General features: G+C 39.9%; 5 protein-coding genes, 1 long non-coding RNA gene and 1 other non-coding gene across 7 annotated transcripts in view; 5 read left to right on the top strand and 2 right to left on the bottom strand.

Annotated features, from left to right (window-relative positions):
* C7 (complement C7) overlaps positions 1-519 on the bottom strand; it is a 23,506-nt gene extending 22,987 nt beyond the window's left edge. Inside the window, exons 1-2 of the mRNA XM_035566150.1 lie at positions 514-519; positions 141-196 (exon numbers count right to left, since the gene is read on the bottom strand). Of these exons, the coding sequence (XP_035422043.1) occupies positions 141-196; positions 514-519 (62 nt within the window). The remainder of the gene's footprint in view (positions 1-140; positions 197-513) is intronic.
* A 20,657-nt stretch (positions 520-21,176) lies between these two features.
* RPL37 (ribosomal protein L37) lies at positions 21,177-24,001 on the top strand. Its single transcript, XM_035566148.2, has 4 exons — positions 21,177-21,315; positions 22,016-22,151; positions 22,468-22,552; positions 23,816-24,001. Exons 1-4 carry the CDS (start codon positions 21,313-21,315, stop codon positions 23,883-23,885), a joined length of 294 nt encoding a protein of 97 aa, XP_035422041.1. The 5' UTR covers positions 21,177-21,312; the 3' UTR covers positions 23,886-24,001.
* LOC118257803 (small nucleolar RNA SNORD72) lies at positions 23,637-23,717 on the top strand. Its single transcript, XR_004781707.1, has one exon. It is a non-coding gene; the product is annotated as a small nucleolar RNA SNORD72 (small nucleolar RNA).
* Positions 24,002-31,244: 7,243 nt separating the features above from the next.
* PRKAA1 (protein kinase AMP-activated catalytic subunit alpha 1) lies at positions 31,245-54,243 on the top strand. Its single transcript, XM_035566124.2, has 9 exons — positions 31,245-31,455; positions 39,187-39,328; positions 42,431-42,524; positions 43,374-43,518; positions 44,455-44,542; positions 45,337-45,561; positions 47,749-48,235; positions 48,654-48,780; positions 51,044-54,243. Exons 1-9 carry the CDS (start codon positions 31,326-31,328, stop codon positions 51,286-51,288), a joined length of 1,683 nt encoding a protein of 560 aa, XP_035422017.1. The 5' UTR covers positions 31,245-31,325; the 3' UTR covers positions 51,289-54,243.
* A 359-nt stretch (positions 54,244-54,602) lies between these two features.
* TTC33 (tetratricopeptide repeat domain 33) lies at positions 54,603-106,620 on the top strand. The gene is made up of 4 exons (XM_035566125.2): positions 54,603-54,921; positions 80,457-80,538; positions 93,920-94,051; positions 103,781-106,620. The coding sequence occupies exons 1-4, from the start codon at positions 54,698-54,700 to the stop codon at positions 104,129-104,131; spliced, it is 789 nt and encodes a 262-aa protein (XP_035422018.1). The 5' UTR covers positions 54,603-54,697; the 3' UTR covers positions 104,132-106,620.
* Positions 106,621-110,201: 3,581 nt separating this feature from the next.
* On the bottom strand, positions 110,202-121,515 carry PTGER4 (prostaglandin E receptor 4). Its single transcript, XM_035566137.2, has 2 exons — positions 120,198-121,515; positions 110,202-112,329 (listed from the first exon to the last, which is right to left on the bottom strand). Exons 1-2 carry the CDS (start codon positions 121,026-121,028, stop codon positions 111,736-111,738), a joined length of 1,425 nt encoding a protein of 474 aa, XP_035422030.1. The 5' UTR covers positions 121,029-121,515; the 3' UTR covers positions 110,202-111,735.
* A 145-nt stretch (positions 121,516-121,660) lies between these two features.
* LOC118257781 (uncharacterized) lies at positions 121,661-127,279 on the top strand. Its single transcript, XR_004781699.2, has 4 exons — positions 121,661-122,166; positions 123,285-123,381; positions 125,201-125,288; positions 126,626-127,279. It is a non-coding gene; the product is annotated as an uncharacterized LOC118257781 (long non-coding RNA).
* The last annotated feature ends 16,900 nt before the right edge of the window (positions 127,280-144,179 follow it).

Here is a 144,179-nt window from a genome sequence, read left to right as displayed (position 1 = left end):
AATGCTGACACCAAACAGTGTCTTCTCTCCCAGGAAATACATCTGAAAATCCCTTTAAGCCCTGTCCCATGACATGCACCAGAACCGTCTGTTAAATTATCCATGCCTAATGTTCAGTAATTTTCTAAAGAAATATTCACCTGGAAAAAATAGGAAAGAAGCCTGTAACTTCCAGCAACACAAAAATCCCCAGCACCTGAAAAAAAGAGGAGCAAAAGCAAACTAAATTTACTGTTTTTTTGTTTGTTTGTTGTTTTTTTCTGCTCTTTATAGCTCATGCAGCTATTCAAACTTTCTGTAATCTTTACACTACTCAGGTTAAAGGAAAAAAAGGAGATTGATGCACTGACTTTCCTCATCTGTGTTGTGCAAGGTATTGTTTTTCAGTTTTCTTCTTTCTTGCAATTCTGCCCAATTACATTTTCAGCCAAGTATTTCTCCATATAAATTAATATTTCATTGCATTTGCCATATTCACTTCATCAGTACAAATTAAGTAAGCAATTGTCTTACCTTCATGTTAGATGAAATACTCAGACATCCAGCAATTACCAGGGAAAATGCACTTCCACTCAATTCAGCAGCTGAAGGAGTCAGTCAGTCTGCCTGCTACTGTATATCTCTTCTCACTCTGCCTTGCAGAAAAGCAGAATAGCTTTTCTTTTCTCCAAAAGGCTGAACACTGCTGAGGAATTTTTATCTTGACCCAGCTAGTCCTCTCCAGGGACACAGCCAACTTTTGGAGCTGCTCAGTGTTTTTAAAACATATAAATCAAGGCTTGGCTAGGCTGAATGGGCCTGGCACAAAGTTGTGAGGAGCAGTTACTGGAAGAACATCTTTTCCTTGTCTTCTCTGTCACTCCTTCTTTCCTCTGAACAAGACTTTTCAGAGATCCCAGGCCAATCCTAGTGTCACATACTCTGGACCACAGCTGTGTCCTTATCTTTGATAGGCAGAGCTGCTCTATATTTAAGCTGATGTTTCCAAGGGTTAATTGTGACCACAAATCTTCTGTCTCAATTTGTGCAGTTGGGTTGATTTTTTTGCATCAATTTTCACACTGAAAATCAACTTACGGATCTGAATGCAAGTTTTAGCCTATTTTTAGTATGGTTCTGCTGTGAAAAGGATCCTGAGACCACACACAGACACTGGTTTCAATTCTACATCAACAGCTGGCTTTTTTGGGAGATGCTCTTACAAAGGTAACAGCAATTCACTTTCTCTTTCCCCACCCTGCCATTCCTTCTTATTTTTTTCTTTTGACTGTTTTTCACTTTCCAGAGCTGATCCATTCCAGTAAGAGCAAGAAAACACTACAGCTGGGGAAATTTCCATGAATGTATCCTGTCAAAGCCTGGATGAAACCCTCATGGAAAAGCAGCTCCAAGTTCTGAAATCTCTTCAGATACTACATCTTAGGCACTGTATCTATTTTGAACAGTTTAGAACAGTCCTCAGAAAAACAAGTGCTTCATGTCACAGCATCACTATATGGTGAATTTTAAACCCTGTACTCTTTTGGCACGGTCTGCTTAAGAAAGTGCCTAGATGTTGGGTCATGCTACTCCATCCAGGTCACGTATGCCTGTGGCTATTCCTCAGAAGTTAGCAACCACAGAGCCCATTTAGCTAAGACAAAGATTGTCCTTGTGTCCTGGTTTCAGCTAGGATAGAGTTAATTTTCCTCCTAGTAGCTGCTAGAGTGCTATGCTTTGGATTAGGATGAGAAGAGCATTGATAACATGCTGATGTTTTAATTGTTGCAGAGCAGCGCTTACACTAAGCCAAGGACTTTTCAGCTTCTCGCTCTGTCCTGCTAGCGAGCAGGCTGGGGGTGTAGCAGGAGCTGGGAGGGGACCTAGGACAGCAGACGCCAACTGGCCAAAGGGGTATTCCATACCATCTGACATCATGCTAAACAATATATAGGGGTGGCTAGTCGGGGTGGGGGGCCGGCTGCTCGGGGATAGGCTGGGCATTGGTTAGCAGGTGGTGAGCAATTGCATTGTGCATCACTTGTTTCGTACACACTAGTAGTAGTAGTACTATTATCATTATTATTATTATTATTTTCCTGTCCTAATAAACTGTCTCTATCTTAACCCACAGGCTTCATTTTCCTGTTTCTCTCCCCCATCCCAGCAAGGGAGGGGGAAGGGTGAGTGAACGACTGTGTGGTGTTTAGCTGCTGGCCGGGTTAAACCACAACAGTCCTTTTTGGCGCCCAACGTGGGGCACGAAGGGTTGAGATAATGACAGATCTGACCAGAGTGTGTTAAACTAAAATTGGTATAAGTATTAGACCTGCTTAATAGCTGCTAGTCACAATGTTGATTGCTTTAATCTCAGGTCTGCTGTGCCTGTTTTCGAAATTGAGTTATATAGCACGTTACTGTCATGCTGTTTATCCTTTCTGGGCCCTGGTTTAAGAACATTATGGTACTGTGCGGTGTAACACTGGCTTATGATATGATGAAATTGCTGGTCATGAGACTAACCTGGTATCTGTACTCCGCACTGTCGTCGACTCTATACTTTGGAAACCGTATCTCAGAAACTATTGACAATTACGCCTATTGCCATTTTTCTTCAGGGAGCCAATCTGTGGAGGGGACAGGAGGACATATTTTCTCCCACCTGTTCACTCTCCCTTTCTCCTTCGCTCCCCTCTTATCCTCTGAGCTAGTTACAATAGTTCTTCAAGATTTTGAATATCCTCGGGATACTCAGACCGGCATGTTGTTATAGTTATGTCTCCTGAATGCACTTCAGATTTTGTTTAAGGTTAAACAACTACTTAGGAATGCCATCCAGAGGTCTGTCCTGATGCAGGATGCCTATGAGTGGCAGGGAGTGTGGGAGGATATGGGCAGGTTTCTAGAGCAGTAGGCACCTCCACTGTACTTTTCACATTTAGTAACTATGAACCTCTTTCATAATGTGATTCATATGCTTTCATCTCTTCTAGAAATTTCAGTTTCTGTAAATGCATCATTAGCTATAACAACCTTCAAGATAAAGATATGCTGTAATTAGCTCACAGACAACACATGCAAATAAACAAATAGAGGCCAAATACAACTAGCAAAGAATGTGTGTGTGGTAGGGGTCTGATCTTAATTAATGGGTAGTAAAGCTATTGATAATGAATATCTTTTTCAAATGAGTTAATACTGATGGAATGTCTTCTTGCAAGAATCATTTAGGCCCGACAAAAATGTTGCTTTGCAGATGCTGTATTCTACTATACAATGTAGTCCTGTTATCATACATTTTAAGGTACGTCAACCCAAAGATGTTACCTTCCTACATTTGGAAACAGGATCCTACTTTTTTACTGACTGTGGCTTCAGCAGTAATAAAATCAAAGAGACTGAGCTGGTAAGGTGCAAAGCAGTAGGAGGCAGAGACAAACTTGTGTCCCTCCTAGGACTGCAAGCCCACGACTCCTGTGGCTGGTTTGCAGTGGATTGCTATTCAGTCTCCTCTACTGTGGGACTATGAATGGCTGATTCTTCTTCCATTTCATAGGGTACTTACAGCAACCTTTTTCTACTTAGCACTTAGGCTCTGAACCTTTTAGATAGCTTTCTACTTTTGCATCGTATTGCAGTATACTGCAATAACAGTATATATATATATATATATATCACAATGCAGTAACTCTGTGCAGTTGTGGGATAATCTTGCACTATCACTTTGTGATGAGGGACTATTCAGCACCTAGCACCGTCCCAGGCTATGACTGGTAGGTACTTCTACAATAAGAGAAAATATTACTCACAGGTCTGACTGGGGGATGTCACCAATTACTCCCCCAGCGTGCACACTAGTGAGGGACAGTGTAACTTTCAGAGTAGATAAGGCTGATTTTTCTGCACTGTTGGTAAAAACAGCAATGTTTTACTCCTTTATTAACATTTTTTTCAGTAAAAGTATGTTTATCATAGCAACTTTCAGTTCTTGCTAAACATTTCTACTGTCTATTCAGAAATGAACTGGCTTCAGGCTTAAAAAGGAAGTTTGGGAGGATTAAAGGAGGAGTAGTTTGAGAGGCACAAAGGGTTAGCCATAAGGCAAAGCATTTCTTGTCTTGCACCACATTCTAGCACAAGAATGATTAATGCAATGCTTCACTTGCTGGGCTAATGATATCCTGCCTGGTCTGGAGACAGCATGAAATGCTATTGTCTGTATTTTACTTCACACTAAGGTCAGCCAGGATATAATTATATTAGCAATATTTCCCTGTAGGTTTCCAGCCTTTTATAGGATTGATGCTAAGGTTACTCAATAGTTTACCAAGCTTTAAATAGTCTTGCGTCTTCATTGTCCAAGTTCATTATGCATTACAGCCCTAAAGACAGTCTGTGCTCTGTGATTGCTGCAAATGCCAAGGATCCAGTGACAACCAAGTGGAGAAAGAACATCTAGTCATTATGGTTTTAAATGGTGAAATTGACTCAAAGAGTTTTTGGATTTGTTTCTGTTTGCTAATGCCATGTAACTTTTTTTTTTTTTAAGTGTTTTAATTGCCTAGTTTGCTTTTAAAGTATTTGGCATATTTCAAGGATTAATGACAATGCCTTGGGATGTGTCTCTATAAAATATGTCAAATAGCACTAATGCTGTGCTAACTGTAATACAAATGATCCTCTCTCAAGGGACCTTGCAGAAGGATATTGCCTTAGATACCGGAATGCATATGCTGCAGAGACTATGCCACACAAACAAGGGCTGTGAGACTCTGGTTTGAAAAAACTGGGTCAGAATAGAAGAGCTCATGTTATTATAATTCAAAATTCAGAGGGCTTTAGCAGCAGTTAAGTAATAAATCAAACTTATCTAGAGCACAGACATTTCAGCCTGCGGGTACACAGAGGTCTTTACTGGGCAAACGAATCATTACTATTCTCTAGAGTTATGTTCTGATGTTAAAATACAAGACATGGTGAACAAATTTAACAGCTTGAAACTGCCCCAAATGGTGAGTTACTATTTCACATTTCCACCTCTTTTCCTGCTGTCATTTTCAGTCATCACCATGTGTTTCTTCTGCACATCTGGTGCTAGGTTTGGCACACTTTGGTCCTGTCTGTGGAGGACCAAAGTTTAATTTATTACAAATAAATCCAGCAAATAATGTGGATGGTTTTCTGCTATTTTAATGGGTTAGATCATCTGCCACGAAGGTCTTGTGAGCAACAGAGCCAGAAAGAGGATGGCAATGTACAGCCAGGGAGGAGAGAGAGGAGAAAAGAAGTGGAAAGTGTGAAAGAGAAGGGAGGACAGAAGGAGAACCTTCTGCTTGCAGATCCAGCCAGACACTGCATCTGCTCAAGTGCTTGCAAACCACGACCTCACACAAATTATTCTGGTTGCTGCTAATCCTAGGCTAGTGTTTATAGACCACCCTGCAGTTCATTGCTTCATGGTACTCTGCTGGACATGAGGGTGGAATCCACCTTATCAAGCAACCAGATGCATAGATAAGCCTGATTAAGTTGTTGACTGAGGCTGAATATGTATTTCTCTCTCCTACAGTTACGGATACTTGCCTCCCTAAGACATCCCTCTTTCATGCTGAAAAAATGCTAAGGTTTCAGGCACCAGTCTTTGGAGATAACTGCGACTGAAGTGTTGGTAGTAAATATGAGTGAAATTTTCAATGACTTCCATCACTGAAGGTTGGAAGCAGCATTATCACAGAATGGTTTGGGTTGGAAGGGACCTTAAATATCACCCAGATCCACCCCCCTGCCATCGGCAGGGACACCTCCCACTAGACCAGGTTGCCCAAAGCCCCATCCGGCCTGGCCTTGAACACCTCCAGGGATGGGGCATCCACAGCTTCTTTGGGGAGCCTGTGTCAGGGCCTCACCACCCTCAGAGTGAAGAATTTCCTCCTAATACTTACTCTACATCTACCCTCTTTTAGTTTAAATCCACTCCTCCTTGCCCTATCACTACAATTCTGACAGTCTCTCCCCAGCTTTCCTGAAGGCCCCCTTTAGGTACCGGAAGGCTTCTATAAGGTCTCCTCAGAGCCTTCTCCAGGCTGAACAACCCCAACTCCCTCAGCCTGTCTTCATAGGAGAGGTGCTCCAGCCCTCTGATTATCCTTGTGGCTCTCATCTAGACTTGTTCTAATACTTCTCTTTCCTTCTTTTAGTGGGGGACCCAGAGCTGGGTGCAGGACTCCAGGTGGGGTCTCATGAGAGCAGAGAAGAGCAGAGGTACAGAATCACCTTCCTCACCCTGCTGGCCACGTTGCTTTTGATGCAGCCCAGGACACAGCTGGCTTTCTGGGCTGCAAGTGCACAAAACCAGGTCATGTTGAGCTTCTCATCAATCAGCATCACCAATTCCTTCTCAGAGCTGCTCTCAATCCACTCCCCACCTAGCCTGTATTTGTGCTTAGGATTGCCCCAGCCCAGGTGCAGGATCTTGCACTTGGCCTTGCTGAACTCCATAAGGTTCGCCCAGGCCCACCTCTCAGGCCTGCCCAGGTCCGTCTGGATGGCATCCCTTCCCTCCAGCATATCGACTGCACCACACAGCTTAGTGTTGTCAGGAAACTTGCAGAGGGTGCACTTGATCGTACTGCCATTGTTACAACAAAGACTTTAAACAGCACTGGTCCCAATACTGACTCCTGAGGAACACCACTCAACACTGGTCTCCACCGGGACATTGAGCCATTGACTGCAACTCTTTAAATGCAACCATCCGGCCAATTCCTTACCCAACAAGTGGTCCATCTATCAAACCTATGTGTCTCCAATTTAGACAATTGAGGCCCACCATGAGTCCCTCTCAACCTGAAAACCATGCCCACTGAGCTCACAGGGATCATGGCTTCTGCACAAACTCTTCTGAGAACTCACCTGTCAACTGTGTTCAGAACCAGAAGTACTATGACTGCAACAGATCCATATGCTCTCGCAAACCTGCCCAGAAACGGAGGCTCACACATATATAAAATAGGTGTATTTCATGAATCACAGAGGTCTCGTGATTTTAGCGCTTTAAATAAGCTAATACAGAAAAAGTTACATGAAACAGGCTAAAGTGGAAGTACTATTGCATTTGTGATAGTAGTGACAAAGAAGAGCAAAAAAAGGTGTGTCTCAGAGATTAAATCACCCAGAGGACTGCAGAGTCAGTTCCAAGCAATTTATCCTCAATAGCAGACAAATTCAATTTTTCACAAATATCCACTGATTTAAGTTTTTTTCTTGTATTCTTCTACGTTAAGTGTGAATTTAATTCATAGTTTAATAAATTTGTAGTTTTTGCATCATTTTATATGACTGCCTGAGACAGCAGTATTTAGCGCTGATGATCCAGAAAGTCTCTTTTGGTCTGATGTCTTAATTTTCAAAATACTGTCTGATTGTTCTTTGTAGGGCAAGTAGAATATCAAACATCAGCTATTAGCAACCTTACCCAGGCTTTTATATTTCTGTTTCTTTCTAATTCAGTGGCACATGTGTATTAAATAGTTTAGAATTATTACTGTAACTAGTTGGAAAGGTAAAATGCTTCAAGCAGCAAACTTGGAACAGAAATCTTTCATCAAAATCCATCAGTTTCCCTCTGAAAATTTCTGAGCATCTTGAAATTAAAACCTAAAGAAATATTTTTCAGTAAGCAGAACAAAGATTCCTCTCCTATAAAAGAGAGTTAGGAAAGAAAATTAAGGCAGGACTTCAAAGAAACAGATCTTATTAGGATGTCTTTTTGAACTACAGTGTTTTTTGGATCATCTGAAATTCATTATAATTTTGTCAGCTTACTCCACAAATCAATAGCTAACCCTAATTGCTACTGTGAAACTTCCTAGAATGAGCTTTTATAGACACCTTCTAGCTGGAAGAAAAGTTTGACAGTCAATGCAAGCTTTTGCAAACTTTCAGTGAGGCAATGGGGATGTAGAGCATTATGCTATCAGCACCAAACCGACATGTGGTTGACTTCTGCCTTCCCTGATTCTGGGGTGGGAGCATATACAACAACCATCAGACTGCAATAAATGAAAACACATAGCAGTGATAACAAAGTACTAATATAGTTGCAGAGATTCACCTGGGCTCCACTGACATTCAGCTGTGCTCAATAACATTTGTTATCTCTTCCGCAACCAATGTATAAATCCTTAAAATGAATACAATATCCTTTTGCAAATTATTCTTTCTTCTCTCTGTACTCACAGCTGTGTTCAAAGGAGCAGCACTGAAGCACAGGGTCAATGCACTGCTGTGATTTTTATTTTTCCTTTTTTTGGTAGGTGGATATGTATTTTCTTCTGTGCTAGTGTTAACGATGTACTTTGTTTAATCCAGATATAAAATTCTCAGACAATTTCTACTTATCAAGCCATGCAATTATTGTTATGTACCATTTTTGATAGGTATATAATAAGTTGATTTAGACCTGTCTCTGCATCAAATGTAACTTGGAATTTTTTCATCTGGTAGTGGAGACCATATAACTAAATATTTTTGGAAGAATCTGCATTCCTGGAGATAGTATTTGCTCTTAATTAGCCTGTAGTTAACCTGTAAACCCATTCTTTTTTGGTTATTTGGTTAAAAAGCCATTATGAGCGTGATTAAACTTATGACATTTCTGATGTGAACAGAGACAATTAATAGCTAGGAAAAAGTATTCAGCAAACAGCAATGTCCAGACTTTTTAGAGCTATCAAGTGGCTTGGAGGAAAAAAAAAAAAAAAAAAAGAGAGAGAGAGATTGATGATTCCAAGGAGAGAATGTAAAATGCAAGGCTTGTGATAACAACAGCATACAAAAACCCCAACGGACAATGAAACCTCATTTTTCTTTCTTTCTTCCTAGGCAGGCTCATAGCAAAAGAGGCACACACCTCTGCCTGCTTATTGGTGACTGTATACCATACCTTCAGAGGTAGTAATGAAGCTTGCTCAGGAATATACTGCCCCAAACAAAGTGCATCAGCCTTTTCAAGAAGGCTGTTCAGGAAATGGACCTTGGGAAAGGTTTGTGCTTGGATTTGACTTCAGTCAGTAACTTGTAATTTAGTTGAAATACTCAGCAGAAAAAGTCAATTACCAACATCGTTGTTTCAAGGGTTACCACATCTTATTCTGCTGTTAGAATACAGTGAAAAGTATTCAGCAAACAGCAATGTCCGGACTTTTTAGAGCTAGTTTTGTGACACTTTGTGTCACAGTTTTGTGACCTTTTATACAGTGCAAATTCCTTCAGGCATTTCCTCTCTTCTCTAGCAGCCACTTCTTAGGTGACATCTCCACCATATGTTCAAGCAGAACTGAAAAACATTTCTAACTTACAGCAATTAGTTATCAACTACTAACTAACATGATAAACCAGACGTAAAATTGTAAGTACGGGCACATTCTCCACCATCTGCCTAAGTGCTGGCAAAGCTGAGTTTGTTCTGCTTCATTCAAAGTTAAGTCTTTCAGAGGTAGAAAGGTGCTAAGGTACAGTTCCAATCTAAACAGTGGCAACTACTTAGCTGGACACTTAAGAAAATCTGATCTGGTCCAGGCACCAGACGACCAGAACAGCATTTCCTTTTCCATCAGCCTGCCAGTGTAAAACGCAGACCTCAGGCCATGACTACATCCCATCCCCTCCAAAATCTGCTCTGAAGAGACCAGCTGTGCTGCATATGCTAGTCTACTCTAATTCTTGTGTCCACAGGATTGTAAGTGCCATGTTGTGGTCAGGTAGGAAAATGTTCTTTTTATATCCCCTTTGCACACATTAAGAAGGCTAGGCAATGTTTTGCCCTCTATTTTTATCCAAGTGAAATGGTATACCATTGAAATTGTACATGGATATTAGGGGAATTTCCTGATGGAACCGGTATGTGTCAGTTCCAGTAAACAGAAAGCTGAAAATGCCTGATACAGGAAAAACCTATTCCAGAATAAACAGAAGATAGCATTCGTAACTGCAGGCTTAAGCTGACCTTTGTTAGCAAAACGTTTGACTTAGGGAAGGTTCTAAGCTGGTGAACATAATAAAATGCAACAGCGATTTTGATGAAGAAAGGCTAACTTACTTCACCTGTGGAAATAGGCTTTATCTTCAACAAATTTAAACTTGCAATCGTCCATTTCATTTCACTGAAAAGACTTTTTTCTTACACCATGTGTCTTGCATCCCGATATTAAAGGCATAACATACAATTCCATGCAGAGCAAAGTGAGCTTAGCAAGTGTACAGGTTTTTCTACTTTTAGGTGAGGTAATGTTTCTCTTTCTAGTCAAGAGACAGAGTGATTAGGGTAAACAGTCATTTGTGGTAGCTCTAGAGCCAGGTAAACGAAGTTCTTTAAAATTCCTGAGGTGAAATTAGAGATAAATAAATTATATATTTGGCTTGTTTTTACTGATTTTCAGATTAAATATGAATGCCCCACTCTTCTCCAATGTTTTCTCCTCTGACTTCCACCTGACTGGAAACATGCATTTTTATTTTTTATCAGTGAATATTAGATTTAAACCAAAATTTGATCTGTATGAATACAAATGTTTGTGAGAAGCAAATTTGTATTTCTGAAAAGAAACAGAACATTTTATATTTATTTCATGTGCATTTTAATCACAGCTTACTGGTGCTTTCAACATCATCATGTGTCAAACCTGGATAGGTGTTGTAAGACTGAATTACCTGCCCACCTTTGGAGAGAGAAGGTGCTGTAAGGTTTTCTCTTCCCCACCAGTTTAATTTATATTTTGTTTCTAAAGAGTCAATATGTCCACATATCGTCCATACTGGGAAATTTGAAACTGTAAAAGAATCGTTATTATAAGTTATATTTAGGTGTTCAACTCTGGGCTTCCAAGTTAGCAAATTTCAGCCATAATGTTTGAGCTTAGATCTACTCTGTATCCAGCTATGAACCAGACAAGCTTTTCATGTATATAGATATATATATATAAGAAAAAAAAAGAAAACTTTGCTAGTACTGCTAAGTGTGTACCATTCATGTGTATGTGTCTGCATAGAGATATACACGACTGAATGACATTTGCTTTTCTTTTGTTCAATACTGAATTTTTCAATGTAATGTGCTTTAGAATACCCCTGCAAATGGAAGCCAGAGACCTGCATTACCTTGGTAAAGGACAGATGTTTAAAATGCATGACTGTCTGTGCAAGGCAAGTTTGTAAGGCAGAGCCCATAGAGTTCATTTTATACTTATGGTGTTTATTTTTACAATTATATCTATAGCATTTATTTTATATTTATTTATAGAAGGCATGCATCAAACACAGCATTGCTAGCCAGTAAAGGGAAGGGATTGTCCTACTCTGCTCTGTACTGGTGCGGCCTCACCTCCAGTACTGCGTGAAGTTTTGAATTCCACAGTATAAAAAGGACATAAAACTATGAGAGTGTGTCCAAAGGAGGTCTACAAAGATGGTGAAGGGTTGAGAAGGGAAGATGTATGGCGAAAAGCTGAGGTCTCTTGGTTTGTTCAGCCCAGAGCAGAGCAGGCTGATGGGAGGCCTTATGGTGGCCTGCAGCTCCCTCACGAGGGGAGCGGAGGGGCAGGCGCTGAGCTCTGCTCTCTGGGGACAGCGACAGGACCCGAGGGAACGGCATGGAGCTGGGACAGGGGAGGGTCAGGCTGGGTGTTAGGGAAAGGTTCTGCACCCAGAGGGTGGTCGGGCACTGGGACAGGCTCCCCAGGGCAGTGGTCATGGCATCGAGCTGCCGGAGGTCAAGAAACGTTTGGACAATGCTCTCAGATATAGGGTTTAGTTTTTGGGTGGAATGGGACTCGATGATCCTTGTGGGTCCCTTCCAGCTCAGGATATTCTGTGGTTCTATGATTCCACTTGGCCAACCAGCATAATGAGAAAAGCAGGTGATATCTGAATTTGTGAAGATCTGACCTTTTTTTCAAATCATACAACATCATACATCACATGCTTTTCTCTGAAAACATGACACCTAGCGAAACTGGAGATATAGTTATGTCTTTACATTTAGAAACCTCTTATAAAGTCACAGCATTATAGAAATATGTCTGGGAGGAACCTCAGAAGATCATCTAGCTTATCTGCATCCCCACTAAAAGATCAGCTAAGCAATTCCAGACAAACATTTTCCCAGTCTCTTCTCAAAAACTTCAGACACATCTGAAGGAAAATTAAGTCCAGTGCTTTGCAGTCTGTAGTGGTTCAAAAGTTTTCTTAATGAGTAAAACACACTCTTCTGCAGTTTAAGGGAGACATTAGAAGCTGGGCCTTTCAGCCTGAAATGTGATGCAAATTACATCTCTCAGTTGCAGTGACTCAGAAGCACTTTATAGCAGATCTCCAGTGCAAGTTTTGTTTGATACATGTGCATGTGTGCATAAATAATACATGAAGGGTTTAAGACACTATCCAAAAAAAGATCGTTTGTCTTGCTAGGATTACCCTGATAACAATAATATTTAGTTACATTGTTATAGAACTGAAAAGAGAAAAACAAAACAAAAAACAGCTACTAACTTGTAAAGGAGCTTGCAGCTTTCTGGTATGCACCCCTTCTGATGCTCAGACCAAATTGCCACACAACCATCACTACAAGCTTGAGGACAGCCAGTTAAATCCCCTCTGACACTTACTATTTTGATGCAACAAGGCACCACAAGACTGTGATGTGTCTACATGTAAGCAGAAAGAAAAAATATGTGTATATATAAAGAAACTTCAAAATTATGTAAGATGCTATTGCATCATATACCAAGCATGTTGCAGGCTCATAGTTACCTACACTGTACAGAGGAATGCTGACCATGCTCCCCTATAAAGATGGAACAAAGAAAGATTTTTGTGGGATTTCTGGTGGGGAGATAACCAGGATCCCTCCTAGCTGCCCCAACATAAAGGTTGTCCTTTACTCTGGATCTCTAGCAGGTGAAGAAATGCAGCTGATCAGGCGAGTGAGAACTTACACACTTCATATAAGCTTTGTTACACAAAGGCTTTTGATACTTTTTTATCACTTCCACTACATTTTAACAAGTAATTTCATAAGTTAGTGACAGCTGTTTAATTGTCTTATTCTCATTTTAGAGAAACATAGCCTTTTCTATTAATCATTAGTTTCTTAACAGGTTACAAGAAGGCAAGAAAGGCTAAGGCCCATTTGGAATTAAATCTGGCAAGGGATGTCAGGGACAACAAGAAGGGCTTCTTCAATACATCAGTAACAAGAGGAAGACTAAGGAAAATGTGTGCTTGCTGCTGAAGGGGTAGGTGCCCTTGTGAACAAGGATACAGGGAAAGCAGAGTTACCGAATGCCTTCTTCGCTTCAGTCTTTACTGCTAAGGCCAGTGTGACCCCAGAGGCAAGAGAAGAAGTCTGGAGAAAGGAAAACTTTCAGCAAGGCTTCTGACACTCTCTCCAACAATGTCCTCATAGCTAAGATCAGGAAGTGTGGGATAGATGAGTGGACAGTGAGGTGGACTGAGAACTGGCTGGATTGCAGAGCTCAGAGGGTTGTGATCATCAGTGTTGAGTCTAGTTGGAGGCCTGTAGCTAGCGGTGTCCCCGAGGGGTCCGTACTGGGTCCAGTCCTGTTCCACTTATTCATCAATGACCTGGATGAAGGACGTGCACCTCAGCAAGTTTGTTGACGATACAAAGCTCAGAGGAGTGGCTGATACCCCAGAGGACTGTGCTGCCATTCAGAGGGACCTGGACAGTCCAGAGAGTTGGGCAAAAAGGAAACCTCATGAAATACAACAAAAGCAAGTGCAGGTTCCTTCCCCCAGGAAGCGATAACCTCATGCGCCAGTGCAGTTTGGGGGCTGACCTGCTGGAAAACAGCTCTGTGGAGGACCTGGGAGTCCTGGTGGACAAGTTAACCATGAGCCAGGAATGCCCCCTTGTGGCCAAGAGGGTGCAGTGGTTTTACTCGGGTGGGCAGCCAAGCTCCACCACAGCTGCTCTCTCACTCCCCCTCCTCAAAGGGGATGAGGGAGAAAGTACAACACAAAGGGTTCAAGGTTTGAGATAAGGATGTTTTAATTAAAGGGAAAAGGAAGAGGGAAAAAAAAAAGAAAAAAAAAGAAAAAAAAAAGAAAAAAGAAAAAAAGCAAAGACTGTGCACAAACACAGAGAGAGGAAAGCAGTTACTCTCTACTTTCCATCAGAGTGATGTTCAGCCACGTTCTGGGAAGCAGGACCTCAATACGCATAGCGGTTGTTTGGGAGGACAGACGTTTCCACAACAAGAGCCCCTTCCCCTTCCCCAGCTTTTATTGCTGAGTGTGCCACCACACACTTTGGTCGGTTTAGGTCAACTGCCCTGGTGATGTCCCCTCCCCACCTCTTGCCCTCTGACTCTCTGGGGGTTGGAGGGAGTCCTGATGCGGTGCCAGTATTGTGCAGTAATAGACACAACACTGGTGTGATACCAGTGCTGTTCTAGCTACACGTGCAGAGCACAGCACTGTATGGGCTGCTGCAGGGAAAGTTAACTCTAACCCAGCCAGACCCAGCACAGAAAGCCAATGGTATCCTGGGCTGCATTCAGAAGTGTTGCCAGCAGGTCAAGGGAGGTGATCCTGCCCCTCTACTCAGCCCTGGTGAGGCCACACCCGGAGTATTGTGACCAGTTCTGGGCTCCCCAGCACAAGAGGGACATAGAACTACTGGAGCAAGTCCAGACGGGGCTACGAAGATGATGAGAGGACTGGAGCACCTGTCGTATGAGGACAGGCTGAGAGAGCTGGGCCTGTTTAGCCTGGAGAAGAGGAGACTGAGGGGAGACCTCACTAATGTGTATAAATATCTGAGGGGAGGGTGTTGAGAGGATGGAGCCGGTCTCTTTTCAGTTGTGCCCAATGACAGGATGAGGCAACAGGCACAAAATGAAGCACAGGATGTTCCGGCTGAATACGAGAGGGCACTTCTCTACTGTGAGGGTGACAGAGCACTGGAACAGGTTGCCCAGAGAGCTTGTGGAGTCTCCTTCTCTGGAGATACTCAAAACCCACCTGGATGCCATCCTGCACAGTGTGCTCTAGGTGATCCTTCTTGGCAGGGGGGTTGGACGAGATGATCTTCAGAGGTCACTTCCCACCCTGCCCATTCTGTGATTTTGTGGTTCTGTGATGATTCTATGATGACACCACCACTTCAGGTAACCAAGAGATGCTGTTTGTTTCTACCATCCTCCTTGGACAGCCAATAGCTGGTAATGTTCCTGATATTCTTTAAACAACTGTTGATTTCTCATGCATGTTCCCACGTTCTTGGGCCAATTTCTTCATGCCCAGGCTCTTTTTCACCTTCCCATGTGATAAGCTGCTCCTCAGTTTCTTGTTGTGTCCTCCTTGATGGTCGCTTCAGGGCGTCCCCTGTGCTCAGGTGTCCAGCTGCACATCAAGGACATCCCTGGCTCCCAGGCACAGTTCCCAGGCCGAAGGCCGAGCTCCCGGCCTGGACCCCAGCCTGGCAGACATTGCTCCTGTCAGCATGGAGCAGCCATTTCACGTCAGCACTTTCTCACAACAGTCACGGTAATTCCCTAAGTGCTGCTACCAGGGGCACCCCAAGAGCCTTGTGATGTCACCACAGAGTCACTGTCACCCTATGGCCTCACAAAAGGCAGCTGGCCATAAGTGCCCTGATCGTCTAGCCTGTGTCCAGTCCAGCTGGTGGCACTCGAGAGGTCGAGATCCTACTGCTGGAGCGTGAGAGTTGGAGGTGTTGCTAGTGGAAGGCACGACGTCGCGGTCATTCCGGTGGCACGCGAGACGTCAAGGTCCTTCCTGTGACACGAGAGACGCGAGGTCCTTCTGGGTGGCAGGTGAGGCACCCCGGTCCTTCTGGTGGAATGTGAGACGTCAACGTTCTTCTGGTGGCACGTAAGATGTTGAGATCCCTCTGGTTGCAGGCAGGGCATCAAGGTCTTCCTGGTGGTGCGTAAGGCATCAAGGTACTGCTGGAGGGCTGCAGCTCTCTGAGATTCTGCCAGCGACACGCGAGGGAGGTGCTGAGGACTGGAGGTGCTTGATACCTGCTTGTCATCAGAGCAGCGTCCCGCAGAGGACAAGCATCTCCCCACCAGGACAGAGGCAGGCACCATGAGCCAGCCATGCCAGGAGCTGCGAGTGGAGGCGCCCAGAGAAGAGTCGTGCACCATCTGCCTGGGCCCGCTGGCTGACGCAGCTCGGCTGGACCCCTGAGGGCACTCCTTCTGCACGGAGTGCATCCAGCTGTGGGCTGCCCACAGAGCCACCTGCCCGCTCTGCTGGTGGCCCATCCTAGCCATCATGAGGCTGGTGCCGCAGTCCATGAGGGACACCTCGGCTCGCCAGCCTCGGGGAAGGGCCCAACGCAATGCGGGGCCGGGGCGGCGGCAGCAGCAGTGGCGGCGGAGCCCCTCCAGCTACCGGTCCCACAGCGTCTCGCCCAGGCGCAGGGAGCACAGCCCCTCCACGTCACGACAGCTCGTCCGAAGCTTCTCGTGGCACTGGGAGCAGGACAGTCGCAGACGGCCCCGGTCCCCGCTAAACACCAATGCTGGGGACACATCATGGCTGCGCAGGGCCCAGCAGGAGGAGCCGGGGGCAGGCGACCACAGAGGCCACCAGGCCAAGCCCCGCATTTAAGGAAAAAATAAAAAAATCCTAAAAAGCAACCCAGATGGAAGTCATTTGGGGGATGGGAAAGTATCATGGGATTAGGTAGCTGGGTGAGGCAGCAGCCCTAAAGGTGACCATGCCCTACTGGAAAAAGGCTGACAGAAAAAGTCTCCTGAGCCTGGGGCAGAAGAAAATGCCTGCCGGCCTGAGAACTGCCAGCCTGGAAACTGTACCTCAGGGTGCAGTCCTTCAGGAACGGACTGCTCCAGCATGGGCTGCTCTCCACAGAGCAGCACAGGAAGCTTCTCAGACAAAAGGAGCTCCATCTGGGGTAAAAATCAGGCCCATTTTATACTATTTATACCTCTTACCCATAAGAAGGCATAGGACAAGGGGGAGTGGTCTTAAACCAGAAGAGGATAGACTAGGCACTACGAGGAAATTCTTCACCATAGAAGGGTGGTGAGGCACTGGAACAGGTTACCCTGAGAAGCTGTGGATGCCCCATTGCTGGAGGTGTTCAAGGCCAGGCTGGATGCGGCTTTGGGTAACCTGATCTAGTAGGTGGCATCCCTGCCTATGGCAGGGGGGTTGGAGTTAGATGGTCTTTAAGGTCCCTTCCAACCCAAGCCATTCTTGGAGGCCTGGAGCTAGCTGGCGATGTCCCCCAGGGGTCAGTACTGGGTCCAGGATTGTTCAATTTATTCCTCAACCATCTGGATGATGGAGTGGAGTGCACCCTCAGCAAGTTTGCTGACAACACAAAGCTCGGAGGAGTGGCTGATACCCCAGAGGGCTGTGCTGCCATTCAGAGGGACCCCAACAGGCTGGAGAGTAGGACCGAGAGGAACCTCATGAAGTTCAACAAGGGCAAGTTCAGGATCCTGCACCTCAGGAGGAATAACCCCAAGCACCAGTACAGCTGGGGGCTGACCTGCTGGAGAGCAGCTCTGCAGGGAGAGACTTGGGAGTCCTGGTGGACAGCAGGCTGACCATGAGCCAGCAATGTGCCCTTGTGGCCAAGAAGGCCAACGGTATCCGGGGCTGTGTTCAGAACAGTGTTGCCAGAAGGTCAAGGGAGGTGATCTTGCCCCTCTACTCAGCCCTGGTGAGGCCCCACCTGGAGTATTGTGTCCAGTTTTGGGCTCTCCAGTACAAGAGGGACATGGAACTACTGGAGAGAGTCCAGCAGAGGGCTACAAAGATGATTAAGGGACAGGAGCATCTCTTATGAGGAAAGGCTGAAAGAGTTGGGCCCGTTTAGCCTGTAGAAGAGGAGGCTGAGAGGGGATCTTATCAATGTATATAAAGATCTTGAGGGTGTCAAGACAATGGGCCCAGGCTTTTTTCAGTGGTGCCCAGTGATAGGACAAAAAGCAACAGGCAGAAAGTGAAACACTGGAAGTTCCATCTGAATATGAGGAAAATGTTCTTTGCTGTGAGGGTGACAAAGCACTGGCACAGGTTGCATAAAGCGGTTATGGCATCTCGTTCTCTGGAGATATTCAAAACCCCTCTGGATTCAATTCTTTGCAATGTGCTCCAGGTGTCCCTCCTTGAGCAGGGAGGCTTGGACTAGATGATCTCCAGAGGTCTCTTACAACCTCAATAGTTCTGTGATTCTCTGAACAGCCTTTCTCATAAACATTGCTGTTTGCTCATATTTTCTGTTATTATCATAGAGATCTAAGAACAGTATAAATGACATTGCTTTCAATTTATTAACCTAACTTCCTGTTCAGAGAGTTTCGACTGAGTCGTTCAGAAGTTTTAGTTGAACTATGCTGTCACCTTGTGGTGACCAGTGTTTATCATTCAAATTAAAACATTTAAGTTTTATTTTCAAACTGAAGAATCTGAACACCGTACAAACAAGGTATATTTTCAAACTAGATACTCTTCTTGTGACTACTTTTTAACAGATATCCAGGGCAGCTTTTTCACCATTATTTCCAATGAGGTGTCTACCTTTGAAGATCAAGATGACATACAGAAACAAAGGCATCGAAACTGTCATGAAAATCTTGTCCTTCAATTATTCAATTTTCCTGCAGCCCAACAGAAACACTGTTACCTAGGTCAAAGTGTCCAGTTCCCAACAGGATCAAACATTTGTTTGATCTCAGAGATCACATTTAGAAATAAATACTTCAGCTGGCCTGCATTTCTGAAGATAATTGGTATCAAGCACCTACTAGCTTCTAGCATATGTTAAGCTTGAATCTTCACTGTTCCTATCCCTTGTAGTCATCCCCATTTGTGCAAACAACACGCCACATGTGCACAATTAAGAGATGGCACATGATGACATCTGACAGAAGTTGTTTGGGTATCAGTCTTGCATTTGCCACACAGAATTCCTTTCAGCAGTGTTCAGGTTTTGAAGAACCAGAACAACTACTCTGCTTTGGAGCAAATCCCACCATAGTCACTTCAGGGACTGTATAGCTGTACTGTACCCTGGTGATGTTGCTAACTAGCAGTATAACACCAAACCCATGAGAAGCAAATGCCACTGAGGCTATCAGGTTCTTATATCTACCTCGCTCTTTACTGCCTAGGCAGCCCTGTTTTGGCCTCCCCTGTCCCCCAGTTGGACTTACATGTAAGGCTACACTGTGTTAATGCAGCCAGGAACTAGAAGTAGGCGATTCTCCTCCTCTTCCCCAGTAAAGTACCAGGGCAGAGCAAGGAGGTCAGGCAGGTCTATGGATGGGATCAGGTTGAGGCAGAGAGGCTTGTACACCTGAGGGATGGAAGGAAAAATGGGTGGGTATGTCCAGTGTTACTTTTGGCTTCAGTTTTTCATTCCCAACTATATCAGACAGGCTGCAAAATACTGTGTTAGGGGATACAGAGAAAGGCACCCGCCTCCACAGTATTCAATAAACCTTTATCTAGATGCGTAGTAGGATCACATTATCTGCTGGCATTGCAACAACAGTTTCCCCCATCACTGGCTGGACGCCAGGTGCTGTGTGGGAGCTGCAGTATGTGTAGTGACAGACTGGTGTTTCCTGCATCAGAAAGACAGTCCTGAAATCCAGACCTTCTGTATCATTTGGGTTACTTCCTATTGCATTGAAAAAGAGTGAATTGGTCACTGAATTTAGGCTGGTGCCATTCAGCAGCTGTTAGTATGCGAGCCTGTGGTTTTAAGCAGGCTGGAGTTCACAACTGGCAGTGAATGCCATCTTCATGCATGATCTGTGTGGGGGCTAAGAGCTGCTGGGATGATACGGGGTCAGCCACGGCTCTGCCCATTCCCTACTCTATAAGTTTTCAGTCGTCCTGAATACTGAAGAAGACTGCATGATGATACCAAGAGTCCTTCTTTCCTAACAGGTATGAAAATATTTAAATGAACAAGATTATTTTTACCCCACAAAGGACAAGAATAATTCCTTTGGCAATGTATCCTTGCAGGCAGCCAAACCAACACACTTCTGTTGGAGGCTGTTGCTATGGTATCTATCCAACGTCTTCACAGCATCTTACAGATTTCTGAGACCTAATGTGAAAAAAAGAGAAGAAAGGAGGCACCATATGAAAGATGCATACCCAGGTTTCTGGGAAAATATGACCCAGTCCAGCCTGTAGGATGAATTCATACTTAAACAGTTGTTTGGTTTGTTTTTTTTTTTTTTTTTTTTTTTCAGTGAGAGTTGAGAGAGACTTGTCTCTCACCTTTCACTACAGATGGACCATGGATGGACTAGATGCGATATATTTCCATCTGGGGATGGAAATCGCCAAAGTGAAAGAAGTGAGGTGCCTGGGACACACCTTTATGTGTCTGGAAACAACGCAGATAATGTCAAAATGGCTTTTTTTGCCCCATCTCTCAATCCTAGCAGAAGTCAAAAGCCTTCCAGCACATAAACCAGCGCTGAAGGAATTCAGTGGGAGGCCACGCTCAGGAAACAAATGACAAATTAACATCAGGACAACTGCACAAGGCTGATTTGTACCAAAGTGAATATGCAACAGATGAGGCCTAATTGCTTTTGAGATTGTGCCATGGGCTGATCTCTTTTTCTGTTCAGAATGCTCTACATTACAGGGTTTCAATTGTCCACGTTCTTCACAGGAGGGCTCCTCACAGTTTGCAGGCTTATAATTCTACAATCAACGTTAAATAAAGTGGCTTTATCATCATTTCCTGATTTTCGTTTAGGATTGTACGCATTGAACTGGTGATAAAATAAACACAAATTTATGCAGTTTTCTCTGTATGCGTAATTTTGTCCAGTATTAACTCTGATGTAATTTCCTATAATCTCTAGGTCTATTGGAGATGTATGGTAGGAGAATGTATGTGGTGCATCTGAAAAAAAAGTGATTTCTCACTGATGATGTCTGTTTTAATGCTTTAGACGGTATCACAGGAGCTGTGTGCCACGGACAAGCGGACTCTCCACTGTTTACAACAGCTCACTTCGTATTTATCACAGCCAAAAACGCCCCGCTCTTGGATGTTAATTGAGCGAGCAGCCCTCCCCAGGCACCGCAGCCCAGCAGTGAGGTTTGGGGGGCGCTGCGGCGGGGACGGCACAGGCGAAGGCGGCACGTAGGCCCTGAGGGGCCGGGCCGGGGCGGGCCGGGCTTGCCTGTGCGGCCGCTCCCCCGGAAGCCGTTTCGGGGCTATAGCGGAAGGGAGGCGGGGCTCGGCCTCTTTGGTGCTGGCGGCGGGGGAAGATGGTGAGCGCCGGGGCGCGGGCGCGGGGCATCGGCCGCCATCCGCCGCCACGCCGCGCCCGGCGGCACCGCGGGCCTCGGCGAGGGCTCGGGGAAGCCCCAGCGCCATGCTGCGAGCCCGACCGGCGGCGGGGCGGCCGATGGAGGGCCGCGGCCTCGGGGCCTGGCCTCGGGGCCTGGCGTGGCGGCGGGGGGCTGGGGTGGTGCTGCCGGCGGGGCTCTTCATGGGGCCTCTCGGCTGGGCTGTGCGGGGAGCCTAAAGAGACGGGGTTTGGTTGACCTGGCCGCCCGCGGGGAGCGTGTGGCAGGCATGCGGGAGAAAAGCGCCTTTTCATAGGAAAAGCAAGTTTAATATTCGTTGGTGAGGAGATTGGGGGAGACGAGAAGGGCCTTGGGGATAAACGCTGGGTGGTTTCATGTGGGTCAGTGCACAGCAGGGAGTGGGGCCGGAGTGGTAGAGGGAAGTATAAGGAACCCATTTCTGAAAGTGGAGGAGGCCTACAGGTAAAACTGGGGTGGTGGTTTAGAGTTCAGCGTGGCTCTGATAAACTTACTGTGCCAGAGTTCCACCCAGCAACTAATTCCCCAGAGGAGTTAGGGAACTTCTGCCAGTATTTTAGACAAAGTTATTCTTTGATGTATGTATCTATCTTTCAAGTGGTAGTGATATTTACAGTGTGCAATGTCTTGAAATCCTTTTCAGACGAAGGGTACGTCATCATTTGGTAAGCGAAGAAATAAGACACACACCTTGTGTCGTCGATGTGGGTCCAAGGCATACCACCTGCAGAAGTCTACCTGTGGGAAATGTGGATATCCCGCAAAGCGTAAGAGAAAGTGTAAGTATGGAGCTTTTAACTGACTTGAGCTTAAATACTTGCATTAATCTTTTTCAATAGTTAGACTTTTTTTTTTTCAAACCAGGGAAGAATAGTCTGTCATCCTGGAGCATTTGAAGCTTTTCTGAAATTGGAAATTAATACTGATTTAACTAATTTAGCTGATACTTAAGATACCTTGCAGTATTACTACATAAAAATTGACTTGGTTTAAAAGTTTTTTTTCTTTTGTTGGTGAATATTTGTGCCATTCAAATGTACTGTGCAGCAAATTATTTTGTGGACATCGGGAGTAACAGTAACTTGCATGTTCTAGATAACTGGAGCGCAAAGGCTAAGAGACGCAACACCACTGGTACTGGTCGCATGAGGCACCTGAAAAAGGTCTATCGTCGATTCAGGTATGATGTTTCATTGCAAACTAGTGTAACTTGAAATCTTAACGTGGATTTGACTTTATTCTGAAATCCATCTTGATTCGGAGTTAACATGTTTGGTTAGCACATTTAATGTGGTAGGGTCTTTTTAAAATATATCATGAAATAAACAATGCCTTATATAATAGGTAGCATATTCCTTTGAGGTTATAAAGCTTACCATTACCAATGGTAATGGTAACCCATGGTAACCAATACATGGGCTGTGTAAGAAGCTCTGATGTTTCTTTTAAATGCAGGTAGTGCAGAACAGAGAGGGTATTGTAATAAAATGGCCAAATTTGAAAAGATACTGCCTGTATTTGTGAGTCAGTTAAGTGCTGGTTGCAGTCAAGTGTGGGTTTTTATAAGAGAATTCTTGAAATGTGTTCTAATCCCTTCACTTAAATCCACAAAAAAAGTTGAGAATTGAAATAGTTCTGTAGTCCCTCTGTTACCTAGGACTCAGGTAGCAGTAAGTAGTTATAATACCAGATTATGTTGGAGGTTTCAAGAGCTTACTATAAAGCTGGGAGTTGTACTTACGAAGTAATGTAGGGGAAGGTACTGTGCTGTTAAATTAAGAATTCTTCTTATATTAAATCCATGTTCTAAAACAGAACTGTGTAACTTCTGGTCTAGTAAGTCCTGGAACTAGGTGTAGTAGAGGGATCGTTTTCATAGGTGTTTTTTTTAATTAGCACAGTCTATCCCAGCAGTAGCTAGAAAATAGCTCTTTTATAACTGTAACCTCTGTTCCACCAAGTGTGGCTGAAATAGAAGTGTCACGTCCAACAGCAAGCTTGGGGCTGACTTTTGTCATGCCTGTGCTAATTTTTGGTTGGAAGCACGGAGAACTTCCGTAAGAAATGGACTTGCTTTTTAAGTTCTAACAAACTGAAATGTATTGTTGAGTTGCTTAGTAGAACATAAAATATGGGATGCCTTCAGCTGATGTGCTGGATCTGATTCAGTCTCACTGTTTACACTCAGTTACTGAAATCTTCCTATTTGAAGAAGTCAAATTCACTTTAACAGAAGAAAGAAAACCATGCCACTAATTCCAAACAGCTTGTCAATGATGCTTCTTACTAAAAATGTCTGAACATATGAACTTCATAGTGATTTCAGTGCATTACTGAGATAAGCTGACAAAAAGATGGTAAACTTGATCTGTAATATTGTTAGAATAAATGACCTGGAGTGAAAATGCACCTTTCAAAAAGTGATAACTATTTCTAATTTCAGGAATGGATTCCGTGAGGGAACCACACCGAAGCCCAAGAGAGCAGCTGTTGCAGCCTCCAGTTCATCATAAAGATTCATCTATTTGCTAAAATAAATGGTCTTATCCAGAAAATCTGTTACCTTTTATGCATGCTTTGCTTTATTGAAACATGGGATTCCTGAAAATACATATGCTTACGCACAAAATTTTTTAAGAGGTTTTATGTGTTACTTGAGAAATCACTTGCAAGAGAAATGGAATGCTGGCACTGTGGACTTGCCTTTGGGTTTCACTGTGTCCATAAAGAACCCTGAACACCTGAGCATCTCTGATGAGTCTCTTAGCATGGAGAATTTATTTCAAAAACAGTAACTTGTATAACAGCTCTTCAGTGCTGTTCTAAGATGCAATAGGTTAAGAGGGATGCTCAATCATAGACATTGTGCACTGTTCTGTGGCTCTGAAAGGCCGCAGAGAATACTGCTTATTCAGTGGGTTGTTGCTCCAGGGAGGGGGAGAAACTCCCAGATCTGGAGGGACTTGCTGCCAGATGAGAAGGGATGGGAGATAGGGAGTTAAAGCAGAAGTTACCCAAATGGTCTCAGAAGATCAGTGTGGAAAGTTGGGGCACAGACAAATTATGCTGGGTGTAAACAAGCAATAGTAAGGTACGGAAGTGAGTGGGTTATGTTTCAATTACGGACTGATACCTAATAAATTTGCACCCTGTGTGGTGTTGCTGGGTCACTCAGCTAGCCTCAAGCTCACAGCCTTTAAAAAGTTCCTCATAATACAGAGGATGGTAGTCACTGGGAGGGTTTAGAGGATTTTCAGATGTCTTGAAGACAAAATACGGAGTGGGGGGGGGGGGGGAACCTGATGTTTCCTTGAAGCATTGGCCTGTTTTTAATTTCTTTGGTTTCACCATAGATTTTACAGAATCACAGAATGGTTTGGGTTGGAAGGGACCTTAAAGGTTACCCAGTTCCAACCCCCTGCCATGGGCAGGGACACCTCCCACCAGACCAGGTTGTCCAGAGCCCCATCCAGCCTGGTCTTGAGCACTTCCAGGGGTGGGGCATCCACAGCTTCTCTGGGCAGTCTGTCCCAGAAATTTCCAGAGATTGCACACAGCTTTGTCAGTATTTAAGGATTAGCGGTTAACAAACGTGTCAACTAGTGCAAATCTTTAAAGAAATTTTCAGCTAGGTTTGAGATCGGGATGTATATACCTGGAGTGTCTTTAAAAGACGTACAGTTTGTGAACTTAAATAATTTAATGTATCTACTTAGGCTGTTTCTAAGCAAGAGAAAATTCGCTCTGTTTTTGCCTTAGCCTGTAACAAGCACACTGCACTCTGTTTTCAACTGGTCATCTGAGGGATTCACAGTGTAAGTGTTGAGGTCTTAAAATAGATACATTTTGCACATATACATCTATGTATTCACAAGTTTCAGGAATACCTCTGAAATGCGCTTGTTGATGAGGTACTGGAGAATGCTTAAATAGACAAAGTAATCATACATGCTTTTTTACTAGAGCATCTCCTCAAAGCATCTTAAAACGGGAGGTCAGCAAGGCAACAGGCTAGTTGAACAATACTACAGCAGGCATTCTGAGTGGAAATTAAAGCCTTTGTGTTGCAAAGTGTTAAGTGTTCATTCTGTAACGTGAGATTTGTTTCAGGAACCTGTTACACTGACACAACACGATACAACACTGCAAAGGCAAGTGCTCAGCAATTTGATGCTGCTACATGTTAGTTGCTTAGCATTAATTATATTGCACTGTATTGTGCTCCTGAAAAAAAAAAAAAAAACAAAAAAAAACAAGCATTTGTAATAATATACAATGTAAGGTAACAGTGACTGAAACTTGAAATGACTTGCGGTAACTTTTAAACCTACAAACTTTTTCCAGAGAGACTTTTACCTGCAATAAGAACAAATTCGATGTTGAAGCAGGTTGACAGCATTTTCAACTGTTCTTAAAATGCTTTTGGGTTATATTAAACCAAAGAGCTTGGGTAATCACTAATACATAAGTCATAGCTGGACTACAAGTCAGCTTTGCTGGATGTAGATTCTGAAGCACTTTGTTTGCAGTGTTTTCTTAAATGCTGAAAACTTAAACTTTGTTTTCGTTTTTTAGCATATAGATAATCTTTTGTTGAGATCTCGTTAAAATAATCTTAACTCGAGGGTTATCCATTAGAATTGAACCCCTGTGTAGTACTCGCTGTAGTTTACATCAGCCCCTTTCTGTACAGAACTATTACCATACAGTCCATAATTACTGATTTTTGCACCCTTCAGACTGATACACAAGACACAGTTAATCTAAGAGACCATTACACCGTATTACCTAAATTGTATCTGAAATTACTAAATGTCATATTTGGTGTTGCAAGTCTCACTTTTCAGACAACACTGTATCAGATGATTTAAATTAAGGTTTCTCAAAGACACAGAGGTGTTTGAGCAACTGTGGTGGCAGAAGATTAATCAGTTTTTGGCATGTCTAGCTCCAGAAGTGTAATAGCATGCTAGAGTTTAAAAAGCAAAAGGGAGCCTTGTGAGCCTGACTTGAGGGTCAGAATGTTTTTTCAGTCCCCAACTTGTAAACAGGAATTCTTAGTGCCATGGAGCAGTATTTCACCTGTGTTGTTTCATACTGTAAGTTGAAGGGATGGTGAGATCTGACACAGCTACTGAATGTATAGTGAACCGTACATACTAGACAACTAACCAGGGACCCTCTTCAAACCCAGAGTTCTAGTTTTATAGTAGGGTGATTTTGTTTTTCTTACATATGGTCTTTTGAGGGTAAGAAGGAACAAATGCATAGACCAATACTAATGTTTATTAGTTGCAGTTGATAAAATTAATGCGATCCCTTAAAGGCAATTTAGACATTTACTACTGTTGTAATTCCTGCAAGTACACACAAACAGTAGTACCTATTTCAGATTGCACATGTGCACCGGCAAACCCAATCTCACCTGTATCAACATGAGGTTGTTGCCTCCACAACAGGAACAGCTGAAGATGTTTCTATGATCCGGTGTACTGACATACAGTCAGTTTGCTTTAGGTAGGAGTTGTGACCAACTCCTCTGCTGCTGTATTGATAGGTAGTATGGACACCAGTCCAGCTACTTTTTTTTCACAATGACACAAAACAAAATTCACTAGATTTTAGTAGCATCCTGGAAAAGGGAGGGATAAAAGTAGAGGAAACTTGTGGAGAAGTGTTAATCACTTTTTCCTTATGAGTTTACATGAAAATGGTTTGCACTTTGATTCATGACCATGATGTAAAGATCTCTCCTAAATTACTTTTCCACACACTGCCTAAATACTACACTAGATTCTTAAGCTTCTCTCACCCTAACTGAGAACCTTTGAGGTCTTGACCTTACAATACAAATGTGAGAGGGTTTTTAGCTCAAAACACCAAATAGCTTAAGTGATGTTATTTCTCTTACTCAGAATATGTATAAACTCCACTGCCATATCATGGGGCAGTTGGCATAGTCTGTGTCCATAAAAACATAAAGGTAAGCTCCAATTTCTGGGTTTTTGTTGTTGTTGTTTCATGAACTAAATAGGTTAATGAACAGTTAATGAATAAGTCAACTAACATGTTGCAGCAGTCCTCAATTCAGGTTGTGCACAAGTTGGCCAAACTCTGCAATTTCTTCCTGGAAACAGTCATATTTCTTGACTGATAAGGAGATCAATGTTCTAGTGCTTTCCATGGAGCATTACTTTCCCAGTGTTTTTATCCCTAGGGAGCCAGCAAACTGTGGACTATGCCTCCTAACAAGGTATTTTATATGTAGGACAGAGATCCTACATTTATGTACAGAGAAAGATGCTGGAAGACAGACTGAATTTTCTAATTGCAACAAATCTGGGTCTAATAACGCATTTCATCCTGCTTTTTTCTCATGGTAAGCTTACCTAGTGATTCTCTGCCGTTGTATATGCAAAATAACTTTCCATTAGAATTCAAGATATAATTAGTCACTGGAATTCTGTCATCCAATAAGGAACAATTACAGGAATTATTTTCAACTATTTTATCAAATACATGCACTCTTACTATGTACTCCCCATATGCCCTGGAAATACTGGTAGACACTTTCAGGCTTTTTGCTTCAGTAGTTGCAGGTGGTCGCAGCTATCCCTTGGTTCAAGCATGTCCTACTGAGCAGCATTAAACTCTTGCAGCCATTTTTTCCTTGTTTTTGTATTTCTGTGGCTTCCATCAACAGTTCTTGCTTCTCTTGTGTGGTTTCTTCAAGGACAACACTGCAGGTTTCTCAAATGTGAATCTATTAATCAGCTTTCTGTGAAAAACATTTTCAACAAACAATGTCTAACCCTGATGCTTATTATTCTGCTGTGGGATATGGGAGGTTGTAGTGGGTTTACGTGGCAAGGTTTTGGTAGCAGGAGGCCATAAGGACAGCTTCTGTGAGAAGAATCTAGAAGCTGCCCCATGTTAGGTAAGTTCCCCGCTGCTGACCAGAGCTGAGCCAACAAGCGATGTTGTTTGCTCCTCTGTGACAACATATTTAAAGAAAGGGAAAAACAAAACAAAACAAAACAAAACAAACAAACAAACAAAAACAAAGAACAACAAACAAACAAACAAACAAAAACACAATGCTGCTACACAGCAGCTGGGAGAGAGAGAGGAGTGAGAAACTGCCTTGTAGGCACCTAAGTCAGTGAAGAAGGAGGGAGAGAGGTGCTCCATTTACCGGAGCAGAAGTCCCCTGTGGCCTGTGGTGAGGACCATGGTAAAGCAGGCTGTCTCCCTGCAGCCCATGGAGTACCATGGTGGTGTAGGGTTCCACGCTGCAGCCCGTGGAGGAGACCACAGTGGAACAGGTGGACCTGCTCTGATGGAGGCTGCGGCCTGTAGAGGACCCCTGCTGGAGCAGATTCTGGGGCAGACCTGCAGCCCGTGGAGAGGAGCCCACACAAGAGCAGGGGGACTGGGGAGAGCTGCTGCCCGTGGGGGATCCAGGCTGGAGCAGTTTGCTCCTGATGGATGGACCCTGTGGTACGGACCCATATCTGGAGCAGTTCTTGAAGAGCTGCTGCCTGTGGGCAGCCCACGCAGGATCAGTTCAGAAGGATGGCATCCCGTGGGAGGGACCCCACAGCACAGGGGACGAGAGTGACCGAGAAGGAGTGGCGGAGACGAAGTGCCATAGACTGACCACAACCCCCATTTCCCTGTTCCCCTGCACCACTCAGGAGGAGGAGGTAGAAGAAGGTGGTTGGGGGGGGAAGGTGTTTTTGGTTTCTTTCCTTTATTTCTCACTTCTCTAGCATGTTAGTAATAGGCAATAAATCTTACAATCTCCATACTCTGAGTCTGTTTTGCCTGTCACGATAATTGTTGAGCGATCTCCCTGTCCTTATCTCAAACCTTGAGTCCTTTGCATCATATTTTCTCCCCCTTTCCTTTTGAGGGGGGGGAGTGAGAGAGCATCCATGGTGGAACTTGGCTGCCCACCCGAGTAAAACCACCACAGAGGTAATGGTAGTGGATAAAATATGTCACAGAGTAGAAAGTTAAGTTTACGTAAATCAACATAAAATACTTTTTAATGTTAGCACTTTTAAAGCTAAGGCCTCATTTTATTACAGAATTGAAATTCAAGTAAATTAAAAGCTTTAATTACTGCTTGCTAATAGCTCTGAATTTGTTCTGCTCTTCCTTAAGAACAGAGGATGCCCAGATGGGAACAAAGCCTAATGCTCGCTCATTTCCCTCCAGTGCTGTACATATGCTGAGGATCTGTTAGGGATGGATGGGAACTGCTGCAGAAGACAGGAAGTTCTGCTACAGAGACCAAAACTGCACAAAGAGAAATTGCCAAATTTCTGTACTCTATTCTTTCCCAGTTACATGAACTAAAAAAATTGTACAACCATATGGTTCTCAGTCCTCCTAGTGCTGAACATGAGCTGTGATACAAATTAGAATTTCTGTGGAAATACTTCTCTTTAGATGATGTTCAGAAAGGGCAAAACTAACATTCCTGAATCAGAAGTCAGAAAGTGAACAATCTGGCATCTTTACACATTAACACAGGCTTACAAAAGAACATTAATATCTGCTTTTCCTGCATTACATACTGTCTTTTTATATTAATTTATTATGTTTAAATAAAAGCTTTTTACTGGTCAATTAGTGCTGGCTGAAAGCATCTCATATTTTCTGCTCAGATGATCTTCATGAAAATGCTTGAAATTAAAATTCTAAAATACTCAAATCACAATCATTACTTTTATTTTCCTTGTTTTTACTATTTTACCATGTAAAATGTTATTTTATTTCATGTCACGGAAAATTTAACAGGACAAATATTAAGAGTAGTACCTACTTTGCTTACCAACTTATATTTTGGCACTGGCTGAACAAATTACTATTTTTTTTTCAAATAATAATAATAATAAAGTTTTTAAAACTAATTTGTATGATTTTTTTTTTTTCCTTTCACAGTAATAAACAGATGGGTTTTAATTTTTTACCCCCTTACGGCAGAGGGATGATTTTAAATATATATTTAAAGTTAACAATATAAAAATATTAGTAACATAGATATATGATATATATAATTAATAAATATCAGTCATGTAAATAATATAAATAATATAAAAATATCTTCCAAGGACCAGAGTTTGTTTTCCAACCTTCTGTTAAATTCATGACTGCTGCAACATAAGTAATACTGAATACTCTCTGAACCAAGTTTAAGGTCATTAGCAGATTTTTTAACTTCCTGTTGTCTGCACTCTGAAAAATGTTTATGTGGTCCGTATTATAATACATTAATCTACTTGCAGACACATTTATGGGCTGTGCATAGGGTAGGCAAGGGAAAGCATTTCATTTGGCATCATTCACTCAGTTTGGAGAGCAGGGGAATGGAGAAAGGATGGGAGTTGGCAGCAACCTTCCTTTCGAGTCGATGATCTCCCCAGACAAAAGTATCTACCGAATTGTCACTGTTTTCCCCCCAGTTTCAACCGTTTCTTTGAAGGCAGGGTGGGACAGTGCTTTGGGACAACCCGGCTGCAGGCGGCAACAAGGAAGCGCGGTCTGTGGCGCGTCTCCCTGAGGAGAGGGGACAGGTTTAAACCAAGGCTTTGTTAAAACAAAACAAAACAAAACAAAACAAGAAAAACGACTCGGCGGGCCTGTTTCTGTGAGGGGCTGTGTTTTCCGTGTTTCTGTGAGGGGCTGTGTTTCCGCCTAATCAAGATGTCGCCTCACTGTGGCGCCGGGAGGGACGACCCCCTCTCAGCCCCGAACAAACCGCCCCCCGCCCCCGCAGGGCCGCTGGGCTGGCCCGCCCCCCCCTGCCGAGCCGCAATGGTTCGTTCCGCGCAGGGCGGCGAGGCGGTAAATGCGGCGTTCATTTCCGGGGTTCGGTGCGGGCGGGCGCAGTGTGGTTGCTCCTCCCCCGCCGGCCCTCTGTCCCGGCGCGGGCGGGCGGCACTATGCGCAGACTCGGCCCTTGGCTCAAGATGGCGGCGGCGGATAAACAGAAGCACGAGCACGGGCGGGTGAAGATCGGGCACTACATCCTGGGCGATACGCTCGGCGTCGGCACTTTCGGCAAAGTCAAGGGTGAGCCGCTGCCCTGGCTGCTCCGGCCGGGGAAGGGCGAGGTGGCGGTGGGCGAGGTGCGGGGCCGCGCTGTCAGGCGGGGGGAGGGGGAAGAGTGGTGGCTGTCGCGACAGAGTCGCGACTGCGGGGTTGCCGACCGGGGGTGTGTCGGGGGTGTCGTGCTCCGTGTGTGTGTAAGCAGCGCCGGGAGCCGGGCGGTGTCCGGCCGGGAGAGGCGTTAAAAACGTTGGGCTGGGGACGGGAATGAGGGTGTCGCGGCCGCCCCAAGTCTTTGTGACGGATTTGATTGGTTCTTACCCAACTTCTGCTCTTTTCCGACTTAAAAAAAAGTTTTCTGGGTAGGGGTGCAAGTACCCCGCAGCGGACTTGAAATGGAATAGAGATTAAGGTTTCCCTTTATTCCTCTTCCTCATCTGGCAACTCTGATAAAGGTTTCGTCACTTGACAATTTCAGAAAAAGCACTAAAAAAAGTCAGATTGCTCAATTTTTATTCAGGTAGGGTTTCCATCGCGCTTCTGTGATGTCTGGGTCAGACATCTGGCTTCTTGGAAGTGGGGTTTTAGTTTTAACAGTAGTGGCAACCCCAAAAATGGGCTGGAAAACCAGCGCTTTACACAGCGACCATTAAAGGTCTCCTGCTGCCAAGGTATCTGTCAGACGAATTCGCCCTTTCTCTTGCCTTTTCACCATCACAGATAACTGACTGGTGTGATGTTTTGCCAATTTAACTCTTCTTCTAGCTCTTGGAGCCCAAATTAACCACTGACCTCATTCACTTGACTGTGCCTCAGATGGGCATCCGTGGAGAAGACAGCTGGTTCTAGCCAATACGCAGGCAAAGCGAAATACACAGAAGGGAAAGACTGGGTAAAAGAGAATGCTGAAAATAAATGAGTTTTGTGAAGCATGTTCTCATTTAAATTTTACAAGGATTCAGCATAAAATATTACCCCTGTTTTAGCGTTCTCTATTTTTAAAATACCACTGATGTTTCCTGCTGAAACCAAAAGCAAAGTTAATTCCCAGGTGTTTCAAATGATTAGCTTTCATAAAGGAATGAGTAGTCAGACTTCTAGTAATTTCTGCTGAGATGAGGTTACTATTTGTGGTTGTAAATATACAATACTGGTCCTAGTCTTTAGAACTAGGTTAAGAATGCTGATCTGGATAGTCTGCAACACTGATGTAAATAGGCCTTGATGAAGGCAGTGATAAGACACCTGACAGGGGACTGTGAAGATCAGTTTTCTATCTAACGTAGTTGTTCAGGAATATGCCTTTGCACAGTATTAACTTGTGTCCATTTAATTTAGTAAAAACATTAATTTAGCTCTTTTTTTTAAGAGTACATTCTACTGAGCTGTGGGTTGGGTTGTTTTTGGTCTCTGTCAAAATATTTGTGTACCTAGCATGCTTGTTCAGCTTTTTTCTGCAGCCTTCATAACTGGTACCTGTATTTCGTAAGAATGTCATATTTACTCTGAATGGCCTCACCATTGTTTTTCTTTTCCAGCTGAAGCCCTGCTGAACTGACTTTAGGTTGTTGCTCCTGCATTTAAACAGTTAAAACAAATCATTGCAGCTTTGAGACTTTGTCTCTGAGTGTCTTTGAAAACTTGCTGCTTGTGCATAGTGAAATTTGAAGGCAATTAGTGTTAGTGATAGGGTGTGAGGAAATTGGTTCTAGTTGCACCGGGGGAGGCTTAGATTGGATATCAGAATCTCTTTGCAGAGAGGATGGTCAAGCTTTGGAATGGATTGTGGAGTCCCCATCACTGGAGGTGCTTAACGGACGTGCACTAAGGGACATGGTTTAGTGATGGGACTTCAGTAAGTCAGGTTGATGATTTGGAGTTGTTAGCCTGGAAGAGACTTATCAAGACCAGGTGGTTCCATAATTCTCTTACCAAATAATAAAGAAATACAGAGAAGTACTAGGTATGTAAAGGGAGCTTCTTTTTGGAGTGCTTTTCTTTTTGAATGACTGATAGCTGGTACACAGCTGGAATGATTAACAAATATAATTTGATTATTTCTAATTTGTGAGCCAGTCCCTTTATAGGTAAAACTTATGTTAAGAGGTAATACAGAGTAGCTTTCAGAAAAATAACACTGGCTTCTTGGTTTTCTCTGGGCTTTGCATAACGTTATCATCTGAAGTCATGTTTTCAGTTCTGTCTTCGTGCTGAATGCAAAAATAGTCAGTGGTCTGTTGCCAGTTAGTGTCTGCTGTTTTGCTGGTAATACATCAGAGTTTGAAAAAGTTTCAGTCATTGTGGCAATTAGTCAACTTATCATTCAAAACACAAAAAAAATTGTTGCCTTTGTCCTCGCTGTATGCAATGTGTCAGTGTACGCTGGACACCCAATTATCACTTTTGTCACATTGTAATGGGACTTTACCCTGTCCTTTGGAGCATAGGGTGTGGACCTATCAGAAAGGAGAAGACTGACAAACAACAGTTGATGTGAATGAAGGTGTTGTTCTAGGACAATGAGGTTTTATTTGTGAGAGTAACACTCCTAAAGCTCAAGATAACCTATTTAGATATAGAATAAAATATCTGTCACTTCAAAATATATCCCATCAAGATTTCCAAAATGGTAGTCCTATATATCAGGAAAGGATGTGTATGTATGTGAACATTTGTGTGAATCCTTGCTAATAGATGATGATGTTCATAGTGTTACATACACATAAATTAGAGCGATTGATAACTTTTCCATAAATATCAGTTCTGATCTTAATCTTTCTGCACCCATAATTATTTGCAAAGATTTTTCTTTTGATTATATGCTGTGTCACCAACTGCAACCAACACCTGTTGCAATGAATTTGACCCTAGTCAAGTGGCTTCTCCATCACCCTGACCTAGCAAGCCTCCTACAGCGGGCTCAGAGAACAGGGCAAAAGTCTCTTATCAGAGTCCATCATGAAAGTGAAGAAATACATCAGGTATTCTAGAGAGTCAAGAAGGATAGAGAGCATCAGTGGTGCAAGTTCTTCTTGGATGGTCTCCTGCAGCAGCAGGAATACTGAACCTGATTCTGCACCCTATTGTGATTTTACTAACTCTTGATGTTTTATGTTTACTGTTAGCCATTGCCTTACGTATCAGGGTCTGGACAATGGCTAAACAAGTAGCACTGCTGGAAGAACCCCCTCATGTATACAGATTTGTTTAAATTTTCAGTTTATACAATAGGGCGTGTGGAAAACAAAGGAATAAGTGTTGTGCTGTAGCTCATACTAATGATTCTTAAAATTGCCCACATACAGGCATTAAACATTTGCCAATACATTTATCCCACGGAGGCAAGAGTCACGCTGCCACTCTGAGGGTAAAGTGAATTGACTGTACTGATGGGGTGGAGCATGGGAGGTACACTCTACTCCTTCACCTGAGCTAAGACTTGCTCAGAATTAGGAGCCCCAGTAGGCCTTGATGTGATTGTTCCTTGAACTGCTGCACAGTTCTAGGGATGGAGCGCCAGCACATAGATGCCTGATGCCTTGAAATCTGTCTCTGGAAAATGATGAATCACATCGGAGTCCAGGAACAACATGAAGTGATTGACTTGTAGTTAAATTCCCTATCTAATAAATATGGTGCTGCATCATCTCTTCTTATCTGTGATTCAAAGAAAAGCTGTTGGGCATCGTTCCTCTGTTATCTACAGAGTGTGGTGAAGCCTAATACTGGCTCACTCTGCTGTCACATATGTGATACAGGCATGGGATGATCAGGCCTCCCCCCAACCATATCTGGGGCCCCTGTGGGGTAACTAATTGGTAAAGGCACAATTAAATGCCGAGGGTAAAGGGACTGCACAACGTGAGCCATAAACAAAATGAAAAAATACCAGAATCCTGGAAAATTCTAAAACTAAAAGTCACTTATTTCACAGTCCTGTAAATACTGATACCAAGGAAGAACTCTTTGAGTTCTTGAGGGATGGCAGTGGGCTGCACCCTTGTTTCCCCCTGAGCTGGGATGCTTTTTCATGGCACCCCTGAGAGGACTGCGTCTCGGGGCTGACACCTTGAGGGTCAGGCTTGTGTGTGGACAACTGCAGGTGAGAGAGAAGGGCGAGAAATTCACCTCAAAGGGGGATTTTGGAAGCATGTGTCTGAGTTTAGAACCGCCCCCCCAGTACCATGGAATAAGTCTTGCGTGAGCCTTGCCATTCTTGAAGCTTTAACTAAGTTGCTGTTTCTATTGTAGCAAATTATTTTATATAATAAATCCTTAATTACTGCTTAATTAAAGTTGTGTACAATCAATTCTGTGGCAGCACCATATACCTTGAACTGCTTCAGCTTCAAGTAAGTTCTTAGGGCACGTGGATAAAGGTTTATGCTACATGACAACTATGGTTTTAAGGTGTTTTCTTGGTGGAATTACCAGCTTGCCTCTAATGTGAGGTACACAGTCAATAACAAAGCTGCAAAGCCACTCTACAGTGAAGAAATAAGTCAATTATTTTATTTTTTAAAAAGCATGTGGAAAACCTTGTATTTGCTATTATATTGTAAAGCAAAGTGAAGATTACTTGTGCCTGGGAAGAATGAAAGATTTATGAAAAGAATGTAGTTTGAGATTTAAAGTGTGTGATTTGTGGTAGCTGAACAGGACTAGTGGATACCCTATATATTTGCAACAAGACAGTTTTCATGAAATAGATGGTGGTTGGAAACTCCAGTCTTAGAGCTAGATTTAATATAATCTTGAGTAAAAAAGGGGAGTAAAAACTTAGTAAAATATTACTGAAGAAAACAATCATTAAATTTGTTAACTTGCTAAAGACTTTTCAGACTTCTGGGGATCTTTCTGTATGTGCACAAAACCACAATATTTTTTTTCAATATTTTATTCGAAGTTGTTGAACAGCTGAAGAAGCAGAGAAGCATTTCTTTCAGTCCTTGAATAAAATCAAGGCTTGAGGCACACAGTTGTGATGACTAAGGCTCAGACAACTGCAAATGTTGCTGCCTAATAAGTACTTCAAATAAAAAAGTTTCAATAAAATGCTTCTTACGTACCTTGCATGTTGAATATAGCTTGTTTGTACCTAATAAATAACCTTCTATTGCTTTTTTCTGGATTCTAATTAAATTCCAGTTGTCATCTAAGGTAGCCTGACAAATCAGAAAAACAAATTGGCTGATTAATTAGACAACACAGTGCATGTCGGAACTGAATATCTGAGCATTTATATGGTAAGCTGTAAAATTGCTCAAATGCATGTGCTACTTAACAAGGTATTTTAGTACTTTGTAAACCAAAGGGTGCTGCAAATTCTTGTGTAGTGGATTCTCATTTAGTTTCTAAGACATTTATTAACTAAAATTATTGTTAAATTTAACTTACTACTAAAAGGATTTTTTAAATACTTCTGACTTACCTCTGTTCATATTATAGGTAGGTAAAGACACACTAATTCAAATGGAATAATTGTTTTTTGATTGTTTCATGTTAATGATTTTGTTACTCCTTAGGTTGTGAACATAAGTGGTATAATTTCTTGGTTTCCTTTGAAACCTCAATCACATTTGAATTGGAGAAAGCGAGAGAGATAATTGCTCTAATTGTATGCTTGGTTGAAAGCAAATACTTCTTGTGTGCAACATGACTTTACAGTACCAGGCACTCACCTCTAATAATTTGTGGTCTGTCTAGAACTTGTGATTAATTGTCAGCCTTGTCCTGCATTCCTCGGCAGTGTGAATGTGCTTGCCCAGTGTTTGGTTATTGTGTCCCTATTTAGGTAATGGCTCCTGTGCACTGGGGGATGTGTTTTCCATCCTGTAGTTGGAGCTTTTCTGTTATCTCAGATAAAAAAAGGTGTCTCATCACCACATCATGGTGGTTCAGTTTTGTGTGGTCCACTACTCAGTTACTTCCCAACTTAGACATGCTGCTTTGTTTTGCATGATAAACATCTTTTTGTCATAAAAATAATCATTCAGAGAGGCTTATCGTTATCTGTATCTCGCTGCTAAGAATTGCTTCTCACTTGCATTGTTTTTTATCTTAGTGTAGAGGTAAATGGCAGCAGGAGGGTTTTGTACTAGAAATGAGATCAGTAGATTGATAATCTTTTGCTAATTCTGTCAAAATTATCTTGAGTGCAGGAAGATTTTTTTTTGTGGATAACTGCAGCAAAATAATTATTCATCCACTAGGGAAGGAACTGTGTCTTATACTTTCAGAAGAATTAGTCTGTCATGTAGTACTGGCCTTAAGCTTTAACATCTGAGGTGTTGGCTTACTTCCTGGTTCTGTGCAGTCTTTGCAATTCTCACTAATGTGGAGTGACATATTTTCTACTTTGTGAACAAGCAACTGTTTCTTGCAAGCAAGATAAGTACTACCAGATCCATTAGCTATGCTGTAAAATAAGAAAATGCAAAATTGTTGAGGGGGCTTTGTGGATAAACGTGTTAATTGTGCTGTGTCAGGTAAACTATATAGGTACAACTTCCAGAGTAAAGTTATTAATTATATCAGAATTGTTTATCACAGCTTCCTGTGGATGTACTTAAATAAGTCTTGAAGCCTGGGACTTGGTCAGATTTTCAAGTGAGGAGATGCACCCAGATGAGAGAGTACTATGCTCAGCAGAGGTTTGTTGCCAATGTCCAAGTGGACATTTAGCTGTCTTGGAATCTGGCTTGCCTTTAGAACATTGCAGAGGATGGCAGCTGTATGTCTGAAAATGGATATAGTCGTGATATTAGCAGTGTTAGACTACTGCATGCAGAAACTGATGCAGATAGCAAAGTCTTCTAGTGCAAGAGATGCTTACATCCTGTAGTATATCTGTGATCCAGCACTGGATTCTAAAAAAACACTGGCACTGGATTTAAAAAAATATATTCATAGCAACTTTGAAGCCATTTTAAAAAGCACCTGTAAAATTAAGGAATTCAAGAAGGGTAACTGTCTCATAAGTGTTTTACACTTTAAAATTCCTCAAAGAAAAAAAGACACAACTTCTTGAAGTAGGAAGGAAACTGAGGAATGTAAGAGGTTGCCTGTTTATATTGCTTCGCATAGTTGTTAGATTCTATTGTGTGCATTTCATATGTTTTTTGCTATTTATATAATAAAGCTCTGGTATGATAGTCTTTTTTACTGCACAGAATGTGTAGCTTATATAGGTTCAGACTGCTACATGGACAGATAAGTAATTTTCAAGTAAACTGGTTACTCTTAGCAGTAATTCTGAATAACTGCTGAAACATGCTACTTGAGGGGGAAGGAAACATTTTTGTAAAGTAAATGCAATGCTTGTAGATTGAGTAGGAAAGCGGCAGGAGAACATGTCTGAGTGGGTTACCATGTGAGTCTAAAGCTTGGAGCAACTTATACAGGGAAATAAAATGGTCTCCTACTTAGCAAGGATGGCAGTGTTTTGGATAGAAAAATGTTTGGTTTGTAATAGTGCAAAATGTAGTCATGCTGCAAGACTTGAGGATGAGATTTAAGGTTCATTCTTACATTTCCCATGAATCTTCTAACAATAAAATTGAGAGAGGAATTAGGGTGAAGTGAAGGATATGATGTGTCATCTGGTTTTCTATCTCCCTAAAGATAATGGGGATATGTGGAATGATTAGTATCTTAACTGTGGTATTTCTTGGTTGTAGTTGAAATGATCCCGTAAATGTTCTTATGGGGTAATTGAAAACCCTGACTAACTAAATGTTTTCTTGTTCCTTGCAGTTGGCAAACATGAGTTAACTGGGCATAAAGTTGCAGTGAAGATCCTGAATCGACAGAAAATTCGCAGCCTTGATGTTGTAGGAAAAATCCGCAGAGAGATTCAGAACCTCAAACTCTTCAGACATCCACATATAATTAAGCTGTAAGTTTTGTTTGCTATAATCAGATCTATTTAAACAATCTGTTGTGCTCTCTTTGACCTAAAACGTTCAAAGGGCAAAAGTACTATCAGTAACTTGTTAGAGAACTAACCAGCTTCCATGTATTCCATTTTCAGTATCCTCTGATACATTTTCACAGAATTGATATTTTCTGTAGGGCACAGATCTTTCTTTAGGCAGGTTAAAAGGTAGTGGCATAATAGATCCTTCTTGTATGATCAGTTTTATTGTTTTTAGCTGCTGTTTCAGTATTCTTTTTCTGTTTGTATCTGATCCTTTTTTTTCTGCTTAGAAATTGGTTAAGAACAAGACTGTAGAGTGCTTTCCTGTACAAGCTTACTGTGTTTTTTTCCTCAAAATATCTTTTTATCAACATGATGGTCAGTGATTTACGGTTTTCTGATGTAGACAGTGGATTGCAAAACTTTTCTGAATTAAAGATGTGCGGTATGTTAAGTGTGATCTATATAAAAGAATTCTGAAATATCTGCTACCACTTGTCTGAATTAGTACAGTATTTATATTGTGCCTGTTCAGTTTCTTAGTTATTAGTCAATCAATAACTTACCAGCAGAGTTCAGAATACAATTAAATATGTGCTAGACTTGTGATGTATTTTCTCAGACCAGATATAAATGCCACTTATTTTTGACTTTTTTGTTTCATACAGCATACCTACGCATCTAGCAGGGCACATCTATTGTGTATGTAACTTCTACTCTTAATTGTGGTGTTAGAGTTCCAAATTTTTTTATTGGCAAAGTCTTGTGTTAAGACCATGCTACTACTGATAGATGCCATGCCAGTACATTCCTTTAGTTTGGCAACAGTATGTAAGTCAGTGCTAAATCAGATTGAAGCAGGTAATGAGATGATCTGAAGTGGATTGGTTTTCAGAAGGCTGTTGAGCGTCTTTGTCTGTCTGCAGCATTGCTAGTGCTTCCAATGAAGAGTTCATGAACTAGTCCAAAGCACATACCTGTAGCCAAAACAAATGGAAGTGTCAATGTATCAGCTGACATATGGGGTAAAGCAGGAATATGTACTTTTGGTTAAGCTGATTTAACAGCTTAGCAGAATAGGTTTCAGGTAAATATTTCTAGTGAATTATGGGGAAAAATTCTTTTTCTTCTGCGTGTGGAGGAAAGGGTCAAGATGTAGGAGATAATGGAAAAGGTGATGGATACCCAAATTTTCAGTTGTTCAGCCTGTACTCCCAAAGCAGAAGGGTTATTAGCATGCATGTAAATATTATTTGAGCTATAGTTGATACAGCTGTGCAGGTAGACGTGCTGGGAACTTAGGATCATGCTGCTTGCTCTACTAGGAACTAGATTGAGGAATTGCTGGGATAGAAGTAAACGGATTTCTTCAGCTGAACATTACAAATTAGACAATGTATAATTTGGAACACTGTGCTTTACTAAAAATTGTATAAAATGTTTCAAGTCTGTCTCAAGATTTTTTTCTATACCATAGACCATCGCTTTTTCTGGTTTTTAACCTCTAGCAATAGGATGCATTTTGCTTCTCTAAAAATTCCTCTTCCTGAGTTCAGTCAATTATGATGAGGGGTTTGATTACTGTACTTGGGTTATAGCTACGTAACTCTTCTTTTCCACAGTGACCTTCTCCATAACTAGAAAAAGCAAACTGACTATAGAGAGGCATCGCCGAATCTTCCAAGAGATGCAGACTTATTGTCTGAGATGATGAGGTTATTTCCCAACATTTTGTTACCTCGCTGTCCAGAAGGTGGACATATCTGAAGATCTCAGCTATAAACGGTTGCTCATGGTTCCTGAAGTTTATAGTTTACCAATTTCATAACTGTGTGAAAAGTCACACATGTTGTTAGAAATGAGGTTGCAGTGTAACTTTTGATGAAAAAGGATTAAAATACTATTTCTGTATTAGTGGGTCTTGGCCATAGCTTCAAATAAATGGTGATGTGTAAGTATGTGAGGCACTTTCAACCAAGGAATTAAACAGAAAAATCAGTGAAGATAATTGCTTGTAATTCAAGATACTTCAGGCTAAAACTAACTTTGGAGATCTTATTCTGATATTTGCCTCAGTGGTATCCAGGTTATTACACTACTTTAATATTAAGCTGTTAAAACATGTACACTTACACCTGAATAGTCTGATTTCACTGTCTATGCAGTTGAAGAATAATTTGTCTCAGCAAGCTGAGAAATGTTTGTTTTCCTCCCTTGTCTTAGAATCAGTCTTCTGACGAGTGTTGGAGTTCTGTAGTATGTGTGAATTAACTTTTTTTAGTTGGAATATATGTGTATGCTTAAGCGCGGTACCTAAAAGCATTCATTTTGATACAATTGCTACATTCTGTCTTCTCAATAGTTTACCTGAATTTTGACTGAGGAGTCATCAGTGTGCTTTCCTTTTCTGTGTAAAGAACAGTGATTTCTCACTGCTCTAAGAGGAAAAGTACTAAACACCTTTTCAGTTAAGGATACACAGAAAATATTTCAAAATCTTGTAAGCAGGGCATTTGGCCATAACGTGCTTATTTCAGAACTCCATTTTCCCCCCAACTTAATTGAAGTATAATGATAAAAACATATAGACCTCATAATCAAAGAGAATTAATTTGCATCATCATGAACATTTTTTTTCCAGTCTTGAAGTACAATTTATTTATGAGAAGGCAGTTTTATTGTCTGTTAGGGTTGAAAAGTGTGGATTTTTGAGGCACTAGCAAAATCCTTTTGTACTTTTGTATTCCTTCCTCACTATGCTAAGCTGTCTGTGAGGTAGGTAGCACTTCAAATACTTTCATAGAAATATCTGATCTAAGAATGTTCCTCTGAAAGTATGGAGATTGATCTTCCTGGTGGGAAATACAAGTTTTCTTCTAGTCTTTACAATGATGTTATTACATAGTAAAAGGAGAAGTAGGTTCTGAAAAATAGTGTTATTGCAGTAACTGTAAATTGACTGATGAAACTAGTGTTGTGCAAAGAGTTGCGTAGAAGTAGACTTTACTCTAAAATGTTTATCTGAATGTAACTAGCTTCTTATACTGAGTACACAGACTAACAGATACCTTCCTCTGTCAGGTACCAGGTCATCAGTACACCAACTGACATTTTCATGGTGATGGAATATGTTTCAGGAGGAGAACTGTTTGACTATATCTGTAAAAACGGAAGGGTAAGAAGTAGTCCAACTCTACAAGTCAATGACTTGCATTCTGTTTTTGCTTTTACAACATTTCTATTAAAGGAAGGTTTGTTTTTATGTATTCAGCATTAATTTTGCTGTTAGCAATTAAAATAAAGATACTTTATGGCTACATTTTGTAAACATTTCTCATTTCAGAGCATGTTAGCATAGTTCAGATCTTAATTGTATGACTGTCATAGCATTTTTTCAACTCAACTAAAGAATTATTCCAATTACGGGGAAGCTGCTATTCTGCCCTTACTATTCTCTTTGACTAGTAGAATGGTTTCTGTGAATGCTCTAAACTCCCTTATGTTAAACTATCTAGATAGGCAGGATCCTTTTACTTAGTTAGACTGAGCTGACTTCGACATGTTATAGGGCATGTTGATAGGAAGTGCCTAGCTAAGCCTGCTGTCTGGGGAAAGCTGCAAACAGAATGTAAATTGCATCAAAATTTACTGCCTTTGTGCCGATTATCAGCAGCTTTTGTGTTAAGTCTTATACTGTGCTTAAGTATCAAAGTTCATTGATACTCACTCCGTTTAGACAAAGTTAGAATTTCAGTGATGATAATTTCAAAAGCGTGACTGAGAAACTTCAGTAATTCTGAGTGAGTGGATACAGTTTTGTCTTAGTCATTTTAGAGTTGTGGTAGAAGCAAAATGATGTAAGTTGTGAAGCTTTCTACTGCAAAGATGCAGTCATTTGCTGTATAAAATATTAAAACTAAAAATGTTAACTTTAGGTCATTGGAAACATTTCTGCAATTCATATAAATGAAAAATAATTCATTTCCACTGTTTCAAAATTGTTTAAAACCTTTGTTTGTCGTAGCTTGATGAGAAGGAAAGTAGACGTCTGTTCCAGCAAATCCTTTCTGGCGTGGATTACTGTCACAGGCATATGGTAGTACATAGAGATCTGAAGCCTGAGAATGTGCTGCTCGATGCACACATGAATGCCAAGATAGCTGACTTTGGTAAGCATTAATATCTTGTATGATCACACTTTTGGTGTTACTTAGGTTCTGTTATTTGCTATAGAAAATACACTAATAAAATGTAGTTACTTGGTTATCCTGAAGATGGAACAGAATCCAGGAAGAGTATGAATGCAAAGCAAAACTGTTCTTCAGTCTCCCCTCCTGCCCATGGTGAAAGGGCGTAATTCCTTCTCTTTGGACTGAGTTCTCAGGCCTGTAGTAATCTTTATAATGCAGCCTCCACTGAGGAAATTGGAAAATATTTTCCACAGCTATTCTGGAAGTGGTAGTTCAGAATGTGCTCAGAGCTGGTGATCAAAGATGGCCTGGTGCTAAAGTATGCTTTAATCACTAACAGTATCTAAACCAAAACTGTATTAAGCTGCAGTGATTCAGGAACTAGTTGAGTGTGCAGGTAGTTGTGGTGACTGTCGCCTGCTACAAAGCAAAGTTGTGTGCAGTTCTCAATTCCTTTGATATATATATATATATCTCTAAAACCTCTTAGAGAATTGTGGGCAATTCTTTGGTAACATCTTCCACTTTACTATTTAGAAACGAATATGTTTAAGATGCCTTCTTGTTAATGATCAAAATCCTATCTTGTTCTAAGGGAGACAGAGCAGCATAACAACTCTTTTCTGTCATGTCTGTGTAATCAAAATCGTTTGTCTTAGAATGAATGTATATTTTCAAACATGCCTTGGCTGTGTACAATCATAGATTATGTCAGACACAAATTTCTGCTAAACCTAGGATCATGTAGTGTTCTCATGTATGAAACTTTTGGTAATTCCAAACAACTATGCTTCCTAACTGAGCTAAATGTTAACTTTCATATTTAAATTACTGGTGACTTGTTCTAGGTGGTATATGCAGTGTGAAATCACTTTGCTCTCTGAATTTTTAGTAGCTACTCTTATACACTTTCAGGTCTATCAAATATGATGTCAGATGGAGAATTTTTAAGAACAAGCTGTGGTTCCCCTAACTATGCTGCACCAGAAGTAATTTCAGGAAGGTAGTTTCTTTTATTTTGGATACATGTGTGCATGTATTTCAGTTATTTTGCTGCTTGATTCTAAAGGTTACAAAACTGTTGACATTCTCAGCTTGATGCTGAGAAACTGGGCTGAGTTGTTAATTGCCATGATAATTTTTTCATAAGCATTTGAGGCTCCCATGAACTAGCTTTGAATAGCTCCTGTAAGTTGGAGGTGATGTCTAATGACACAAAATCCACCGTGTACAGTGTGTCTGAATTGGTTTAAAAATATCACAGCTCACATCTTGGAAACAGGTATGGATAGAATTAGAGGTGACATCTGCTGTGAAGCTGAATAGCAGTGAAATACCCATTGCAGAATTATATTCAGCCTGAACATAACTTCTGCTTTTTACTGGACTCTTATTGTTAAGTCTGCTGTTTACAGCAACTCTAATACAATCTATTGCTGATGGCAGGCTGAATGTCTATTTTATCTGGGCGGTAGCATATATGATGTGTGAAAAGTCCTGTTATATGGACTTCTTTCAGTTTACCATCGTATTAAATTGCATTTGTGGAGTATTTATATACAATAGAGGAGAAAACTACATACTCGTTCCCTAGCTTTTATTATATTTTTGAAAGGAAAGGATGCTAGAGTTCAAGGGAGGCATAGCATAGAACTGAAATATTATAATAATTGCAGATTAGTTGACCCCGAGTTCACACAATTACAGTAATATAAGTTAAAGTATGTGTGCATGTGTATGTTTGAAATCTATTTAAAAGTATTAAACACAAACCACTAATAGCTAACTTTTTCCCAGGTTATATGCAGGTCCAGAAGTAGATATTTGGAGCAGTGGAGTTATTCTCTATGCTTTGTTATGTGGAACACTTCCATTTGATGATGATCACGTGCCAACACTTTTTAAGAAGATATGTGATGGTATCTTCTATACCCCTCAGTACCTGAATCCATCTGTCATAAGTCTTCTGAAACACATGCTGCAAGTGGATCCAATGAAGAGAGCAACGATCAGAGACATTAGGTAAAACACTGACGTCTGCTTGCATGATTGTCTTGGTTTGTGTATGCAGTATGAAGAAACCAGTTGTACCACTTGTCCTTGTTTTATAGTCTGAGACAAAATAAATCAACTTCTGGTCGTTTGGCTTTAGCTGTAATGGTTAGAATCATAGAATCATGGAATTTTTCAGGTTGGAAGGGACATTAAAGATCATCTATTTCCAGACCCCCTGCCATGGACAGGGACACCTCCCACTAGATCTGTATGGCAAAAGAAGTATTAGTTGGAGGTCACAGTAAAATGTATACATTACAGGAATCTTCAGAAACTCTTGGTTTAAGTAAAGCTGTTTACCTGCAGAATGGTTTGCAAAAACTGCACACTACTATTCATTCTGGGGAAAAAAATCTTTGCTTGAAGAACTATTAAAGCACTAATCTGTGCTTTAAATATCTGATGGGAAATTACAACTCTTAACATAGCTACTGCTTAATCCAAGTTTATACAGACCTTGGAAAAATCATGTTAAGACAGTGAATATTCTTTTGGTAGCACTCTTTGGGCTGGCTTCAAACCCTAGCATAAACTAGGTGTATAAGTGACAATTACTATATAGAATATTGAGGAGCTAAAGCAACAGATAGCTATCATGGGCTCCAGATTCCAAGATGGGATTCTGGAGGGGATGACTGCTTTGACAAGTGTGAAGTAAGTAAAACAACAACAAAAGAACTTAAGCTGTAATTCATCCAGTAGCATAATTACATTTTCCTGTCTCCTTTGTGAGAAACTCTAAGAAGAAAGCACTACCTTAGTGAAAATGCTTCCTTTAGGCTTGGAAGTTAGGAAGCTAGCAATGTCTGTTTTTTCAATAAAAGAAAAAAATGTGGTACATATCGTTTGGTACTTTATTACAACAGGGAGTATTTTCTTGCAGCTCCCATCAGAAAACATGAAAACACTGAAAACTAAGAACCGTAAAACTTGAGTGGAAAGGAACTCTAGCTTATCTAAGTTATCTTAAGCATGTCCAGATGACAAGTGATATGAAAACGTTGAAAAATGTTGGTGGCAGAACATGGGTGGAGTTTGAATTCTAACCAGTTCTATACTCAGCTGTAAAACAGCAGTTTAAAGGGCAGCATTATTTTAATTACTGAATACCTTAACTGTTCTAGGGGGAAGTGTGCACGTGTGCAAGAGGAGAGGCTCATTGCAGTGAATAGTAATAAAATATTTTTCTGAGCTCAGTTGCCCAGTTAGGGCTGTGGTTTGTATTAGTATAGGAAAAGGTTTTTCTGCTTCCGAACTGTTACTGATTAAAGTGCCTTTTGCACAATGTATTGGTGATGAGGCATATTTTCAGATTAATGCTGACTAGATAGAGCTTGATCAGCGTAACTGCTCTTTAATCTGTAGTAAGCCTAGTTTTAATAGTTTTCATTTGTGCAACATAGTGTCATGCTATATTCTTTGGCTGGTTAAGCAATTTACTGTAGGCACACAAGTTGCTCAGTCATAGAGGGGAAAAAAATAAGGTTAATTATCTGGTTAATTCTGGATCTTTCGTTTTCCCCTCTTATGAATACTAGCTCATGGATACAGTAGTAAAGAGGTACAGATTGACTTTTATGTAGCCTTCCCTCAATTTTGTATGTGTTGGAGACAAGCTGGCTTTTTTCTGAATGGAAGAAAAAATAACTTGTTGGGGGGTGTGGAGCATGTGAGTTTGTTCAAAAATCCTTGTCAGAACATCTGCCAAAGAAACTATTCAGCACTGAGTTTTCTTTATGTTGTTATTATGTATGTGCTTGTGGAGGAGGGAGCGCTTTTCATATGAAATGGTCTCAAAACTAAGGTACTGGCAGTTAAAACTAAATATATGTATCACTTATGTAAAAAGCAGATTGAGTTACAAAAAGGTATTTTTTGAGCTAAGGTAGTTGCAACGCTTCTAGGAAAATTTTTTTTTTCAGTCTCTTGCCAAATGTCAAGCAAAATGTTGTGAAAGAGGTAATTTTTACTTTCCTCTATGTAGCAGAAGTGTCCAGTTCCCTTATACTTAACTTGCTTCATCAGAAGCACAGGAGGAGTGCTTGGGCTGACAATTGTTTTTTTTGTACAGACTGAAAATAACTTTTAAAGAATTTAATGATAGAAAGGCTTGCTTTACATACATAGCCTTAAACTTGTTGTTTTTAAATCTAGGGAACATGAATGGTTTAAGCAGGACCTTCCCAAATACTTGTTTCCTGAAGACCCTTCATACAGCTCTACCATGATTGATGACGAAGCCTTAAAAGAAGTGTGTGAGAAGTTTGAATGCACTGAAGAGGAAGTTCTAAGCTGTCTGTATAGCCGAAATCATCAGGACCCCTTAGCTGTTGCTTATCACCTCATTATAGATAATAGAAGAATAATGAATGAGGCCAAAGACTTCTACCTGGCTACAAGCCCACCAGATTCTTTTCTTGATGATCACCATCTGTCTCGCCCTCATCCTGAAAGAGTGCCATTCTTGGTAGCCGAAGCGCCTCGTCCCCGCCATACTCTTGATGAGCTGAATCCACAAAAATCAAAACACCAAGGTGTAAGAAGAGCTAAGTGGCATTTGGGAATACGGAGTCAGAGTCGACCAAATGATATCATGGCTGAAGTGTGTCGAGCAATTAAGCAGCTGGATTATGAATGGAAGGTAAAAGAATAAAAGGTCTTAATAATAGATAATAGATATATTAATAGATAAGTGTTAATAATAGATAACAGTAAATTTTTGCTTGAGCTGTTTGTTTTATGCTTGATTACATAGACCAGAAGTTTAAAAAAAAAAAATGCATCTTCCTGTGCAGGAAAAATCTTGTGCACCTGTGCTGACAGCTTTTGCTTGCTGTACGGGAAGGGTTTTGGGGGAGGCAGTTTATGCTGACAGGATAAATCTTTGTAACACGTCAAACCTTTCTGCTGGGGCTGTAGGAATGATTTTTTCTGTTGCGGGGGGAGGCTGTGACAGGTAAGCCTTAAATCACTTAATACCAGTGAGTCGAAATGAGAGGAACAATATGCAGTGTATCTCAAGCAGTTCTGGTAACTTGCTCAAATCTTATTTGTCCTAGGTTGTAAATCCATACTATTTGCGCGTTCGAAGGAAGAATCCAGTGACAAGTGCATACTCTAAAATGAGTCTACAGCTGTATCAGGTGGACAGCAGGACATACTTGCTGGACTTCCGTAGCATTGATGGTATGTGGAGACTTACATAAGTTAGCTGAGTTGTAAGGGAAATCATTCTAATTGCTAGGTCTTGATGTACTTAGGTAGAAGTAAAGTGAAATTCTTGCCCTTTGTCAGCTGAAACCAAGTGTTTATTTCTTCAATCCTAGTGTTCTTGTGATCAAATGGTTAGCTGGTTCATCCCTCAAATCACTTTTTAGCTGTATTAACTCCTGAATCGCTCCTTTCATGTCTGCACTAGCACTAATGCCACTGGTACAAAAGGGGACAGAGCTATGAGAGGCAATATAGGAATCAACCTAAACTGCCTGTGGGGCTTAGATTTAAACATTAATTTAAATCTGGGCTAAGACTGTGAATCTCTTCCTAGTGAAGATAAAGCTTGACATGTAGGTGTGCCAGTTTGGCTTGGATTGTACACTGTTTTACTGGGTCTGGCTGAGATGGAATTAATTTCTTTATAGCAGGCAGTATGGTGCTGTGTGTTGGATTTGTGACTAGAAGTGTTAGTAGTACCATTGTTTGGGCTGTTGCTGAGCAGTACTTTTGCAGTATCAAGGCCTTTTCTTTTTCCCAACTTTGCCACACATGTTGAGCAGACGGGGAATGAGCAAGAAGCTGGGAGGGGACACATACTGTACAGGTGATCCAGACATACCCAAGAGAGATTTGGTGACAAATAATACCATGCTTAGCAAAACATGCTACACAAAGCAAACAAACTGAGGGGAGGGAGAATTTGGGGAGGTAGCCTTTGCTCAGAGGCTTGCTAGACATCAGTCTGCTTGTGGGAGGTAGTGAATGATCTCCTTTGCATCACTTTTTTTCTTGGTTCTATTATCCATGTTTATCTTGACTCATGAGTTTCTTGATTTTGGCCTTCTGATTCTCTTCCTCCATTGGGCTGAGAAATAGGGGAGTGAACTACATAGTTCACTATATTCAGTATATATAGTATAGGAATTAGCTAGACATTTAGCTGCCAGTCAAGGTCCACTGATCAATGGTGGTAGTAGATTTGAAATAAGAATTGTAGTAACTGAAGTCTTCAAAGGTGATGGTTTAACCTGCAGCAAGGTCATATTTCATAGGATGACTGTAATATTGCATAAAACTGTAAGGTGGCTATTTCCTTGAAAATGAATGGAAGAAGGTGTAACCTAACAAGGGTGTAATAGAATAAAAGCAGAATTACATACAGCTAATGTGGTACATAACTTGCCTAGGAAAACGTGGCACAGAGAAAGGATTTACTGGAGTCTGACTGGATTACTGTATAGGATGGCTAAGGCTGGTTTTTAGGTCAGTTTAATGTAACTTGTTATTCCTGTTCTTGCCTCATCCCTTCTGACAATACAGGTGTTTGCCTAGATCCAGTGGTACTTGATAGAGGGGACCAACCACTTTCCTAACAACTGCATATAGGAAAAATGCTAATTTAGTTGGAGGGGAGATGACTGCCTAGAGCCATGCAGCTGTGGGAGGTTAGACTGCTGCAGTCCTGCCTTCAACTCCTGAGAAAATACAACCCCAGGGCATGGATTTGGCAGCTCTTACAGTCATGATGCTGATTTGATACTCTGTTCTGGCACAGTTAACAGTTCTCTGCTGCTCTTACCTAAGTAGTTTAAAGTAGCTTTGACTGATGTGAAAAGGCAGACCCTTTTGTGTTCACTAATTTCTCCTGGAAATAACTTAGTGACAAGTGAGTCAAGCTAATGTTCTGTTTAAGTAAGAATAGAGATACTTCAGCAGAACATTACTTCTAAGGTAGAAGTATTTCTTCATATGGGAGGTAAGCTTAAGTTGCTGCAGTATAGGTGTAAAAGATACTAAAGGAAAATCTTCCAAAAGAGAAGGATAAATTAATGTAAATTAATAGCAATTGATGCATCAATTATAATAAAAATAATATAACCAAATATAATTACATCAAAGCCAAATAAAGTACTAGCAAAAAGCATCTACAAAATGTGTACAAAGTGTTATTTGACTTACATGGGGTAGCATCATAAGGTTATATTTAAAAGATAAATTAAGCAGATTAAATCAATTGTACTGTTAGTCACTGAAATTAGACCAACACTTGCCATGTTTTTCATTAACTAACTAAAGTAGATGAGATAGGCCTGAAGCACAGTTCATAGCACAATACTAATTTGCATAAGGACATCTGCACAAGATTAAGTCTCAGGAAGGGAAGGCATTTGCTGTTACCCTGGTCAATATGATATTGATAACTAATTTTTCTACTCTCTCCTTCGCCATTCAGATGAAATTACTGAAGCAAAGTCTGGGACTGCAACTCCACAGAGATCAGGTTCTGTGAGCAACTATAGATCCTGTCAGAAAGATTCAGATGGTGATGCACAAGGAAAATCTGCAGATACATCCCTTACCTCATCAGTGACCTCTTCACTTGACTCTTCAACGGCTGACCTAACTCCAAGATCAGGGAGTCATACAATAGAATTTTTTGAGATGTGTGCAAATCTTATTAAAATACTTGCACAGTAACTTTGAAGATGGGCTTATTTCTTTTACAGCAATAAGCATGCCTAAATCATAGTCAGATGCTTCCAGTTGTAATCAAGTTAAATTAACTAAGGCGCTGAAAAAACTAGCTGCAAAATGCAATTTACCCAGGGACTGAAATGATTTTTGGGCAGTTAGATATATTGCTTTGAAGCTGGAGCAAATTCTGTTTGTCTGCTGTCCAATAGCTTAATACAGGTACAGGAAGTCACATGTCCTTTGGACAGTGTTCATAACACTTTACATCAAGTGCACATTAGGCTTCATATAACACTTCAGTTACACAGACCTTGTTTTTTTTGCTAGTGATTCAGACATCTGATGCACTGTAAGAAAATGTACAATTACTAGTTCAATGACCGAAGTATGACTTGCTGGTCACCACCTACAATTGTGCCTCAGTTGATTGGAACTATCAGCATCTCCTAACAGTAATATGTTAGAACTACTGTTTTTTTCCCCCTTATTTGGCAGCAAATGAAATCAAAGATAGCTTAATATGCTATAATGTACTACTTTTAATAACTGATAAATCTGTTTAAATCCAATCAATTGGAATTTTTAAAGCACATAGGTACTCTGTAGCACACTTAAAGGTGAAGTTCTGTGGGGTGTAAGTAGAACAACTGAAGGTACAGTAGTACCAAGAGATTTGATGCTGATATTTGGCACCCAATGGGCTGAAACAAAATATTGATCTGAAGAACTGTCAGCAAGCTCCTGATTTATACAGAGTTGCTAGCTCATAACTTAGTGTGGTAGCAGCACAGCAGCTCCCTGATGCTACTGCAGGCTGAGAATCCTTAGAAACACATGCATTTATTTAAGAGCACAGCTTAGGGGTTGTTGCATATTATTCCACAAACTAAAATTGACAGTTCTTAAAAAAAAAATTTTTTTTGATATGGCTGCTTATATTACTAACTTAGCATATGTGATATAGAATTCATGGCAGTTGAAACTACATACGTAGGTTAGGCTTTTCCAAGCCACTTGTATTAGTAAATTTTGCCATTTTAATTGTGGGAGTAAGTAGTCCAATTTATCAGTTGAACATTTTAAACTGAACATGGCAACTCAAGTGTCAACATTCAAAATGTTTTCAAGTGTAGATTGCAATTAAATGTAAAAAACAAATGCAGAAGAATTTGTCAATCTTTCAGAAAGAAAACAACCTTAAATGTTAAAATCACAGCAAATATTTGCACAAAGACATAATCTTTTGTACATACAACTTGTACACTTACAGTTCTAGTTTCACCTCACACTAATGGATGTAAACATGAATAGACTCCTATTATAAAACATTGTAAATTCTCATTCAAGGATTCTTCCCTTCAAAATAAACTTCATGACTTAATTTCAAAGATTGCTCTCCCATTTAGAAACTGGAAATTAATGCATTAATGCAAACACTCTAACCTGGACTCCGTTAGAACAGATGGGGATTCTTGCCAATGACCAGTGAGGTAGATTTTATTCATGGCAAACTGCTAACTACAGATAGAACAATCTAATGCAGTCCAGCTGGTTGCAGTCCAAAAATTCATCTATTAGGAATTTGAAGAAATTTACACCTGCTTAAGTCCCGGAACTGCTGTAACTCTGTTCTGAACTGGGCAATTGTGGTCTGTCTAGTATATAGGTACAGCTTTCAGTTCTTGTCCTCAAGTAGTGTCTCATGTGGTCCCTGTAATGGAAGGTTATATTCTCAAAGTAGAAGGTTTTTCTTAGACAGAGCTTTGGGTTTTAACCGAGATTGAGATGTCAACATGAGGGACCAGCTGCAAATCCTACTTTAAGTCCTTTTTTAGTCTTGTAAGAATTGGTTCTGATGTACTGAATAAATGTGTGCTCATTTTTGTTATCTTTTTGTTTTGAAACTGTTAAGTATTGCACTTGTACAAATATAAAAAAAAAAACGCACAGATTTTTTATTGAAGTAATTCCTCACTGGAATTGGTTTGGGATCACTGAAACTGTCTCTTGCATATGTTAAAATAAGTATTTGCAAATGGTATCTGCTCCCAGTTTGTAAATTTGTAATGCTGATCACAAATGCAAGATGTCAAGGTGCAAATAGCTTATAATTTTATATACTTTTTTGGCCCTCTTGTGCTTTAAAGCAACCATGGTTTTTACTTTGTCTTGGTATCTGGGGATTAAAATAAGTTTCTGTCAGAAATGTACTGTATGCAAGTTTTAAATAAAGTAAATTTTATTGGTGTGATAAATCAGTTTTGATGGCCAAAAGTTTTCTGATTGAACTGAGTTTTTTATACAGTATACAGGGAGGGAGAAAAGGACTGACAAGCTATTTGAATCCAGTACAGTTATCTCTAGTGTGACTTTCTTATGCTTTGTAGATCTTGGTGTTGAAACTGCTTTCTTCACATGTTCCTACTGATCTTGCAGATCTTTTTTTAGCATCACATCAGGCTGTGAAACCAAATTTCACTGAGAAATATGCCAGGGTTGTAAGGATGCAGTTTAAGCAAGTATACCAGTCGGACAAGTGTGTTACTCTGACAAGTGTGTTACTCTGTAATCTCACATTTACTCAGTTGGAGTATGCTGAATTGTTTTGCCTTCGCATTGTAGCTTTACAAAAGCATAGATAAACCTTGTTGTCCATGAGCAATATGACTCACTAGGAAATAGGTAAAAAATTCATTTGGGGATATAACACTTTGAAAAAACAAAACTTTCATGTTTGTCTTGCTCTAAGCATTTAATACGAACTTTGAAATAAATTTTATTTTATCAGTTGATTATCATTGTAAGATGTGCAGTCTTGTTCTTTTAATACAGATGTGCCTACTGTCTGTGATTTTTTTTGACAAAGCTGATGAATGCAAAAGTGCTTTATAACTGTGTGACTTTTTAAACTTTCAAAACATAAGAGTAAATACAAACTGTATTAACCACGTTGTTCTGAAGCTGTGTGCATGCTGTCTTGTGTTATAAGCCCTGCCTTCTGCCCTTATAACTATGGAGCGACTTTAACCCTCGTACCCTGCCTGTTTTCTTTTGTTTTTGTTTCTTTTGTTTAGTTTTATTTGTTTTATTTGCCCTCCTGGCGGCCAGCAGCAGCATCAGCCCTTTCCCCACGCAGTTCGGGCCCTGCCCGTCACCACAACGGCCCCCCTGTCGCGTCATGGCCGCCGCCACAGCCCAGCGCCCCCAGTGGCTGCTGTTACCCGCGGGGACTACATCTCCCATCACCCCCCGCGGCGCCACAGCCGCACCCGCCCTTCTCGTCTAGCCTCCGCGCATGGACTACATCTCCCGTCACGCCCCGCGGCGTTCACAGCCGCACCTGTCCTTCGGCTCCGCGCCCTTCCTCTTCCTGCCGGCCGGTGGGGGCGTGCAGGGGGTCTCGGCGCTCCCCATGGCCTCCTTCGGGTGGAAGAGGAGGATCGGCGAGAAGGTTTCCAGGGCCACCTCCCGGCAGTTCGAGGCAGACGCTGCGGATGACAGGGGTCTGGCGGGGGAGGAGGACGACGAGGGCTGGGTGCTCGCAGCGAAGAAGAGGAAGGAAGGCCTCGTGGGGGGCTGCGTGGAGAAAAGCAGGCGGCTGAAGGATGAAGGCGCAAGTCTGGCCGAAAATAGGAGGTACCAGTGCAACCTTACTCCGTTTAGCCAAGTGCTCGATGGTATTTCGATCCCTTTCCTGAACACTAGGCAACTTGCTAACTTCTGCGCTCGTTTTCGTGTTTAAGAAACACAGCAATCATTCTTTTTTTTGTTTCGCTCTGCCGTCTGCACTGAATAAGTGGTGTTCTTTGCTGGTGGGGTTAGCTGCTGTGACGTGAAGTTTGTATTCAAGTCTCGTTTCTGTGTGGCTGCATAACAAAAAAAATGATAAAGGGAGAGACAAAAAAAATGGGTCTGAAACTTGAGAAGGTAAATAAGGTATTGTGGGGAAAGCCATAGTGTAAGTAATGCTTCAGCTACTCTTCGAGCTTTCTCTTACCTTGCAGGTGTGTGGTAATCCTGTGCAGCGGTTTTTACAAGTAAGCATATTTTCACGTATGGAGTGACCAGGCAAATAGTGCAGAGCAGTTAATGCACAGTAATTCTGTCTAATTCTTTGGAGAAGTCAGGTTCAGGTTCAGGTGGCCACTCTGAACATCTTCTAATAGGTGTACTGAGCTTTTGGATTTCAGCAAGATTTTTGAAGGGATATTGCATAAATGGTTCCGTTCTCTTGTTATGCTTCAAGCAGAAAGTCACTTTGGAGTGGGGGATGGATAAAGGAGGTACGAGAGGCTATAAGTAATATGTTAACTACGTAATTTGACTAGGTCTTCTCTAGAACAACAACAACAAAAAAACAAACTACAATGCTAAGAATAGTCCTCTTAAAATCTTCAGAATGCTGGATATTTAACTCTATTCTGACTTTAGTCATATAAAGCATCTCTGCTTTATTCATTGTTCCAAATCAGCAATGACATTATTTTCCTGTTACAAATATTTCCATAATAGGTCAGCATGCACTTATCTTTTGTTAAACTGGTGAGGGCCTGATACAGACCACTAAACCAGGATGAAGAGACGGATGAGGCGTTCTATAAGCAGCTGGCAGAAGTCGCTCAATTGTCAGCACTTGTTCTCATGGGGGACTTTAACTTCCCGGACATAATGCTGGAAATAGAGTACAGCCCCGAGGAAGCAGTCTTGGAGGTTCCTGGAGTGTGTGGAAGAGAGCTTCCTGGCTCAGCTGGTTAGTGAGCCTGCCAGAGCGGGTGCCGCGCTAGGCCTGCTGTTCACAAACAGAGAAGGCCTGGTGGGAGATGTGGTAGTAGGGAGCTGTCTTGGGCAGAGTGACCACAAAATGGTAGAGTTCTCTATTCTTGGTGAAGTCACAAAGTTACTGACCCCCCTGGGTCAGTAAAACTGCTACCTTGGACTTGCAGAGGGCAGACTTTGAACTGTTCAGGACACTGGCAGGGAGGGTCCCTTGGGAGTCAGCCCTGGAAGGCAGAGGGGCCCAGGAAGACTGGAAGGCTCCTCAAGAAGGAAGTCTTAAAGGTGCAGGAGCAGGCTGTCCCCGTGTGCCATAAGTCTAGCTGGTGGGGAAGAAGACTGGTGTGGCTGAACAGGGAACTTTTGCTGAGTCTCTGGGAGAAAAAGAGAGCTTATGACTGGTGGGAGAAGGGACTGGCAACTTGGGGAGAGTACAAGGAAGTTGCCAGCATATTCAGAGAAAAAATTAGGAAGGCCAAAGCCCAGCATGAGCTCAACCTGGCCACTATGGTTAAGGATAACAAAAAATGTTTTTATAAATATATCAACGGCAAGAGGGGGGCGAAGGAGAATCTCCATTCTTTACTGGACGCAGTGGGGAACATGGCTACTGAGGATAAGGAAAAGGCTGAGATTCCCAATGCCTTCTTTGCATCTGTCTTTAATAGTCAGACCACTTATCCTTGGAGCACTCATCCTCCCGACGTGGAAGTCTGGGATGAGGAGCAGAATAAACCCCTCACAGTTCAGGTGGAAACAGTTAGAGAGCTGCTGCTCCACCAGGACTGTCACAAATCTATGGTGCCAGGTGCTGAGGGAGTTGGTGGATGTGATTGCTGAGCCACTTTACATCATCTGTCAGCGGTCATGGTCATCCAGACAGGTCTGGAGCATTAGCAAGACTGGAGACTTGCTAATGTGACGCCCACCTATAAGAAGGGTTGTAAGGAGGATTCAGGGAACTCCAGGCCTGTCAGCCTGACCTCGGTGCCAGGGAAGGTGATGGAACAGGTCATCCTGAGTACAGTGACACAGCATGTGTGGGACAATCAGGGGATCAGGCCCAGTCAGCATGGGTTCATGAAAGGCAAGTCCTGCCTCACCAACCTCATCTTCTATGACTGGGTGACCCGCCTGGTGGATGAGGGAGAGGCTGTTGGTGTAGTCTACCTAGACTTCAGCAAAGCCTTTGATATGGTCTCCCCCAGTATTCTCCTGGAGAAGCTGTCAGCCGATGTTTTGGACAGATACACTCTTGGCTGAGTTAAAAACTGGCTGGATGGCTGGGCCCAGAGAGTGGTGGTGAACGGAGTGAAATCCAGCTGGCAACCGGTCACCAGTGGTGTTCTCCAGGAGTTGGTGTTGGGGCCCATCCTCTTTAATATCTTTACTGATGACTTGGATGGGGGAATCGAGTGCACCCTCAGTAAGTTTGCAGACAACTCCAAGCTGGGGGGAAGTGTTGATCTGCCAGAGGGTAGGGAGGCCCTGCAGAGGGACCTGGACAGGTTGGGTCGATGGGCAGAGGCCAATGGGATGAGGTTCAACATGGCTAAGTGCCGGGTCCTGCACTTTGGCCACAACAACCCCATGCAGCACTACAGGCCTGGGGCAGAGTGGCTGGAAAGCTGTGCAGAGGAAAGGGATCTGGGGGTGTTGGTCGATGCTCACCTGAACATGAGCCAGCAGTGTGCCCAGGTGGCCAAGAAGGCCAACGGCATCCTGGCTTGGATCAGGAATAGTGCGGCCAGCAGGACCAGGGAGGTGATCGTCCCCCTGTACTCTGCTCTGGTGAGGCCGCACCTCGAGTGCTGTGTTCAGTTTTGGGTCCCTCACTACAAGAAGGACATCGAGGCCCCGGACCATGTCCAGAGAAGGGCTACGAAGCTGGTGAAGGGCCTGGAGCACAAGTCCTGTGAGGAGCAGCTGAGGGAACTGGGGTTGCTTAGTCTGGAGAAGAGGAGGCTCAGGGCAGACCTTATTGCTCTCTACAACTGCCTGAAAGGAAGCTGTGGGGAGCTGGGGGTCGGCCTCTTCTCACAGGTAACTAGTGATAGGACCAGAGGGAATGGCCCCAAGGTGCACCAGGGGAGGCTCAGGTTGGAAATGAGGAGACATTTCTTCTCAGAAAGAGCAGTCAGGCATTGGGACGGGTTGCCCAGGGAGGTGGTGGAGTCACCGTCCCTGGGGGTGTTTAAGAAAAGGTTGGACGTGGTGCTTAGGGACATGGTTTAGTGGGTGACATTGGTAGTAGGGTGGTGGTTGGACCAGGTGATCTTGGAGGTCTTTTCCAACCCTTGTGATTTTATAAACTATACCTGTCAGTAACAAGAAGGGATGACTGAGGCGATCTGTAAGATAGAAAAACTTAGAAGTCTAAACCAGGCAAATTTATATATGTTATTTTAAAAACACTTTGTGTGTGTTCTGATTAAAATATTTTCTTTGAGGAAAGGTTTTCTGCTCAAATAATTAAACAGGTTCATCTTCTTACTGTTCGTTCTGAAGTTGACACTATTCAAGGGGGTAGTGGTTCATTCCTGTACATACACGTCTGTTCGTGAGTTCTGTAGATTCTCAGTTCAGAAATTTGTCAGTACAGTTTTGAAACTTTTAGCAGATGACTTTAAATTAAACTGAAATTAAGCTAAATCATTTTAAACGTGCTGCCACTATATTAATCAACACCTTTAATTCAGTAGCCACATAAATTGGCTACAGTAATATAAAAGTCTTTGAACACAAAATAACCCAAGTAATTGTGTATTGTTAACGTATTTGTATAAATCATTTCCAATGTTAAAAACAATGATCTAAGAATGGTAGATCTATTCTGTCCTTTTTGAGATACAGAGTTTGCCTTTTTCAGCTTGAGAAAATGAATTGTTTCTAAATGCTTTCATTCTACATCTGGTAATCACTAATATTTAGTATATATGAAACAGAAATTCATCTTTATTTCTGTCATCCTCCTTCCCACCTTTGCCCTCCTCATATTTTGCTTTAGGATGATGTATTCTGTGAAACACACCTCAGTTCCCTGTAGATGTTATTGTCTCTTAGTTTGCTTTTAAAATAAATTTTAAGTTTTGTTTGTAAAATGCAATAAATCTCTTGAACAGCAGCAAATAATCCATGTGGTCTGCAGCTGGGAGATCAGACTGCTTTATTACCTGCTGCTCAGAATAAATATTCTTTGTGCCTTTAATATCATAAGTTAGTGTGAGGGACTGAGTTTTGTCCTAATACTTTCCTTTTAACGTTGGTTAGAGAACCTTACAAAAAACTCAACCTATTAATGAGTAGCAACTTGTGGTTTTGTTTCTGATTTTAATGAGAACTGTATCTCATTGTGGTGCTTACGTGAGCTACTGAGAAACACTAAATGGTTTATAAGAAATGTGGAAAAAAAGTAGCAAGAAATTAAGATGTAGTTTTCAGGAGACTTTTCATTCTCTGGTGTTAACACTGGTATCTTAGGCTTAACTTAAGTTCTGAGTTAAAACTGTAGTCCTTATACTTGAGGGGAAATTATCACATGCTGCAGAGTTTAGGCAATTGTGGTAGTATGGCATTGTCACCATATGTAACTTTCAGCTGGACCTCCTGTAGAAAAGATTTAGCACAGATTTTTAATCTATGGAGGCTTTTATTACTTGGACAGGTGGAATAGTTGGCATACCATCACAATGAACTTGAAGAAGCAGTATGAAAGGAATGTTCATTCTCTCTGGTGAAAAGTGGTGGTTGTAATCGTGTGTTAGACTTCTGTGGTCTGTTTTCTGAATAAACCTCTGTGCAACTTGTGTAGAAATGAAATACTTAACGCAGATTGTTTCAAAAAGTAGCAAAGTTTAGTAACAGTTAGAGATTTTGAGTTGGATTGTGCTGCATTCAGTTAAAAGGATGATATTTTGATGATATTTTTTGATAAAAGGATGATTTTTTGGCAACGAAGATGATACGGGGCCTGGAACATCTTCCCTATGAGGAAAGGCTGCGAGACCTGGGTCTGTTCAGCCTGGAGAGAAGAAGACTGAGAGGGGATCTTATCACTGTTTACAAATATCTTAAGTGTGGGAGACAGAGGGATTTGGCCAACCTCTTTTCAGTGCTTTGTGGGGACAGGACGAGGGGCAATGGCCACAAGATGGAGCACAGGAAGTTCCGCACCAACATGCGAAAGAACTTCTTCACGGTGAGGGTGACGGAGCACTGGAACAGGCTGCCCAGGGAGGTTGTGGAGTCTCCTTCTCTGGAGATATTCAAGGCCCGTCTGGACGCCTACCTGGGCAGCTTGCTTTAGGGAACCTGCTTTGGCAGGGGGGTTGGACCCGGTGATCTCTTGAGGTCCCTTCCAACCCCTGCTATTCTGTGATTCTGTGATATTCATTGCAGAACTTAAGAATAAAAGCAAAGCCTGAAAACTAGTGGGAATTGAAGGTGGTATCTTAGTTGGTGTTACTTGTGGGATGGAGAAAAGAAAGGGGTTCTGGAAGGAAACAGATGGGAAGAAGCAAGACTCTAAATAAAGAGTGGAAAGTAATAAATTCAACTTCATTTCTTTTTGAAAAGAGACAACAGGGTAACATGCATGGCAAAATTAATATGATGAAGGGTGAATTTTGTAAGTGGATCCACTATCACATATACAGAACAGTGTTTACCACTTCTGCGTTTGGTTAGGTCAGATAGCTTGTTCTTCTGGTAAGGGAGCATCACAGCAGTGATGGTGTTGCTTCCCCACAAATGTTCCTGTTTTCATTTTTGGTAAGTACGTGTCTGCGTATAAGTGAGATGAAACTGACTGATTTGTGCTTGTAAAGTGAGTCTCAGTGTTTTTGGGGGGAGCAAGGAATAATGGGGCCGCTAGAAAAACTCATACGGCCTGCTTTTTGCGCATTGTTAAGCTCAGGAGTGGCACAGGTGAATCGTATGGGGCTGCAGGAACCAGCAAAATGGGTTTTCAGCTTTTATGCCAGTTGCTTGTGCAGTGTTTGTATGTACCTGGTGTAATGCATGTGCAGTAAGCCCGTTAAAGTCTGGAGACAGAGCAAAAGTGGTGCTGAAGAGAACAGTTTCTGATCCACACTTCAGTCTTCTGAGGAGTGGGAAGGAAGGTGGGGAGATGCTGGGAACGGGTGTAGAACAAGGTTGATTACCCCAGTAGTCTAATATATTGTGGAGGACATGGGTTAGGAAGTTCTGAGCTAGAGTTTTGATTGGTAGGTTGTTATGATCAGTAATCAGCAATCCTTTTTTTTTTTTTTTTTCTTTCTGATAGTGTAAAAAATCAGATATATGGAAGAAGTGTCACATTTGTCTGCTCTTTATATATGTGGAAAGGAGTGATATAACAAAAAAAAACCAAACACAACACGTACATGCTTTTGGGAAGCAGCCTGTTGGTTGAAAGAATGCAGTATATTTTAGAAGAGAGATTACTTTTGCTTATATGAAACTTACAATGCTGGCACGTTGTCCAAACTGAGATACTAGCATGGATGTATCCCCATGCACTGGGAGTAAAAAAAAAAAAAAAAAAAAATTTTTAAATTAAAAAAAATGTTTTTTTTGATTGTCCTATACATTTTTTCTTTAAATCCAGCACTACACAAAAGAATAAAAAATTCTGCTCAACTTCAGGATGTTGAAAACAGCAGATTGTTGCAGTGTATTTAGAATGGTAGATAACAATTCCTGTGGACACAAGCCTAAGAATGGGTTCAGATGAGATTAGATAATGGAATGGTCTCAAACATAGATGTGTTGAAAGCTAACAGCAAGGAGAGGAAATCTTTTGTCTGACTGGCATCTCCGATATAAGTGAATTGCATATTGATGTAGATAAATTTGCAATCTCTTTTTTTTTTAAAAAAAGAAAGGTTTTCATAGCTGTCCACTAGGTGGAGGTAGAGTTCTTCTCATTAAAACCTAAGTGCAAAAAATGTTTTTCTTTTTTTTTTTTTTTTTTACAAATAGACACTATTGGGTTTAAGTTCTCATCGATTTGCATTTAATGTTTCAATTAATTCTGAAAAATAAAAGTTACACTAGTCTCTTATTTCTGATGGTACATTTTCTTTATTACGTTAAAAAAATACCTCCATCTCTCAAACTGGCACTGGTTTTGGAAGGTCATGGTTTCATCTGTAAAACTCTCTTTTGGCTGAGTTTACAGAGATTTACCAATGTTGAAATAAATAATTGATGTTGCTTTGTCACTTGCTGATCTAAATTAGACTGACTAATAATGTTTTACACTTAGCTTTTGCAGTGGCATATTAAAGAAGAATATATTAAAGTGCTACAGACAGGGAAGGCAATAGATCGATCTTCATGACATGGTTCGTTCTTCTAGGGGAATTAGTCTTTAATAATTATTCAAATTCGTTCTCTAACCCATTATTATATACAAAAAAAAGTCCAACTTTTCTGATCTGCTGCTTAATCCACATTTTAACAGTTGAGAGTTAACCTTTTTTTTTGCTGGCACTAATATGCCAGCATCACTTCAACATGCACTGTAGTCTCTTAGGTCACTCCTTAGGTATATATGCTGTAACTGAGCGTTTTTCTCACTAGATACCTTTTTTCTCACTAGATACCTTTAAGGTGTCAGCATAAAATGATGAGAGGCACAGAGCTTTTAAAGGCATGTTTAATGTAGTGGTCTGTTGGATTAAGCATTATAAAAAGTTTCATTTAGCAAATGGAGCAAAAGAATAACATCTAGTTCTAAAACAAATGAGCAACAAATGAAGAGTTGAAAAAACTTTGCCATGATTTTATGTTTGTATGTGTTCAACTTACCAGTGTCTTTCAGGTTTAGATCATAGAATAACAGAATGGTTTGGGTTGGAAGGGACCTTACAGATCACCCAGTTCCAACGCCCCACACCTCCCACCAGCCCAGGTTGCCCAAAGCCCCATCCAGCCTGACCTTGAGCACTGCCAGGGGTGGGGCATCCACAGCTTCTCTGGGCAGCCTGTGCCAGGGCCTTGCCATCCTCTGAGTAAAAAACTTCTTCTTAATGCCTTATCTAAATTTACCCTCTTTTAGATTAAAGCCTGTATTTCTGCTTGGGGTTGCCCCATCCCAGGTGCAGGACCTTGTAGTTGGCCTTGTTAAACTTCAAGAGGTTTGCACAGGCCTACCTCTCAAGCCTGTCTAGATCCCTCTTGCTTATTGTAAGTACTTGATTACTGATGAATTACGAAAGCACTAAAGTAATAGACTTCCTTTCAGGTTATCTGGCATATTTATGTATATGCAACTAACATGGCAAAGGTCACTGGAAAATTTGCCTTTCAATTTTCTGATAATAGAACACTTAATTATTTACATAATAAAGTGTTAATATATATTTCTCAGAAAATCCAAGAGCTCTCTTTGGCAGAAACTTTTCAGGAGGCTCAATTACATTATGTAGTAGCCTAGAAGAAGTAGGGTGTGTTAGAATATACTGGGTATTTTAGGAGGAGTGGGTTATGTTAGGAAGATGGGGGCTGGGTCTAGGAGACCTGGTTGCATTTTGTTCAACAGCGCTCTCCTCCAAGCTCAAGAATGGCTCATCCCAATGAGGAGAAAACTGGGAAAAGGCGATTTACTCTTCCGTAAGTATGATCTGAAAGCCTTACACTGTTGGATTTTGTAACTGCATATAGGCAAAATCAGTGTAAAATAGTTATGATGAAACTGGGTGAGCACAGGAGGCACTTCTACTCTTTGTAGGTTCAGAGTAACTGCTTGGTATCAGTCCCCAAGCATTATTAGCTCTTCCAGATAGTACTTGCCTCTTTCAGAGTGAGTATTCTATAAGGAAAATGAAAATTTTTAATTTCAGTAATTATTTGCTTTGATTAGGTGTAATGTCAGTCATAAAAAAATGCAGAGAAAGTAGGTAGGCTTATTCCTCTAAAACTGTGTAGTGCAAACAGGGGCTTGATAAAATTGTCTCAACTTCTAGTCCGAATACCCAATCACTACTTTTCAGGGCTTAGCATGATTACCTATTGTGCAATTGTGTATATTGTGTATATAAACTACTTTGCTGTTAGCTTCCTTGAGAACGCTTTACACGTGACATACTTACTAAAATGGGGCTAAGGGTGTGTGATCTGCAGCTCTTCAGTGCAGAATACACGAGCTGAAACAGAAAAGTCTGAACAAGTATGGACTTTTTACCTCCAGTTTTTTGGAAAAGCACATGTTGCAGCTTCTCTCCCATTAGTCAGAACATAGGATTTGTTCTGCAGGCCTCAACCTTTCCAGAGTTAAGAGCACTTTCTGCACTTTTTTTGTCATGTTCAACAACCTCCTATAAATCGTTTGCTTGAAATAGCACTTTAATTTTTGTCTTTAAGTTAATTTTTATTGCTAGCATTACTGTTTTCCCTCACTTGCTGATAAGAGTTGTTGCTTCCTGGTGATGCAGCTAGTTGGCTTCTGTCGTCGACGAGGAAATTATTTGCAGAATGTTGAAGTAGTTCCTTTTGTTTAAATTGTTGTTTATCTTTAGTTTAGCTATTTTCCTCTTACTCCGACAACTGGTTATTGTTTGGCAAAGGAGGAGTTCAGTTTTGAAGTTTTGTTATTAATTTATTGCAGATTTTTCTAGAGAGTATGTGCACAAGAATCAAAGATTATTTAAGAACTGTACAAAAACTCTGATCAAATTTGGGAATGTCTTTTTGTTACAGTTACTTGAGGTTACTATATTGTGTTGTAGTATCCCTGTATATTTGAATGTATGCATGTTTATGTAGGTATCTATTTGTAAACTGTAAATCGAATATTCATAGAACAAATGTAGCCTTTGTGAAAAACATATATAAGGAAATATTTTAATATACGTATATGTGGAAAACAAAGTTTATCTGCCTTCACTCTGTATAATTTCTAGGTACTGAAGGGAGGCAGTGAAGAAATGAATCTGTATTTATTCAAGGTCTCCTCACAATATAGGAGAAAAAGGTATCTCCAAAGCACAATTCAGCTCATGTAGGTGCTTAAATTGCACTTTATTGGGTCCTCCTGATGTTAACCATATACAACTACACTATAAAGGTACCAGGACTGCTTTTGGGTGCACCAGCACAGAGTGATCTGTGGTCCGTATACAAAATGGTTTTGTGACCTTGGAGATGGAGACCATTGACAGACTATCTTCTGGGGACTGTTGGTGGCCAGCTCTAACCCTGCCTCGTCCTGGGAAATAGCTGGGGAGAGGTGTCTGGCTACAGCCGTGACAAGGACCCATCTGAAAAATACCACTGAGTAACACTGCTGGAGTGCCAGTGGCCAGCAACGTTCCCTGTCGGTGCTGGTTTTGTAGTACAGAAGCAACCTGTCAGACTACAGGATGGATGAAGTCTTAATCTAAATGCTCAGCATTAGGTACCTAAGGTTACGTGGGGTGAATCAGGTGTAACTGCTCATACCTGTCGGGAGATGAAGGGTAGCCCTTGTGTTACCTGTCCTTGGACTGAAGTTTAGAGGGTCAATGTGTTTCTATCACGTTTCTTGCGTAGAAGAATTTGATCAGAGAAAAGCTCCTATGTTCACCAGAGATGTGTTAAAAATACTATTATTTTTTTAAATAAAAGCAGAGAGGATGTCTGTTTACTTAAAAAGAAACAAAAATAACACAGAAAGACTTCTGTTGATATGTGTTTTGAACCCTGGATACAATATCCATGTGCCTCAGCCTTCCTTCACTTTTTTAAAGCAAGAAAAACTCTGTAATAATAATTAAAGTTCTGTAACATAACAGTATATTAATATAAAGACAAAAATATTGTGTTATTTTTATTTATTGTTACCAATTATGACTATTTTACATTTAATTTTTATAAATCGTCATTGCTGTGCTTTAAAAGAATTTAAAAAATCTTTGAAAGCACATGCTGGCATTTTTTTGACTTGTAAATTATATGTAAGTATAGTTAATTACATTTTTTTTCTAGTTGATTCTTTTGACAGTCTGTTATTTTGCATGCTGCATGTATGCCATGCGGGATTTGATAAGATGTATTTTCTCAGCAACACTTAGAGCCTTCTGCTGCGTATGAGCGATAATAAGAATATACAGCAGAGTACACCTGGCACGTTTTTGTTTCCTCTTAACTGTTGCGTTGGAGCAGTTCATATCAGAGTTGTCTTTTTTTTGTCTCCAAAGTTGATTGCTGAAATTTCCTTCATTTTTTTCCGCTCATTGTTTATTTCTATTATAAACAGGCTGGAATACGGACCATCTCTTAAAAGCCTAGACATGGTAACAGCAAAGTCAGCACCCTTGCCATCCTGCAGAAGCCCGTTTCTGCAGTAGGTCTGTACTGATGGATAGGTGTAGGTTGGAGATTCATGTAAGTACTTTAATGCAAAAGTCTATTGAGCAAGTTAAAGAAAACGTTGCTAATTTGAGCTAAGGGGTTTTGCCCATAGTTTCAATCAGACATTGTAATAACACAGCTTTTAAATGAAGAGAATTCTATTATTTATATACATAGTATAATACAACTTAGTAAAATCTCGTAATTCACGTAATCTAAGAAATATTTTACAGAGAAATACAAGCTGCAGCCTTTTCCAGACCCTTTAGATAACAGACACTGGCAAGAGTTGCTCAACTGAAGTACTGATTTCAGTGTCCAATATTCTCTATATTAATGATGTTGTGTTCCGACTTGTGTACTGTCACATGGCTGCATTTATTTTTTTTCTCTCAACATTACTGTTGTTGATGCTTCTATATATTGTCCAGATCTACTGTTATATACACCTGGTTGCTTTTACAAGAAACTAACCTGTTTCCTAATTTAATTCTTTTGTCCATTTGCTCTGAAAAGCTAGCTATTGTTCCTGAGATAGACAACAACATTTTTCTACTACTACATACATTTGGCTTTAAAGCTCATGATCATAGAAACATAGAATGATCTAGGTTGGAAGGGATCCTGTGAGCAGGGACACCTCCCACCAGACCAGGTTGTCCAGCCTGGCCTTGAGCACTTCCAGGGATGGGGCATCCACAGCTTCTCTGGGCAGCCTGTGCCAGGGCCTCATCATCGTATGAGCAAAGAATTTCCTCCTAATGCCTAATCTAAATTTACCCTTTTTTTTGGTTTAAAGCCATTCCCCCCTGTCCTATCACTCCATCCCCTGACAAAGAGTCTCTCCTCAGCTTTCCTGTAGGCCCTCTTTAGGTACTTGAAGGCCGCTATAAGGTCTTCTCTTCTCCAGGCTGAACACCCTCAGCTCTCTTGGTCCCTCTCTATAGGAGGGGTGCTCCAGCTCTCTGATCATCCCTGTGGCCCTTCTCTGGACTCGCTCCAACAGCTCCATGTCCTTCTTGTGCTGGGGGCACCAGAGCTGGATGCAGGACTCCAGGTGGGGTCTCACAAGGGCAGAGCAGAGGGGGACAATCCCCTCCCTCGCCCTGTAGCCCATGCTGCTTCTTACACAGCCCAGGATATGGTTGGCTTTCTGGCTGCAAGGGCACATTGCCAGCTCATGGTGAGTTTCTTGTCAACCAACATCCCCAGGTCCTTCTTCTCAGGGCTGCTCTCAATCCATTCTCTGCCCAGCCTGTATTGGTGCTTGGGATTGCCCTGGCCCAGGTGCAGGACTCTGCACTTGGCCGTGTTGAACTTCAAGACGTTTGCACAGGCCCACCTCTCAAGCCTGTCATCCATCTGAATAGCATCCCCCTCTTCCACTGTGTCAACTGCACCATTTATCTTGATGTCATCTACAGACTTGGTGAGCGTGCATGATCAGTGCATCCATTCCAATCTCAAAAGAACAATCACAACATTGTAGTATCACAATCTATTTTCTGTTATGACATTGAATCTGACAGCTCAAAAGTTCTTAGACAATGAGTTGTACCTCTCTCTACCTCTGGGTGGTGTCCAGAACCCTAATAATAGAGAGAACGTATCCCTCACCTTCTTCTTACCTCCTGAAAAACAATTGTAGAAATCTTTCCTTGAGAAACTGAGGCTTGCACTTTTGAAGCTGTTTCAAACTGATAACTTTTTGAGGCCTGCCATTCTTAGTGTACATTGAACATGTTTTGATGCCAGTCTCTGGAGCTTCAATGTCTAGACAAGTCTTAAAAAACATTGTTTTGTCTTTGACCTGTCAGCCGGTAATAAAAATCTAATGTAGTAGACCATGACTTAAGCTTTTTCCTCTTCTGAAAAAAAATAAGAAATGACAGTTAAGACATAATACGGATCATGGCTGTAGATTTTTTTTTATTTTAAAACTAGATTCCTTGGGTAGGGAATTTTGGCGATGAATAATGACTTGCCGTCAACTGGCTCCACAGTCCTATTTTACTGTTAAAAATAGAAGACATCTATTAAGTATGTTAAATAACATAAACTTACTGAAAGGCTTTCTTCTGCCTGTGTTTCTCTGTAGGAAGTTGTATTTGTCTGGAGGCTTTAGTACAACCATTCCTTTTCCTGGCAATTAACTCCTGTGATGATCATGATAAACTCACCTCCATGAATCTGGATGTTGACAGAAGTGTTTTTAATTGTCTTCAGCCTAATCTGTCAATGAAACTGTTCTGTTTGTCAGAAGATTAACTTTCCTTGGTATTACTCACACATAATTTAATTTTCTGGACATTTTATTTGATGTGTTGCATATTCTAAACTAAAATTGTAGTTCAGTAAGCATTTCAACTTTTGGTTTTCAAAGAATATTACTGATCTGAATTTGATAAATATTTTTTGAGATTTTAAAGAAAGCTTAAGGTCTTAAAAGAATTGTATAAACCAAGTGTTTGGGGATGGTAGAATCACACGCTGATATTGAAATAAGTTTTCTAATGTTTTATTTTCCACTGAAAATGAATTTTGTTTTAGTTGACCATTGCTAAACCATCTTTCATTGCCAGATTGAAAAATCTATTTGCAGAGCTCTTAATGTGAAGGTGGTAGGAAGCTATTTGCTATGGATGCTGTTTTTATAATGCGTTGTATGTTTTATGAATATCACAATATTTGCCTTGTTTAGTCAAGTAGGGAGTGTGAACAGCTTCTCCAGCATCCAAAAATATACTTGAGATGCTGGTGTACAATATAGTGGTGCCACTATTGCTTAACAAAGCCCTGTTCATTGTGTTTGTGTAGCCAAATGGAGAATCAGACCGGGGAGCTGCTTGGTGTTTTAAAATAAACAAATTTTTGGGTAGGTCATAACTTGTTTCAGATCGTTGCCATGGTATAAGAAGCACAAGTGTTTATGCTGGTGCAAAGTAGGGGGCAAGAAAGAGGAGACTGAAGAGAGTGTACTACTGAGAACTGACTAAAAGTGTTTTTACAACTTTATATTAATACATTTTGTATTTGCCTTTCAAAAATTAATTCTCATACTTCTGTGTTGTGGGTGGAACTGAATTAACTGGGTTTTGTGAATTTTGTATATTAGTGGCTGATTTTATTTAAGAGATTTGAAGAGAGAAATTCCAAGTGATACTAGGGCTAAACTGTTAGAATCACTGCTGATACACAGAATGAAATAAGCAAATACTAAAATTAGAATAATAAATATTAAAATGGAATTAGTTTACACAGTCTAATATCTGTCATACAATGTAAGAAAGTTTTAGGTAGAGAAAGTTTTAGGTAAATTAGTATAAGCTATTGTATGCAGTATTGTATCAGTATGGGAGAAATCTTTAACCTGGACTTTTGTAGGTAACTTATAATTGTTGAATGTATCTTAACTGATTGTAACAATGCCCAAGTTATTCAGTTTCAGTAATTATATCCTGAAAATAAATTGAAATTGAGAGGTTGAAATTTTAAATAGTGAGCAAAACATGAAAAAAAACACACGAAAGGAAACAGGGTGAGTGTATTTCTATGTCTAAAGTGAATTCATTGACATTTTGAGTTTGTGGATGAATTAAATACAGGATTCATTTAATACAAGAAATAGATTTATAGAAAAGATAAGGCATTAGCGAGTCAGACTTAATTATGTTTATCTAATCAGTGGAATCAATCTAATGTTTAAAGACATAAGGTAGTAAGGATTATATGTTAAAGGGCATATTTTTGTAATTGAGACATCCTTTCTCCAGATACAAAGCTAAAGTTACCAAGCTTTGATTACTTCACTTTTTTTTCTTTAGAAGAAAGGTGTCTTTTTTCTTTTTTTTTTTTTTTAATTTCAGTTGTGTGGATTATCTGAGCAAATTCATCTCTGCTGTCCTGTCCTTTGCTCAAAGTGTGTTGTAAATTCATGAGTAATTTAATGGACAGGGTGTCCCTTCCAGAACTTGAAATATTCTTTGTATGTGTTCCCCTCTAGAGCATGGGATTTGAGTCATAAAATAAGAGAAAGAGGAAGACTTTATTTCAGAAGTTAGGCTGCAGAAATGTAAGATAGTGTGAAATAAATGCCTTAATTATTGGTACCAGTAACCAGTGTTGATAAAAACATATGAAATATTAATCTTTTGTTTATCTTTAATAATTTTTTTCATCTCATATTGTGGTATGAGAAAAATAGAAGGAGCTAGTTCAAACAGTTCTTGCTGTTATTCTCACTTAATAGGCAGTATTTATGTGTGTGCAAAATCATGCTGCCAAAAACCGTCATTGGTCTGAATCTATAGCTTCCTGTAAGGCTGCTCATCAGTAGGTGAGCATTTTATTTAGTACATCATTTTAAGCATTACAGCATGGCACAACATTTTAGGTTATTTTAACTGTTGTGGGAATGCGAGCACAAACTTGTGCTTGCTTCTTCTCCCACCTTACCAAACATTTTTGATTAACGACACTTAGGCTCAGTGCTCCTTGTACCTGCAGTGCTGGTAGTCAGAGTTCCCACTCTACTCGCCACTTTAATTTTAAATTTGTATGTTTGTATATATTTGCAGGTCCTCCTGGGATTTAGAATTATTTGATGTATATTCATTTGGTTTTGGGTGATGATGGTCCCTCCCTGTAAACAATCTGTGTATGTTATGTCCTTTTATGTAGATTGGACTGTTTATTGCACAATTATATTTCACTTCAGAATAAGTGACATTTTTTGCTTACCAGTACTTGGATTGATACTTTAGTCATTTTATGTCAATACTTTTTAATCATTTCAGTTATACTGGGAGAGCTGCTTAACTTGTAGGTCTTTTCATTAATCATAAATCATAATTGCCCTCTATAAGTCTCACAATGCCATGGAGAATTGCACATTTCCCCTGTCTTTATCCATTTGTGTCTTTTTAATGTAACTTCTTTAATTATTACTCTGTGATATTGGTCTCAGCAAACATTGTAAAGAGGTCAGAAGTAATAGAAGGAGAATTACATTATTTAGTACAGGTAACAAGAGCATATCATCGAGACGAAATGCAACTACGCAGAACAGAATGTGAACAAGCTAAAGACTACTGCTTTTTGTGTATCATCTCTCCCCAGGTGTTTTGCACTTACTCTCAAGCATTTTTGTCCGTACTCTCAAGCATTTTTTTTTTTGGCAATAAGTCATTCTGAGAGGGAGGTAAAGAAATAGTGTTATTGAAATCCCAGAAGGGGGTGTTTGTGCGTGTGTGTATTTGCTTTTTGTGTGGTGAACAGCTTTTGACTTTGTCCTAGTTTTTATGATTAATCTGTGAGAACTAGTAGGACCATAGTATGAGGTGCTATAGATGGAGCTATCTGCCATTGTGGACAAAAATATTTGAAAGATTGAGTTGAAATGCCTATTCAACTAAGAAAACAACCTAGTTGTAATGAGTGTTCAACTAAGAAAACAAATAGCATCCATCATTCTAGCTGTACTTCAATGTTTCTAAAAGATACCTGAACAGATATCTCAAATAAGACCAGAATACAACCTCAAAATTGCTTTAAATACATCACAACAGTTTTTCTTCTACATTTTTCTTCCTGTTGCTTTGAGAGGAAGTACTGTTGAAGCTGTTTTGAGGAACTGAAGCTTTGTATTTAGGATTTCATTTTAGCAATAAAAATACATTGCTTCATTACCTACTATATTAAAATATTTATAAAATATTACAACTATTGCAAGACCTGAAACTTGATTTATATTAATTTGGATCTTTTTGTTTAAGGATAGTAAAGTAGTGAGTTGATTTTACCTTAACTATGCAATTCCATTTCTCATGAAGCTTGTAAGGTTACTGTGGCCTGTTCTTACTGCTTACATAATAGTGAAATGGCAGGTTCAGGAATAATAAAACTTGTATTCTTGTTCTTGATTTGAATTTATTTGTGTAAACCTAATTTCTGCTCTGATTTGTTATTGTTTGTTTCGGCTTCCTATAGATTTGTCACCCATAGAATCACAATCATCTAGGTTGGAAAAGACCATCAAGATCATCAAGTCCAACAGTTGACCTGACCTGCTGAGTCCCATCACTAAACCATGTCCCTTAGTGCTATGCCCACATCCCTCTTAAATACTTCCAGAGGTGGGAACTCCACCAAAATGACAATACCATTGTCATTTTGATTTTAGTCAGATAACGTTAAATTACAGGGCTGGGATTTAATGAAATGTTCCATGTTTATGGATAGTTGCAAAGCAGATTTTAGAAACAGCAAGAGGTGTTTAAGCTAGAAATATCTCATTTCTTTTTGAATCCTTAAAGTCAAACATTTATCCTTACTGTAGCTGAGTTTTCTGTGGTAATAATGAAAATACTAATCCTTACAGTCCTTCTGTCTGGTAATGTTTCTGTAGTTAATCAGGTATGCAGTCACAGACAGTAGGGTCTTGTGGTTTTTATGACAAAACTAGAACAGCAAAACCACCACTTACATGGAGGAAGCATAGTAAATTCTTCCAATTCTGTTCTTCCACTCTGAATAACATCCTAGTGTTGAAGTTAGCAGCTTGTAGAGAACTTCTGCTATTAACCATTCTCACTTGCAGAATTACACTACAGAGTTCTGAATACCACCACAAATAATTAAAATTAGCCTGAACTTGTCAAATAATATTAGTTATTTGGACTCATTGGAGTATTTTTGTAGGATCATTTACAAAGATAAAGAAGTCTTCTTGATTACCAGGGAGCCAGTGCCTAGGATGCCCTGGGATGCTCCGTGTAGGGGGGGTCAGGAGGGGAGGAGGTGAGGGTATGGTACTTGGCTGCACTAGTGATGAGTCAGTAATGTAATCCTATTACAGGTAAGTAATTTCCTCTGTGTTACATGATATAAATAATTTTATATCTAATTCATATTTGGGGGTGGGGTGTAGGGGGCTGGAATTATGAAGTAGCAGTGTCAGGCCTGAGGATATTCTTCAGCAGGGCCAGAAACAAAACTCCATAATTCCCAGTTTTTAGAATGTTGAGTGTAACTGACATGTTTAACTAAGATTTTATTTAGCAGCATGCAACTTGTTCCGGTTTATGATGATTGTAAGGATTATTTTAAGAAGAAAAATATGTGCCTCAGTCTTTCTTGAAGCAGTGCTTGTCAATCAGCTGTGCAATTCTGTCTTCATCAGAGGTGAAATAAGTATTTCATGGTTCTGGAATAAACACAAGCATATGCATACACATACACACTTTCCAAAGCTCTCCTTGAGGACAAAGCCATGTAACTGTGCATACTGATAGTAGTAATTGTTCAGTTAGCAGTGAGAGAATTGACTAGCTGCCAGATAAGTTGCATTTGTGTTGCAAATTAGCTTGTCTTCTTACAGGTAAGTGCAGTATCTGAGTGGGTTTGACCATGAGTCAGTGATTTGCCAGGTTGTAAAGAAGGATATAAAACACGGCAAAGGCAGCAGGGCCCTCTGGACACAGTTAAATATAAAATGTTTTTGTGAAAGACATCTTACGACAGACTGTCAAGTCTAGACACTGATTACTCCCATCATTATCTACTACTTTCAATTTGTTGCATTAACTCCTGTCGTTTGTCATTAAAGTAATGTACTGCAGTATGCTCCATACCTGGCCCTCAAAACAATAAAATAACCATGAAGTAGTAATAAGTGATTTCTGATAAGGTTTCTTCACATGTTTTATGTGAGAAAATTAAAATGTTACTCTGCATGAGGAAGGATGATCAGAGAGAATACCAGAATCCTGATGACATGTTTTTCACTCCTGGACATTAGCTACAGAAATATCTTTCTCTATTTATTGGATTTGGTAGGTTTTCTTTGACAAAGGCGGTTTCAAAAGAAACTGCATTTGCCTAATAGATGAAATGATAAAAACGTGCATAGGTACATGTGCCAATGAAATACAGCTTAAGAAACTGAGACTGAACTTATGTTGAAAACCTCATTTTATAATTTTGGCATGATGATGGATGGTAATTGTTTTGGCATGTGATGAAATGGTATTTCTCATCTGCTCTTCTGTGGAAGTTCCTAAGAGAGATAAGTCTCTTTGAAGTAATTGTGGAGCTGTTTAATTGTGGGGTTTATTCAGCTGATTGATTTAGTTGTAGCAGAATTTTGCTGCATAAAAAATTCTGCTGTGTAAATCTGACTTCTTTTCACTGTTTACACTATGTGTGCCCAGATATCAATGACCTGATATCATGGCATCTAGTATGTGCAGGAACATGAACTCCTACGAATAGTTAAGCTTTGAAATGATGGGCATCAGCTGTGTGCATGCTGTTTTGACCAATGGTAAGTTCTGTATAGTTCACCAGCTTGAAGGGCAGCTACAACAAGCTTGTTTGCTTTTATCTGGCATTTACTGTGGGGTAAGAACATGTATGTGGTCAGTTGCTGCTGAAGAACTATAATGTACTTTTTTACCTGTGGTAATTAGTGTGGCCATACTTGAATCAGCCTGTTTAAAAAAAAATGTTTCATCGGAAGCTGTAGCAGGTAGCAAAGCAGACAGTTTTAACTTTATCCCTTTAAAATCACAGGTAATGTACAGTACATTATTTACTATAAAATAACTATTCTGTTGAGCTGCAGCCTGTTGGCGATTCATCAATAGCATCACAATCATCTGCAATTAAAAAAAAAAAAGTTTGAAGACATGATAATCTTGTGAAGACTACCTGTGAGGTTAAATGTGCTGTAGGTCACTAATGATGGATTAACAAAATTAGATTAACAAAAAAAATTGTTTTCACCTGCAGCTGCACATTGTTCTTGCTAGATGCTTGTATGAAGTACCAGTTCCCTCCCCACACCCAGCAGAGGAAGCATTGTACTATTAAAAAATCTGTTTGTCATAGAGGACTCTCAAGTTGTTTAACCCAAGAAAGCTGTGCTACATTCGTTCTCTTTTATTGCTTTTAGTTTTCTCCTTCACCTATTTCGTGAATCTTCTCCCGCACTGCAACCCTGCATCATCACCCAGCTTGTGAAGAAAGTTGGTTCCTATGATCAGATTCTCGTTTGCTTTTCATTTCTCTCTCCTTTCCATTTTATGTATCCTGTATAGTTACTGGCTGGCGTTCTTTTCCTCTAGCTCCCACCAAAGTTTGTTGAGTTTGCCCCAACACTCGATTAAGATTGCTCTTGCTGGTGTTTCTGGTGGTCACAGACCATTTACCTTCATCCTCTGTGATACGGTTCAAGTATTCGACATGCTCTTTTTGAAATCTTGTTTTCCTCTGGCCTCTGTCTAACTGTGTTGTTTGTTGTCCTCCTGAAACATCTGAGCCTCTCCAAGTCCCTGAGAATTCTGGGGGGTTATCTCTCCTCTTTTCTGCTGACATGGCACTTCTGGAATTTGCCTCTCTCCTGCAGGCATGTCTCCTGAATTTGCTACCATCTCATCTCTTCAGTATATCTTAAGATGTTTTCAATGTCATTCTGCATGTGCCCTGTTTCAGTCACTGGCTGCAGCATCAACTGTGGCAAGCCTGACAGTAAAGCTACAGGACTCTGGTCTGTTATATGTAACTTGAATCAAGTTGTTTTGTTTTCTGGATTTTTTTTTTTAAACCCAGAAGCATCTAATTAAATACAATTAATGAATATACAAATTTGACATAACAATTTTGTTTAAGAGCACAAGAGATCCCGTTTTCCCAGAAGTGTTATTGAAAAAATGAAGTGCAAGCATAAGATGTTTGTTTCATAAGTTCACAAAGCTGTACGAAAATCTGCCAAGTCTCTATAGCTCCCAGATGGTCAGTAGCATGTCTTAAGAGAGCAATTTTAGTATTTCAGGGGAGCCATGGGATTTCATGTTGTTAAATAAAAATTGGCAAGATCCATCACATCTTGTACTCTGAAACCATCCCAGATGTGTCCAGTTTTCAGTAATTTCTTCTTTTTTTTGGAATTTCAGTGAAGAAAATAATAACTATGTTCTGGTTATAATTGCATAATCTTTTCCTTTGTAGTAAGGTGTACCATTTTATTGAAATCACTGTGGGTAGATAAAAGTCAGTATACTGTATCTTTGTACTTGCATAAATAGCAACTCAATACTTCAAAATACAACAATCTTTTCTTAAAAGTGTTTTGTATTACTGGAGTTTAGAGGCGTAGTTACAATGCATATTAGGGTTTTACATTTGCAGCAATATTAATTTGATTTTCTATAAATTAATATATGTCCATTATTAATGTTTTGTGATTTCTTTATGGTTATATTAGGTAAGCCTTATAGTAATCTCATATGTGTGAAAATTAATGACTTTGTAAGATTCTGTTTTGTTTTCATTTTGTCAGGAGATGATCAGATCTCCTTTTAAACTACATGCCACTGAGGTTGCCGATGTCATAGAATCATACAGTCTTAATGAACCTCAGGACATTTTTCTACTCCATTTTCCACCTCAAAGCAGGATCAACTAGAGCAGGTTGCTCAGGATGTTGCCCAGTTGGCGTTTGGATATCTTAAAATGATGGACACTCCACCACCTGTGTGGGCAACCTGTTCCAATATTCAGTCACACTTTACAGTATTTTTTTTCTTTCTGTCTTACATTTAAACAGAATTTCCTCTGCTTCACTTTGTGCCCATTGTCTTTTTTCCTGTCACTGGGCACCAATGAGAAGAGTTTGGCTCCATCTTCTTTACTCCTGCACCCACTTCTGAATCAGGTATCTCTACGCTTTGCGCTTTGGTAAGATCTCCCGTGAGCCTTTTCCTCTCCAGGCTGCACAGTTTCATCTCTCTTAGCCTCTCCTTACATGATAAGGGCCCTCCATGCCTTTAATCATCTTTGTAGCCCCTGTCTGGACATGCTTTCGTATGTCCATGTCTCTCTTGTGCTGGGCAGCCTGGAACTGGACCCTGCGCTCCAGATATCATCTCACCAGAGCTGAGAAAGATCCCCTCTCTCAACCTGCTGGCGATGCTTAAAGCCCTCCACGGTGCTGTTGGGCTTCTTTTCTATGGCAGCACATTGCTGGCCTTATACTTGGTTTGTTGGCCACCAGGACTCATGGGTCTTTTTTCTGCAAAGCTGCTTTCCAGCCAGTAGGCCCCCAGCCTACTGGTGCTGGGACTATTTCCCACTGTGATAAATATCAGAGTTTTCTGAGGAAAGTTTATAAATCATCAGTGGATGGATCTGGGGTTTTTGAGTCTCATTCTTGTTTTTGATGCAAGTTATTTTAATTTTTTTAAGTACTAGGTTTCCTATCCCTTTTTTCTGAAGGGACATAGGATTCAAATGCACGTTGCTGCACATTATCTGTGCTATATATAGCATGTGTTCTGGATATATGTGCTCTCATTCTCTATCAGGCACATTGGAAGAGTTAAGTTAGGCGTGTGATCTGCATTAAGATAAATGGAACAGCATTAAGCAAAAATTATTTACCAGACATGACACGGTAGTTTTCGCAGCTTGGCTGATGGATACTGGCTTGTTACATGCTAGTAACTCAATTGTATGAGTTTATTTGCTTTCTAAGAAAAAAAATGGGAATAGCAAGTGGAATATTCATTAAATTTGTTTTAATTAAACCCAGAGCATGTATATTTATATTGAAGGTCTCTTTTTCAAAATTATTTTTTCTTCCTTACAATGACAAAGGTCCTGTACAATTCAGTTCAACAGGATCCTGAGGGACAGTAAAATGATCAGGATTTTAATTTTTTTATTTTAGCAACTTTAACTATGTATTAGCTCATTTCTTATGTCTGCCAAGGCTTACGTTTTTTCCATGAACAATGGAAACATTTTTTTTTCCCTGAGTATTTGTAAAAGAATAAAACAGGTGTGTTTTATCACCCTTTCTTTTAGGGTAATACATGTGCCGAAAAGATCAATGTTTCACTGCAGTGTGGGTATGTCCATGTTGTAAACTGGTTGTCATCAGTCTGTCTTGAGCAGGTGGTTCAGCATATGTACCTGCAGACAAATCTTCCCTTATCAGCCCTCTTCTGGTGTGCTCTCTCTGGCATTCCGTCTTCATTTCTCTCAGATAAGTCTTTCTGAAGCTCAAAGGTTGGATTGAGTTTTTTCCTGACAAATGAATGTTCACTATTCTGCACCTTTTGGATCACTGAACTGCTCTGTTCGTACATATATCATACACATTGTACAATGCTTTTGTGAATAAACGGCTTCCTTTCCCTTGCCTATCTTTATTCTGTTGACAGACTGTTGACAAATTGGCAGCAAAACCCAACAGAATTTTGAGCTGTATTTGCCTGTATTTGACACTACCTTCAGAGGTAGCCTGCTCTTGCTGTGAGTTTTATCTCATTCACATTGACACTTTCATGAACAATGATGTCCTCTTCATAGAAGTAAAATGCTTGTTCTTGAAAAGAAACTTTGATCTTGTGCCTTTCTATTTCCAGAATGCAAGTGTTGTGCCTTCTTTTCTATCTATTAAATACTGTCACTGTGTTTGCTTAGGTTTCTAAAGCCTTCTGTTTCTAACCTTTTCTCCCCTACAGTCACAGTCTTGTGGCTTCCTGCATGGCCAGGACACCGCCTAACTGAGCTCAAAATGCCCTTTACTGGTGTATTTCTCATAGCCAGTTAAGGTTTTGTTGTGCTATGTCTGTGCTGGGTTTTAGACAAAGCTATAGTTTTCTACTGAAAAAGTGGTTTTTGCTAACTAAATGACGGCTTATATTTCTACTAACATATGTAAAAAATGTGGTGATGCTTCCTGTAGTGTGCACACCTGCCCATGGAGAATGAACTGAGATTGCAAATGCACAGCTGGAAGCTAAACTTTGAGGAAATGGGAAAATGTATTGAAACATCTTTTTACTTGTGTTTAATTTGAGTACTAAGCATACTTAGCAGTGTCACCTACAAACATTTACAAATAATACCCGAATCGTTAGTGAGTGCTCAACTTCAATTGTGTTGCTTTTCCAATCTATTATTTACTTCCAGTCAGTTCAGAAATCTCTCATGTGACTGATTTGGTGTGATGCGTGCCAGAGGACTGAACAATGGGGGAAGGGAAAGAGAAGGGAGAATGGGAGTGAGTGAAGGTAACTATTTTAACTATATATCAGGTGTGTATGAAAACTAGTTTTATTTATACTATATCAAAAGTGCAGTGTGTATATTAAGAGTAACTGCTTCATACCTTCACAGTGAAGTTAGTGAAGTTAATAGAAATGTAGTGGTTCCTACACAGTTCTGTGACAAAGGTGAATTTTGAAATGGAGGATTCAGAGAACTTGCTGCACTCAGAATACTTATTGATGTTAATATGTGGCTTCCTTTTAGTCTGGAAGATTGCACCCCTCTAACTGTTTATTATGCTGTTACAGCTTTTTGGTGTGGTTTAAAACCATAGTATGCGTTTGTCAAAGTTCCACCTCTTTGTTTAGACAAAGACCTACTTTTTGTTGGGCTTGGTGAACTCATTTCTTCTTTTTTTTTTTTTTTAGGGGAGGGCAACATATTACAAAGCTACTGTGTATCTTCCCAAAGTTGAATAATTTCAGTATACCTGTTTACTTTCTGTTTCCTTTTTATCCTTATATACCAAGGTTACTTGAACTTATGTATTTCAGTCTTTGTAACAATACAGAAATGCTGGTTTGTAACTCCAACAAGCTTTTGAAATTGAAAACAAATTTTAAATGATGACTGTGGTAAGGCATGTTGCATTCAGATTACATTTTTTTAATACGTGACTGAACATGATTTTTGACAACGAGGAGAACTGGATTCAGTTCAAGAATTCTAACTTTAGTTCATTGGTTTGACATAGGTTTCCTATGTTGACTTGTAAATTCAGTTAAGGCAAGTTGCACGCTAGTACTTAGCACTCATTGGTCACAAAAACAAATACCCAGTTCCTCAAAGCAATTCAGCATGTTTTACGGGGAAGTGATTAGAAAAATTGTTAATATTAATGAGATGCTTTGGCACTTTAATTAGGAAAATGTCGGGTTTAAAAATAGAAATTCTTAATTTAAGTCTCCTTTAAATATAGTGAGAGTGTAATATTGTTTTAACTGCAGGTACCGGGAGGCTATTCAGAAGTGGGATGAAGCACTTCAGTTAACTCCAGAGGATGCTACGCTTTATGAGATGAAATCACAGGTAAATCATGACAATTCTTTGTGAGTTTAGAAATTAAAAACTCTGTGGTCATTGACCACTGGTCAATGTTGCTGTATGCGTAAACTACATCAAAATTAATTTAGAATTTCCATTTATTCTCAACACAGCAGGGTATCTTTTAGCAGGAGTTAAAAATATGCTGTATTCCAGCCAATCATAATAAGTAACATCTTTGCTAGGATCTGAATTAGGATGTTACAATGTAGAAGAAGCAACCGAAATATCTGAAAATTATATTTTCAAGGGAGCAGAGAGAGCCTTACTCTTGACAGATGAACAAGACGAACAGTGTGCCTTGGAGGCCAGGAGGGCCAACCACACTCTGGGGTGCATCAGGCATGGCACTGCTAGCTGTCTGAGGGAAGGGGTTGTCCTGCTCTGCTCTGCGCTCGTGCGGCCTCACCTCCAGTACTGTGTGAAGATTTCGTCCTCATTATAAAAAGGACATAAAACTATCAGAGAGTGTCCAAAGGAGGACTACAAAGTTGGTGAAGGGTGTAGAGGGCAAGATGTCTGAGGAGCAGCTGAGGTCCCTTGGTTTGTTCAGCCCAGAGCAGAGCAGGCTGAGGGGAGGCCTCACGGCGGCCTGCAGCTCCCTCACGAGGGGAGCGGAGGGGCAGGCGCTGAGCTCTGCTCTCTGGGGACAGCGACAGGACCCGAGGGAACAGCATGGAGCTGGGACAGGGGAGGGTCAGGCTGGGTGTTAGGGAAAGGTTCTGCACCCAGAGGGTGGTCAGGCACTGGGACCGGCTCCCCAGGGCAGGGGTCATGGCACCGGGCTGCCAGAGTTCAAGAAGTGTTTGGACAACGCTCTCAGACATATGGTTTGGTTTTTCAGATGGTCCTTTGGGGACCCAGGAGTTGGACTTGATGATCCTTGTGGGTCCCTTCCAACTCTGATATTCTGTCATTCTATAAAGTTTGACTCTGCCATTAGAAATCTGCCTGCTCTTTTTAGTCGAAAGAGTTGGCTTAATATTCTCAACATTAAAAATGGGTACTGTACACAAGACATGCTACACTCTGTTTTCACATTAAGTATTTCAAAGATAAATTAGTCTTGGAAAACAGCATTAGTTGGAGTATATTTATGACATTAATTCATGAAAGCCTTTATTTTACAAATGTTTTGATGAAAAAGGCTTGCAGTGATCAACACTTCTTGTCAAAGTTATGACATCAGCTTGTAATTTAAGTGTGTCTCTTTGTGTAGCTTAGATGGCAAAAGTGCCAAGATTTGTCGTTTTGTTTGGATCAGGAAGCTTTTGTCTCCATCTGTTTGCCAAGGTACAAAAGTACTTTTTTTCTCCCCCATATTAAATAAAGATGCTGTTCTACAAATACGTTTTTAATTTGAATTGAGAATGAGAACAAGAAAATACACGGCTTCTGCTTTTTTATCACATTATTTTTCTGTGTTTAATACCTGTTAAAGCTGCTCGTTTTGGTTGCTAAAGGCTTTTGTCCATCTTCCTCATCACATTTTTTCTATTTTTTAATTAATTTTATTCTTTTTCTTTTAAGAATATAATGGTTGTGCTATGTCATAGTTGAGATGAATGGAAACAGAAAACACTTGCCAAGCTGCTGAACATGTTACCTGTGTTTTAATGTTTTTGTTTGTAGGGTGTAGTAGCTTAGCAGGCTAGAGGGAAGATGAAAAGTAGCGATGTTGTATATTTTTGCACGTTTACAGAGACTGCTTCAACAGGAATGGACAGGAACTATCTCCTCACATTGACAGTTTAGGTTTTTTTTTTTGAAACTTGAAATAAAAAGCTTTTCTTCTTGCTAATGTTCTACAATATAAGCACATTTGTATCCCCTGTGAGAGAGCCTTTTGTTGCTTCAGAGGAAACAGTGAGAGCTATTTCTTCTTCATTCATGTTTTCTGAAATCCTTAACTAATAGTTTAAGCCATAAATTAATTGTGTATGACATTTTGTCACTTAATGTATGTGACTACAAAAGTCAGAGGACAGGTAAATAAATTGAGATGAAGGGAGAACACTGGAACTTACATGTGGAAGAAAGGCTCTTTAAAAAACAATCTTCCATCTGTTTTACAGATTAGAAAGGGAAAAAAAGTACTCTTAGGGAAATAGCTACCCAAAATATGGGGGAAAAATACTTTGTTTAAAGCTGGGAGAAGAAAAAGAGAAAGGAAAAACAGCACATCAATGAATGTACTATGCTACTGTTGGGAAGCACGGTATATTTTTTAGTTTTAAAATTCTTATTGCTGCTGCAATTTGATTCTGGTATAAAGATAACAAAACCGAAAATACGAGATGTGGTAACTGCTACTTTTTTTTTTTTCTGGATGTGAACTGAAAAAAGTTAGATTCTCTAAAATAATAAATTGAGTATTGTTGGATTACTTTGTCAACATATATGTATATACGGGGTGAATATAGCTTGTATTAGAAAAACTTGGGTGGTGTGGGTGGGAAGATTTGAAAATGATATCAGTCCTATAGATTTTTTGGCTATAAATAAAAATTTAGCTCGTGTTTGAGTAAAACAGACCACCTAGTAGGATATCTTGATATCCTTGATATCTTGATAAGATATCTTGAGAAGAAATGATTCGAGTGCTTTATTGCTGGCTCCTTTATGCAGAATGTTTTTGCTGTAGCATTTATTTTGCAATTTGTTTCTTCTGTGTTTTACTCAAGAGTATTCTGTTGAAAAAGGCAGTGGAAATAACAGGAGTACAGGGAATTGTTAGCTTACCAAGGTCTGGACTAGGGTGTGGAGTGACCTGTGCATACAGGTGCTTACAACATGTTCAACAAATTCAATTGGTACTCCAGATGCAATAGGTAATACTGATGTCTGGTTGCATGCTTGGCACCCCCAATCCTTTTATATTTCATCTAAGTGACCAAGGTATATAGAATCATAGAATCGTACAATATCCCGAGTTGGAAGGGACTGCCAAGGATCATCGTGTCCAACTCCTGGCTCCATACAGGTCTACCCAAAAATTCAGACCACGTGTCTGAAAGCATAGTCCAAACTCTTCTTAAACTCTGACAGGCTTGGTGCTGTGACTATGTCCCTGTGGGGAGCCTGTTCCAGTGCGTGACCACCCTCTCGGTGAAGAACCTCTTCTTGATAACCAGCCTGAACCTCCCCTGTCGCAGCTTGACCCCATTCCCTCGGGTCCTATCACTGGTGACTAAAGAGAATAGATCGGCACAGGCCCCTCCACTCCCCCTCATGAGGAAGCTGTAGGCTGTGATGAGGTCTCCCCTCAGCCTTCTCTTTTCCAGGCTGAAGACTATATAAGTGACTTGGAGGAATATATAAGTGACTTGGAGGAAGAGGATACGTTGCTTTCCTGCTTACCAGGAAGGGCTCAGAAACCAGCTGTGTGACTGTAATTTGGCTTGTAAAATTTGGCTTGTAAAACTTCTTTGCCTGTCTTAATGATACTGTTGGAGAGGAACAAAACCTGAAAGAATGGTGGAATTTAGGCTTTCACTTCCAGTGCATCTTTGCTCCCTTTCCTGTAGAAGGGAGCACAGCTGGACAGTTGCACTGTTTCTCTTTGGTTTCACTTTTTGTTATTACATAATATATTCTCATTCACAGTGTAACAGAAGATAAGTTTATGTACAAAATAGTGTGCATTTATAAAATTATTTCTTAAATCTTTTCAACAAAACCTCTATTTTAATCTTGTAAATTGGCAGTATTTCTTTAGTACATGCAAATAACTATTACAGATGTTGTTTGCAGTATGACTTATGCTTACTGGAAGCTGATTAGTAGAATGTGTAATCTGATACCTTTCTACTTTTAAAGGCACTAACATGAGCTGTAAAAGTCCATTTTTTGCCAAAATAGGAATATGTTAAGTCATTCCAAAAATATTGCGGTTAATATTTAAATGATACCGTCTTATGGCTGAGTATGTAACTCCAATCCATCACACCAGCACAAATACTGAAGCTATTACTGTGTAGCTAAATGAGAAAGTTTAGGTAGCTCCGGATTTGGAAGAAAGCTGTACACCAATTTCAGCAAAGGCTTGACCAGTAATGGGACCATGAAAATCCGCCTGTCTTGATGCGAGTCACATACTAGAGGAGGTGATTCATACTAAGAATGACTTTGCACTATATGCAAAGATTCTTATGGTCTATACTGATTTTCTGTCAGTGAAGAAAAGCCTCCCTGTGAGTCACGCTTTTTGAGAATTAACATAGGATGGGATGTTTTTAATGGGTCTGAATATCTGTGTATCCTGTTAGGGTTATAAAGATTATCTTAAGTTGGGCTATATAGTAGCTCCCCAGTTCATCAGCATTTGCTTTCTCGGCAGCAAAGTAACATCTTAAATATCCTGTTGTTAATATGCAGCTCAGAAAAATACACTAATGACACAATAGGAATCTGTAAATATTTATGGAAAGACTTAAAGATCCCTATTTTAACTGATGTGGGACAAATGTCTTTCCTAATTTCTGAAGAACGGAAATAGCATTTAAAGTTTTCAATTGTCAGTGACAGTTGCATTAAGAGTGTTTCCAGAAAATCATATGGGAGCTATGGAATTGCTCAACTGTATTTTGGTTCAAAACCCATAAAAGTAGATGAGTTTCTTTCCATCGCTCTCAGCTACCCTTTGATCCCTTTAAAAACAGATGATTATGGTGTGTTGAGAGGTTAGGGTTGCACATATTGTTCTCCTTTTCATGCAAGATGTTTCAATTTATATAGCTTATATTGCCTTACCAGCTTAAATTGTTTCCCTGTTGCAAGAACACTGAGTATCCAGTAAATGTTTATGCAAGCAGTTCAGTTCTGTATTATTATAATTATTTATTGTTTTGGCAAAACTAACACCCCTAATATTAATTCTGGTATTAGACACTTAGTATCATATTCGAAGGAGTGTATAAAGCCCACCTACATTAATGTAGTCTCTTAGACGGCTTGAAATTCATTGAGGCCTAAGTTTTTAAACATTCATTGCATTATTTCACTGCTGCTTTGAATTACAAAGATGGAGGAGCATGCATGAAGGAGATGTGTGAATTTGGGTCTGAACTTTTGTACAGCGGACCAGCCAGGACTCTCTTCTTGGGGCAAGAGAGGTATCAAAGGGCCATGGTACATATAATGAACTTGCTTGGGATTCAGGCAGGATTCCTGAGAATTCACCTGGCTAGTGTTACTCATGCAGTGATACTTGTACCACAGAGATCTCAGGTAACAAATTCTCAAACACCCTGTGCAACTATGACAGCATTCCTGCAGTTCTTCTGGGATCCTGAATCTACATAATGGTTTAACATTGATGGAATTTACATGAATTACCCTATATTTGTGGGACAGGATCAATCTATTTGTTTTGCCTTAACATATTCTTAGCATGTCAGGGCAGGGAAACCTGCCATGGGCAGGGAAACCTCTCACTAGATCAGGTTGCTCAAAGCCCCCATCCTGGCCTTGTACACTTGGGATGGGGAATCCACAACTTTTCTGGGCAACCTGTTCCAGTGCCTCACCATCCTCTGAGTACTCCTATTTTTAACTAATGTCTAATCTAAATCTCCCCTCTTTTAGTTTAAAACCATTCCCCCTTGTCCTGTGACTGTACCCCATGACAATGAGTCCCTCCCCAGCTTTCCTGTAGGCCCCCTTTAGGTACTGGAGGGCTATAAGGTCTCCCCGGAGCCTTCTCTTCTCCAGACTGAACAACCCCAACTTCCTCAGCCTGTCTTTGTAGTAGAGGTGCTCTAGCCTTCTGATCATCTGGACTCTGGATTCACTCCAACAGGTCCAGGTCCTTCTTGTTCTGGGTGCCCCAGAGCTGGGTGCAGGACTCCAAGTAGGGTCCAATGAGCGCAGAGCGGAGGTGGAAAATCACCTCCCTTGCCCTGCTGGCCACGTTGCTTTTCATGCAGCCCAGGTTACATTTGGCTTTCAGGGATGCAAGCATGCATTGCCAGCTCAAGTTATGTAAATTTAATAGCTTTTTGGCTGTTTATCAGCTGTCTGAGGATCTAGTTTCCGTACAGCCCTGCATCCTCAATTTGCATTCATTGAACAGGATCAGGATTTCAGCTGCATATCTCTCTTTGTATGCCAAGCCCATTATATGGTTATTTAAATTGTTCCACCCTTGTTCTTAAGGCTTACGAAATTCATAGCTCAATGAAGAAATAATTTCAACTTCCCTCTTTCCCTCTTTGTGCCTAAGAAACGATAAAGTTTCTAAGAAATGGCCAGATTTCATAATCAGTAGTTTAAGTTACAACAAATCAGCTAATAATTGCTGATTTATATATAGTTGGTCATATATAAATGGTCATTGGTAATGATATGTTTGTTATGGAATTATAAATTTAGCTTAATACAAGCTCTGCATTACTGGCAATCGGTTGGAACCAGACATGGTGGTAAAAGATCAATTTATGGTGATGACTGCTGCCAATCTGTTCATGAAGGATACTATGACAAAATAAAGAAACAAAATAAGAGAGGAATGTGGGTATTTTTTTTTCCCCAGGCCCACTAGAATCCCTCTGCTGGAACAGACCTTTGGCTAAAGTGGCTATTACAGTCACTAAACTGTGTAGGTACGAACCAGTCTGAACTGAATTTAATGTACTCTTCCAAGAGGCAGTCTTATACTCCTATTTTCTTATAACAGACAGAAACTCTGCTACCAACTGCTGAGGCCAGTTGATTTAAAAATAGCATTGTACATTTCTGTGAATAGAAAAAAAAAAGTCTAGAAATTTACTAATTAAAACAGATATTACTTCTAAGCAAAATAGCAGGTCATGCTTACAGTGCAAATGATGTACCTGTGTAAGTTTAAGAGGAGATTTGCTGCGAGAGTTGGGGCAGAGCATCTGCCTACTCTGAAGTTCTTGTGCTGTCCTTGAACTGTATTTGGCCTCTGTGGAACTGGATGAACTTCAGAATATGAACTGCTGAATTCTTCATGTATTCTTTGTCAATATTGCAGCTGTATGCATTATATTGACTCTATAGTTGTGTTCAAAATATTTTTAGTTGTTCTTGATTTGTGTTGGTTGAGATTAACCAGTTTGTAATGTACTGTAATTATGTAATGTTCTAATGTTACTTCCACTGTGCAAGCTAGTAAGCTAATAAATATTTTAGTGTTTTAGATAGGTTGGTTTATTTCATCTGCGAAGATATAAACTTCACAGATACCTATCTATGAAGGATATAAAACCATCAGTGTCCAAAGGAGGGCTACAAAACTGGTGAAGGGTGTAGAGGGCAAGATGTCTGAGGAGCAGCTGAGGTCCCTGGGTTTGTTCAGCCCAGAGCAGAGCAGGCTGAGGGGAGGCCTCACGGCGGCCTGCAGCTCCCTCACGAGGGGAGCGGAGGGGCAGGCGCTGAGCTCTGCTCTCTGGGGACAGCGACAGGACCCGAGGGAACGGCATGGAGCTGGGACAGGGGAGGGTCAGGCTGGGTGTTAGGGAAAGGTTCTGCACCCAGAGGGTGGTCAGGCACTGGGACCGGCTCCCCAGGGCAGTGGTCACAGCGTTGAGCCTGTCAGAGTTCAAGAAGTGTTTGGACAACACTCTCAGACACATGGTCTGATTTTTGTGTGGTCCTTTGGGGACCCAGGAGTTGGACTTGATGATCCTTGTGGATCCCTTCCAACTCAGGATATTCTGTGGTTCTATGATTTGTAAGATCCCTATTACCTAGTGGGAGGGTGGGGGTGTGTGTAACAGAGGAGAGAGACTCTTCCCAGAAGTGTCCACCAAAATAGTAAAAGGCAATGCTTACCAATGACAGCAAGAGAAATTCCAGTGTTACGTGAGCAAGAAAAAAACACTTTTCAGTGAAAATGATTATTCTTTAAACAGATTTCTGAAGAAACTGGAGATATTTAGTTTATTTGAACAAGATGTTGAACAACCAGATTCAAGTTAACAGTCTTTGTTCGAGGAGGTTGGACTACATGACCTCCAGAGGTTCCTACTAACCTAATTGAGTTTGTAATTCTCTTCTCTGATCACAGTGTAAGCAAGTATAAACAGTAGGGAGTTTCATTTTATTTATTTTTTAAACTGGGATGTAGTAAAAGGAGTTTACCAAGAAAACTTTGAAAATTCCAGAAAGGTGCGTAACAAAAGGTTTTGTTGTATGGTACAACAGTAATTGCTTTGTGGCATGCGTAAATGTGAACTGGTTACAGGTAGGAAGAATTTTATTCATGACTGTTTCAAAATGGGTTTCTGGGTGGAAGAAGGAATTGGGTCATTTTCGCTGGACTTGGAATGTGTCTATATATAGTGATTCAGCTTCAAGCTGTTGATCTCATCTAAAGTGAGGACTCATTCAAATTCATAACACTTCCAAAATATTGTGTGTAGCACAGGACAGGTCATGCTACTGCCTGGATTTTTTCGCTTGGTCAGTCTCCTGATGACTGTTGCAATATTTGATTTTTTTTTTTTTCTCCACAGAGTTCTCCACTTACACTTTTTTTAAAAAAGCTAGACCTATTAAACAAAGTCACCATAGTGACATAGATGCTCTTTGTTTCAATGCATGCGATAATTGTAAGTCTGTGTTGGAATAAAATAACCTCAGAGAAGCCACCTGCTGAACAGCTTTATAAGAAATATATTAAAAATGACTAGACGGAAGCATGTGCGTAGGAAGAGAGAGCCTTTTCTGTTTTGTAAGATTTTTTCTTCTCTAATTGATTAGTTTTAACAATGTTTTCTAATGAATTGCATTCACTGTAACTGGAAAATAAAATTTGCAATGAGATTACTTAACTGTGAAGCTTGAGTGCCATCTTGTTAATGAAATTTGCAAAAGAAGTTTCATGCAAGAAATTAGTAACAGAAGACGAATAGAATCTTAGTTTCAGCTCCTAAAAGGGACATTCATAAATAGACACGTATCTTGATCCTTACTTTACAGGCAGGTGATTCTGGCAAAACAGCCTTTTTCCCTCATAGCTTGCTTCAAAATAAATATCTGTTTTGCTGATAAGATTGTCTCTTTGTGGAGGTTTTTCCCAGAATAATTATGACAAGTAAAAGCTTGATATCTTTGTCCTTTTGAATTACAAGGTTATATTGGCACATTTTTCTGAGTGATATGTAGTTTCTCTGAAGCATCATGCTATTTGTCTGGTTATTGAAAAATACCATAGTGCAACTGAATTAGTTTTTTTTTTTTTTAAGGTAAAATCCATTTTAAAGAAATGCTGCGTGACTAGTCTAATTTATTCTAGTAGTTTGTGACCATTAAAATAACGCTTGCTTGTTCCTGTTTACTTTCATAATCTGAGTATTTGCTAGAAGTGACTAGCAGAGAATAGCAGAGAGTAACAACTATTAATCTCTGTCCAAAAAAAAAAAAATCCTACCAAAAATATGGACATAGTTGTCAATATAAATTGAACCAAAAGACATCACACAAAGCAGCTGATGAAGTAACGTAATTGTATGTGTGTCTGGATTCATGCTGATTATAGATTGTGGTTTAGAGTCAATTGTACTGTAGTCCAAAAAAGATTAAGAAAAGGTCAAGAGCTGTGTTGTACTAAGTACAATAGAGCTCCCGACAAGATATATTCTCCACATGGAGGAGTTCCTTCTGGAAGGAATTCAGCCAAATCAAAGAGCATGGTTATTTCAGAGAGAACATTTGGGGTTAAATTACTTCACCCACCCAGTTTTCTTCAGAATAATTGTGCCAATATAGTTAAATATCCAAGTCTAAACAAACTTACAAATATAACAAATGACTGTAACAATGAGAAGATAAAATACAGCAAAGTGGCTGCAAGTTTTCTAATAAATCCGGGTGTAGGGACTGCTACTGGTTGACAGATTCCTGTTTTGGTCACATATCTGAAGGAAAAAATAATAGATCAGCTCAAGTATTTCAAGCGTCTGCGTTGAGATGAAAGAAGACCTGGAGACATCTTTGTGAGAAACAGAAAACTAGACCATTATGTTCATGCCATGTTTGACCAAGTAAAAATAATGTATTCAAAACCAAATAAATGAACCAAAAGCCATAAATTCTTAAAATGAGGATAAAATCAATTTGTGTACAGTAGGAACTGAGCCCAAGACTTTGAACAAGACATTGTCATTCATTGTGTCTTAAATTTTTTTTTTAAATCAAATGAACAGTGGTTCATTATAGTGCGATATGTAGGGATCAAGGAAACCAACAATGAAGAGAATATAATCAAAACAATGTGAAAGAACTTTAGAGAGAGCAAGAGAACCTTCATGGAATCATAGAATGGCTCGGGTTGGAAGGAACCTTAAAGATCACCCAGTTCCACTGCCCCTGCCATAGGCAGGGATGCCACCCACTAGATCAGGTTGCTCAGGGCCTCATCCAACCTGGCCTTGAACACCTCCAGGGATGGGGCATCCACAGCTTCTCTGGGCAACCTGTTCCAGTGCCTCACTACCCTTTGGAGAATTTCTTCCTAACCTCTAATCTAAATCTCCCACCTTTTGGTTTAAAACCGTTTCCCCTTGTCCTGTCATTATCTGATTGATCAAAGAGTCCATCTTTTATAAGCCTCATTTAAGTACTGAAAGGCTGCGATGAGGTCTCCCCAGAGCCTTCTCTTCCATAGGCTGAACACCCCCATATCTCTCAGCCTTTCTTCACAGGAGAGGTGCTCCAGGCCCTTGATCATCTTCGTGGCCCTCCTCGGGACCCACTCTAACAGCCCCACATCCTTCTTGTGCTGGGGGCCCCAGCCCTGGACGCAGCACTCCAGGTGGGGCCTCACAAGGGCAGAGCAGAGGGGCACAATCCCCTCCCTCCACCTGCTGCCCACCCCTCTGTTGGTGCAGCCCAGGACGCAGTTGGCCTTCTGGGCTGCAGGCACACACTGCTGGCTCATGTCGAGCTTTTTGTCCACCAGAACCTCCAAGTCCTTCTCTGCAGGGCTGCTCTCAATGGGTTCTTCTCCCAGTCTATGCTCATGCCTGGGATTGCCCAGACCCAGGGACAGCACCTTGCAGTTGGACTTGTTGAACCTCATTAGGTTCATGTAGGCCCACTTCTCCAGCCTGTCCAGGTCCCTTTGGATGGCATCCCTTCCTTCTGTTGTATCAACTGCACCTCTCAGCTTGGTGTCATCTACAAACTTGCCGAGGGTGCACTCAATCCCACTGTCTGTGTCTGTGTGATGAAGATATTGAAAAGCACCAGGCCCAAAACAGACCCTGAGGGACACCGCTCATCACCAGCCTCCACCTGGACATAGAGCCATTGACCACTACTCTCTGGATGCAGCCATCAAGCCAATTCCGTATCCACCGGATGGTCCACCCTTCAAATCCATATCTCTCCAATGTAGAGATTAAGATGTCGTGTGGGACTGTGTCAAAGGCCTTACAGAAGTCCAGGTAGATGACATTAGTTGTTCTTCCCTTGTCGACTGATGCAGTCACTCCATCATAGAAGGCCACCAGATTGATCAGGCGTGATTTACCCTTGGTGAAGCCATGCTGGCTGTCCCAGATCTCCTCCTTGTCCTGCATGTGCCTTGACACTGTGTCCAGGAGGATTCATTCAATGATCTTGCCAGGCACAGAGATGAGAATGTTTATATTTATATTTATAATGATGTTTTGGAGTTGTTGCAGTAGGAAATACTTGTAAAAAGTACTGAATAGTCTGAGATGGCATAAAATTGTTCAAGTAATGATATACTTGGATTTGTTTTCTATTACGAGAATAAATACATTTGGAGATGAATGTAAAAGCTAATTGAGGGGTGCAAAATTGTTTAATCTTGGTAGGATAAACACCTCTCCTCAGGTAACAGTTTGACTCAATTCATGGATCTGTTGCAGATTGGAGAAGCTGCACACAAAAAGCAGTTGAACTGAAAGTTTTAGAAAAACAAATAATATTCAGTACCAACTTTGTTGAGAAAGTACAGTTATTGGGAACTATTAAGAGAAAAGAGGGAGAAATGCCAGTGACATGACATACAGCTATGAAGTGTGTTTAAAGATTTTTAGGTACTTTAAATTCCAGTGTTCAGTCTGTTAAATCAAATTAAAGCAAAAACATGCAATTACTCTCCAGAAAAAATAATCTTACTAAAACATCAGAGGTATGGATCCAAAGGCTTTGTTGGAAGTTTTGCTTGCTGTGTTTCTTGTGTGCAGGGTTACTTTCTGAGGTAAAGCTCTCTTACTCTTCTACTCCAGTTACCCTTGTACTGTGCAAGTACTTTGTGAATTAAAGTTAATTAATTAATTAATTCAAGATAATTGCATTTGAATCTTCCTTTATGCTACACTTATATTTGTCTATTTAATATATCATGGGGCTGTAAGGTTAAATAAATGCATTTTACTCTTCAACAGCAGTGAGAATGTATTCTGATATTGTCATGCTTCTGGGTTGACCAGTTGGGAAGAAAGTGGTTGCCCACACATGAGTCTTACTTGTGTGGTTGACTTTTTCATCATACTGTTGGAATGCAGTTGTCATTTGTTTCTTACACTGTTATCTATCACCATAGCATGCGGGTGTCTGAAATCATGATCTCAGAGTGATGCAGGTCTTCAGGTAACATGCCAGTCTCATGGAGGTCTTGGAAAAATAAAGCAAGCTTTGAGACATGATATGTGCTGTTAGCTATGATTTATAGGCTTAGTTATGGAGATTCAATGCAAGGGATAGAATGCTTTGGTAACAGGCTAACACTAACCTGTAGTGTTTGTTGAGTAAACGAGATTTCCAGATTCAGAAACCACCGTTTTACATTTTTTATGTAGATTACTTCCTATCCAAGTAAAGCATTCTGCAATAGCAAAGCCTTCTCTCCAGATCATCATTTTTACAGTTGTTTCCATGCTGAATTACAAGGGTTATTGCTATAGTTGTATCATATGCACTGTAACTATGTAGGGTAGATTTTGGTTTTCTATTAAAAAAAAAACAACACATGGGCATTTTGCAACAGCACTTGCTTATGTATTGTGATTAATTCTCAGTGTTTCTCTTTCTGTGTAATATCACAGTTCTGTTAGTCTTTTACAGAATGTAGGATATGTAGGGCGGAGGGAGAGACACGGATGCCTTCAGAAGCAATTCATCTACTTCTAGGAGAGTTGCATAAATTGTTCAGATAAATCATCCTGTAGCACGCCTATTTCTCCGTGAGCTACGGAGCGGCACTGGGTGACTCTTAGATTAGGCAACTGACTTGTAAACTATAAAAACGTAGGTGAGACAAACCTGTCCTTATTACTGAAACAAGGGTGGTTGCTTGTGTAATCCCGGAAAATTTAATTCCATTTTCAGTTTGTTTATTCTTATTCCTCTTATTTTTCTGCCATAGGTCCTGATGTCATTACATGAAATGTTTCCAGCCGTGCATGCAGCAGAAATGGCTGTTCAGAGAAACCCACGTTCCTGGGATGCCTGGCAGACTTTGGGACGTGCCCAGCTTGGATTAGGAGAGATAGCACTGGTAGGAAAATCGACAACAATGATATGCTAAAATTATAAACTGCATCTTCTGACTTCTGCATGAGAGAATGAAAGTACAGAAATATCCAAGGTAGCTCAATATCTATAAATAACCTGAAAATAGGCAAGGAAAAAGGTTCTTGCTATTAATTGCCAGTACATACTCTACTTGGTTGTTTTTCACAAGTGCTTTCTTTGTGGTTTTGTCACTGCTCGTGCAAGACTTGTCTAGCTCAAAGCCTTTTGTGTAACGTGCTGTGTTTGAGTGATGGCTTTATGTAACAAAATAATATGTTGACATAACTGCACATACTACATTCTGGGTGCTGTACCACTACAGTGTTTAAAGCTGAAGGTCCTGTGAAGTCCCAGGTGATAACCCAGCCTCACTTTTGTACGTGGCTGTTAACAGACGTCTAGCATTTTTTTTGTTTTTCCTGTCTCCTACTTTCCAGCTTCAGGTGCAGCAAATCATATATGCACCTACATGCTTCTCTGTGGCTTCTTGACTCCAAATGGTGGGTGAAGTTGATTCTCTTGCTAAAAAGAGAGTAAAAAGACTGGGGTGCTCTGCAGTAGCTCAAGTGCAACTTTTTTCTAGCTGCGGCTGTGCTGTCCCATCGTACTGTCTTGGCCACATCGTGACCAGATGACTCATCCCCCACATCAAATCACCCACTGTTTACAGGTTATAATGGAATAATTTTCTGAGTGTTAAAGTCTGGAAACATAGCGAGTGAACTTTTAAATTCAGATACATTCAGAAAAGTCCATTTGAAAAGTAACTTGTCACGAGCTCTTAGATTAAAAAAAAGAAAAAAAAGATACTGGCTTGATTTTAGTTCTAATGCAAAGTAGCTTTATGTTGGTTTGGTAGAAATAAATAATTTGTTGTTAGTTAGAGTATTTCTGGAAAGTTGCAATGTTTGGGCTGAAAAATTTTCAAGAATAAAAAAAATGTTTTTTTTTTGAGTGAGGCTAACGAATCATGCATGAACTTTTTTTTTTTTTTAATATAGTAAGGAGCAATATTAAAAAAAAAAAAGCAGTCCCAAAATGTGAGAATAATATAAGGTGAAATCTGAGCATTGCAGATGTGTTTGTAGTATGCTCCTTTATATTGTCACACTATGATAATATGAAATATTTAGTATAAATCCATACATATCTGCATCACATCAAATAACTGGTGACATTTTGTTGTTTTTGTGTTCTAGAAGGTAAGGGCAGATGGTCTGTCATGTCTGGATCAACGATCTATAAATCCTTCTTTTTTCCTTAAGTGCTTCAAATTGTCTCTGTAAATTATGTCTGAGATTTTAAATACATTTAAATACATTATAAATCCTTTTTTTTTTTTTCCTTAAGTGACTGAAATTGTCACTGTAAATTATGTCTGAGATTTTAAATACATTAGTCTCAGGAAATTCCAAGTTATTTCCTGCAAGGTAACCGATGCTTCTTATTCTATAAAAAATGCTACAATCGCAGTAATGAAAATTATAGGTACTGATTTACCCTTATTAGTTATACCACCAGGTCTGCTCACCAGGTCCTGTAAGCTTCATCTGCATTAACGAGGCACATCATGCCAACAGGAGTGGGTATCTCAAGTTAATTGTGCTGGGGACTTACCCGCACAGTGTTCATTTTGCTGTAGTTCAGACTAGCTCTGTTTGGAGCTTCAGGTGCTCTCTTGGAATGCATCATCGAGTTTAATCCCAAAGGAATCCAGTTTATGTTGTCTGAGACTACTCTACAGTGCAAGCCAAATCGTTTTAAGTGGGAACAATCAGAGATTTGCATCAAAGCACATTATGGATCTGAAACAAAACACTTCTGTAGATACACCTGTAGTTATGTTATGTTGACCTTACTGTCTGAGAAGAGAGACAGGTTATGGGGGTTAATCACCGGGTAGGTTTTGCCCTCTGAATGCTTTTGTCTCTCTGTTTTCCAAGCAGGGATCCCAGAGGAGGGTAAGCTCCCTCCCATTGTCTTCTCCAGTGCTCTGACATGGGATGTTTCTGCTTCTTTGCTTTTCTGTGTGCTTAAGGCATATTGAGTTGTCTTCTGATGAAAGTGTTCTCATACAGAAAAGTGCTTTGGGAGGTATAATGCTCACTATTTTCAAGTGAATGAATTTTTAAGGAATCTTAAAAAATTCCTTAAGGAGTTTTAAAAGACTGGAGAAGCCTTAACAGGTTAAATGATTTTTCATAGTTGAGCCTGTGGAGGCTTCTTGAACTAGTGATCTATTGTAATTACACTCTTCCCATTAGCTTTTCATGATTTTCTCATCTTTGAGTGAATTATATTTTTTACAAAGAAAACCTAATAAAACATAAACGTCATCACTTTTAGTAATGTTTGAGATGTGGGAATTATTGCCCTTCTACGGAGCAGCTTTACTGTTTCGTTGTTTGAATTCTTTTCCCCCACCTCCCAACCCTCAATGTGTTTCTTTGCTACCCACATCCTGCCAAATGTTCTGTCGTAAACATTTTCATTACTTCACAACAAATGATGCACTTTTCTTAGGAAAAACAATTTATTGTATTTTGATCTTGTTTCCCCTGTCTAAAATACGGCTTCCAAACAAATCTAATCTATAATATGTGCTGCACAATATATTCATTTCTTTCAAGTGAAAAGAAGGATTTTTTTGTCAAACTTGTGAAAAGAAACAGAATGATATAAATTAGCCCCATTTTCATTAACTTTTACAAAAAGTATTTTGTTCTTTTTTCTGAATTTAGTAAGTAGGGTAAGTCAATAGTAACAAATGCAAACAAGCAGAACTTAATTTCTGCAACTCAAGTAAGACGTAGTAATTCCATAAATTCTAGAAACCAATTTGTAAAAGCACACTTAAGGGTAAACTGCAACATGAATATAGAAACTTCAGAAATGTAGTTTCAAGCTTGCAGTATTTCTTTAATTGTAAATGTTTGCTTTTATACATGAGTTTTACTGTATTGGTGATGACAGTTTAAACAGTAGCAATTTCTTCATATCTTTATTAGAACAACCCTTCCCGTTAGAGAAAGTGAGACCCATGCTTTCATTAAAAAAAAAAAAAAAAAGAAGAAGAACAAAACCCACCAAACAAATGACAACAACAAAGGCAGCGTTAAGAAATGACCAACTGAAAGCAACTGAATCTCCCACCTTGGAGATATTCAGAAGCTATCTGGACATGGTCTGCAGCAACCATTTGTGGGTGTCCCTGCTTGAGCAGGGTGTTGGACCAGGTGAATCCCGAGGTCATTGCCAGCCACAACCATTCTGTGGCATAAGTTTACCCCATTGTGAGCTGGGCACTTGTTTTCAAAGCTATGATATTCATGATTACGAAGATGTGTAAATACGAACCAGCTGTGGGCACTTGCTGCTTGATGTGTAGAAGAATGCACTTTGCTGTGTTATTACTAAGTAGGTGGTGTAAGAGTGAGACTGCATTCTGTAAAAGAAATCCAGGCTTGACAATATGAATCTTCAAATCAGGCTTTTCCTTTAATTTCTCCTGAAAGAAATAGTGTTGAGGTCTTTATGTAGTGATAATAGTTATGCAAAGAGGAATTATTATATTTTATTGGAATCTATTTGGGAATCAAAAGGAACATTAACAGAATGTCATGCCATTTATGTGTAGCCTTCGTAAACTGATGGTTGGTCTTCCACTGAAATGCAAAAAAGCCTGTACTTCAGATTGTGTTCCTGCCACATTGAGGGGATAAACAACTCAGATTTTATTTTTATAGACTTATATGGGATTAAAATATTTAATTACACTGCTCTGTTGATCTTCCTTCTAAGCCCAACACAATGTGTGGATGATTTTTGTAGTCAACTATTTATGCACATTGATGGCATATTTAACTTTATTATACTAATATAGTCAGCACTTGCTATTCTTATGTGCATAAATGAAAATGAAAAGATCCAATTCAATTTTAAAAATAGTTACTTGGTTTATAATTTTGGCTTAGAATTTCTTGTTACTCCATTTGAAGTGTGAAACAAAAGCTCTGTCATTTATATATAAATATATATATTTATATTTATATATATAAAGCGCCTATCACCGTATTGATAAACAACATTCTGGATGGCAGGGGTAAGAACAGGAGTTGCCCTGGTACTGCCTTCCTTATCAGGATTTGATAAAGGACAGGACATTTATTTAAAATAAAAAATCACAGGGCATGTTTTTGTCCTGCTGACTCCATCCTGAACTACATGCCAGGCACATACACATTCTAGCACATAGTATCTGGGAGGTATTAAACTAAAATTTGAGAGAAAATAAAACGCTTGGTCAAATAAAGGAGATTAGGTTCTCTTCAATAGCTTTGAACAGTCCTAGTCAGGAATAGGTACCGCTTGGTGATGGAAGGTTCCCAACAGGTCCTGTGTCTGTCCTGTAGTCCCCAGCTCCTATAGTGTATTCTTTTTTTTTTTTTAAACACTGTTGGAAGTCATAAATATATTTTAGTATACCATCAAATATATGTATAATTTTAATGCATGAAAATGTCACCTACTCAGAGATTATTTTTATTTTCAGGAAGTAAAGCAGAAGAGCAAGCAAATTTCCATAAGTTTGAGTGTTCTTTCAGCTACATTTCTAGCAGATTTATAGGCATTCTTTAGAACATGTTCATGTAACAATTTTATCCATATCATTTGGTAATAGAGAAGTCAAATATTTCAAGTTTTAGCATGGGATAGTTTTTTTGTTCCCTTGATCAACCTGGATTATGCTTATGTATGCAGTAGAACATACTGTACAGATCTCTAAGGTAGAGTCAGCCTAAAACAATTACTTGTACAGAGCTTGCTCCAGTGTCTTCCGAGGATACTCACTGAAGGATAATGGCAGAGAGGTGATAAGGATTGTGAAGAAAGAAGGCCAGGAAGAAAGGAGTTCCCCCAGGATATGGAGAACGCTGAGGTACTCAATGATTTTTTTGCCTCAGCCTTCATAAGCAAGAGCTCCAGCCTTTTAGCCCAAGCTCCAGAAAGCAAAGGCAGGGACTGTGAGAATGAAGAGCTGCCCACTGTAGGAGATCATGTCTGAGACCAGTGAAGGAGCCTAAAGGTGCACAAGTCCATGGGACCTGATGAGATACATTCATGGTCCTGCATGAACTGGCAAATGTAGATGCTAAACCACTATCCATCATACTGGAGAAGTCTTGGCAGTCCAGTAAAGTTCCTACTGACTGGAAGATTGGAAACATTAACCCCCACTTTTAAAGGAAAAAAGGAAGATCCAGGGAACTACAGGCCAGTCAGTCTCACCTCTGTGCCTGGCAAGATCATGGAGCAGATCCTACTGGAAACTATGCAAAGGCACACAGAAAATGAGGTGACTGGTGACAGCCAACATGGTTTTTTAAGGACAGATTGTGCCTGACAAATCTGGTGGCCTTATATGATGCATAAGGACATGGACCTACTAGAGCAAGTCCAGAGGATGTCCTCAGAGATGATCAGAGGGCTGGAGCACCTCTCTTAATGAAGACAGGCTGAGGGAGTTGGGGTTGTTCAGCCTGATGAAGGGAAGGCTCCAGGGAGACCTTATAGTGGCCTTCCAGTACCTAAAGGGAGCCTACAGGAAAACTGGGGAGGGACTCTTTGTCAGGGAGTGCAGTGATAGGACACGGAGTAAACTGAAAGACTGTAGACTTAGATTAGGCATTAGTAGGAAATTCTTTACTCAGAGGGTTGTGAGGCACTGCAACATGTTTCCCAGAGAAGCTGTGGATGTCCCATCCCTGGAAGTGCTCAAGGCCAGGTTGGATGGGGCATTGGGCAACATCGTCTAGAGGTAGGTGTCTCTGCCCATTGCAGGGGGTCTTTCAGGTCCCTTCCAATCCAAACCATTCTGTGATTCTATGAGTTGGTGCAAAGGAAGATCAGGGAAGTGGGAACACCTCACTGGAGCAAAAGAAAGTAAGACGGAAATGCCTGCGTCATTGTCAGATGAAGAATGAACATGCACACGGAAGAGAAACCTGAAGTGGACACTGTGACTGACAAACTTTCTATAACGCAAGTCTGTATGGAGACATGGGCTCAGGGCCGAAGAAACTGAAGAAGATTTTTCTACTAGTTGCCAGAGGCTGCTGTGTACTTGCTGTATTCTTGTGACTCTGGGGTCATGCATGTCAGGCTCACGTCCTGTGGCCTTTTGTGTCAGCCCTCAGATGCTGTGCCCCCGGGCTGATGTATGCTGAGTCACCCCTGGGGATGATGCATCCTAATCCACTCTGCATGAATACTCTGCAACGGAGAAGTTCAGCGTGGGAGAACTAAGCTACTGTTGCCTCAGATGTCTGGCAAATGGGAACGACTTTTACAGGTGTATAGCGTGGCTGAATTTCAGTATGTTTAATGCAAAAATCTTTCACATCTGGAAAATTTCCTATTATATCTCAAGTCATATTTCCACATGAAAACACTATACCTTCTGAATAAAATGGATTTAGAAACTTAAGAAAAGCAAAACATAAGGTGTTCATCTCGTTCTTGAATGCAGAAGAATTATTTTTGTTGGAAAGAAATTTTCAGTGAAAAAATGTCTATTGGAAAGAAGAAATAATCTGAACAGAAATCTTGTATAGGAAATGTTAGCCTATTTTAAATTAAAAGCATTTGCTATTCAGATTAAGTCATAAAAATAATTAAACTAGAGTGAAAATATCTGGAAGAATTGGATTTCTTTGGGTTTAAAGAAGAGAAATATAAAGAGGAATTTGGTCAGTGTCTTTAAATATACTAAAGGTTTCTGCAAAAACGAGTTACGTTAACTGTGAATAGTACAAAAAATAACAGGCTTAAATTGCAATAAAATATGTTGGAAAAAAAACCTTCTGTAAGGATCATCAAAAATGGAAAAAGATTACTTATAGATGTATATACATCTCCACTGTTGGACAACTTTTAAAATAGGTCAGCTAGACTCCTGTCAGATGTAACATAAAAACCTAGTGTAAGCCCTGGGGACAGGTGTGAACTGCATAATCTTTTGAGATGCTTCCTTACCTTTTTTAAAGGGGAAAGGTCACTGTATAGCAGCAATTAGTAGGTCCATGTGATATAAAAGCATGTTACTAATGACTGTAGTCGGATCAAAACTGCATTTTACATTTAAAGACTCTGCATACCAGCAAGAGAGATTCTGCTCATGAGATGAGTAACAGGATGATTGTTTGCTGTAGAAAACCCAATAGTATGACAAAATGGCAAATATTTAAAAAATACAAATTCTTCAGATTCTTAACTCAGCAAGCTAGAATGTCATGCAGTAGATTTTATAGTACTCTTATTCGAAGAACCAAAACAAATGTGTGAACCTGTACTGAGTTAAAATCACAACATCCTTAGATGCAAGATCCCTGAGACCACAGCTGCCCATTAAAATGAAGCCAAAAACATCAAGTTTGTCTAGCACTATCACATTTTCCCATAAGGCCATAATTGGAGTAGGAGATTTACATCTCCATCAGCAGGAGATTTAAAAGTAGCACTTCCTGAATTGACCCAAGTGAATGAGTGGATGACTTCAGTACAAGATTAAAGTAAGATGCATCCCAATTTGCTTTCAGCAGCCGTTTGTCATGATTAAAGTTATAAACAAGATGAGAAATAGGAATATAAATCACTTTTGTACATTTTATCTGGCATATTCTAGATGGATGGATAGATTAACTGCCACCTGTGACAGTTTGGAGTATACTTATGGATTTCTGTCTTCCTGTTATTTTCAGTTCTTTTGTCTTAATAGAAATTGATGACTGTAGAAGCAAGTACAATGGCAACATGAGATTTTATGTGAATAATAATTTGGCATTTTTCAGTATTGTGTTGTAGCTTTAAAAGTAATCCCTCTGATCTTTTGCGCTACTTCAAATCTATATTATTTATAGCAATGTCATATCCAAATTTTTTTTCTAATTTACAAAGAGGATTGTTTCGTGTTGTATCATACAATTATCAAGGCAGCTTCTCAGCCTATTAAATGTAGCTGTACATTGATCTGTATTTGATTACTGTGTTTAATGTTGCTTAATGTGCATGAACATAACTATATAGAAAGGTTTTAATTAAAGGGCTTCTTTCATGGAAGGTTTAAAGGCAGATGGTGTTTGTTTATATTTTGTGTTTAACAGAAATTAAAAAAAAAAAAGAAAAGAGCATTTAGTGTTTACTTGTAGCTCATCTATCCCTGGAAATTAAAGGAAGCAAAGTTGAACAAAGTGACACTGTTCTGCAAGAATAAACTGTACTCCTCCTGTTTAAAGTCCAGCGTGCTCCTACACTTCAGGTCTGGCTGTGGACCAATTGTGAAGTATTTCTTTTTCCTGGAACTGAAAGGCTGCCTATTACAACAGCAATAATGCTGATAGCATAATCAACATTACTTAAAATCTGCTTTGTATCTCTCCTCTGTTGCTTCTGAGTTTACGTCATACAGAGTTGTATATTACTGTGTGCCAGAAGAAGGATGAATTGGCAGTTTCTGTTAATGCAGATGAAAAGCAGTGATTTTTCAGATTTATTTGCATCCTGTGAGTATTTATAAATTATGAAAGAATACATCATTTGATGGTTGTTCATGTCTTTAAAGTCTTTATATGCAAGTTGCCGGAACTTTTCCCAAATACTATTCAGCAGTATTATCACCGATTTTCTACCCCATGGGAAGGCTTCTGTGCATCGTCATGCAAGAATTTCATCATTCAGGTGGCCACTATCATAACTGACCATAAAATTGTAAATGTGAAATAGTTATGTGCCTGTGTGTACATACCTGTAAATCAGAGTAGATAAAGTTAGTCTTAACCTTTCCACTATTAATATAACTATAAATCCAATACAGTTTTAATTTTTGTTCTGGCATTTTTCCAATGTTGTAGCAATTTCTTCTTATTGCTGATTATCACATTTACTGGATTAGACAGATTTTTTATATTTAGCAATGTCTGTGTTGGGTATTTGCATTTGCCAAACTTCTCACAATTGAGCTTAAAGAAAAGACAAAAAATGTCAACTATGCTTAATTAATTTTATTAATATTACATGGTTTATAAGATTAGAGGATTTCTTTCTTAGAGCAGCTCTCCAAATTGGAAGTTCGTGTACTTTTGCCTGATTCAGCAAGTGTGTTTGCAACGAATTTGCTTAGTTGACCTGATACAGAGACTTCTTATCATGAGGGTAGGATTACTGTAGTATTAGGTCTGCATATGAAATGACTACGTGCTGATTTAAAAGGAGCGATGTTAGTGATGCTCCAAATCCCAGTCATTCCTTTTCTGTATTTGTTTAAACTCTTTACACTTGCCTTCCCATACATCTGATGTCAGGAGAAAAATTGGATAGAAAGCCATCAAAACAAAAATGATTTGGCTTTTACCCTTTAAAATACAGTATTATTTTTGACATGTGAACTCTTATTTGTTGTGCCTTTGTTGCCAGGTACCTGATCTGTTCATGCATTCTTGGTGCTTTCAGATACTTGCATGCAGAGTTATCTGGGGATAATGCTATTACTGAACTTTGAGCTGAGGAAGGATGTTCCATTAAAGACAGATTGGAGTGAAATTATTTTTGTCTTTGCTTGAACAATATGCCTTTTTTTTTTTTTGTCAATTTCTATGATGAAATGTGTAGGCATTAAAGTTGCCAATCTGTGTTTTTCTCCCTGTTCTGTTTGTAGGCAATTCGGAGTTTTCAGGTATCCTTACACATCTTTCCAATGAACCCTGAAGTATGGAAGGAGGACCTTTCGTGGGCAAGAAAACTATATGAACAGCAGAAGGCAACAAAGACTGAGACAGTGCAAGCACTGGCCAAAGGAAAAGAGATGGCACAAGCATCAATCCCAGACTATGACTTTGAAAGTGATGAAATTGTGGCGGTATGTGCTGCCATTGCAGAGAAGGAGAAAGCTCTTTCAGCAGCTAAAACTGTAGTGATTGTGTCTGCTTCAGGCACAGTAGAAACTGTTACTGAGAAGGAGAATTGCACTGCAACTCCTGATGAAACCCTTTTTATCAGAGCCCGATAGGGGCACCCTATGTCTTGTCAGTACTGTTTCAAGAACTAGTGTTATTTATTGCATTGGGTTTCTTTCGTTTTTTAAGCAGTGGGAGAGCCTGCAAAATAAAAGGATTGAAATTATTTTTCTTTTGTAAAGTGAAAAAACAATAACCTGAGTTGTACTTCAATCCATATTTTTGGAGAAGAAAGCCAAGACTTGATTTTGAAAATCTCATGAACAAATGTAATGTTAAAATGCTTAACTACATTCTAGCAACTGCGTTCTTCTTACTCTGTTTCATAGTTTTACAGGTTAATGTCTATGTTTTCTGAGTAATTAATGAGCTCTTATTTAACATGCAAAAGGAAAAGAGATTTTAAACAAAACATATTTCAATCCTTAATCATTAGCATTATTTGTCCTAGAGGTAGTGTGAGCTGTTCTCTGTTATCAGGAGTCTTTATTTTCATCAAGATTAATTTTTCTATGGTGAAGTTTTCTGTGAAGCAGAGACAGATTTTCATTTTGTGTGTTGGTATGTGATAGCCCTGGGATCTGACCTGTGGTCAGCATAATCAGTAGAAACTTTCATGTTGCCTTCATAGGTGAATGTTTAAACACTTTATATATATAAATACTTTCTGATTAGATGAAAGGCCATGCTATACCAAACAGGCACCTGAATACTTAGTTGTTATTAAATGTTTCACCAGAAGAAAGAACATTCAGCAGAGACTGAAGCTGGCCTTCCCTTATCTTAAGTGCTATACTACAAAACACCACTGAAAGTAAAATGGTGGGAGTTGGACATTGTTACGTCTGAAGGCTAGTGTATTACATTTAGGCTTTTTTTTTTCCTAGTAAGGCTAATCTGATAAGGGAATCAATTTGCTTTTCATAATTCTTGTGAATTTAAAGTGTGCTCTCAGTGAACCAGTTGCTCAGGACAGCATTGCCCAAGTCTCCCTTTTTGTATTCTTTTTGGATTTTAGATGCTGTGGTGGTTATGGGTATTCATACTGTGAGAGACTTAAGAGACTTGTTTGCCTGGTCTTCATCTTTCTTTAGGGGAAGATGGCTGTTGGTTCCTCACATGGACAGTTAAAAGGAACAAAATCAACCTGTTTCTCTTATGTGCTCCGTGTTAAGACTACTCTCTTTTCATTCTCAGGGGAGACATGACAGAGACGATAGGTTCTTAACTGGACTGGAAAAAACAGTCTAGTGTGGAACTCTCAGAGAATTCAGGATTGGGAACATACCATTTCCACTTAATTTTTATAATATTTTGCGCGAAAAAAAACATTTCAAATAAGAGGTTTGTAGCCAGGTGAAACCTTTTGAAATCTTTGCATTTGTAATACTTGATTTCTATTTTCAAAATAACACATTTTTAAAGGCAATAACATCCTTTTTGCTCGAGAAGCATAGTGTTTTTTGAAATGGAAAGTGTATTGTAGAAAAATCACTTCTCTCAGAGCATAGTACAGTTGAATATTGTTAATTCTTAAGAGGGCATTTACAGTTGTTGCAGAAATTAGTTGTGCTTTTCAAAGACTTAATTGCCATCTTGGTCTTACATGACTAAGCGTTCATTAATTTTTGCAAACATGAATTTTTAGATCAGTGTGCATGCACACACACATTTAATCGTCACTTTTCAACATCTAATTATCCAAAACAATTACTATTAATTTTATAAAAAATGTAAAACATCACCAAGATATATTTTTATTTGTTCATTCAGTTCTGAAATAGATTCATAAGTGATTATTGAATAGGCATTTGATTAGATATGGTTTCATTCAAGTTTAAAGTCATGTTTTTTGAAGAACTTCTTCATCTTGTTTTTTCATAACAAATAATATAACCTGTTCAGACATAGGAATAGTTAGCGTGAGAAGGATTTTGACAGATTTCTTCAAAGAAGAGACATTCTCTGTCTAGAAAAGGAAATGTGCAAGAAGCTGTAAGGTGTTTTCTGTTTCCTGTTTTGAAGGAGCTCAGCTATAGTCAAACACATCTTTCCTTTCTTTGCCTTTTGTGCTTGTGTCAGTGTTGTGTATTTACTCATATGGGAAGGACTGCCTCCCTCCTTTCAGAGGTCAGTGTTATCAGTGTATCTGTTTCCACTGAAATGCTTTGCAAAATTGCTATTAACTTCAGCACTGTTGAGCAAAGTTAGAGGGATGTTCATCTATACCGTCAGGCTCAACAGTTGTGCTGGGCTTGAAGGGTTGTCATTGCCATCTCCAGCAGTAAATGTGATTTTCCTTCTGATGGTATTAAGTTATGAATTCTAGTTATTGTCATGACAGTGACATCTTGAAACAGGGAGCAGAAAAGTTCTTGTGACCATCTTATTCTCAGACTGGAATGAAGCTTGACAATTGGTGATTGCAACATCTGTGTTTTTTGTTTTGTTTTGGTTTGTTTTTTTGTACAGAATGCCATGTTTTGCATGTATAGGATTTCCTGGATCTGTTTGAATAAAATACTGACATCTCTGCTGTTTAATGATGCCTGTTTATTCTTTTGGTTTTAAAAAGAAAAAGGGTTAACATTGACCACTTTAGGATGTTACTCAATTAATTAGTTGGCTTCTTCTGTCTCTGCAGAACATGTTAATTAGTTGTGGTGGAAAATAAAACACAACTGTCTCAAGAAAAATTGTTAATAAAGGGTAGTTGTCAGCTGTTTTGAATCTCTCAGGAGTATCCAAATGAGAGGGATCCAAAGGAGAAAGCCTTTGTTATTAAAAATGAAGTACTTGTGAAGTACACTGCCACTTTGCCACCAGGGATTTATTTATTTATTTATTGTTCATCATCATCACTAGCAGTCAGTGGCTGCACTAGCTTCTCTGTCTTTGTCTTTCTTATGAATTGAATATGAAAATGCTGAAGTGTTACAATGTAGTTAAAGAGGAAATCTCAGTGGCAACAGTAGTTTAGCTGGGATTCATTTTTGCTTAATTTATTATATACAGCTAAATATTTAAATCTGTTCTTTTTTTTTTTTTTATGTTTGAATCTTTTTATATCCAGTGGAAAGAAATGCACAGCCTTAGAGGGCCATTCATATGCCTCGTGCTAGATAAGTATCTTTGAATTAGATAAATCAGCCTCCCAAGGTGCTTAATTATTTCCATTGACTACAAGGGAAGCCTAAGTTGACTGGCAGTTAACTTCAAATGCTGAAATAGAGTAGATGAATTCCACCTGTACAGACTGAGATAAACATCTTTGAAAAATTAAACATAGATTATAGTGAGAGAGAACAAATGCTTTCTGACAATACTGGAAGATAAAGTATGGATCAGATAACTGTGACTCGGATTTAATAATATGAGATTGGATTTTAAAAATAGTTATGGAAGGCAAAACAATTTTTTTTCCTCTAGTCTTCTAATTTCTAAGATTTCTTTGAGTAACTGTTGATGTTTGGAATCACGATGAGAAAGGTAGCATTGAAAACTTACCTGGCTACATGAGGTAAGTGCTCCCCAGATCCTAAAACCAACGGGAAGAAAGTAAAAGCTTGTGTTGAAGGTTGGTGCTCTCTTAGTTTTTTTCTAGGTCATACAACAGCTATGAAATTACAGTAAGGTAAGAGGACTGGGGTTCAGGAAAGCAGAAGCATGTGGTCTTGGCTTATTGTCAGATTGCAGATAAAGCATTTTATTGTAGGTTGGTGTCATGTTAATAATTATGTTCTCAAATGGATTGGAGTCCTTGCCCTGTGGTATTTCCACAGAGAAAAGTTTAGAAGCAAAATAAGCTTATGAGCATGGATTACTGCTGGATCCTGACAGATGTGCTGTCCTGGTTTTGAGGGCTGGCTTTCTAAGAGCAGCGACTCTAGGAACTCTGCGAATTGTAGAGGGTAAATGATCAAGGGGAAAGATTGGAGGTAGGGAATGAATCAAGTATTTGAGTTCAGAAAGGAGGGGATTTAGACTTGGATTCCAGATCTCATCAAGCTGACAGGTCTAGAACGGGACCTAGCAGTGGAACAGACTGTTGGTGTTTAGTAGCTTGAAAAGTAAGTAAATCTGCTGTAAGTAACACAGATTTGCCATTGTTTTGCAGCAGAATACAGAGTAAAAAGCTTTGTAGGAGACTTCTTGTTTAGGATGATGGTTGGTACCATTTGAAGGTAGTGGATTACGTTGCATTGCTATTAGTGCTTTGGCATTGCACCTGTAGCACTCATTTGGGTTAGGTAACACTTGTGTTGTAGACAGCAGAGATGTATAAGCAGCGCTACAGGCTTGGGGGAGAGTGGCTCAAAAACTGTGCAGAAGAAAAGACCAAATGTAATGCTAACATATTATTACCAGAAATTGAAATTAATTTTCATAGAAACCTGTCTCCTATAAATACTGACTTTCCTCTACCTGTGGTGGGTAGGTTCTCCCCACCTTGCCATAGGACAGGGGCTTAACTTGAGTTTGGGACCAGGGTTTGGGGAGTGGTACAGGTGTGGGAGGTCTAGCAGAACTTGTGGATGGAAAGGGTTCTGTGAAGTTGTGGTTGGGCAGAGGCAGGCTGTTGGAAGTGAGGGTGCAGGACCACTGGTGATGGGACCAACAGGATGGAGTCAGGGAGATACAAATTGTGTATGTTTTGAACTGGGAATTAATGCATTTTCTGTGAACACGTAGAGGACAGGAAAGTGGCTACATAAGTGAAGACAGACTGTATCACAGGGTATGTGGGTTGCCAGGGGTGAGGAGTGGAAGGGAACTACCATGTATGAGAAAGGAAGCCCTTTTAAACATCTGAAAACTACTCCTAATACCTAGCAGGAAAATAACATTTTTTTTTTTTATTTAACTTGCATGGTGCAAATTAATCTCTACAAACTTAGAGCTTTATTTATGTTTTGCTAGACTTAACCTAAGGGAAGCCAAGGAAGAGAATTCAGCAACGTGTCCATTGTTCAGCCTGGAGGCAGAATGGAGCAGGGTTCCAAAGCTGATCAGCACTCTCAGGCATGAGGAGAGAGATGTTGGTGGTCTGTCACCCTAAACACAGGCACGCTTTCCTGGTTCTTTTAGCCAGGCTGCTTCTGAACAGCCTCGTTTGTAGCTAAGTGGTGGATGGTCTCCTATTTTGTTTTCATGCACTGCCATTGAGTTCTCATAGACAGTTCCAGTATTGCTCATGAGACTTTTTAATCTGTAGGTTGATTGTGAATTCTTGAGTTCATTACTGAGGAAATTAGTGCTGATGTTGTTGTGTGCCTGTGAGTCCAGTCCACTACTGATACACCAGCAGTACTGTGGAAGGAGGAAGACTTCAGGCTTATTCATGTTTGCTGAGGGAGGGTTAGCTGCTTACAATGGTCTATTCCTGCTTAAAAGTCTTCCAGAACACACGTGTTTTCCATCAGTAATGCATAGGCCTTATAAAAATACTGGACTCTTACACACCGGTGACATTTCCTTCTGTCATTGCATCCAGTACCAATAATTCATTCTGCTGTTTTGTTCCAGCTGTGAAGGTGTGGTTCAGTATTTTTATAGGTTGCACAGTTGCAGGTGGTGGTCCCACCTTCCTGCTCTGTCAGGTACTGCTTCCTATCTTAGGCAGTACTAGTGTGTTCTGTTTGTTGGTCACTAGTAAGCAACAGACCATGGTTAAGTGATTTAATTGCAAAGAACTCAGGCAGATCTTTATCTGTAGCTCCAGCAGGAGCTTGAGTAATACTGTTCTCCAACTTAATCAGTGCAACATTGGCTTCTGCTGCAAATATTTGTGCACAGATTTAACTTCACTTCCTACATGGGTAGAGGTAAATAAGCTCAAGTGCTCCCATGTTAAAGGAACACAATGAAGCAGGCCTGAGGTTTAACTGCGTGGGGGTTTTGATTTTTTTGTTGTGTGAAAAATTTTCATGGCTCTGTGTCAATGCTCTCAGGGACATTTTCAAAGAAGGCTTCCTCTTGCTAATGGTGATCGTTCTGTGGTGTTTTGGAAACTTCCAGACCCAAGTATGTTTTGAGAGTAGCTAAGCACAAAGTGTTCCAAATGGGTGGCTTTTTAAAGTGAGGAGTTGGCACTGAATGGCAGACTCTCATAAACTTTTGAGCTCAAGCAGAACATTTTCATTTAATTGTTATCCCCAAAGTGATTTTGGTCAGTACAACTGCTTAAACATACCATCAACATAAGGCTCAAGATTTTCATTACAATAAAGCATTTCACATGAGAACACTTTAAGCAGCATAACATGCTTAGTATTTAACAAAACATTCTCCAAATATCTGTACAGAATTATTTTAGTAAATGGTCTTTCTGGAACAAGACCTACCCCTTACAAAACAAAACACCAGAAGTCCTTTTGTCACTGGTTAACAGCTGTTTTGGGTGATGTCTTTGCCATTAAAACTCTAGGAACAAATAATCTGCAAGAGGTACAAGACCAGAAGATGGTTCTATATAACCTACACTTTTAAATGAAGATTCTGCTTCCATGGTTTTGTATGTCTATTTTGGTGGAATATCAGATTACAGCATCATAAAATTCTATTTACTATTTAAAGTAAAACGATAAATGTTATGAAAAAATACCTTTATTACATCAGTGATGCTTTAACTAAAGTGAATATTAAGACTATTAACCAGGGGTGGAAAGTTTTAGGCCCTGATATTAAAAGCACTTCTATATGTCCTTAACTTTACGTATAAGGAGTCTCCCTGGCAGCAGAAGGGCTACTCTGATGGGCAGTGTTAAGTGTGCGCCTAAGTGCGTGCAGAATGTGGGCCGAAGTACTCAGAGAGGAGCAATGTGTTTATACATGGAAACATTCTCAGCACATAAATAAAATCTGGCTTTTTAGTATGTACATACACTGAAAGAATATTCTTAACTGAAAGGATGTGTTTTCTTTTTCTCAATGGTACATATGTTTCCGTTTCACTCAAAGTGTTTATGTATTCTCAGCTAAAGAATTATATTGGCCGTGAATGAAGCACGGATAACAAATCTAAAACAAGAATGTCTTATCAGCAGGCAATACTGGGGGAAGAGAAGGCTGGCGATCATTTCTATATACCTGGTATTAGTAAGAAACCTTCTCATAGAGAAGAATAGACTTTTAAATATTTTCAGTCCTGATACATATACAACAGTAAAAATTCACATTTTCATGCTTTAGTGAGACGCTTTAAAATCCTACTGCAGGCAGCTGTCAGAGTAGCTCTGTCCAGTTCCTAGTAGCTGCCTCACATTCTGCTCTAGTACCAGAAGCTTAAACTCTTGATAGTTGAGCAGCCACAGGAAAACACAGTTCTACCAGATTTATAAAGGGAAAGAGAAAGAAAGAAAGTGATGGGTCTTTCTATTTCAAGAGGCCCAGTAGCTCTCCTGCGTCCCAGAACAAGACCTGTTCATGTTTCCAGTCCCATTAGACCTGTCTTGTACAATTTCTGATGGCAGCGCCAATGTCTGTTCCACACAGTCCTTAGTAGTCTAAGAGAAATGTACCCATCACATGGCAAGAGAAAAATAGCCCTTTGGAGCATAGCTGAACCCCTCTCCCTTTGAATAGGCAGAATACCTATCTATTGCACCAGTTTTTCCAGCGTACCGGGAAGGATCACCAGGGTCGATGTCTTTCGTTGCTATATACACTTCTCTGATAAATTCAATGTCTCTGTGGGGAAGGTGACCTGGAGGGGGCTGCCCTTGGATGTAGAGCTGGCCCCACCACCAGACCTGATCTCATTCACCAGGAAGACACTCTCTGAGTCCTGCCCGTGTGAAGAGTCCGAGGTCTCTGAGCTGCGCAGTGTCCTTACAGATGTAGTGTCAGACTGAGCCAGGCTTGCACTGGGGCCGGGAAGCAGCACGCGCCCCCCGACGCTGCTTTCACTTAACTCCGGGGGATAGAGCAGTGTTTGTGAGGTGCTGCTGATCTCCCGCAGCTCACGGGAGATGAAGGAGGGCGACTGACTTGACACGGCGGAAGAGGTCCTGCGGCCATCCACGCAGTTGAAATTGCTCCCCGAGTGCTGCCTCCGGGCCCCTCCAATGCGGCAAAAGAGACACTTGATCTTCTCAATGGCTTTGCTGAGCACAGTCTTGCGGAGGAGGATGTAGACCCACGGGTCCAAAATGGGGTTCACTGAGGCAATGCGGATGGCTTGCAGGTCGGGGTTTTGCCTCACATCCTCCACTAATTTGGGCTGATAGAGCTGGTTCACGAAGACACGGACCTACCCAGAGAGATGGGGGAGGAGAAAGGTGCAATTTTACAATTACATCAGGAAATCAAAGTTTACGTATCGCAGCAGAGATCTCGATTTACATCTGCAAGCTAGAACATGAGAAGAACCTGGCAAAGCAAAGCACCTTGGATTAGCAGCCGCAAATTTATTTTTGGAAATGGCAAGAAAATCAGAGATTAATCTGTTGTAAATTGATCTTCCGTGCTACAGGTAGGAAAATAATGGCTCTTTCTCCCTGCTCCCCTCATAATTAATCCTTCAACCTTCAATTTGGGCTGCTGCTTTTGAAACTTCTTTGTTGATGGATATAACCCAGGAACAAAGATTTAGACCTGTATCCTGCTTCCTTAGTATATCTCAAGTCTTACGCTATCTGCAAAGGGATATCTGAGTTCACTGAAGAGACCTGGCCAATCAGTTCCTCCAGTAGGGGTCTAATAATTGTATGTTTAGAAATAAACTGAAACCCATATTATATTCCAGGTATACTAACTTCCAGAAATAAGCCCAGAGCTGTTGATTCCCTAGTTTAGAAATACCTTTTGCTGGCACCTGTCCTTACTGGAATTGTTTGTATACCCTCAGCTGTTTGCTTATTGCAGCATGTTTTGGACAAAAGAAATAAAAGAACAAAAAGAAAGGTCCCTCACAGTTTGGAGATTTTTAATAGGTGAAGATGATGAGATCATTCCAGCACTGGACTGGAGTGCTTTGCTCACCTACATGAGCCATCATCGGGTTCTACTTAGAAAAACGTGAAAATGCTTATCGAGTAGTTAGGAATTGGAGATTCTGAAGCTGCCTTTTGAATTAGCACTTTCAGTTTATCATGTATAAAATTTAAGACAGGATCCTGTCATCTACACAGAAATGCCTCCTTCAAGTTCTTCCTTTGAATCTAAGAAAAAAAACAAACAGTCCCTACCCTGGATTTGGGGCTACTTCTGTAATGCTGTTCTAAAGCACAGGCCAGTTCTTCGACATGAGTTGTTGTTATCTTTCCAGTGTCCCTAAAGAGCATGATGTCATATGAGTTTGTTTGTCAGTCCCAAATAGCTGCTCTGTTTTAGCAAGACCTACGTGGTGTCCTGCATTTTAGGAAGGCCTAGGAAAGCCACTGAAAAGAACGGATAATGGAACATGCAGTTTACTTAGGACTTCTTAAGGTAAGGCTAAATAAATCGATTACTTCTCTTTTTATGTGATACAGTAGAAATCTAGTAGCAAAACTACGGATGTTTTAAAGTCTCAGACTTAGCTCCTGAAATGAATCAAGCCTGGCCTAGCTAGGAGAAGGTTACAGGCAAGGAGCAAGACAAGCATTTAAACAACAGCCAAACTAGAACAGCCTCCTCGAGTCATTTTTTCTAGAAGTTATGCTTGTGAAGCCTCGTGAAAAAAATCACAAATCTTTTAGAGAAATTTTCCCGCAGCAGGGCAATGTGGTGGTATTCTGCCTGTCAGGATTCAGAGCTTGAATGTGTTCCAAAGCTATAAACAAAGTATGTTTAAAATAATGCAGAGTGCTTCTTTGGAAGTCCTATGCATACAATCTCTCTCAAATCAGTGAGTGTGAAACTGATGATCATCTGTATTTTCTTTCTCAGTACTTTCATATGGGTTTATGGGTAACAAAACCTTCACACAGAATTCCAAACATGGGAAAATCTTGAATTGATACAGAACTATAATGATCTGAGTTTTACTCTGTGTTACTTTCCTAATTATTTCTAACATTGCGTATGTTTTTTGACAACTAATTTACAGAGCTGATTTTTCTGTTAAGCCACACACACAATTGAAGTACTTTAAAGCATATTCCTACGCATGTAGATCTTGTCTGGTTTTTTTATTTATTTATTTTTCTTTGATTTTTTTCATTATTTATTTTGTTTGTCTCCAAACTGCTGCCACTCTTATCTGATATCCATCATTAAAGAACTCTGTGTACTGCTGGCTGAGAGAAGACCAGTCCCTCCAGAGCCCAAAATTCGTAAATACAGTTTTGCAGGCATTCACTGAGGATTATTTCTTTAAAAAAGGCACATTGCTGAAATCTCCTGCTGTGGGCTTTTGGAAGTGGTGTGCAGGAAAGCCGTCCTCTCCCCTGCGCTGAGTGCAGCCTGCAGGAGCGCACCGCTAGGTGGCACAGATGCCCCGCAGTCGCAGCATCCCCGCTTCCCAGACGGGGCACCCGCAGCTCTTGCTAGCTGCCCCCATTCCCATGGGCAGCAGTTGCAGCCCCAAGGGCGGGACAGCAAATGTAAAGGCACTGCCAGTGGTATCAGCTCTGCAGGTGGGGATTAGTCCTGGGACTTGCACAAGCTTATGCAAGTAGAGCTGCACTTGGTGACACAGGCTCTGAACCTGAAAAGCAGATGTCAGGTTTCCATAATGTGAAACTCTGAAAAATGAGTTGATGAGACGATGGCATCAGCTAAACGCTGTCCTTGAAATCTACTTGGCCATGTGTGTGAGATTCCCTCCTCCCTCCTTCCCCCCCCCCCCAAAAAAAAAAAAAGATAGTAAGAGGTCATAAATACATGAAGAACCAATTTCCCTTAAGGATTTGACCTGCGCCGTAACAATATTTCTTTACAGATGCTCCTCCTTTTTCTGTGCTGAGATTTTCCTTTATGCAAGGGAATACACCCTGAAGGTGTGTAAATGCTGGTCGACATATCTAACCATTGATCATAGGAAGGGTACCTGCTCTGAGAGGCAGGAATCCAAAGGACAGTGTTGTGGGAGTGGAGGACTGCTAGCAGCTCATGCTAACTATATACAGTCATTACCAGGAATATCAGAGGTGTGACATGGAGAGGTATTTAGTGATAAATTCATCCACATCACAGAACCAGAAGGCACACTTTGAAGATAACTGAAGTACACAGACCAACTTTGGAGACCTGATTTTTATTTTCCTTTTTTTTTTTTTTTTTTTTTTTTAAAGTTAGACCTATAGTTACACATCAGTGACTTAATAGTGGGATTGTTCCTTTTGATAAGCACCACCTGAAGTTGAAGTACCTGATTCACCTTTCTCTGACTACCTGGTAGAGTTTACGGAAAGACAAAAATGTCTTTAAGTGCTGACGCTGTGGTTGAAAAGTACAATCGCAAATTGCACAGCTTGCTTTATGTTATCTCTGTATGCTTTATTTCCTTGTGACAGATATGTGACGTGTAGGGAAGAGATTCCTAAAATGGACCTACTTATTGAAAACTTTGTACCGTACAAAACTGTTTCAATTTCACAGAAAGGTCCCATGTCTTTTCTTAGCAGCCCCCCAAAATGTCAAATGCATTTATCAATTCAGACCTGTTGCATGGATTACATATTAATCACAATATGGTAAAAATTAATCTGTGTTGGAATGTCACTTTATGATTTCTTTACAACCTGGTAAAGAAAGAGCATTTATTAATGTAACATCTACACTAACAGTAAGAGATGTATCCTATTTTGGCTACAAGTCTTCTGTTACAGGATGAAGCATGATGAAGGATATTGCCTTGCACCTTCTTAGTAAATCCTGAGTAAGTGGAATTCATTACTGTGTTAGCTAAGCTGATGTTTGAATTTCTGCAGTTTTAAATCTTGATTAAAGAAAGAAGCGAACAGGAACAACTCAAGTCTCAATAGAACGAGGTTTAAATGTTACATCTGCAGCCACAGAATACAGGCAACATATTTTGAAAGTATTTGTGGTTTGTTTGCAGTTGTGTTAAGAAGCACGTTGCTTCATGGTGCATTGAGTTTATGGTGAAGTGATAGGTAGTTGTAGATCACAGTCCTGCGTGTTTTGCTGCTTTTCCTTTTTACTAAATATGAATGTGAATCATGACTTCTATTCCTCTGCAGTATGATAAAGTGACTAACATACTTATTGTTCCAGAATAATTAAAGGAGTAGTTATCTTCATAGCTTCTACCTGCCCTCATAAAATCTCCCCACATACTGATAGGATAATTTTAAAATCTGTACAGTAGAAAGCAGGAAACAAGTTTTTCAGCTCTACAAGCCAATACCCTTTGCCCTTCAAGGGTTTGGTGTCTGCTGTAGCAGATCACTCCATTGCTCGAAAATCACGCCTGCCACCTTGCTGTTTTTGGCTGCAGACAGTCCCTGTACTTCAGAGACAAGCCAAAACAAACCAAAAGAAAATCCAAACTTTTAGATCAATTAAACATTAAGTTAGAAACCTTTGATTATTTCATATGATCAAACACATGCACACCTTGAAACATAGCATTTTATTTTCAATTTCACTGCAATTCAGCCATGTTCAGTGGTCAGGATCAGAAAAAGTCACATACTTAAAAATCTAAAAGTGTCTGACAGGCTGCTGGAGTGAACTGGAGTTTGAATACTATGTGCTTATGTACACTCAGAAGGGTTGGTTTTGTTTTTTTTAAAGGCTGGATAGCAATTTCTAATATGTTCTTGACACCCCTCCCCTCCCATGAAACTCATCCCCTATTTTTAAATATATTCAATTCTGTTTTTTAAAAACTTGGATTTTTAAAAGATGAAATAACCAATGTGGAATGCAGGAAAGAGGCAGCATGCAATTTGTGTATTTTTTTTCTTATTTCATTTTTAAACTGTTGTAAGAGTCTTCTTCATGCCTTCCACACCACTTTGTGTACACTGAGAACACATCAGGTTACATCAGAAGATTATTTTCGCTAATGATTTTTGTTCAACTTTTTTCCCTTAATAAATTTGATCAGCCTTCAGCTCTGCAAAGTTAATTCAGTCTTTTGTACAATGCTCAATAATTTTGCCATAGTAGTTGTCATTGTAAAATTTTGCTGATTTTATGAATAAATCACTAAAATGCTAAACAACTTTACTTGCCATCCAAGTCCTGGAGCATCTCATTATTAAGAACGTCTGTTCTCTGTGACTCAGCTTGCTGTTCTTTAACCACTTTTTAAATCAAGCCAAGCCTTTTCTTATTATTTCAGGGCTATTTAATATTTTAAGACGTGAAAATTTTTGTTAAATCCTAGTAAATACAGTTTGCTGGACTGCCTCTGTGTACTAGTTTATTGTCTTGTGAAAATGTTAATTCTAAAAAGTTAGAAGCTTACGTCTCTCTTTCTGAAGTTGCTTTGACTTCAGTGATAGTTTATTCAGCTGAAATCATCAGTAGGAAATCAGCTCATCAGAAAATGTCAGTCACAAATCACCCTCTGAGCTTGCTTTGTGTATCTGAATCATGCCACCACCACCTTACTACTTGTATGTTCTTGGTGCCCGCCAGGATCTCCTGTTATAAATGCACCTCTCAGTCTCCTCTGTGGTGACAGCTCCATAGTTTAATTCAGAGGAGCTCGTTTGAGTCATGAAAATGTATGTGTATATGAGTGATTTTCCTGTCTCTGCTGGTGGCTCTTTCTAAGGATTTATAGCATAAAGTTGTCACTTCTCTGAGTTTATCCTGGAATGCTTAACCTCAGTGCATAAGTAACACAGAGGGCTTAATACACATATGCAACAGTGCATCACCGTATGAAGAAACATAAATGGGTACAGGTTATTCCCACAGGGGGAGGCAAATGACTGATAAAAGCTACCTTTACAATGAAGCAGTTTAACCGTGCTGGACACCGTAATGATGTGTCTATATGTGTTTTAAAAAAAAAAGTTTTTTTTTTCCTAGTCACGCACCTAAGTGAAATACGGAAATAGTGAAATGACAGTCTTTTACTTTGTTTTACATACAGAAGAAATCTGCGGCTTTAGCTGAGAAAAGCTACCATCTGTGAGCACTCTCGAGGCAACACCATGCCTTTGTAAGAAGCGAAATCAAGGTCTGAGAGAGCTTCAGAACTTCGTCACCCGCACCTTCACACGTGTTAAGGTTTCCACCAGCTACTGTTTAAATAATAAATCTCTCACCCCACCCAAGTTCATTAATTTTAAGTGTCAACAATCTAGTTTCCTTTCTGGCAATCTCTCCCTCTTGATTTTTCCCCCTTTTTTTTTTTTTTTTTTTTTTTTAGACTTTATAAAAGCTTCCCTAGCTCCTAATGTATATGAACAATTTCATTTTGCACTCAGCTGTTCTGTAGCTAGTCCTCCGTGGGATAAGGTTTTGGCTTTTTCCTGACACCACAGAAGTCCATCAGCTGGTACCCTGCACTGTGTTGTGACATTGCATTTAATTCCCAGAACCTGTTCTCTGCATTTACCAGCATCTCTTTTGAAGACAGCATATTGTTATTTTGTGAAGTAGCTGCTACAATATTAGATGAATCGCATTAAGTACTGTGGACCCACGGGTACTCTAAGGTTTTGGCCACTCTACAACCTGATTCCTTCCAGTGTGGCAAGTCGGCTTGCCCGTGAGGTTTCTGGTGCTGGACTGCAGAACAGGTTGTGTGAGGTTCCTCGATCTAACACGCGTGCCGCTCAGAGGCAGCCTGTGCACAACTCAAACGGCATGTTTTGATTTCCTTTAGGCGACAAGCGATAAATGGACAGGAAAGTGTCCAGTTATGCCGTGGCACAACGCGAAGTGACACAGCGCTGTGTGACAGGAGACAGCCTTTAGCGACAGCCCGAGCACTGGTGCTCCAGCAAAGCCACACTCCACTGGCTTCTGTTTATGTTAGTAATGTGGCAAAACTGGCCTGACCCTTGCAGTTACACCCTCCTTTGAAGCAGGGGGATGGACTCACTGACCTCTCCGAGCTTTCAGACGTATTTTTCTGAACTTCCTTACTGAGCTGTAGCCTGTTTGTTTCGCATCCCCAGCTGGCCACTTGCATCTCACGCACATCACAACCCCTCTGTGACACTGGGATTGCAGAATAGTTCCTACCTACAATAAAATCCCTGAAAACAATCCATCTTCCAAAAACACTTTCTGTCTAAGAAGTAGTGTTTGGCTCCCTAAACTGTGTTTTGGAAGGTGGCGAATAAGGCAAGCCAGCTGCTTGTTTAATGTTTCTGAGCCAGAAGGGGAGAGAAGTTCGCCAAGTTTTATTACGGTGGGTGGCAAGCAAGAACTGAGCCTCGAGCTGGTGTGGTTTTTCTTTGTCTTCCTTTGAGATAAGGTGGAGGAATAGAAGAAAGTAGATCCTGCATGTTCAAGTCAATGACAGTAATTGTACCAGCTGTTTCAGAAAATTAGCAAATGGTTAGTGGTAATATTGTCTGGCATTTTGGTATGATCTCTAGCTCCATGTGGGCCAGAATCCTCCAACTCCCATTTAACAGAAAATTGCACCAAGTGGCTCCACTGAATTTAGCCCTCCAACACTGGGGAGCTGTTTGAGGGCTATAAATGCATGGGATCTACTCCCAGCGTATCCTTCAGGACGGGACCTCAGTTCTGGTTTTGGGTGCGAAGCGCTCTGCACCTTGCTGGTGCCACGTGAAGAGAACTCTCTCCTCCTGCCAGAACCTACGGACTGCTGTACACTTCATTAGCAGAGTGCCTATTTTAAAAACACAATAAGCATCCAGCAGTGTGGGCCAGCCCCAAACCTCACTCATCACAAATTAATTTTGGAAATGAACTTTAAAGTGCCTTTAGCTCTCAATACGATTTTTTCTGTGTGGATTCCAGTTAAAGGGTGGAAAATTTGTTAAGAATTTTTGGCACTGTATGTCAGCCAATCAAAGGAGCCTGGGACTTGGGATGAGTGTGTTTCTTTTCTTGTAAATATAAACCAGTACAACTCTCTTCTATCACCATGTATGCATGCTAACTGCACTGAAATTACTCCTAGAGTTTGCAGCACCAGCTAAATGGGATTCTGTCCTACAGGCACAGGCTAGGAGGAGAAAAGACTCAGCAATGTGGGTGATGGAAGAAGGGTTGCACAATGTTACTCACCACAAGAGGAATGGAGCAGATGAGCACCACCAGGGAAGTGGCAATGAGCAGAATAACCATCTGGATCTCTGCTCCGGCCATCCGACGGAAGCTCCGGCGTCTGCGAAAGTCAGATAAGCGGCTGGAGGTGGTGTCTGTCCCCAGGGATGTGCGTCGCATGAACTGGCGGTGCATGCGAATTAGGGCCACGCAGACCAGGATGTTGCAGATCACTGTAACCATGATCAGGAAGGAGCTGAAGCCAGCATACATGTAGGAATATGCTGCATGAGTGGCCTTCTTTGCTCGCCAGTCTATGAAACACCAAGTGTCAGGGTACTGCCGGGTTGATTTGCCAAGCCCCATGCTGGGGAGGGCGCAGAACAAGACGTTGGAAGCGTAGATGGCGAAGAGCGTGAGCCCTGCCAGCTTCTTATCTACGTAATGGTTGTAGAAATAGGCATGGTTGATAGCCAGGTACCTTTCTATTGACATGGCACAGATAATGCTGAGGCCAGACAGTCCAAAGAAGAGGAGGATGAAGGAGCTGTACTCGCACAGCGCGTCTCCTCCTGGCCAGCGATTCTGCAGGTAAGTGGCAATAGTGACCGGACTCACCAGGCAAGTCCCCAGGAGGTCGGTGACCGCCAGCCCGCAGACCAGCGTGTAGAAGGTGGTCTCCTTCTGCTCCTTCCGGGACTTGCAGAGCACCACGATGGCGATGAGGTTGCCCACCACGCCGAAGATGAACATGACGGTGGGGATGGTGGGGGGCTTCCCACCCTCGGCCCCGCCGGCGGTCCCGTTGGCGGAGCCGTTGGCAGGTGTCATGATGGTGGGGCTGAAGGACATGGCGCTGCCGCTGGGGAGCCGAGGCAAGGAGAGGGTCCGGGAAGGAAAAGCAAAGGAGGAATCGGGGAGGAAAAAATGGAAATTACAAAACAGGAGAGAGGAAAATTGCCGGTGTGGTTTAGGCAAGAAAAAAAAAAAAGAGGAAGGAAAAAAAAAATCGTGAGAAGAGACGAAGCGGGGGCAGCCCCGGCTGGCAGCGGGGAGAGCCGAGCGCAGCCCAGCACCGGATCCCAGCGGATCCCCGCGGATCCCGGCGTCCTTCGCCGCCCCTCTCTCTCTCAGCGGCACCGGCGGGGGCTCCAGGTGCCGGCGGGGGCGTCGCGGGAAGGTGCCGGAGCGCGGTGCCCGCCACTCATCCCCTCCTTCTTCCCTCCCTCCCTTCCCCTCCTTCCCTTCCTTCCCTTCCCTCCGCGTCGCGGGACTGGGGCTCCTCTCCCCTCAGCGCCGCGCTCCCGCCGAGTTTCGCCGCGGAGGGCGGAGGCGGCCCGGGGCAGCCGCCGCCGCCGCTCCCCGCCCTCTCGCTCCATTGGCCGGGCGGCGGCGGGCAGGGCCGGCCCGCGGCACCTCCGCCCGCGGCGGGGGCGGCTGGGCGGGAGGGGGCGCCCAACGGCCGTGGGGGGCCGCGAGGGGACCGCGAGGGGACCGCGAGGGGACCGCGAGGGGACCGCGAGGGGCACCTGCCGGCGCCCCGGCGCGCTGAGGGAGGGTCGGTCCCGCCGTGGGGGTGGGTGGCCGGGAGATAAGGCGGGTGGTGCCGCGGGACCGCGGTGGGAGGTCTTGCATCAGGCTCCCGCTGCCAGCCGTCGGCTTTCCTCACAGCCCGTCATCGATGTATTGCTTCTCCCTGGCTCCCGTGCGTTGCTGATGGCGTTGCTAAACACAGGAAGGGTGTGTGTGCGTGTGAGGGACGTGTTTGTGTGTTTGTGTCGAGGGCTCGCTTTAGCTTGACCATGAGGAGATCACGTACGGGCTTGGGAATAGGATTGTACTTGCCGGCGGAGCCCGGTCGTTGTGGCTGGGCTGACGGAGGGACGAGAGCTGTGTTTATCTGATGCCTGGCGCGGTGGCACTCAACGAGCAGCGGTGATTGACGAGTCCCTGGAGCAGAAACACCGGCACGGAGCTCACACCACGACAGGTAGACACACGCAAAGGTGTTCTTCTGAGAGGAGATGCACCAGTGGTGCCTGTGCCTGGTCAGGAGCAAGGTCCTCAGATCGCCACGCCGCATCCAACACCTGGCTCAGGCTGGCCGCACGGCCTCTCTCCTACATGAGATGACATCAGTTGCTACAGTGGATACGAAACCCGTGCCCTGAAGCACGAAATTTATATCCTTAAGCAGAACCTCTTCTCTGAAGTAAAGGCAAAACGTGTTACCAAAGTCTAATCTTTTTTCACTCTTACTATCCTCCACCCCCCCCTTTCTCTAAACCTCTGGCAGCGGTGATGTCATGTTGTGCTGACAGCAAAAATTCTGCCAGGGCAAAGTGCATGAGGCCGTGTATCGAAGGGAAGAGGGTGAATAATACCAGTTTTCAACGTTGTGTGAGCAGATGGGGAAAAGAAGGCGACTTTTATGATTTGATCATTCAGCATTTTAGTGTTGTTATCTTGCTTCTTGGAAATTAAAGTTTATTCTTAGGAAATATAGTTGGCTTAAAAATAACGTATATAAATAAGCTGTACTAGTTTTGGTGGTCTGTTCAGATAGAGTAAATAGGACTTTATACGTTTGGCTGGTATGACAGCTCTTCAAGCCTCTACAAAATCAGAAGAATATTCTGTCATAAACATAGAGCTACATGTGGGAGTAGAGTTTGCTCAATTAAGTTTGCCTAGTTGTCAGAAACAAATTAGAAGCAGCCCAAAACACTTGCAAAGGAAATGCACAATGTAATGCACTGCACAATGATTTTTTTTTCTTATCTTTTAAGTAGTTTTCTGGGTGTTGCAGCATAAGAACACCTGGTCTGGGTGTTCCAGGAAAGCTGCCCCTGGTACACAGCAGGCTCTGAATTCAAGCTGTGTAACTGTACGTGTTTTCTCTGTTGTCCTTCTTTCATAAACTAGGACTTTGGTGCTCTGGTATTAGAGGCCATTATGTGGGATTAAGTTAACACAGGTGCAGCAGTATAGGAGAAGAATTGCCTGACTTCCCTGAAGCAGAGAAAAGGTTTCTAATAACAAAGAGCAGGGGAAATGATTTGTGCTTCTGTGTTGCTGCTTTTTCTTTGACTTTTTCCTTACTTACAGATCCAGTCTCATGAAGTATTTTGACCATCTCGTAACAGGTTGTGTGTCTTCAGAAGTCTTAGTCTACAGAAGTAGAGGGTGCTCAAGTCTTTTGGGGGTATGTATACCTGTGTGTCTGTGTGGAAGAATGAATGCTATTTTTCATTCTACAAGGTTTGTCTTGCAGTGAGTATATCTAAATAACTGATTAAAAATGCAGAGGAGCCAAGGAGACCAGTGAAATAACAATGGAAGTGTAGCTTTGAGTGCAAGGATAGTGAGATCAGTTTTTTGAAATAATGTTAGTTCTTAGAGAATATAATAGTTACAGAAGTGTGGTACAGATTACATGTGATTTTACTGTATGTCTCCTTTGTGTAAAAATTCTCAAATAACTAGAAAAACTTAGTAAGTTTTAGGAATTTCCCTTAGAATTAATAGTTCCGATATCTAGAACTCATAGTCAAGATGAGAATGATAATCATACAAAAGATTTAGTCTTCAGAGGAAGGAAGACACTTAAAGTGGAACTGAAAAACTGAAGAAATTCCGCTTGCAAGGTGAGTAGTCATGCTGTCACAGCAATAGTGTCACGCATTGTAGCACTGAGTAACCACCAAAGAACTTGTATGTGAAAACCGCATAGGGGACAAGTCAAAATAGCATGAACAAAAACCAAAAGCTTCTGAACGATAATCAAGTATGGAATAAAACTTCTCGTTTTAAAAATACTAAATGAGATAACATGATCACTGGTTTATAAAATGGATGCAAACCATTGTAGTGTATGTAATTTAAATGTGCTTTGCTCTTTACTTATATACACATATTACATGACCACCACACAATAAACAAGACTTTTTAAACATGAGGCTTATTGACCAGTGGAACAGTTCATTTGGAAATGTTTTTGATTTCTATATTGTTGGTGGTCTTTTAATCAGGCCAAGTAAACATTGTGCTATCCTATGGTTCAAGCAGAAGCACCAGACTTGCTAACAATGATTAGGATAAACTTTACTTGTCTCAAAGTAAATTTTTTTTTTCTGATTTTAGTACTGTTACAATTGTTAGAAGATTAATACTCAAATACATCAGTGAACTACTATGGCTTGATTAGTTGAGCTATATAGAGCTGTATAACTATTTGTGGTTATATTTCTAGCATGGTGAAAGAGATTTAAATTTGCATACTTGGCCTTCCCTCTCCCCTTCCTTTCCCTGTCCCCCCCTCACCGTGATGTGATAAGAGGCTCATAATTATTCAGCATTTCTCAGCTGCCACATGACAGCCTTTTTCAAGCTCCTTTAGCCCGCTGATGGTTCCAAAGCCATGGTGGTTCTGTGTTGCTCAGAGGGAGCTAGACTGTAGACAACTAACCTACTGAAAGGTCTCTAGCAAGTGGAGCTCTTTGTAATTTTGACACCAAAATGCTAATGTAGACTTGTAAGTTGATGTCTTCTTTACTGGAAGTGCTCCTATGAGCTCCATTTCCAGAGAAACTGCATTTTCAGTGGCTTTGTAAGTTGGGCACTAGAAGTGGATATGCAACCAATTTTGGAAGCTTTGGCCTGAGGTCTTAACATATTGCAGGCCTGAAATAATGGTGTGCATGGTAAACTCCCATTAAATAATTCAGGATCAATAATATTCTTGAATTACTCAACAGTTTGTCAACTTTTCTCCTTTGGAGGGAAATTTAGCTACATGAAAACTTCCTTGTTGCATTTTGCTTAATTTTTGTTCAGCTATTCATGCTTTTGACATATTTTTTTCAGGGAAAAAAAACAACAAACAAACACAACATAACACAACATTGAGATGTTGAGATGGCTATTACTAAACTATGCCTGTATGCCAAAATAAAATCATTATTAATAGACAGTGGAAATAGACCGAACCAAATGTTACATAATGGTCTTTAATTAATCAATAGGAAAGAAAAAATACATGAGGAGTAAGCTGAAGAAACATTTAAAAGGAAGTGGGAGATTCTGTAATGTAATTGGAATGGAAATAGCATTGTAAGTAGATACAAGTTTTTATATTTTAAAGCACATAATGTTTTTCTGCCCGCAGATTTTCTTGTAACATCATCGCAGATAATAAAGTATTAGATTTACAAATGCAGGTAAACCAGTATTAGATTTAGATGTATTAGATGTACAAGCAAACCAGTATTAGATTTCTTTTAAGAGTTCCAGTTATTACTAGCCCGACTAGTAATATTACTAGTACTTCTGGTACATTTCCTTTGTACCTGATGAAACAGCTTGCTATGTGGGGGCTTTCCCTGGGAGGGGGAATTCTCTGGGGAGGAAGGGGTATCTCCGGGCCACTCCGTGAGAGCAGTCCCCATCGCCCTTTTCTCCCTGCATGACCATCCAGGAAAGAGCTGCAAACTGCCACTGGAAGAGGAGCTGATGAGAAGCAGGCACGCAAGGCACCTCTGCACTCCTGCAGAATACTAATACTCCCAGAAAATACAATGTGTTCCATACTAGTCAATCATGATACTGAAGTTATTTTTTTTCCCAGTTTAAATGAAGCTATTAGTCTTTACAGTACACAATGATTTTTTCCTCTGTAATAACATTTGTCACTGCAGTGTTATATAGTTCTATTTTAGCAGTTATAAAATCTGCATTGAGTTACTTAATCTTTTCTCCCAATTCATTTCTTCAAAGCAATACAGTTAAATTAGCTTCTTCCTCAATAGTTGCTTACTATTTTTTTCTGATTTTTCTAAGATGGACGGTGCTTACTTGTCTTTCAGAGGCCAATGGCATAGAAGGGGTGTTCATAGAAGAGCACAAATGGTTAATTTCTAACATCTATTCTTATTTTTCATACATCTAAATAATTATGGCTACTTCAGGTCTTACCTGATGAATTACAAGTAGACAGCAATGTCCAACAAAATGCTACAAATTGAATTCCTTTCATGCACAAACTGTTGCACCTTCACTGAAGTAAACAACTGTATTTTTAGAACATATGCTGGATTGGTTTTGCAGGGAATTTTAGAAGGCGTGTTGTAAGTATTAGTAATTGGATTTTTTTCATTTGTTTGTTTTGTTTTGTTTTCAGCAGCTGGGTGCATGGGGTGTAGGTTTTGTTGTGTGTGGTAGACAGTAGTGGTGGAAGCAGACAGAACCTAGCACTGCACAGGAAGTAGTTCTCTGGTAGGTCCTGTTGCTGTCTAGTTCTGCAGATTTTCCACGAGAGAGTTGAAGACATAAGATTCTTTCTAAGGATCCTGATGGTAATTCTTTGATGATATCTGTGTGCCAGAAATTTCAACAGACTTTCTTCTATTTCTTGTTCTTTTTTTTTTTCTTTCTTTTTATTTTTTCTCCAGAGGTATGATAACGGTAAACAGGAGTGTGCTAAACAATCATATCCTGTAACTTTGAAGAAGGAACTGAAGTTATTCACTTCTGTTTAAAACTCATATCAAGTGTTAAAAGATGTGCACCATATACCCCTGTGATGAAATCAGTCGACCTGGGATTTTTGCAGCCAGATCAACAGTTGTGGAAGTTGCATAATTCATGTGATTTTGTAGCATTCCTTTCCTTGTTGTCATACTTGTCTTTGGTGTTTTTTAACATCTCCTTGTAAAATAAACCCATCTTTCTCTGGAAAAATCTACTTCCTCTATACAAATTGTGTTCTCTGTTTTTGTTCTGATTAAGCATTCCAAGAAGACTGTCAATAATTCTGAGGTGAAGTGTTTTCTTCAGTGAAGGTACTTGGACCATCTTTCAAAAGAAACCAGAATCCTCTGTAGTAAGAGCTGAGCTGGTATGCCACCTATGCAGCATGAAGGCTGGCTTGGCATCTGATTTCAGCCTAGACGGGAGTTACGATCAGTTCAAAAAGTTGAATAGAAGTTTCTTCTTGTACCATCCTGTTCACGGTGGGGCTGGGCTTGAAAGTGTTTTTAACTGTCAAGACAGATTAACAATTAATAGTGCAATGCAATGGCTTTTTCATTGGCTGGTGGAAGAAGTCTCTTGATAAACGCTGAGGCTGGCACTTTGGGAAAGACTTTTCCTTTAAATAAATGACAATTACAATTATTTGGGATGTTTTTGTATACTATGTAACCACTGTATATAGTCAAATCTTTCATGGTGTGAACTACATCACATTGTGCTTTGAGTTCTGAAAGATTCCAGGACCAAGAAAATACAAACCGAGGAGCTATTGATTACTGTATGTAAATCAGCAGCTTGGTTCTTAGAAAAACCTATTATTCTCACTTCAGAAAGGCTAATTCTGTGGGAATGATTCATTTATTAAGAGAGTCAGTTATCTTTCACAAAGAGGACACTCACTGCAAAATTATTGGAGTAAAACCCAGCGTTAGTAAGCCTACAGCAACAGACAAATGGTATTCACAATTGAATGCTTTTAAGAATGCCTGTAGAAAGTTGTTAAGGAAATTTTTTCTTGCCTGTAAATTCTCTGTTATTCCAGCAGAGGGTAGTTTATCCTCTAGGAAGCTAGGTGTGTTGAAGGAATGATCAGGAAAGGTAACTCGATGATTCCCATTTCCTTTTATTTGAGATAGAGCAATAAATAGAGCAATAAAAATTATCTCCAACTGACTGACGTTATCAGATTAACAAATGCAGAAACATATTGTTAGGCTACAGAATGTTCTTAGGCTGGAACTGGAAGAGGCAGCCAAATTCAACAGCAGTCCCATTTCTGTTCTGCTACCAAGCACTTCATTTGCCCTTTAAGAATTACTGCAGTTTGCTTGTGCTGAGAACAGTTTCATTATCAGCCTGATGCTTAAGAGCTACTTGACTTTCATTTGGCAGCTGGTAATGTAGATACAACACCAAACTTTTGCAGTGGATGCACAGACTAGCTCTATTTGAAGGTTATTTGGCATGTTCGTAGTTGCTTAAAAATTCTTTGAGATCTGGACTGATGCAATTGTATCTGCTCTCACCTCTTTATGGCGAGGGTATTTTAGCAGTGGTGTTGAGGCACATACCACTTAAAGCTTGCCGCAAAGGTGGTAGTGGCTCTACTAATGGTGTTATCCACCACCCTTACTTCTGCCACTGTTCCCACTGCTACAGCACCTGTCCATGTTTGTGGACTCTTGCAGTGGTACCTGCCTGCACCTGCTCTCTGCTATACTGACAGCATGCAGTGACTGTAGAGATACTCTGTGAGTCCTCATCTTCTCTGGCTAATTTTTTTAAGCAATCATCAGAGAGGAATCCTGCCTGCAAGCTTCAGTGGCTGTCAGTCCTGAAGTGCAGCAGAAACTTTTGTGGTATGAGAGCATGAAGGAGTGCAGTGACCACCACGTTCTGGGAAGGGTAACAGAAGGAATCTGTGGACCCACAGCTATTCTGTTCCTCCTGGAAGATGGAACCCTACTACTCAGAATGTGTTTCCATTGAAAGCATCATTTCAGCCCTATACAGCTCCTGCTGGATAGTACAACCAGTACTATGCTGAATATTTTGATTTTGATCTTCCATATTTTTTTTCTCTTAAAAAAAAAAAAAAGTACTCCCTTAAGAAACCCTAATATGGTTAGTGTCAATCATGTCCACGGAAATACTTCTGAGGCTATTTTGTGCTCAGTGTAAATATTCCCCGGGTTTTTCTGTGGTGTACAGGACTTTGTTTTTTCTCTTTTTTTGAGTATATGTCTGTGTCAGGCAGTCTAGAAAGTAAAATCTAGCTGTATCCTTCTGTGTTCTAGCCTTTTTTTCCCATCTTCTAGTTTTGAATCTGCATTCAGAAATGACACTTCACTGTTTTCTATTTGTTGGAAAAATAAACAGACTGTAACAGGGATGAATGATGTATCTAAATTCTTTATTTTGGAGCAATGCAGGTATAATTAATTACCTTGACTCCATTTTTAAACCTACATGATCAAAGAAGAGCAGAAAAGCTTTTATATGGATCAGTAGGAGAAGGTTTATGTCATGTTCTCCACCGATTATACAAGAAGCTTGTGCAATTAATCTCTTAGGCCATGCACTTTGGTTAGGTATCTTATTTACGTGGGATGTTTCCAGGCCTCCAACGTCACTGTTGTCTAAACATGAAACAGAGAAAGGAAGGTGGAGGAAACAGAGACAGCTTTTCCAGAGACACAAAAAAGGGTTAGTGCCTGAATTGTTACTTGCCAGTTGCTTACAATCTCAGTTGACTGTGTTGCCTTCCAAAGTGGAAATAGCTTTGTCTGGAGGAGACAGACTCATTTACTGTTGATTTAATGTATTTAGTTTGAACTTTATATTGTTTCACAGGTAAGCAGTTTGCAAAGGGCTAATATCTGGTTAATTAAGACCAGCTTAAGCTTGTCACAGATGGAGAATGTATGTGTTAGCAATTAATATACTTTAAATAGACACAAGTGATCTTTGAGCCACAGCCTTCTGTAATAAACAGTTCACCATTTATTAAAGGTATGTATTAACTTAGTAATAGTTTTGAGCATTTTATAAGTGAATCTTCATGCGTATTGCTGGTATTTATACGTCCCATCCATCATGATAACATCTGGCTGCAGTAGAATAGCAGACTGGAATAAAAATGGACTCCATTTAGAAATGTAGATAGATAATGGTTAGAAATAATGTACAAATTGAATTCCTCCTGCTGCTTTCTTCACCAGCTGGAAAGCCTCTCACTGTCGGAAAGGCATTCAGTGTGTTTGACATTAAGGGTGGGGGAATGTTTGTGTAATTATAAATGTTAGACTTGCAAACATGCCTTTTGATTGCAACAGCCTGAACTTCCACATGTCAATAGGAATCTAACTTTTCACAAGATACACCTTGGTTTATATACCTTGGCATTATCGCTGTTCTTTTCTGTATAATTTCTGTGCCTTTATCTCTAAACTGGAACTGGATTTTACATGCGTGCACGTTTCAGATGAGACATAGAGATAATCTAAGTATTCTTGACTAAACATTCAGTTGCTACAGCTACTGTATGTAGCCGTAACAGTTTTGGTATTGTGATGAAAGCTTAAATCACACTTAGTATGAGTAACTACCTGTGATCACACAGGCTTGTGATATCTTGTGCAGTGCCACTGAGCCTAGTATTCATTCTAGAAATGTTTGCTGAGGTCTGAACATTTTCAAGGAACTCTATGTGATTCTTTCCTAGTTATGTAGCAAGAAAAAGCTGAGTGCTCTACACTGTCCTTACAGTGCTGCACAGGTGTGTTTGTTTGTTTGTTTGTTTGTTTTGATTTGGTTTCACGTGGAAGAATTATTTAAAAAATGGAGGATGGATTTAGGAATTGGAGTGGTTGAAGACCTTATCTGATCTGAGGAGGAGGAAAGGGATCAGATTGAAGTGGCCACTGTGTCACGTGAAGGATTACACATTAGGACTATTTGTTATAACAAAGTAAATGAAGTTTCCTTGTGCTTCCTATCCTTTCTAAGATAAACTTAGACTTTCAGATGCATGATATGCATTGTCTAATTCTGAACATGATTAAGCAGTTCTCAGAAACATACTATCTCAGGATGCATTAAATTTTGTACCAAGTATTTCTATGCTGTGGGAGACCCCTTGAAACGTACTGACAAAAAAAAAAAAAAAAAAAAAAAGGAAAACAATGGAAAGGAGCAGAGTTTCTTGCTGTATAATGATGACATATGGAAATCTCAGAGGTTTATGCTGTCTCATTTGTAATTTCTTCCTGCATGTATACCTATAATATTATTGCAGCAATGCTTCATCCACACCTACCTGAACAGGTGCAAGTATAGCAGTGTTGTGGGACACCCTCTCTGACACCTCAGATCTGAAAGGAATGTATGTGATATATCAGTCTGTTCACGGATGTCTATGTCGTGTGGACAGCATTCCTGCATAATGTTCTGATGCATATTAATTAGACAAGCAAGATCCTCCTATGATATAAATCAGATTTTCTTGGAAATGTACCAGTTTGTATCATAACTGAAAATCTAATCCAGTATCCCTAATTAGGGGAATTTATAATCTGAGTTACAAATAATCTAAAATAATTTTTATGCATGTTCAAAGAGAGATTCATATAGAGTATTTTATTTTAATGATTAATGGTTAATTGTTAATTTTATTAACATGATGAGAGAAGGGGTATTATCTGTAGAGCTGTAGAAAGATGGTAGCTTTCAAGACAGTTTGGCATACAAATTGTGGGAGGTTTGTTGATAAAACTGGAAGTGATGGAAGAGAGAAACACAATGGAGGCATGTGGACTAGTAGAATTGGAGAAGACTTGTTTTGTAGGTGCACCTCCTTTCCTCTGAACATCGTATATTGAAAAGGTTTTCTTCACACCTTGTGACTTTCTGTTGGATTACAGTGAGTACTTTCAGTTTGGGCTGCTCGCTTCTAAACTCTATTGCCTAGTGTCTACCCAGGATTGTGCTACCACCTAAATCACGGATGTATTTCCTCATTCTGGCAGTGACAGTACACTCACAAAAGAAAAGCACACGTGCTTCAACTTTGAGCTTTGCAGCGTGTCGGTGCTAGGTGTTAGTGAATCAATATCATGCAGATTAGTTGCTTAGGCAGCCCCTATGGAAAGAAGTGTTAATGGCAAATCTCAGCAAGCTGAATGGAGAGCTGCTTGGGATATACCTTGAAAAGGATTTAGGGTGAGGAGTGCCTTAAGCTGTGTTGTTGTCTGGAACTGGGATACCATAGTCTCCTTCAGCTCAGGATGCCTTTCCTGAAATTAGTCATACAGCCTTTTTTGTTCAAAACCTCTTACTGTTCTGTTCCTTGCTTGCCACTCCCAAGAAACACTATGCACTAGCTCAGCAGTTAAAAGGTAGCAGACTTGTGTTCAGTTCCTTCCTCTGCCTGAGGGAGCTCTAATCAGCATCTCCCATCTTCCAGGAAGGTATTCTGGCTATAAAATGCTCTGAGATGGAATGGTTGCAGTGTCTCCTTTTGAAGGTGTTTTGCTTTGCATGGAATAATTAAATATTAATTGGGAGTGCAAGAGAAAATCAGTTTATGGATTACACATCTGGGAGTAGAGACAAGGGTTTTAAGCTCTAGCTCTAGGGAACACTTGTCATTAGTCCTGCTGTTTGTCTTCAGCCTGTTCTTCTGAGGGTGTCCTTGATTAGGATATCACAACAGAGGGAAGCAGAGGAATGTGGAACTATCCATAGATATGAACAGAAGTGAAACCAATTAAAATTAAGATGGTATTGGAGATGTCAGCTATCTTGAGCAATAGCAGCTGAGTATGTTGATAGATATTCAGGGTTAAGTAGCACTGATGATCTTGAGTATCTAATTTTGGAACTTAAGCACCAAATCAAGAATCTAAATCTTACTTATGTATTTATGTAGCTCTAACCATGCATGACAATGCTGAAAATGTAAGGTATTTTTAAAATCCCATGTAATTTCTTGTTCTGCTATTATTACTTTGATCCGTTTTGTGTTATGAACCTCTTGCTAGATTCCATGTCTAAAAATTGCTCCTTCTAATATACTATTTAATGTATATCAAAGCTGATTGATTTAGCAATAGTTTCAGTAGGTTGTTTTTTTGCTTTCATTGCTTCCTTATTGCAGTACTTTCTGATACCATATTAACAGACTTAATATACAACAATGATTATATCAGTGATCGTTCTGCTTACTGTTTGTTTGCTATGGGAACTGATCAATATATTTTATCTGATTTTTTTATCCTAGTTTTTGTTCATTATTTCACTGGATAGTCATTGGTACTCACCTTTTGGGAGATGAATGGCTTATTTAGTATTTTATGCAAATGCAAAAAGATTTAAACAGTAGAAATGATCTATGCCAGTTACAATTTTATCACTGATATAAACTATTCCAAAGTTTGGGAACAATGCAGATCATAGGATTTTGTTCTATTTCTTTAGTAACAATAAAGACCATGAAGATAATAATATATATACATACACATACATATATATATATATATATATATTTTCAGTTTTACTACTGGTTCAGAAGAAAGTGTGATAACTGACTTGTACTTTCCAACTGTAATCTGATGTGATTTTAGTTGTGATGTACTAAGCATATAGATGTGGCCTCAGTCTTAAAAACTGTGGTGGGTGTTAACTTTAACACCTTCTGCAAACCAAATTTTAGTAGTCAAGAACACTAGACAGGTTATGATGGTTTGTTTTCACTGTCACCAAGCGTTGCTAAGTCAATAGTGTGTTTGGTAAGACTCTCCCAATACCTAAGAATACCTCATTCAAACTCAGAAATATCTGCAATAAAATATGAGTCGTCTTTATATGCCTAGCATCTAGAAATCATTAATGTGAAAGCTGATGTTGTAGGCATCAATTTTTGGAGTAGTTCCTATTCAGGAAACTTAAATGCCAGAGGCATCTGTATTGAATGGTATGTTGAAAAAGTGCATCTGTTGTTATTCTAGTACCTTACTGGCAGTTCTAAGCATTGTGTTTTGTCTGGGAATAAGAAGGGAATGTGTTAGAGCACTATCTAATCTTTTATAAACTAAAAAAACCTATCTAAATTCAGTTATAATAGAAACAGAAACCTCTTTAAATGTCTGAAATATCAGAGTATGACAGATTAATGGATATTTTAGTTCTATGGAAAACTGCGGTGTCTATTTTAGTAGAACAATATGAACTCAAAATACTGGCTGCTTTATCTGAAGTATACAAAGATATTCACATCAGTCAATTTTAAAGAAAATGGATCATCATGACATTTCAAGACTGCTGGTAGAGGTAGTTTTGTCTATATGCTTTCCTACTGATTTAAGAGTGTAATATATTTTCATTCAGCACTAACACACAATATCTATCCCTTTGATCTGCACAGAGACAGTGGAAGAAGCAGTTACCCTTTTAATACTTTTGTTAAGTGATTGCCATATTCTTTCTTTCTTTCTTTCTTTCTTTCTTTCTTTCTTTCTTTCTTTCTTTCTTTCTTTCCTACTTTCTTTCCTACTTTCTTTCTTCTTTCCTTCTTTCCTTCTTTCCTTCTTTCCTTCTTTCCTTCTTTCCTCCTTCCTTCCTTCCTTCCTTCCTTCCTCCCTCCCTCCCTCCCTCCCTCCCTTCCCCTTCCCCTTCCCCTTCCCCTTCCCCTCCCCCTCCCCCTCCCCCTCCCCCTCCCCCTCCCCCTCCCCCTCCCCTCCCCCTCCCCCTCCCCTTCTCCCTCTCCCTCCCCCTCTCCCTTTCTCTTTTTCCCTTTGTACTGCATTAAGCCAACAGTAGTAAGTACAATGTATGGTTTCCCTTTTACGTACTGATGTATTTAGCTGCTGTACTCCAGGCGTTTAACATTGAAATGATTTTTGATATCAGAATTCAAAATTGAATTAACTGCTTCTAAATTTTGTTACTCTCTAGCTCCCAAATCATTTATTAGTTATGACAAAATCTGATTCCTTTTGTGAACTTACTGATACAACATAAAGTAGCTGCAATGCTGGTCTTAGCAGGAAAAAGTATCCAGATATGTCTGGATAACTTCTTGCTGATTTCCCCCTAGCAGGGAAGAGGTCAGAGAGTGTTTTGTAGCCAGCCAAGGAAATTGCATCATAAATATTTTAAAATGACAAATAAGATTCCAATAATTGCGACGGACTCTTTGTATGAATTTGTAGTGATGCACCTAAGTCAAAACAGGTTGAAATCATGCTGTGCTGTTCCAGGCCAGTGTTTTCGGTATATTTATGCTATCAGAATGTTTGCTCGGTGTGACTGGTTTAATTGAAGGTACTGTGAAAAAGTTATTAACCATTGTCATGATGATGCACACAGATGGGTTAAAAGTCCAATTATTTCTTTGTCAGTTATTCCTTCACTGATAAGCTGTATGTTAGGGATTTGATGTTCTTTTTCAAGCATAAAACTTTTTCCATGTTCTTCATTTTCATTCTTCACTTCACTTCAGTTTGTTCTTTTTCAATCAATCTCAAATTTGATTTGGATTGATTGTTCAGTTGTATCTCCGAGAGACAGGAACAGTGAGCAAACCTAATACAAAGTAATATTGGATAAGAGCTACAAACCCTGGTTCAGAATTTCTTGTTTCATTTTAAAGACTTTTTTTTTTCACCCATTCTCTTATATTGGATATGTTTATAACCTCTGGAACTGCCAGTTTGGGTTATTCTTGGAAATAATGTTGAAGTAATTTGTATAGGGAACTGGAAAGTTAAAATTACTCCTGATCACATCTCTTTTCTTCAGGTCACCATCTTCAGTTTCCTTAATGAACTCCAGTGAAGCATTGGCTTTGAGGAAGATTGCAGAGGGGTGTAAAAGAACTGCATCCTAAATTTACGCTTCATTTCCTCTATGCAGTTGAATTCAGCTTCCAGAAGTTTGTTTAGCACTATGCTTAATAGAGGCAATAGAACTCTTGAGTATTAATGAGGTACAGAAAGATAAATACACTTCATAATAAATTCATGTTACTATCCACTCAGAACAAATTCTAAGGAGGCTAATGAAAATTAAATATTTATAAATAAAATGAACTGAATTGCAAAACAAAATTCAGTCTTTAAGAGGAAGGGGAAGCTTTCTGAAAGCTAAAATTGCTGTTGCAGTAACTGGAAACTCGGAAAATATTGCACAAGAGATTTACACTGACAGCAGATGAACAGTTTAGGGATATGAACAACTGTGCAGGTCTATTTCCAGTAGATGTGATAGATCCAGCACATTACTTAAGGAGATTACATCCTCAGGTTTGGAGGGCTAATAAGGTGTGTAATTTTTTGCCTGCTTCCTAGAATATGTTTTCTCAGTTGGAGTTTATTCTCTTACCCTTGCTCTTTGCTTGTCAGGTTGGTCTTACTATGAGCTCTTGCTATTTGATTTTCAACGTGTTCCTGAGCCATTGCTATGATGGCTGGCTATTTTATTTTTTGCTAAAGTAACTTGCATTTTAAGAAAAGTTTAGCAAATAATTTAATTGATGTCCTGCTGAAATCTGCATTTCAAAAACTTTTATGTAGTTTATTCACACTAGTAATTTAAGCCTTTTGGCTTTAGATTGCTAAAAGGCAGACCTTTGTCTTCACAGAGGTTAGATTACAAAATAATATCCGATATGGAGATTTTCACCCAAATAATAATTCCATGCAGATCTTCAGAAATCTGTACTTAACTATACAGTAGCGATCCATACCACTTATATTATACTTTCTATGATCTTCCTTGGAGGACAACAGACTAAAGAAATACTTGAGAGGAAAGTCATTGCTTCTTTTCAGTATGACCTTCCAGTGATGCAATGAAAGAAAGAGATATATTTAAAATATCTCCTGTTAGGTTGCCTTTGTTTTGCTTTTCAAGAATGTTTCCCTTTTAAGTCCAACATTACCCTATTTGTCTCTTGAGTCAGAGGAATAACCATGTCACCATTTACCTGATAATTGCAAGGTCCTCCTCCCAGATAGTTTCTCTGTCCTTTTGCTTCTGAGAAATACTTCATTTCAGTCCCTCTCCACCCATCCTCTTCTCTCTCTTTTGGTGTGTGTCAACATATCTTAATTTCTCAGAGGCTCCTGTGAACACTGGCTCCTCTTGAGTTTGCCTAATATCCCTGGTATCCCTGATGGTCTGGATTTCCATTCTGCTGGACATTGTAAAAGAGAAAAAATAACAAAATAATAAAAATTTTAAATTTCCGGGCTTGCAAATATGGATTTGCTCATATTGCCACACTATGTGGTAATCCAAATATTTTCTAAGTAGATGTTGCTTACAGTAGCCTTGATTTGAAAAAGTGCCCTTCTCTGTTTCCTTTTTTTTTTTTTGTTTTTCATTTTTTTATGTTTTATTTATTTATTATTTTTTTTACAAAGTTAAACCTTCCTGATGATACTTGAACAGATAAAAACAATGAATACCTGAATACCTAAGTTTTTTTTTTTTTTTTTTTTTTTTTGATGCCATGAGTTAGTTTCTGGCACTGACATTGTGTATGAGATGGGTACTCCAACAGAACAGAAGATACAGTTTTAAACACTCAGAAATCATATTTCTTGGGTAAAGTATTTCTTTTAAAATTCAGTGTAATTAGCAAGATTAAACATGCTAGTTGTTTCTAGTCAGGACAACGGACACTATCTTGGAACAGAAGTCAAAGCAAACAAATTGACTAAAATGAGATTGTCATTTTATTTGCACAATATTGAATGTATGTCAGCAAGAGAGACAAGAAGAAGGGGGAGATCTGAGGCTCATGGACGGGTGTTACCATGTAGGCATGCCAGCTGTTTCACGGGCTGCATTGTTTTGAGCATGTGAGTTGGAACTAATTCAACAGGGAAAGAGCACAAGTATATAAAACAGCAATTCTGAGACTCAGGTATAGGCTTCAGATGTGTATTGTAAGAGATAATACTAACACTTTACATGACTGGTGGCAGCTAGAAACCTGTGCTGGAGAATGGACAGGGAGGATGAGAGGCAGGGTGACTTCAACTTGCCAGATGTTAACTGGGAATACCACACAGCTGATACAAACAAGTCCAAAAGATCCCTAAAGTACCGTGTTGATAATTTCTTCCTACAGGTACTAAGGTAGCCAACTCGGAGACGTGCTACACTATATGGATATTAGAGACATTTAAGTGGGTTTCATTTGCTTTCAGCTACATTTATAATGTTGTATAAGTTTCTTCTCTAATGAAGGGATACTTTAGAACTGTCTGCTGTTTTAAGCTACAGTTTTATTACCATTTTAAACTAAACTGTGTGCAGGTTGCTTTTCTCTATCTACAGATCATTTATCTATTTATTTTCTGTAGGTGTTTGTTGACTCATATTGGGCTTTATGTTTCTGAAAGAGAGTTGTCTGGAATTCTTTCAGTTTATTTTCACCTGAATGTGTTCCCTGATCACACTGAATGTAAACATATGAGGACTTGTAGGAATGTGTAGGTAACAGAGACAAGATTGTTCTTTCAGCAGCAACCTGAACTTAAATGTACTCCAGGTGCCATAGAGACCTCACATGATTGTACATAGAATTGCCCTCTGGGAGCGCCAGTCTGTCTTCACTGACCAGAAGGGGAATCTTGATAACTTACTGACACAACACACTTTAAATCAAATGTGATTCTGACACTTTTTCTAAACTAGCTGTTCTTATATGAAACACAGGAAGATAAAAAATTGTATTAAAAAAAAAAAAAAGTTTTTATTCTCTCTCTTAATGTTTAGGAGTGAAGGGTATGTTGAAGGGTATGTTGCAGTGTTTCTGTTATATGATTATATTTTTACTTGATATGGTATTCTGCCAGTCTCTCTTTGCTGAAAAATAGTGTTCATGATTCAAAGCACTAGGACTTTGTGACTGCAGTCATAAGTAATATAGATGGACTTGAGTGAAATAAGAATCTGCTTTTACTATCTTATCTGCTTATGAATATCACTAGTTGTTTGCAATTTTGTTCTAAAAACTAAACCTACTGATTTTTCTTAGTTGCAAGAATAAACTGGAATTCAGTGGAATCAATAGAAAACACTGTATTTGTGGAAATGTTTAATTCATTGAAATGTTTACCTTATGTAATTTATCTTTTAAAAACTCATGTTGTGCAAACTAAATGAAAATTTTATTGTATTTTACATTTCTTTTCAAAGAAACTGGAGAATGGGTGTGAGTCTGCAAACTGCTACCCATGTGAACACCACCATGAAATGAACTGGCAAACTTCACGGTGGGTCCATAGTATGTGTCTTTAATGTCGAATCCAGTGCCTTCAGTATTACTATCTTTGTGTTCAATGAGGAAAACATTACACTAAATTAGTTCAGTGTTTTACGTGTGTCTGAACTAGTTAGCTGTCTGATGTCTATAGCTCCTCTTTTTCTTTCAGTCTGTGCTTCTTACTGCTGTTTTCCTGATGAACTTGGTTTAGTTTTCCAGCTGTATATTTTTTCATGTAACTTTTCCCTAGCAGTTTTCACAAATAGGCAAGAAATATAAAGAAAATAGAAGGAAAGTGGTGTGTTTATTTTGTGAGATGTGTTTTTCTGAGAAGAGTTTGCAAACATTAATCTTCTTTTCAACAGAAAAAAAAATCCTTTCTTGATCATTGTTGAAAGATGACAGCACTTCGTCCCTGTAACAAAAACAGCATTAAACAATATTGCCTTACAAGAGAACTTGGCTTTTTTATACTTTAAGAACCATAAAAATATTATTCATGAATCAATGACAGGGATTGAATTTCAGCTTTAACTTGAAAGCCTATTCTGAGGAACAAAAAGGGAACAGAATTGGAGAACTTTTCATATGGACATGTCTTTTGGCCAGATTTTTTTTTTTTAATTGTTATTTTCTCTTACCATTGAGGTTAACTCTCCGTGTGTGCTTTGGCTCTTGTTTTTAACTGCTCATTCTGGAGAAACAAAATAAAGAAGAAAAAAAAGAGGCTTAAAGAAGCATGCTTTTGACCTGAAGACAACTACTATAGAGCTTCCAGTTTTCACCATACTGAAGAACAAAGAGACTTCATTGAAGTACTGGGTAATAAAATGAAATAATGGAAAACGAATCTGTGAGGTTAAAATAATTATGGTGATACGGTATGGTGAGGACTATGCCAAGGAACAAAGGGATGATTTGTTCTTAGGTTTTGTTTCCAGTGTCCTCTGTTATTAAATACATCTCACTGACACATAATCTCAGTATCAAAAGACAACATTCTTAATGTCTGTCCTGTGTGTGGTGATGCTGATTCAAATCTTTCATATTCAAACCGTTCAAGAAGCTATACTGGCCCAGCAAAAAGCAGCTTATGTAAAAGACATGAATTCTTGTTCATCTTGTTCAATATCAACTGGTGTAAATACTTTGGGACAGTTTCCCACTGCCATTTAGACTGAATTGCTTCATCCATGTGAAGTGCATGGATTCAGCTGGAACTAAAATTAGACTATTAAACGAGTCTACTGTGTTAGACTATTCAAGTGGAAGAAAGAACAACAAAATAATCTTTCAGAATTCTCTTAAGTATTTCTTTGATAACAGAAAATCTGTCTGCTTTATTTTATGCTTTTTAAGAAGGTGAAGTCATTAAATCCTAGAGCACATTACCCTCTTGACATCTGTATGTGCGGACACTGAAATGTAAGATTGTTGTTCCAGCAATTAATATTTTCCTCTCAAGACTCAAAACCAGCTATAGTTAAGGGGATCTTTTTCTGGCTTCAGTGCATCCATGAGGCTACAACTACATTTTAAACTCTAGGTTTCTGAAATCATCTTGTTTGTCTGTGGTGTTTTAACAACCATTATTCATATTATCTTTCTATATTTGATGACATGTAAAATACCATCACAAAAAAAAAAAGTATTTGAAAGCCTAGTTTTACTGAAGTTGACAGCAGATACAACAGTTAATTTTAGTGGGACCGAGATTTCAACATCAGCACCCTGTTGGAACAGAATTCTCTCATAGGAAACAAACAAACAAAAAAACCAAAAAGCAACAGCTTAAAATTCTTTGTTTGCATGATTTTTATGAGGGATCAGCACAAAGGCTTAATTGGAACATAAAGATGGTGGTTCAGCCTGGTTCTGGACCTTATTCCAGAGATGTATTTAATATTCTTAAAGCTCTATGCCAAAATTCTTGATACATTCTTCTCTTGTTTATAAACCATTCTAGCACACGATAAATATGAAAGATACTGCAGATGCTGCATAGAAGATAGTTATGTTTGTTTGTTTCTTTTTTAAGAAATAAACTGTTGACATTTACCTCTAGCTTAAATTGTGTGATTTATTTCCTTAATTTCCTTTGCGTTCAGTTATGATTAAGGTACTGGTCAGAGATCTCCTATACTGGGTAAATACCTTTTGTGGGTGGTGACATTATTAGCAATCAATGAACATATTTATAACTAGACGGGATGATTTTTTTTTCTTTTCATTTTTATTATTATTATTATTATTATTATTATTTTGGTCTGACTGGTGTCACTAGATGGTTATTGTTTTGCTTGACTGCTGTGTTGCTTTATTTTTATTTTTATTTTTATTTTTATTTTTATTTTTATTTTTATTTTTATTTTTATTTTTATTTTTATTTTTCTCTTTTAATGGCTTGGATTGAGAATTAGTGTCCCTGTACTAAATAAGTTACATGAATTCAACAAAGAGTTAGGTAATTTAAATAATATCAGCCTGTTTTGATGGTCCCACTTATTTGGACAAATGTTTTTTATTAGCATGGATTTGTTAGCATTTCATTTTGGAGAACTCCTATGGAAAAAAGATTACCAAATAAAGGCTGCACAAGCATCAGGTATACAAACTTTGCACTTGACTAAGACAAGTTTGCTGTTTGTTCCATTTTCCTTTTATAGCAAATGTTTCTTGTGAACAAAACAAATGCCACCCACCATTCGTGGGCTTTGATTCAACAAATACAGCTGGTGTTTGCATCCTTGAAGGCACTTAAATCACACATTAGCTTAAAATTAGCACGTGTGTTCTCCTATGTTGAAGCCAGGGAAATGCTAAAGAAGGACTCTTTAACAGGGAGTGTAGTGATAGGATGAGGGGTAATGGCTTTAAACTAAACATGGGCAGATTTAGATTAGACATTAGGAAGTTCTTTACTGTGAGGGTGGTGAGGCACTGGCACAGGTTGCCCAGAACAGCTGTGGATGCCCCATCCCTGGCAGTGCTCAAGGCCAGGCTGGATGGGGCTTTGGGAAACCTGGTCTGGTGGGAGATGTCCCTGCCCATGGTAGGGGTTTGGAACTGGGTGGGCTTTAAGCTCTCTTTCCACCTAAGGCATTCCATGATTCTATGAATATGCCTGAATTTCTCACCATTCCTACTTTCTCCTACCTTCTTTTATACCCTGGAACATTCATCATACAATTTATATAATTCTACACTATAGCCTAGGACTTTCTATCCGGTCCCCTTACCCCCATATTCTGTATTATGATGTAAGAAGAATGCTTAGCGAATGTGCCTAACACCTATGTGCCTAACACTTTATCCAGAAGATAGATTGGTTTTGAATATCAGCACTTAATGTTTCCAAAATTGCAGAACTGCACACAGGAAATTAATTTAAAATCTCTCTACAGTATGAAGATATGTAGAATCATTGAAAGTCATCTTGTAGTGGGTAGATTTCCTGTGGTCTTTTACATACTAACTGCAATAAAATAAGCACTTTTATTTTCTGTTGAAGAAATTAAAGCTCATGCAATTGTATTTCTATGAGTAAGATTTATGGTTAAATGTAATAAAAAAAGTACAGACCAAACTGAGTCATACCATTCCTTATATAAATAGTACCATAATGTGTGGATGGTGTCATTGTCTTCAATGAGACTATTCAGTCTGAGGAAATGTGGTACAGATGGTCTTTGAAATAGTCAGATGGGGTGGAATTCATTCAAAGAGAGTATTTTAATATTTATTTCTGGAAAAACTGAATTGTCCCACACTCAGGAGATATATTATGTAGGTTAAAAGTTATTTTATGTAACTTCATATTGTGCTCACCTGTTTGTGTCAGGAATTCTGTGTGTATGTATCATCAGTTTCTTACAGAGTTTATTCAATAACTCTATGTTCATCCACATCCTTTACATGCATAACAAAACATACATTCAAACAGCCTCAGAACTGAAATGGGCTTCTGCATGATCTCTTTCCATTTTCCCTGGGTGAGCACAGACCTACTTTCTTGGGTAATGGATTGAAGAGATCTATTGTTGCATTGGAATACTTTTAAATGATGTGTGTGGCTCCTGAATATCTATACTAATCAGTCACTAACATGAATACATACAATGCTTGTACAGAAGAGCAAACTGTGCAATTCCTTTGAAATGGAAGAGTATACTTTCATATATATTTGTAACTGATCTGCCTAAATGCTTTAGACTACCTGTGTTGTGATTTATGAATTAACAATACATCCTATTTTCTTTTCAAGAAAAGAAGTTGGATATAACTGGTAATCCAAGATCAAATCTTCTTACAGAAAAAGTGGATGGTAAAGATTGCATTGTTTGTGCAGCAGGATTAGGCCCAGGACCATGAAAATGCCTGTGTCATTGCACTCGACAAATCTTTCACCTGTCAACTTCAAACTCGTGCCACACAGGCCTCTAGGAGCTGTGCTGGCTTTGCCCCACTTCATTCGTTTTATGGGGTGTCTGCTTACAGAAATCTCAAAGCAGGGTTGGAGCTAGAGATGAGGTGTTCTCCTAGTCAGGAGCTCTGCCTCTTAAACACCTGCCCAGCTTTTCTGAATCTGACAGTAATCTGGGTGGTGGAAGGTTTTCCAGACTTTATTATAGCAAACTAGTCAGAAAAATTGCGGACAGTAATGTGCGGTGGTGAAACAAGTAGTATGTATCGAGATATGTAATAAGTATACCTAAGTGAATTAGGAGAATATAAACACTTGCAGAATCCTGAACACCTAAATAGTGTTCCTACTGACTTTTTTGGCAACTTTCCCATTGACTCACTAGGGCCAGGAATTTACCCTGAAACAGAAGCTGAGGCTGAGGTGGAGAGAGAGGTTAATTGGTAGTAGCTGTGCTTGTCAGCAGTGAAAGTGTAAATGGATTTTCCAATGCACGCTATTATCTGGAATATATGGTATGCTGTGGTAGCACACTGTGTGCCATATGCCTCACCCTTTCATGTTACTCCCCCTCATTTTTAATGACTCGCTCTGTATATTAAGTGTGGAAACTATTCCAACAGTGAGATTGGCACATTCTTTCCTCAGCTGAATTGACACGTCTGAAGCTGCCTCTGGCTACTGGTTATAGACTGCCTTGCCTTCTTTCATGGAGAATATTTTTTTGCCTAATTTTAGTCATGCAAATCATGCAGCATGATTTTGTCATAAA

Source organism: Cygnus atratus, chromosome Z, assembly GCF_013377495.2.
Source record: "Cygnus atratus isolate AKBS03 ecotype Queensland, Australia chromosome Z, CAtr_DNAZoo_HiC_assembly, whole genome shotgun sequence".
Classification (NCBI taxonomy): Eukaryota; Metazoa; Chordata; class Aves; order Anseriformes; family Anatidae; genus Cygnus; species Cygnus atratus.
Note: the sequence above shows the minus strand (reverse complement) of the source record. Positions and strands in the feature narration are given on the sequence as shown.

Coding starts and splice junctions, on each gene's coding strand:
- RPL37 (XM_035566148.2), top strand. Junction 22,152..22,467: donor CGCAAAGCGTAAGAGAAAGT/GTAAGTATGGAG, acceptor TGCATGTTCTAG/ATAACTGGAGCGCAAAGGCT. Junction 22,553..23,815: donor AAGGTCTATCGTCGATTCAG/GTATGATGTTTC, acceptor TTCTAATTTCAG/GAATGGATTCCGTGAGGGAA.
- PRKAA1 (XM_035566124.2), top strand. CDS start 31,326: ATGCGCAGACTCGGCCCTTGGCTCAAGATGGCGGCGGCGGATAAACAG. Junction 42,525..43,373: donor ATATCTGTAAAAACGGAAGG/GTAAGAAGTAGT, acceptor TGTTTGTCGTAG/CTTGATGAGAAGGAAAGTAG. Junction 45,562..47,748: donor GCAACGATCAGAGACATTAG/GTAAAACACTGA, acceptor TTTTAAATCTAG/GGAACATGAATGGTTTAAGC.
- TTC33 (XM_035566125.2), top strand. CDS start 54,698: ATGGCCTCCTTCGGGTGGAAGAGGAGGATCGGCGAGAAGGTTTCCAGG. Junction 54,922..80,456: donor AGTCTGGCCGAAAATAGGAG/GTACCAGTGCAA, acceptor TTTTAACTGCAG/GTACCGGGAGGCTATTCAGA. Junction 94,052..103,780: donor GATTAGGAGAGATAGCACTG/GTAGGAAAATCG, acceptor TTCTGTTTGTAG/GCAATTCGGAGTTTTCAGGT.
- PTGER4 (XM_035566137.2), bottom strand. CDS start 121,028: ATGTCCTTCAGCCCCACCATCATGACACCTGCCAACGGCTCCGCCAAC. Junction 112,330..120,197: donor TCTGCTCCATTCCTCTTGTG/GTGAGTAACATT, acceptor CTCTCTGGGTAG/GTCCGTGTCTTCGTGAACCA.